The sequence below is a fragment of the Camelus ferus genome, chromosome 3 (assembly GCF_009834535.1).
Source record: "Camelus ferus isolate YT-003-E chromosome 3, BCGSAC_Cfer_1.0, whole genome shotgun sequence".
In the NCBI taxonomy this organism is placed as follows: Eukaryota; Metazoa; Chordata; class Mammalia; order Artiodactyla; family Camelidae; genus Camelus; species Camelus ferus.
In genome coordinates, this window is record NC_045698.1 from 94486934 (window position 1) to 94630148 (window position 143215).

At 42.8% G+C, this 143215-nt stretch overlaps 4 protein-coding genes across 9 annotated transcripts; 2 read left to right on the top strand and 2 right to left on the bottom strand.

Annotated features, from left to right (window-relative positions):
- The first annotated feature begins 7046 nt into the window (after positions 1-7046).
- On the top strand, positions 7047-63802 carry SLC25A48 (solute carrier family 25 member 48). 4 transcript variants are annotated; one of them, XR_004318724.1, is made up of 14 exons: positions 7047-7249; positions 12152-12195; positions 15633-15704; positions 17736-17995; positions 30924-31181; positions 33489-33622; positions 40355-40484; positions 43588-44032; positions 58765-58917; positions 59937-59989; positions 60321-60437; positions 61317-61474; positions 62581-62651; positions 63191-63802. XR_004318724.1 is itself a non-coding variant. In XM_032476804.1 (8 exons), the coding sequence occupies exons 1-7, from the start codon at positions 7156-7158 to the stop codon at positions 40475-40477; spliced, it is 984 nt and encodes a 327-aa protein (XP_032332695.1). In that variant the 5' UTR covers positions 7047-7155; the 3' UTR covers positions 40478-40484; positions 43588-43718. The 4 variants fall into 4 exon arrangements, 3 of the variants coding, with proteins under 3 accessions (XP_032332695.1, XP_014413762.2, XP_032332694.1); XM_032476804.1 differs by lacking the exons at positions 58765-58917; positions 59937-59989; positions 60321-60437; ... (1 more) ...; positions 62581-62651; positions 63191-63802 and having other exon boundaries at positions 15633-15706; positions 17739-17995; positions 43588-43718; XM_014558276.2 differs by lacking the exons at positions 40355-40484; positions 43588-44032; positions 58765-58917; ... (3 more) ...; positions 62581-62651; positions 63191-63802 and having other exon boundaries at positions 33489-34786.
- On the bottom strand, positions 58629-61728 carry IL9 (interleukin 9). The gene is made up of 5 exons (XM_006183567.1): positions 61586-61728; positions 61434-61469; positions 61315-61347; positions 60004-60135; positions 58629-58833 (listed from the first exon to the last, which is right to left on the bottom strand). The coding sequence occupies exons 1-5, from the start codon at positions 61697-61699 to the stop codon at positions 58723-58725; spliced, it is 426 nt and encodes a 141-aa protein (XP_006183629.1). The 5' UTR covers positions 61700-61728; the 3' UTR covers positions 58629-58722.
- Positions 63803-63873: 71 nt separating the features above from the next.
- FBXL21P lies at positions 63874-105005 on the top strand. 3 transcript variants are annotated; one of them, XM_032476800.1, is made up of 7 exons: positions 63874-64006; positions 70233-71365; positions 82332-82396; positions 99628-99994; positions 100452-100574; positions 103528-103699; positions 104051-105005. In XM_032476800.1, the coding sequence occupies exons 4-7, from the start codon at positions 99629-99631 to the stop codon at positions 104692-104694; spliced, it is 1305 nt and encodes a 434-aa protein (XP_032332691.1). In that variant the 5' UTR covers positions 63874-64006; positions 70233-71365; positions 82332-82396; position 99628; the 3' UTR covers positions 104695-105005. The 3 variants fall into 3 exon arrangements, with proteins under 3 accessions (XP_032332691.1, XP_032332690.1, XP_032332693.1); XM_032476799.1 differs by lacking the exon at positions 82332-82396; XM_032476802.1 differs by lacking the exons at positions 63874-64006; positions 70233-71365; positions 82332-82396 and adding an exon at positions 93749-93984.
- Positions 105006-109663: 4658 nt separating this feature from the next.
- On the bottom strand, positions 109664-118745 carry LECT2 (leukocyte cell derived chemotaxin 2). The gene is made up of 4 exons (XM_006183569.3): positions 118465-118745; positions 116907-117003; positions 115299-115444; positions 109664-110105 (listed from the first exon to the last, which is right to left on the bottom strand). Exons 1-4 carry the CDS (start codon positions 118508-118510, stop codon positions 109939-109941), a joined length of 456 nt encoding a protein of 151 aa, XP_006183631.1. The 5' UTR covers positions 118511-118745; the 3' UTR covers positions 109664-109938.
- Positions 118746-143215: the final 24470 nt, after the last annotated feature.

Sequence of the window (143215 nt, forward strand, 5' to 3'; positions counted from 1 at the left end):
GCATTATGCCTAGTTCATGGTGCGTACTCAAGCGTTAATTGTTGGGACGGATGAGGCATCAGTAAAGGCAGAAAAGGGGGTACATTCTGGTTTTATGGGGCCTAAAGTTAGGGGAGGAGTGGAGGAAGGGGGATGGAAGTTGCCTTGGTCATTATGAGTAGCCTGGATGGAATGTGTGAGACTGTATGCAAAAGGGAGAAGGTGGGGCTGCCTGGGGCAGCGTTCCTGTGGTGGAAAGGACTGGATGAAGGGACAGGCAGGAGCAGAGCCCGGGCTCTACTGCTTTGCTGGGAGACGCGACTGCAGCAGAACCATGAGCCATGGAAGGCGTAGGACAGTGGGCAACTTCCCTTCTGCCCACCCCAAGTGGACTTGTACCTCATTTAAGGCTGGTTCCTCTCAGCCTCCTCCCTGGGCACAGCTTCTGTCACTTAGGAAATCTCTGTCTGTTTTGGAGAAAATCTAATCCATATGGTTTGGGGATTTTGTTCTTTTAAGTGTTTTCTTTTGTACTTGCATCAAAAATGGGATGTCCTTGGAGTCCTTTAAACCTCCCCTCTTAAAAACAGGAAGTTCCCTCTCTGCCATGTCCACATTGACCCTGGAGCAGAGAGCAGTGGGTTTGGGTGGGTTCAGAACTGAGGGTTTTGTCACAGCTCTTAAGTCTGGCCTTTCTTTTAGTAGGTGGAGAAAGTGAGCTGCGGAAAGAAGACGCAGCAAGGGGGAAGACCTGCGGTGTCCCTGGGGATGGAACGTATTGATGGTTCTACTGCCCGCCCCCTGCCCCCAGGTCCTCAGAGCTGCCCCCCAACCTCCCTCAGAGACCGACAAGTATGTGTGTGCCTGGGTGAGGGTGGATGGCTGGTTCTCAGGCGGGTGTGGGGAGGGACACCACAGCCCTTCTGAGAGGCTGGACCAGCACAGACCTCAGCCTCCCTGGGCAAGCCCACCAGGTCCCCACAGAGAGCGAGGCAGCTGTGCAGGGAGCCCCAGCCCACCTCAGGGAGGTGTGCCAGGTGAGATGCAGCCGGCCTGGGGACAGATCCTCTGTCTACTCATAGGCAGCAGCAGGAGGACTGGGGACCACCAATAACCAGCAAATGCCACCGTCCAGAGTCACCTTGCTGGCCAAGGTCCTTGGGATCAGACTCCAAGCCTCCAGCCTTCTCTCCCACAGCAGGTGCCTCCAGCCTTCTCTCCCACAGCAGGTGAAGCTCTTCAGGCTCCCTTGCTGTCTCCCCACTGGCATCACTCAGCTCTGCCCTCTGCAGGACAAAATCCAGGTGTCTTTTTAGGAACAACTCCTTCCTGAAACTTCAGTCTGGCCTCTCTTCTTTTCAGCTCAGGCATGGTATGAGGTTTCCTGGTCTCCTCCTGGGGCCCTACAGCTGAAGTCTGATGCTGCCTGGTGGTGGAGACCTGCCAACAGGGCGGGGCTGGGCCAACCATTCCAACACAAACTCCTCTCTCATTGTCTGCATCACCAGCTCTCCACACACCAGGCAGTTCAGCACACAGCAGGTGCTCAGAAGGGGCTTCTGGATGTGACCTCAACACTCCTCCCCACCCCCATTGCCCACACCCCATGCCTCTCTTCTCCTACAGAAACCCCGCAACCCCAGATCTCCCCACCCAGGTTTCCTGGGCCCTGCCTGGCCTCTGCTTGTCCTCAGCATGAGCCCACTTGTGCCCATCAGCTGTGAAGAAAAGGCCAGGCTTTCCTTGTTCTCAGTCGTGCACAGAACCAACTCGGCCCACAGGACCTAGACAGGGAGGAAAGGACAGCAGGCAGCCTGGGCTCCTCCCCTTGATGACAGGCCTCTGCAGCCCTAAGAATGTGAGCATAGTTGCAAATGTTAATACCATCTCACTGCTGGTGGAGAAACTGAGTCAGGGAACTTAGGATATCCATGCAGTGGGGCCAGGGCAGGGGTAGGGCCTTGGCTTTGGGGAAAGTCACCTCCAATTCTGAGGCTTGGCCAGGAGGTAGCACCTTGTTAAGAGCTGGGTCCTGGGGTCAAACGGCAGGTGTGAATCTGTAATCCTTCACTCACAGGCTGTGTGGTTTTGGAGAAATTGCTTACCCAACCTGAGCTTCATTCTCCTCTCGGGGAAAATGGGGAATTGCCTTACAGAATTCTATGTGATGGTGTAGGTAGAGCATATAGCACTGGTGAGCCTGGAGCCCTGAAGTGAAAAAGAATCTGGTACATGTGAGGCCTTGATGAAACAAAGCAGGTGAAGAGATGGGGTGTTACCTCCCCTTACTGGGGTGCTCTGCCTCCAAATACACAGTCAGCTCTTAAGACGCCTCAAATGAGTCCTCATCAAGCCCCTCAGACTCCTTCGGAGCCTCTCGTGTCAGCACCTCTTTCATTCCCCAAGTGTGCGCTGGCTCTGACTCTGCTACCCCAGGGCCAGGAACCTGGGCCAGGAACCCCACACTGGGGCAGCCGGGCTGCTCTTTCCTCCTGAGAGCTCGAAGTGCTGTGTTGCAGCGCCCTCTCCTGGTGTATCTCAACAAGACACCCACAGCATCTGTCTCCCTGGCCTAGAATTTCAGACTTCTCTGGACGTTGACTAAGAGGGGACTCACTCCTACTCTACAGAAGGCAGGGAGTAGGAGGGATTGAGACCTGGATTTGCCCAAAGTGCCCAGTTAGCAGCAGCACCAGAAGCAGAGCCCAGGCATCCCTGTCTCCCCGAGGCTGCTTTGCCTCCTCACTTCACAGCCATTTGCCTCTGTTTCTTGACTTGGAAGGTCAAATTGAATAGGCAATGACCCAAATACAGTCAGAACAAGCTCTGAATAGACTTTCTCAAAGAACTGTCAGTATAAGGAAGGAATCCCGCCCCAAATGAGAAACTCTAATAGCCTTGAAAAATTACTCATCAGAGTCAGGGAAGGGACCCCAGAGCTCCTACAGCCTAAGGCTGGTGCAGGGGTCAGCTAGAGGAGAAGTGGGGGAGGGGTGTTCCCCACAAGGGAATACGTGGGCAGTCACACAGTGGAAAGCGTGTGGGGTGTGGAGGACACACCACACTGATGGGGCTCCAGCCTGAGGGGAAGGCTGAGGTAGTAGGAGGTAAGAAGTGGAAAGGCAGCCAGACCCAGGCCCACAGACACTCATAGGCCAAGCTGGGGAAGTAGAATTATGATCAAGGCCATGGGGAGGCCACTCTACAGAGGAGGCTGGAGCAGATTCAAGGTCTCAGAAGCTCACTGTGGAAGCAGCTGGAGGGACAGGGGACTAGGGCAGAGGGGCTCAGGGGCAGTGGTGCAGGTGTGGGCTGAGCCTCATCTGAAGACTGTTTGGAGGGCTGTTTGTCAGGGCCATGGAGGAGACAGACCCTCAGGACTTCGTGGCTGATGGGAGGAGGCCTTGGGGAAGAGATGTATAGAGGATGACATCCAGGCTCTGGTTTGGGTGGCTTGCTGGGTGGGGACACTGAAGGAAGCACACTTTGGAAAGTTAGAGTTCATCAAGGCACGTGCTGAGTTAGAGATGGCCTGGGGCTGTCCAAGTAGAGGTGATGCATAGAGCAGAGATGGATTGGAGACGTGGTGTGGGGGTTGTGGGCTGAGAAATGATGGGCATGGCTGGAATACAAGGCATATATACACCTAGAAGCATTTTCTCTGATTTCTCATCTTTTTCCTAAGGCCAGTTTCCAAAATGAGGCAGAATGCACAGAAAAATCCTCTTGGTGCGAGTTCTACCAAAAAGATATATAATTTACATAGTTTCCCTCACCGTGACATTCCGTGTTCCGAACACACTACATGCATAACGAATTCGACAAAGAATAATTACTGAGTTCTGAGCATGTGGATTAACGATCTTTCAATCACCATACAAGGCATGGCTGGGAGAGGGTCCAGATGAGGGCCCACGTGGAAGGAGGAGATAGGAGATGAGAACGCAGATCGAGAGAGCAGCAGAGACAGGGAGAAATGCCGCCGAGTGAGGGCAGCCATCCAGAAGAGAGAAGAGAGCAGGAGCAGGGCCGAGTCTCTGCCACGGGGTGTGGGGTAGGAGCAGCTGGCCCAGGCCTTTGCTGCTCAGGCTCAGCAGGTGGGTGCAGGTAGGGACCCTGCACTTGGCTGAGAGAGTGTGGAGGAGGTGAAGCCATGGGGCTAGATAGACTCAGGTGTGTAGCCAGGAGGCTCCAGCCCTAGGAGCCTTCCCTGACTGCTGCCTGGCACATGAACCCCTTCAGGGCTCTCACAGCTGCTTCCATGTGGCATCTCAGGCAAATGGTCTCCTCTCTGACAGTGGCATATCCTCACTGCGGTGGAGGATGCTCTAGGGGTGACCTTTTAGGACGGAGCTGAGGAAGAAAGGAAATGGGGTTTCTTTCTGGCCCTAGTGACCCAAGGAGTTGATCTCTCTGTACCTCAGTTGCTTTACCTGCTCTCTCCAGAGTATGGAATACAAATGTGCATGTCAGCATTACAAATCGGCTCCAAAGCAGGGAAGCCAGGAACAAGTAGCAGCCCAGATCCCCTCCCCAGAGGCAGCATTCTGATGGGTCCCACAGTGCGGTGGTCTAGTATTCTCTGGGCCGGGCCCTTGGCTGCCAGAAGACCCAGGTACTCCCACTGCCTACCTCGGTGATATGCTTCAGGGGCAGATTTGTGGTCCACATTTGGGAGTGGAGCACAGAGCTTCCTTCTGGAAAGGAACCCACACCCTCCGCTCTGGTGCAGCTCATTAGCAGTTCAGGCAGCCTCTTTCTGGGCTTAGAAGGCTGTGCCGGGGCTCCAGGGCGTCTGACTGCCAACTCAGAGCCTTGCTAATTGGTGGTGACACGGGACTGAGGGAGTGAGCATCTGCCCGGCACCCACTGGGTGGTCCCACAAAAGGGGGCCTGGGGGAGCTGGCCGGCTCTCCACCTGTGGACAGGCTCCAAGGTGAGTCCACAAAATGGCCAGTCTCTGGAGACCTTCCATTTCTTATAACTGTCCTGGCACATGTCCGAGGCACGGCATGGCACAGCCTGGGGGGCCAGGCTGCTGGTAGTCCCCACTCCTCTCAGCCCTTTTTAGGATCAGGCTTCAGTGGCCAACTCTGTCTTTCTGTGAAAGAAGGAGCCCTGGGCAGCTGCCACAGCAGAATGACCTGAATGATGTGACACAGATGTGCCAGCAGGAGAAGAGGGGGCCCAACAGAAGCCCCTTCCTCTGGACATTACCCCTCACCATTTCCTGCCATCCCGAGTGCTAAGGCCGGCTTCCTGCTGGAAACTAGCGGGTCACTGGGGGACAGCAATCCTCTTCCTTCTTGGATGGAGGCCGGGTAGATCTCACTAGACCAAAAGGCCAGGCCACATCCCCCAGTGAGCATGGACCTCCAGCTGGGGCCTGGTTGGTGCAGGGCCTGCCTAAAGAGGGGGAGTTTGAGGGGAAGACGGCCACCCCTCCGCCTCCCAGGGAGGCCCAGGCTGGACAGTGCAGGCTGAGCCTGAGCCTGGAGGGGGCTGGGCCCCTGCAGAGTTAGACATGACCCTGGCCCTCCAGGTCTGGCTTGCTCTGGGCCCAGGGCACTGAGGGGGACATGGCTGGGGTAGCAGTAAGCATCACTGCCTGGGGGAGGGACGGGGAAGATGGGGATCAGCACGGGCCCAGGGAGACGTGAGCACCCACTGGGGTGACACAGTGCCTGCTCATGCTGCTGTGAGGAGGAAGTGAGACTGCGTGCAAAGCACTCAGCACAGACTCTGGCTTGAAAATACCCTCAGGGCAAGGCAGCTCTGGCATCCAAGTGCTTGTCTGGAGTGAGCGGGTGGAGACAGAGAGGTGTGTGTTAGGAAGTGGTAGTGTCTCAGCCAAGGTGGCTGAACTGGGTTTTGGGCCTGCTTGCCGGCAGGGGGTGGGGGCTGGCCCAGAGGGCCGTGGGGTGCTATGGGTGAGGCATCAGTGGCTTCTGGGAGCTACAAGGCAGGCAATTCTAGAGGCACAATATGCTACCTGGCCACCCAGACCTCATGCCCAGGCAGCTCTCAGGAAGTTTCCAGTCTAGCTTCACCCCTGGCCAGGGGCAAGCTGAGAGTTTTCAGGGCTCTGGAAATTTTCACCTGGCCAGGCTGCTTTCAGCAGGGGGATGTGTGCTCTCAGTAGGGGGTACTGTGGGACCTTCAATTCTGGGTGGGGTCTCCCCTGGGCTCTCTTCTGGGGCAGCCAGGTCTTTGGGAGTAAGCTCAAATCTGTCCTCGCACAGCTAAACCTATAACTGAGGTGTGACAACTTTCATCTCCTAATTTTTGGGCCAGTTTTCTAGAAAATTAAAATCTATGTGATGAAAATCTATGTGGATATGCAATCATTTTTCTCATCTAGGAATGGGAATAATAGTAACAGCTATCTCACAGGGCTGTTGTGAGGAGTAAGCCCAGGTATGGTGAGTGAGTGGGGCAGGATTTCAGAGCTCAAGAAACGTTGGACATTGTTAAATGCTAGTGTTCATTTAGAGCTGACTTGGAGCCTACCCCTCGGCTAGATGTTTTCCACACATTCTTTCAGTGATTCAGGAATAGATAAGCTTCTGAAACCTGGGGGCTAGAGAGAGGTTTGGAGGGTGGGGTGGGGGAAGAGCCCTGATCTCTAAAGCTATCATGAAAAATTGTGTGTCCTGCGTATTTTATAGCAAAGCTGTCCATGGCTTTCAATCAGCTCCTAAAGAAATTAAGAACTTGTGGTTTATCTGCTAGCTGGACATTCAGTTACAATGATTTCAGGTCTGTTTTTAGCTTAAAAGAGGATATGTCATACCAGCTAAGCAATTCTGTCACAGATAGGCCTTAGTGTTTGTTATCAAATAATTCCTGAGCTCGGATAAAGCCTCCCATGTTACCTCTTTTCACTGAACTTTGCAAAAATGTCCCTGAGATCATTTCCAGTGTCTCCAAGATGTGAGGAGATGTGAACAACAGCGGGCAGACACTCCCTCGCCCCGACCAGTGCGCTGTGCCTTTAAGGTCCACTGGGGGCGTGATGTCAACAGCCCGCGGGCATTGTAAGCAGGAGCCTGGCTGCCGGTGCTAGAGGCGATTTGGAGGCGGGTGTGCAGTGGAGGTGGACCTGCGCGGGGCTCTGCGTCCCCGACTTGGCCTGTCCGGTGCGCTCGCCCGCTTGTCATGCCCTGCAGACTCTGAATGGGCACCGACCCGGCTCCAGGAGCGCGAGGAGCCGCGGCCCGGGCCATGGGCAGCTTCCAGCTGGAAGACTTTGTGGCGGGTTGGATTGGAGGTGAGAGCACCCCCGGACGGGAGGGACCCCTGGAGGTGAGTGTGCTGACGGGACAGCCCAAGCCCTAGAGGAAGAGAGACAGCTGGCCAGGCGCTGCGTGGTCCAAGCTGACACTCCGTGCTGGGTCAGTGAGGTCCGCGCCCCAGTGCTGCCCACACGCGCCCCGAGTGCGCGCCGCCAGCCACGGGGCTGGTCTTGCTGCTCCATCCTGAGCTTGTGATTTGCCTAAAAGTTTGGATCCGCGGATCTTGATCCGGTAATGATTAAACCGCGTCAAAGCTGATAGCCAATGGAGCGTCCTGGCGCGGACACACCCTTCAGCAAACTGGTGCGCATCTGAGTTGGGGACACCGGCTCTGCTTGCAGGAACTCGGGTGTGAGAGCCTGTGCTTGGCAGCACGGAATGCAGAACTTGGCTCTAGGGGCATCCTGGCTGCGGGGAGCGGAGCCCACAGCCGGGGGTCCAGCACCGACTGCAGGTGCCCACCTGCAGATAAGAGGAACCCCTCACATTTTCAGCCGCTGTCAGCTGTCAGGCCTCTTCTCCAGGCACAGTTGGGCCCCCTGGTCCCTTCCTACCGCTCCTGGTGTCACTCTCTATTGGGCTTGGATTGGGTTTGCATGGGCAAGAGTCGCATCCATTTCCTTGTTTTTCCAGTCTTCTCTTTCCAATGGGTCTACCCCTCCTCTCTGCTCAGCTATTGTGGGGTGCGGGGAGGGGGCGACGTGAGAGACTTTGCTTGTAAAATGTAACCTTTCTTTTGGTCCCATCTAAGGGGGGTCATCAGAAAAGGGATGTTGGCGAAAGCAGCCCCCTCCCAAAGACAAAATACTGAGGTGCTGAGGCAGAGGCTATGGCTAATGTGTTTGTGTCCCACCCCAGGTTCTAGGTATGAAGGAGACCAGGGAGGTTGTAAGAAAGGAAAAAAACAAAAAGAGCAACCAGACAGCTAGGGTCTCAGGTCCTTCCTCTTCTGCTGGCCCCTTCCTACCTAGTTGGAGTACATGTCTGGCCCCTACAGGTGGCTCATCATCCTGAGCAGATAGGATTCCCTTCACTGGGGTCAGTTCTGTCGCTGAGACCTGTCTCTCCTAACTTTGCCAGCCATGGGGCTGCACCCAGAGGCCAACCAGGCCAGGCCCTCTTTGGACAACCTTTTAGTTCGAAGGGAGAACCTTTCCTCACCTGCTACTTAAGTAGTCAGACCAACTTCAGTAGGGCTGCCAGGGGTTTGGTTTGAGGAATGTTCTGGAGGGTAAGGCTGTCAGGGTAGCTCAGCCTCTGACACAGAGACCCTCCCCAACTCACACAGCAAGGAGTAGATGGTTCTGTATTTTGAGATTGTCCTTACGTTGTTGATGTTAACATGGTTTTGCTGGTTTGTTTCAGTTTTGGTGGGTTTTTCTTTGTTCTTTTTAGGATGTGTCTGAGCCTACATGACTACCAGTCTAAAGCAAACAGATATAGTAATGGGTTAACATACTTGAAAAACAGGGTAATCACAAACCTTTTGCATACAATAGAGTCACAAAAAACAAAAAGAAACCTGGTTAATACAAAAGAAAATTATCAAACCACAAAAAGAAAAAAAAAAGACAAAGAAAAAGAAAGGAACAAAGAAGAAATTCCAAATCAATTGGAAAACAAAGTTCAAAACGGCAATAAACACACATCTATCGATAATTACTATAAATGTCAATGGACTAAATGCTCCAATCAAAAGACAGAGAGTGGCCGACTGGATAATAAAACAAAAGCCTACAATATGCTGCCTACAATAAGCTGCCTACAAGAGACTCACTTTAGAGTGAAGAAGACACATAGATTGAAAGTGAGAGGATGGAAAAAGATATTTCATTCAAACGGAAATGACAAGAAAGTGGGAGTAGCAATACTTATATGAGACAAAATAGGCTTGTTGGTTTGTTTTTCTTTTTGCTTCCATGAAGATAAGTGTAATAACAGTGAATACTTAGTAGGTACCAGATGCTGTTTAAGTGCGCTCTCTCTCTCTCTCTCTCTCTCTCTCTATATATATATATACATTTAGAACAATTTTATTGAGGTTATTTTATCAAGGATATCATAAAATCCACATATTTCAAATGTACAATTTCATGATTTTTAACAATTTTAGCAAGTGATGCAACCATTAGCATAAATTAATTTTAGAACATTTTATCCCCCAATAAGATCCCTCGTGCCCATTTGCAGTTAAACCGCATCCTCTCCCTCTGGGCAACCACTAATCTACTTTCTAGCTCTATAAATTAGCCTTTTATGGACAGTTTATATAAATGGAATCATACGATATCTGGGCTCATGTGTGTTTATGTACATCTCTTTATAGCTCCAACAAGGTAGCTACCATTATTACATCTCCATTTTACAGATGAGGAAATGGATACACAGAGAAATTCAGTGACTTGCGCAAGGCCATGCATCTAGCATAAACGGGATTCCAGCCCATACAGTCTGGTACTAGGGCCATGTTAACCCCTGTACTCATCTACTGCTACTTTCTTCCTTAGTGACCTGGCATAATAAAATTTCAGCATTACATCCTTCACAGTTTGAAATTTTACTGGTCTGTGAGGTCCCAAGGTCAGAAAACCCCTGACCTGATAATCCTGTTTCTTGTCTTTGCATCCCCTGCTTTTAGATGACTGGGCTAATGATGGTGCAGGGAGATACTGGCTCAAGGCTGCATCTGGGGACTGCTGCCCTGGGCTGAGTGATGCCTGTAGTGAAGGATGTAGCCAGAGCCTGAGGACCAGAGCTCTTTCCTTCCCCTGAAGAGTGAATGGTCCAGCTGCTCGCTGCCTGTCATCTTCCTGTCTCTGCCCAGTTCTGTGGGACGAGGGACTGAGAGGGGTCTGAAGGTTCTAGACCAAGGGAACATTTGTTCTGGAATAGCTGGTTCCTCTGCCCCTGTAAATATCAATATTCCAGGACCCCTTACCTGCCTTACCTGATTAAATCACTCCTGCTAGCAGAAGCACTTCCTTCCTCATCAGCATGACATGGAATTTGTCTCAGAAGGATGGCTCCTGTTTCAATCTCACTGTCACTGCTTTCTGCAACATGGCCTCAGGGCAGCCTTGCTTGCCTCCATAATTGTTCAGGCCTTGTGACTATGCATGTGTATGGGCATTTTTTGTGTGTAAAAAGATCCAGAGTATCCATCACCTTTTCAAAGAGGCTCTCTTAAAAAAAAATCAATAGTGATGGCAGCCCCTTTAGAGCATCCTGTAAGTGCCAGGCTCTGCTGGTACTTTAGGTTTATTGTCTCATTTCATTCTTCAAATGAAACTGTGAGGTACGTGCTAACATTATTCCCACTACACATACTAAAAGGGAGATGTAGAAAAGCTAAATAACCTGCAGGTACCTGAAAAGTTTCTGGGTTATCTCTTCACATGTCCCCCCATTTTTGAGGTGAAATTCACATACCCTAAAATTAATCATTTGGAGGTGTACAGTTCAGTGATATTTGGTACATTCACAATGTTGTGCAACCATCTGTCTGGTTCCAAAACATTTTTTTTCCTGCCCAAAGAAGTTCCTGGACCCATTAAGCAGGCATTCCCATTTCCCTGCCTCCAAACCTGGGCAACCATTAATCTGCTGTCTGTCTCTGTGGATTTACCTATTGTGGATAATTCATCTAAGTGGAATCATACCATATGTGACCTGTTTCTTCTGGCCTTTCACCTAGTGTAGTGTTTTCCCTGTTCATCCACATTGTGGCATGTGTCAGTACCTCATTCCTCCTTAGGCCTACTGATATTCCATTTTATGGATATACCACATTGTGTTTAGCCATCCTTCCAGCAATGGACATTGGGCTGTTTTTACCTTCTGGCTTTTGTGAGTAGTGCTGCTACAAACGTGTGTCCACATACTTGTTTGAGTGCTGTTTTCAGTTCATTTAGGTATATTTCTGGGAGTGGAATTGCTGGGTCATACGGTAATCCTATATTTCACTTTGTGATGAGCCAAACTGTTTCGTACAGCAGCTGCACCATTTTACATTTCCACCAGCAATTCATAAGAGTTCCAGTTTCTCCGCATTCTCATGAACACTTGTTATTTTCCTTTTCCTTTTTTTTTTTTTTTCCATTATAGCCATCCTAGTGGGTGTGAAGCAGAATCTCACTGTGGTTTTGACTTGCATTTCCCTAATGACTAATGATGTTGAGCATCTTTTCATGTACATGTTGGCCGTTTGTATATCTTTAGAGAAATGTCTGTTCAACTCCTTTGCCCTTTAACATTTTTTTTTCTTTTTAGTTGTTGGAGTTCTTTACATATTCTGGATACTAGACCCTTATCAAATGTATGATTTGCAAATATTTTGCCCTATTCTCTAGGTTTCTTTACTTTCTTGAGAGTGTTCTTTTATGCACAAATATTTTTAATTTTCATGACATCCAATGTACCCAATTTTTCTTTTGTTGCTTGCACTTTTGGTGTCATGCCTAAGAATCTACTGCAAATTTACAGTCATGGAGATTTCCCCCTGTGTTTTAGTGTATGATTTTTATCATTTTATTGCTTCTGTTTAGGCCTTTGGGTTATTTTGAGTTAAGCTTTGTGTAGGTGTGAGGTGGAGGTATAACTTTATTCTTTTGCACGTGCAGACCCAGTTATACCAGCATCTTCACTCCTTTTCTGTAGGGTGCTTGCTTCTTGAGGCAGGACCAGGTTTTACTCCATTTTTCTTTGCCTTCGCCACGGGTGGCCCAGTGCCTGCCACACTGGGGGGCCCTTCTGGTGCCTGGGCACTGACCAAGTAAGTGACTGTAAGTGTCTGAGCCCTTCGTTCTCTCCTGAGGGCCAGCTGGTGCCAGCTAGGAGTCCAGGAGCTGAGTAACCAAGTGTTCTTCTTTGACCCACAGGTGCAGCCAGTGTCATTGTCGGCCACCCTCTGGACACGGTCAAGGTACAGTAGCCATGTTGCTGTTACGTTCAGGAAAGGGGTCTGTAGTGAGTTTGCCTCCAGGAATTTGCCTGCTGTTTCTGATTCCCAGAAAGTCTCCAGCCCAGGGCCGGCTCCCTGTGCCAGCCCGTGGGGGTGGAGTGCTAGGAGGCCTGGTTTGGAATGCTCTACCCTCATTGCTTGGCAGTCATTTTGTTGTTGTAAGTGTTCCATTTCTGCCTCCAGATTCTCATGAGCTGCCGGGGAGGGGGCCGGGGCACTGGTGAGTGTTCTGTAAGTCTTTCTGGAACTAAGGAACCAGAAAGGCTTCCAGGGTAAGGTGGCATCGGATCCCACAATTTAAGGTTGGGTGTTGAGAAACGATATTCCAGGCCCGGAGCACAGCACGGGCAAAGACACTGAGGTGGAGACACTACCTGGGTGCCGTGCTCGGGAAAGGCCAGCATGGCCAGTGCTGCTGATGCATCAGGTTTCTGAAAGCAGCCACAGATCGGAATCCAGGAAAGGCAGGTAGGTCGGCACTCAGTCCTTGGAGGCCTTGACTATCAGATTAGGTCTCTGGGCTTAGGTTGGGAATGGGAAGCCATTCTAACCTGATGGAGCCAGCCAAGCCATCTGGCACTCGGATCATCCATGCCCCTTGTTCTGCAAATGTAGAGACTGGCCCAGAAAGAGGAAAGATGTAGCCACAGGTCACACAGCACATCAAATCATTGAGAAGTGAGATGTTACAAAGGGATATTCTTTGATTCCACCTGTCCCCCTGCCATCTGCCTGCCATGAGGAGAAGCACTTAGAGGTATAGCCTGAGAACAGAACCACAAATAGAGCCTCCTCACCCTGACTTCCAGGTTCGTATCAATGCTCTGGCAGACTCATGTGCAAAGAGGCACCTCTCAGGTCCTCTTCTGATGGCTGCTGTGGTCTCCTCTCTCCCATCTTCCTCCCTGTGTGACCATGGGCCCCTCCTCAGTCAGAGCCCAGGCCTGCTGTCTTCTTGATCGGGGAGATCAGCCTCCTTGTCTTAAATGGTTGAAAGTAGTCCCTGGCTCTTCACATCCCTCATACAAGCCCAGCCTTTTGCTTGTACATCATACGCATCCTGGACATGGCATCCTGAGTGCCGTGGGGATGGGAGGGCAGTGGTGGTGGACAAAGCAAGTCCAGTCCCTGCCCCTTCAGGCCTAACAGCCAGGTTTCTGACACAGGCAGCCTTTGTGCCTCCTTGGTAGAGCATCCTTCCCTCACCCACAGCCTGGTTGGGGGTCGGTGGAGCTTGTTGGAACCCCCATCCCCACCCCTGCCCCTTGCACAGGTAAGCCTGGCCACCCCGTGCTTGACCGTGTATCACCTGAAAAGGGCAGGACTCTCCTTCTTCTCTTTCCTCTGCCTCCTGAACCTCTTTAGGGAACCTTTCCTGATATGTAAAATCTAGTCTCTGTTCAGTCTGAGAACCTCCCCGCTGCGGGTACCAGCCTGGTGATGCTGGCTTACATGACCAGCCTATGGGTCCAGCCCTTGTTTCTCCCTATAACATCTTCCTTCCTTCCTTCCTTCTGGCTGGCATTTTCTCTAGAGTCCTCGTTTACTGAGAAAGGTCCAGGTAAAAGCCTCAGAGTTAGAATAACCTGGAGTCCAGTCCCAGCCTCCCACCTACTCTCCCGTGACTAGGGCACAGCACTTAACCTCCCTGAGCCTTGGTTTCCCCATCTGTAAAATGGGCAAAGAACACCTCCCTGGTGGGGCTGTCATGAAGATTGTCACTGTAGCAGCGAGGATAGAGCCGTGAGAGGGCCCTTCCTGTCCTGATGAACACACACGCTGGGGTATAGGGAAACAGATGAGCGACTTGTCCCTCACCCCTGGAAAAGCCAAGCTAGAAGGATCTGGGCTGCTGGCCTGGGTCAAAGACTCCTTCCCTGGGTGCAGGTGCCTCATCACAGGTGAGAGAGCCAGCCACTAGCTACTTGGTGGCAGTGGAGCTGGAGTCCAGATGCTCCCTGGCTCCTGGCACAGCTGGTGCATTTAAGGTTTATATCTGCTATAGTGTGACCAGGTTTTCCTAATCAAAGCTCAGCTCACTAGAGACCAGCTAGAGCTCTGTAAGAGAATAAATTTGCATTGTTCTAAGCCATTAAATTTATCATAGTTTGTTACAGTAGCAGTAGGGAACACACACAGGGAATCAGCTTTCTCCATCTGTAAAATGGGAATTGTGTGCAGGCCTCATAGCATTTGTGCTGTGCATCTATGAGATAAGTTCCATATGATGCGCAGTATTTCCCCAAGTATGCAGCTGGTGCACCCTAAATGCCAGCTCCTATTGCAATTTGAGCCCCCAGAGACTTGAGCTGTGCTGCTGGCCTCAGCTGCAGCCTCCCCAAGAGCTCGGTGTGGCTGACAGAACTTTGCTCTGGTCAAGACCGGGGTGAGGGGTGCCCTGGGCTCTTCTGCAGCCTTACTCAGACCCTCTCCCTGACTATAGATGGCCCCAGTCACCCGAGTCAGCCTCTGTTAGAGGACACCACGGCTTCACCTTCTAGCCCCTTGGTCAGCCAGCGCAAACAGCCAAGTGCCAGGGCCACACTCAGTTCCGGGGATGAGAGGGAAATGCGAGACGACCCTGCCCCAGATCAGGAGCCCAAATAGACCCTAAGTAAAAAGACAAACAGATGACATCATTGCAGCATGTAAGCTCAGACCCCAAAGATGAGCTGGAGAAAGAGCCTTCCACGTAGGTTGAACGTGCTGGAGGCAGGAAAGAACTGATGGTTCAGAGAGTGGGAGTGTGCCGTGTGGTGGGCACAGAGGGCAGGGGTGTGGAGGAAATGGGTGCTGTTTAGGTGTGGAATTTATTCTGAGTTTGATGGGAGGCCACTGGAGAGCTTGAAACAGCAGTGACACCATTCACTGTTGTTTGGAAATGATCAGTCTGACTGTTGTGTAGACACAGGCAAAGGAGCAAGGGGGGCCAGCAGGAGGCCAGTGAGGAGACCAGCCCATCATCCAGGTGAGAGATGAAGGGGCTGTGGGGGTGAAAAGGACAGGCTGCCTTCAGGAGTACTGAGGACGGCAGAGTGATGGACCGCAGATGGACGGGAGCCACCGGTTAGCTTTTTGTACTCAAGATGCAGCAGAACCTTATGTCCCCACACAAGCACTGTTTTTGCACAACAAACTGGCCTTTGTTCTTCTCTGAGACCAAAAGGGCTTCTGCTGCATTTAGCAAGGTGTGAGTGGGACATGGAAGGTGGCGGTGTAGATAGAGGACAGAGGGTCAGCCGGGCCAGGGCGGAAGCCCAGGCCTCCTTCCTGACTGGCTCCCTTGTGGCAGGGCCTTTCCCTCTCTGGGCCTCCGTTCTGGGAGCTCAGTGTCTTGGGGGCCGTGGGGACGTGACCTGGCTCCACGTGGTCCCTCACACCCTTGCCTCTCTCCACAGGCCCGCCTGCAGGCTGGCAATGGCTACGGGAGCACCCTCAGCTGCATCCGCACCGTGTACAGGAGGGAGAGTGTAAGTGGTCGCTGCGAGGGCAGCTGGGCCACACCTGCCGGGGCCTCCTGGGGACTGAGGTCGCAGCCCTCTCACCAGCATGTCTGTCTGTCCATCTGGCAGGAGGCCTGTTCATTAGCGCTCATTACCTTTGGCTCAGTTTTCCCTGTTCATCTCACAGCACTCCTCAAATATTATGTGTTACCTAAACTCAACCCTCCCACCAAGTGCGACGTTATTGAGGGAAAAAGCTGGTTTTGTGTAACTTCCCTGGAGAAATTCTGAGGAATTTAGAGCCACAGTGGGGAAAATCCCTGCAAAAACAGGATGACCTGTCAGGTTTTCAAAACAAAATGAGTGACAGTTAAACTGTATGCACACAGACTCCCTTATCTGGGTGGAATGGGGGCCAGGCTCTTCTGACCCCAGACACCAGGGCAAGCTTGTGCTGCCGGTCACTCCAGACCATGGACCAAGGGTTTTTTCCTGCAAAGAGGAACATCTAAATATCATTTTATGCAAGAAGCATCATGTACCCTTCTTGAGAATGAACGTATGCTTTGGGAAGACTTTCTAAGACTCCTCCTTGGGGAATTTAAAATAAATTTTAAAATGTAGGAAGAAATGAGCTGTTGATTTAAAGAAATGGTCAGGGGTAAGCCCCGTGGCAGCCTTGAGCTTTTCCTTGAGTCCTTGGAGATGTGGCCCCATTGTTGACCGCTGTCCCTACCAGGCTTCTCCCCAGTCCGGGCCCTGGAGCTTAGAAGCCTCCTGCCCACACCTGGAGTTTCTCCCGCGATGAAGGATGTTTTATGTCTAGCTGTTGTTCTGCCTCCACCTTCTGCTTTAAAATCAGGGTGATCTTTGCAAACCCAGTACAAGATGTTGTGCAATTGCTCCAGCCCCTGAATGACAGCTGTTGATTCTCCTTTTTGGCCCATGTTCCCTGCAGTGTCTACCAGCCAGCGTCCCAGCTTCGAGGCTTCTGTGGTGACTGTGGGCGCTCCTCTGAGGCATCACAGCTCAGGGCTAAGCGATGCCCCAGGTTGTCTGAGGGATCTTGTAGAGGAAGAGCCTGAAGCATGGTGTGTGTGTACATGTGAGTGTGTATGCATGCACATGTGTGTGTGGACGGGTGTGTGTGTGGTGTGTGTGTGGTGTCCTGCCCCTGGCAAATAGGGTCCACGCATGCAGGGCAGGATTAGTGGGTTTGAGCATGGCGTGGAGTTTTTACCACAGCTTCCCAGTGCTTTTTTGTCTTAGGTGTCATCTGTGTTGCCCTGACTCCTTCTTCTAAATGCCTATGGAAGTTTCCCACTTCAGTGGAGCATCTATGGTGTTCACTGAGAATACAGTGTGGGAGGGACCCTGGCCTAACTCAGCCTCCTGCATCCTGTGCAGGAGCCTCTTGGTGCTGTCCTTCCGGGGGCACCCTCTCTAGCTGTTTTCCAACAAATGCTCTTGCTCAGGGGCACCCAGCTACATGCTGACCCAGGTGCCCTGAGGAGCTGTGGGGCCCTTCGTACCTCCTCACCACAGGCTTATTTTAGCACATGTCAGTTTGTCTATCTGGGTTTCCTTCCCACCAGCCCCCCCCCCCCCCGCCGTGAGCTCAGTGAGGGTGGAGAGTGTTTCTTTCTTGCTGTCCCCAGGGCCTGGCACATGGCCAGTGCCCAGAGGATGTTTTTGTTGGAGTGGCGCAGGAGGAGGGAGTGTATGATGCTTGGCAAGCCCACTACCCACTGGGGCTCCCCCTCGGCCGCAGTCCAGGAACACTGCCACTCAGGTGACAAATGCAGGTTCCAGGCCCAGCATCCTGCAGCTCAGGAAGCAGAGCTCCATGCAGAAGCCAGTTCCTCTTCAGGGCGAGGGTGCTCTCACCCTCCCCTGTTTCTCTTCTCACATCATCATCCTCTTTCATTTTCTCCACGGACATACTGGTTGATTTTTCCTGTGGTATCTCCCCCACCAGCCTGCGGGCTCCAGGAGGGCAGGGTCTCTGCCAAGGGCAGCCCAGGCCCTCAGGCTTCCTCCCCCCGGATCTCCCCACAGGTGTTCCGGCTTCTTCAAGGGCATGTCCTTCCCCCTTGCCAGCATCACCGTCTACAACTCAGTGGTGTTCGGGGTCTTCAGCAACACGCAGAGGTTCCTCAGCCACCATCGGTGCCAAGAGCCCGAGGCTGGTCCGCGCCATGTGCTGTCTGACCTGCTCCTGGCCAGCATGGTGGCTGGTGTGGTCTCTGTCGGGCTGGGAGCACCCGTGGACCTCATCAAGATCCGGCTGCAGATGCAGACACAGCCATTTCAGGAAGGTAAGAGGCCAGGGGAGGGAGCCTGGTGTCAGGGCACCTGTGACCCTTTCTTGGTTTGTCGATCTGGGATACACTTAACATCCTTTTTATGGAGCAGGGCATCTCTGTCATATTATTTTATCTATAGTGGTAACTCCCATCGATTAAGGATTTACTATGCGCCAGGCACTTGCATCGAGCTCTGCACGTATTCTCTTCATGCACAATCCTGTGAGGCAGGTGTTGTGATTGTTGCCATTTTACAGATGAGAAAACTGAGGCTTCCCAAGGTTAAGGTACTTATTTAAGGATACACAGTTAATGACTGGCTAGTGAGGGCCAGCTACGTAATTTGCAGCCCTCCATGCAAAATGAAAATGAAGACTCCCCTGTTCAAAAATTAGTAAGAATTTAAGAAGGGCAACAGCAGAGCATTAAGTCAGGTGATGGACCCTCTGTGACTGCCAGGTCTCAGGCCCACACCTGCCCCACATGCCAGGGGATGCAGCCAGGGAGGCCCCGTGCAGGACCAGCTGCAGGGCCGTGAAGCAGGCCGCCCCCTTCTTGCCCCTGACATTCCATTAGAACTTCATTTCTTGTGTGCCATGAAGCTAGTCCTGCACCCCAGCTGCAGTTGTCCTCTTCTCCCTGCTGGGAAAGAGGTTGCTGCCTCTTCTCCTGGGAGCCGTTTTGATAAAAGAGGATTGAAAGAACTGGAAGGCACTTGTGTACGGAGTTAAAGCTGTCAGCTCTAGAGGAAGGATGAGCTGGGGGTCTTAGAAGACAAATTGCAATAACTTGGGGTTTGGTTCTTGGCTCTCATTTTACTGTGTCTCCTTAGGGAAGATACTGTCCCTTCCCAGGCCTCAGTCTCCTTTTCTGTATAATGGAAGGACTGGATCCATGGTCCTTCCCGTCACCTCAGATATATACCTGACAGCTCTTGTGGATAGGACCCCTCTCCCTGGTGGCCTTCCAAATAGCCTCCATGTAAGCCCTCTGCCCTAGAGGCTAGGAGTCAGCTGTGCCCCATGTCTCAGGAGCATCAGGGCCCAGTGCCTCTCATACCCCCAGCCTGGGTGCCTCTACTCAGCCTGCACTCCCTGCCCGACCAGGGAGGTGCCCAGGCCAGGACTACACATCCTCCGAGCATCCTCCATGCTGGTGCTCCTCACTGGGGTACATGGACAGCCTGGGGCATGGCTGCCCCAAGAACATGAGTCATACCAGATGGACACTCAGTGCCCCCAGGCCCATGGTCACCATCAGCATGCAGGGAGATGCAGGACAACAAGCAGGCTGGATCACCCAAGGGGGTCACAGAGCACAACCTATGGGGCGGCCTGGGGGGCCACAGGGCAGGTGGATCCCCACCTCTGTCTCCCTGACATGCTGAGTCATGTCTTCGTACAGTTCGGTTTGATCAAAGGATGGCAGCTCTGAGAAATGTTTGAAGCTGATCCTACCCTGGAGGCAAAAGCCAAAATGTAGAGAAATGAAGGACATCGCGAGCAGGCCTAGAATCCAGGAGTCCTGGCCCCCGGGCTGGCTTTCTGTGCTCTCCTGTCAACTTTAGAAAAGCTGTTTTAGTCTCAGGTGCAGAGGAAATCTCTCCATAAGCCTTAAAGCTCTTTGGAGTCCAGATGTTGGAAGAGTCTCAGTGATGAGGCCCCTCGGCTACTGGGGGCAGCCCCACCTCCTTCACAACTTGGGCGCCTTGTCTGTGGCAGGGGAGGAAATAGGGGGCAGCGTGCATGTGAGTGTGTGAGGGGACCCGCAGCTAGCCTGGACACCAAGGGAGATGTTTCTCAAGAGGTGCCTGAGACATTTGGAGGCATGTTAATTATTGAGCTTTCCTGGCAGTGTTTGGTTCCATCTTCTGTCCTGCCCTCATCTACCCCCACCTTCCTTGCAGACGGTGCTAGAACAGTGGCTGACTTGGCAGGCCATGGCCTGAGCCACAGGGGTCCTGAGGCCAGACTAGAAGCCTCTGGAGATGGAGGAAGGATAGGAGCAGCTAGAGAATAGTCAGACCCAAGAAAGGCCCCAATGCTGGGTGTGCAGAAGCCTTTGTTCTGGGGAGCTGAGCAGCCTCCATTGGTAGCTGACAAAGTTGCTCAGTGCTCATGGTGTGCCTGGTGCTGAGTTAAGTGCTGTATGTGCATCAGCTCATGTAATATCCACCCCAACAGCATGAGGTCGGCTTGACTGTTAGCCCTGTTCATGTATCCAACACACAATAGTTATGCACCTGCTGTGTGCCAGGCGCAGGGCTAGGTGCTGGGGACACAGCGGTGAACAAAATACTCTGTCCTGTCCCTCTTGTGGTGCTCTGTCCTGTCCAGCAGACAGGCAGACAGAAATTGGGCCACTCAAAACAGGGTGGGTGGGAGGCAGTGGGCTGCCGTCTCAGCCAGGCTCGGGGGCAGCACCAAGTACTGTGTGGACTGAGCAGTGCGGGGCTGTGGTTCATTGCAAGCTCGTGGTCTCTACTCTGAGTCAGGCCTGCTCTGCATGGTTGTTGTGCCACAATGGTTATTTTTAGGCCAGCTTGTGCAGGGCTTGTGGAATTGCTCATGGCTTACAGCTCTAGCCCAGAATTGCCAGTCCACTTCCTGGGTGGTGATGATGGGTGATGATGGGTGATGAGAGACTAAGCCATGTCCTGAAGCCAGGTGCTGGAGGCTTCTGGCTTCTCTGCTTTCAGGCTTGTGTCAGGTAGACTGGAGGCCGTGTCGAGGTGAGAGCTCAGTTCATCTGGTTGGAGACATGCAAATATAAAGCCATTGAGTTCCTTCTGATTGTCTATTAGTGGTGACCTGTGGTTGGAAATGTATGAAATACTAAACATTGGATGTAGAGGGAAAAAGTGCCCAACCACCTAAATACGATCACTGTGTTTCCTTTCCCTTTTCTATATGTATGGATTAAATGTTTTAAGCTGTTGTTCTCATGTTATACACAATTTCATATCCTGTTTTTAACTCAACATTATAACAGAAACATTTTCTATGTTACTAAAATAGCATGTAAAATTAAAATTCCACACACATATATACACATTTTGAGAGGATTGATATAGTCTGGTAAGAATTCAGTCTCTAGAGTTTGACTACCTGCTTCTAATCCAATCTCCACCAGAGTCCGGAAGCTCTGGACAAGATGCCTATGATCGCCAAGCCTCAGTTTACTCACCTGCAAAACAAGGTCTAACAAGAGTAGCTACTTCATAACTGGGATGGGATGGGACAGTGTATAACACATGGATCTCAGCAAGTGTCTGGTACATTGCAAACATGAAATAAATGTTAGCTATACAATTACACTTATTATTCAAATGTCTTCCAACTGACGAACATTTAGCTTGTTTACAGTTTCCCGTCTTTTAAAAATAGTGATGTGATCAGCAAAGTTGTCCATAAAGAGTTGCCTTCATTTGGGGTTCATTTCCCTAAATGTGTGGGCTCTAATTCGTGAGTGGGTCAAAGAGAATGGTCATTTTTAAGATTCTTGGTACGTACTGCAAAATTGTTATACAGAAGCGTTTTAACAAATGACATCGTCAGTTGAAGTTTAAAGGGAGTTTCTGTTTGGCACCACCTTCCGGTGCCTGCTGAACAGCACTGGAAACTCACAAAAACTCTTCCAACTTCACAGAGGTTTTCTCCTGAAACCTCTGTCACTTGGCCTGAGTTCAGTCGGATGCAGCCTTGATAGTAAGGCGCTGGGAAAAGACCTTCCCTTTTTAAGTCATCATTACTCTTCACGTGGGCAGGAGCCTCACTGGGTTCCCTGCTGGGCCTGAGCTGGAAATGGGGGCTGAGGTCCTAGAGGCCAGCAGTCCCTCTGCTGCCTGGGCGAAGTCACATCCTGGAGACCAACGGCCAGTGACACTCCTCCCCCATCTGGGAGCTTTCAGGTCTGTATTTTCATTAAGAGCCTGATTAACGTGCAGATCACAAAGCCCTTAACACCACAGGAGGCCAGAGTTTGGGGGATGAGAGGAGCACTCAGCATTAACTCTGTGCTGACCCTGACCAGGCCCAGCTGGAGGCAAAAGGCTGAGTGTTACACCTCTCTGATTCATTCATTCAGGAGCATTTTCTGTGTGACACACACAGCCCTGCCTTCATGGAGCACACAGTCTGGTGGGGAATCAGGTAGGTACCAGAATGAGAAGGGCCTGGGGAAGGCCCTGGAACCTCTGAATCTGGCTCTGCAGATCAGGAAGGCTCCAGAGAGGAAGTAGCTGTTGACCAGTCTTTGAATACTGGCTGCCATTTAAAGGTAGGGATGTCGTGGGGAGAGTTGTTTCAGGCTGAGGAATGATGTAGAGACGGAGTCAGTGGCAGGAAAGGCAGGCGTGTGGCAGGATGCGGGGAGCAGGGAGAGGTGGGCTCTGGAAGGTACGGGGGCAGTTGTGGAGAGCTTGGATTTCAGCTGAGTAGGGGTTTCGGTGCCATTCAGGGGGCACTGGAGCGTCTCAGACATCAGCAGGACCTGAGCAACACCACGTGGTAGGAAAGTGACCCCGGCCTTGAGAAGAGGTGGAAGGGGGTGGGAATGGTGGAGGTGAGAAGGCTGATTTGAAGGCTGCTGCCACAGACCCGGCGAGAGGCTAGGAACACCCGACCCAGGGCCGTGGGCTTGGGGAGCAGAGGGGGTGGCAGCTGGAAGAGGCATTGATGATGCAGAACCAGCAGGCCAAGGAGGAGAGAGGGAAGTGTGGAAAATGACCCAGATTGCCAAGTTGGGTGGCGCTGAGGAGGGGGGCCCCTCCCATGCAGGGAAAGAAACAGCCAATGAAGTGAGCGCGACAGAGCTTGGCGTGGAGGGGTGAGCAGCATGTGCTCGTGGTTGCTGCTGCTGATCTGGACCCTGGCCGGAAGGGTAGCTCGAGTGAGAACGTGGTGACTTTGCCTCGGTTCCTGTTGAGGGAGGGACTGCAGCTGGAATGCCAGGGCTGGAGGTCTCGACAGGTGTGACAGACAGAGAAGTGACAGCTGAAGTCATAGAAGTTAGCTGCAGAAACCAAGAGGATGAACGTTACTGAGAAAACATCGCAGAGGAGTTCGGGAAGGGCTGCACTGGCACTAACAGCTGCTGCTAACAAGCCCTGAGCCCTGCTGCGGGCCCTGCGCTAACGCACGTCCGGTGAGGCAGTCACCGCAGCAGCTCTGTGGCTGAAACAGGCACTGTCGTTCTCTCTTTGGCAGGTAGGGAAACTGAGGCTGGGCCTATGTGACTTGTCTGTGCTCTCTGTGCTGTTCTGCCCCAGGCCATGCAGCTCCCCACCCTGGGAACAGAGTCCTGAGAGACATAGGTCACCAACCTGGGGAAGGAGAGTGAAGAGGGGAGAGTTGCTGAAGTCAGGGTGACAGTGGGGACGGAGACCAAGGGCTAGAGAAGGGAGAAGACTTTCTTTTCCAAGTTGGGAAAGGAAAAGGAAGAGACATTTGAGTGAGAATTTTGAGACAAGAGGAAGGAAGTTGAGGGAGCTTGGCTCTCCCATATTTAAGGTAATCTGAATGGAATGAAGAGGGCACAATGTGGCCAGGACTCAGGGAGAAGAAGGTCCTAACTCCTGGATGTGTCAAGAGGAGACAAGCCAGGCTGGATGGTGACAGAAGGGAGCACCAGCCGAGGGGTGCATCTGGGCAGGCGAGATGATTAACCACCTACCTGAACGTAAAGCCTGTTTGAGCCCAAGAATCTGCATGATGACAAAATGGCATGCAACCATTTCTTCGATTTCCCTGTGTCTTCAGAAATCTCTAGCTGGGAAGGTCAACACCTGTGCCTCAGAGGCCCTGACTACTTTAGTCTGTCTTTGGTAACATAGTCTTATTGCTCCCACAAAGATGTGTGGCTGCTAGGAAATAAGCTCTTCCCAAGGCAGGTTAACACTGGGGAGGGTCTTCCTTTTGGTACAGTGGAGCTTCTAAGACGTTCCCAGTTCAGGGCAGGAATTTTTGATGTTAAGCTCTGTGAAGGGACACTTGTTGCTCTATTCAGCTTCTGAATAAGGAAGCCTGTGGGAAGGCAGGAACCCTTGGAGCATGTTAAAGGGCACAAAAACCTGGAGACAAGCCAGGACCATACAGCTGGGGCCTTCTTCTCAAGTAGGCTGTGGATTGGCAATAGGAGGTGAGGGCTGGAGCAATAGTGGCCCAAAAGTAGAGGGAGGAGGTTTGTGAAGAGGTCAGGCATATAGCCACACAATTTCAGGAGGCATCCTTGAGTTCTGGGCGGTTTGAATCTTTTTTCAAACTGTGGTCCCACATAGCTCGCCAAGATTAATGTAGGTGCACACACCATAATGCACCACTGTGCAAGTTGCATGCGATGGGGACATGCCCATTTGTTCTTTAAATCAATTGACATGGGCAAGTATTATCCTGATTTCTGGCCTCGACACTGGTATTGATGGTTCTCAGCACCACGTGGGCACCCACAGTCTCCCACGGTAGGCTTGGCAGCTCTCTGCAAGTCATGGCAGGTCACAGCAGGGCACGACTGCCTGCGGCTGGCAGGTGTAGCACTTCCAGAACCTGAAGTCACCTCAGGACAAGGTAACAAAGACAAGAAGGACAACTCTTAGCCTCAAATAAAGTTCATTTGTACTGCACGCATTTTAGTAAAGTATATTTGCCAGCATTCTTACTTAATTTTCACAAAAGCCCAATGAGGCAGACAAGCCACTTAATTCTTCCTTATGTAGATGATGAGGAAACCGAGGCCCAATGTGGTTGAGTCCTTTGCCCCAGGTTGTATAGGAAATAGCAACTGGGCAGCAGAGCAAATCCCAACTGCTCCTAATCTGGGCTCTTTCTGCTCAACGTCTGCCTATCATAGACCCTCAGACCATGAGGAAACTGCTGGACCCATTAGAAGTAGGAACTGGGACACAGATTCCCAGTTAGTAATATCCTGGGGGAGTGAACTGAGGGGTCCCCCAGCCTGCTCAAACCCAAACCACAGAGGTTATCCCCAGCCTGGCTGCTGGAGGACGAACATCCACATTTCTGGATGCTTCCGTAGCATGTAAACCAGTGCAGCAGCTTAGACCATGATTTGGAAGTAATTTTTAGCATTTATAGCCTCTGGCACAAGGACCAGACAGGGCTGGGTTTGGAAGAAGGCTGAGTGTGGGATGTGAAGCTTTGGGAGGCCCTGGTGCTAGAGCTGTCAGTCAGATGCTCAGGACTTCCCTGGATAGATGCTGAGGCACATGAGGGCCACAGTGCCTGTGACAGGCCCCAGAGTGTGACTCCCATCATCAGGAAACTCACTGCATGAGTCAGAGCAAAACCTCCTGCTCAGAAAGCAGAAGCAACCAGGACAGACCCCATAACAGGGGGCACGGCCTTGGCGTGGACTAGGGGTCCCAGCTTTTTCTATGAGTACCTTTTAAATATACAAAATGGAGTCCAATCCATAAACAGCGGCTTTATTTTGTGTCTATGGATTAAGAAAAAACCCATGACAACAAGCTACTACAGCTTATTTGTATAAACAAATGTTTACTGTGTTCCCACAATAGCACCTACACATGGAAGAAAAATGGTCACATATGTATGTGAGATATTCTGTCCATCTATATTGCTTATGAATTTGTGGGTGCCTTGAAATAATTCCATGCTCCCACCTTCCATTTGAGAGCCTGCTGGCCCAGACGTATTTGAATACAGAACACTTGGTAAGCCTGCAATCACTGACCAGGACCAGCCGGTCCCCCTCTGTGGATGGTCGACTTGTTAAGGATTTTCTGTAGAAAGTGACCTGTTGAGAGATGATGTTGTGTTTCCGTCCCACCCTGACACAGGCACACAGGAGAGGTCTGGTGGCGCTCCCCCTTACAGAGAGTGGTCAGGCCTTTGTGTTCCTGAGGGCTGGCCCTCCTTACTAACTCAGAGGATCATTGATCAGCCATTGTGTTTCAGTTGGCTTTCCTGTCTCCAAGGTCATGACCCATTGAAGAAATTGAACAGCATTGCCTTCAAGAAAGGAAAGAAATGAAGCTCGTTCTTGTTTGTGTCTGGGAAGGGTGCAACAGGATGCTGTGGCAGGTCGCTGGGTTCTGAGAAAGCCAGTAGGGGCAGATCTGTGGGGACCTTAGCCTATATCTGGGCTAGTTCAGCCTCTCTAGGGTAGGAGGACTCCAGGAGGTGGCTACATATGTCCCATTAGACCTGGCCAAACCTAGAAATACCCACCCCCTGCAGAGGCACCTGCAGAGGCACCTGCCTTCAGAGGGACCTCCTGGCCCAGGCAAGCAAAACACCAACACTGGTGCAGCGCAGTAGAGCCGGACAGCCGCAGCATGTGGTCCAAGGAGCAATGGCAGGGATCCAGCTGGACAAGGCATGGGAGCTTGGAGGAGGGGTCTCTTTAGAACTGGTTGGGCCTCCTTCTGCTCCTAGTTGAAGGTTAGGAGCAGGGTGGGGCCAATTTTATCAACTTTGAACATCCTGCCAGTCTTGGTGTTAGGGGGCTTGAGTTGATCCTAATCGAATTTGGGAAAGAAAATCAACACAGGCATTCTGAGTGCTATATATCTATCATTGTAAAACGCTCTTAATTTAGAGAGTGCAGCCAGAAATGATCTCAAGGGCAAAGTGCTCATGATAAGAAATGAAAAAATCTGATTCATAATTTTATCCTTATTTTTGAACCAAAAATTCTCACTAGGGAATCTAAATATATTTCACCCTAGAAAGAAAGAAACCTAATGTGAATCACTTCCCATGCATGTGCACACGCCCAGGCCCAAGCCCTGAAAGTTCTGGAACAACAGGCTGAGGGTTGGTTGTCCAGTGTGTGTGGAGTACTCACCTCCTTCCTCAGGTTCCTTGCAGAAAGACATACAAGTCCACAAATCTCAGTCTTGCATATTTCCAAGAGCTGCTTGCCAGCAATCTCCCGAGTCAGTTATTAAGGGTCATCAAAATTTGTTTTCTACTACATAAAATCGGTCCACTGCTAGAGTTACCGAGAACTCTGATTCAGCACTTTTCTAAGTCTAGCTGCTGAGAGCCCCCCAGGCCACACCTTCCCCCGCTGAGCCACAGAGCATCTGTGGTCTGAGCAACTGATAGGAATTCCTGCTGTCTTCTGCTTTGTGGTCCCTTATGAATCGTTCATACCACTATCTTACTACAGTAGATGGGCCTGTAACAGCCATCGCCTAAAAGAGATTGGGTTCTCACCTAGTGACCCATCACTGGTGTCATGGAACCCCTTTACCTTGAAAAGCAGGAGAGGGTCAGTAGGCTTGGGATCTTTGCTCTGCTTGAGTGAACAGTGACCCACAAACACAGTTTACTTCAAGTGTAAGATGTCATTTTCTCAGTAGGATGTGGTGACTGGTGCATGCCACGGTCAAAACTCACCAACTGTGCACTTAAAAGCTACACGTTTGATAGATTGTAAATTATACCTCAGTTAAAAACAAAGTAAGAAAAACAAGTGTGGGGGGCCAGAGAAGACAGGGGCTCTTGAGAGTGATGGTCCTCCTGGGAAAAGAGGTGAGACTTAAGAACAGAGTGGAGAAGAGGTCCAGCCAAGAAGGCATCGTCCTTAGTGTAACAGCAAGGACACATTCAACAAAGCCCAGGTAAGGAACGTTCAATTAACAAGAAGGGGGTTGGTGTACTCTTAAAAATAGTCCCTGTCATAAAAAACAAAGAAAGGCTGTGGAAATGCTCTAGACGAAAGGAAGCTAAAGAGACAGGACACCTAAATACAATACCTGATAGACTGGATCCTGTCCCGGGGCGGGGGAGGATCACTCTAAAGGTCACGATGAGATCATGTGACAGTGCGAGCACAGGCAGTGCCTTAGACACAAGTATTGTCCATGTAGATTATGAAGCCAGCAACTGCCCTACGGCCTGTAAGATAGCATCCTGATTCTTAGGAAACACAGACTGAAGTATTTAGGGGTAAAGGGCCTTTTTGTATGTAATTCACCCTGAAATGGCTTGGAAAACAAAATGATGTATGTATGTATGTGAAAAAGAATTTCCTTATTGCTTATCTTGGGGAAAAAAAGACTGAAAGCACAGGTTTGGTTCTGGTTTGGGGCTTGATGACAAAGCCAGTTTATGGTCTGGCAGGCCTTTTTCCAGTTTTATCAGACGTTCTCCTTGTATCAGTGATTCCTGAAAGCCACTTCAAACCCACGGCTGATTCATGAAAACCTTGACTCCACGTCAGGTCACTATTACCTGGAGATGAACACGGCCCAGGCCAAGTTTTTGCACTGGGACAGTGGCATCTGTTCAGTTTAATTGCATATGCACGTTTCAGTGAGAAGGGGGTGGGGGAGGGAGGGAGACAGCGTACAAACCAGAAAACAAATGAGGTAAAAGTAGGTGAATCTGGGTCAATGTGTTCTGTGTACAATCTTCCTTTTTTGCATTTTTAAAAAAAATTTGAAATTTCCAAATAAAAAGTTTTTTAAAAAATATTGCGGAATGAGGGAGCTGGAAGGCGTTCCAAGGGCTTCACATTATCAACTTATGTCTAGAAAGCCCTGGCCACCAATTCCATGACAATTACATTGCAGTAATAGTCATAAGTGGGTCATTTTCAGGCAATAAAAGATAGATTGCTGAATGTTACAACCTTGAGAGGGTGTGAGAGAATTTCCTTCTTGCTTATCCTGAAAAGAAAAGGAAAAAAGTATAGGTTTTTATTGACAAAGCCAGTTGGAGTTTGGACAAGTAGTTTTTTCAACATCTGTACCTCCAAACAAGCAGAATGTTATCAGGACACTCTCCTACAATCAGTAACTTCTGAAAGCTACATCAAACCCGTAGTTGATTTGTGAAAACCTTGGCTCCTGGGATAGGTCACTGTTACTTCAACATGAGCATGGCCCAGGCAAGGTTTATATGTTGGGACAATTATATCTGTTTGGTCTAATGTCAGAATTTCCCAGGATGACCCTGGCTGTATCATAGTGGATTTGGGAGAGGAAGGGGTGTTCAGTGACCTCCCACTGGGCTCTCAAAGACCATAATGTCTGATCTTGCTCTGAGCTCAGAGGCCCCTGTGCCCCCAAAAGTGGCCACCACCCCTGCTCACTGCCTGCAGGATCCACTGTACAGGTGAACGGGACTCAGCCTCCCGCCCACGCTGTAGTTGGCCTAATGCACATGGCCATGATGCCCCTCTACCCCGACGCAGAAAGTAAATAGAGGGTTCGTTTCTTCAGGCATACTTCCCGAGCAAATAGAAACCTCCCCCCTTGGACTCGTCTCCTTCTGGGATGAGTGAAAAGGACAGGTTGTACTTTACTCTTAAAAAGTCCAGCTTGGATTGTGGCATCATGAAGCTTAGTATTATCCTCTGACCTTCATCTGGTCAAGCTGGGGCTATTGTGGGGACTTGGAAGTTCAACTATATAATGGAAGTGGTCTGTCTTTTAGCCAGCACGTCTTTAATACAGCCTGTATGCAAAACCCAGTTGAGAGGATGCTTACATGGAATTAAACTCAGGTGGCAAAATGGGCATGTGATCACAGGCACGCTTCATTCTGTCTCAGTCCTGGTCATGTCATGTTAGTTCTTCAAGAAGGGAAAGTTGAGAATACGAGTACACTTGACCTGCAGTGGGACTAAGAGGTCTCTGGCCACAAGTTAAAGCTGTGCTAAAGGGTCCGTAGCAGACTAGGTGAGCATCAGAGGCAGAGATGGAGGGAGCCAGGTGGAAGGATTAGAGGGAGAGACTGAGTCACTACTTGCTGGTTACATACATCCTGAGAAGAAGCTACTGACATAATAACCCATGATCTGTCAGCAAAGAACCCAGAGGTCAGACAAGGAGACAGCCCCTGTGCCCTAGGACTCTGAGGGGCCAGTGGCACCGGTGCTGCCCTACAGCTGTTCCAGGGCACAGCCTGGCCAGGGCTGGAGTGAGTGAGAACATGTCCAGCCCGCCAGCCAGTGCATCCTGCGCCTGATTCACACCAATCAGCTCGGTCTCAGTATCATCTGGTGACAACTTAGTGCACCCCTACAGTGTTCCTAGCACCATGCTGAGCTCTTTATGGGTATTACCTTATGGATACTCACAACCGTCTGTTCTTGTTTTTATTTAAAAAATATAATTTTCCAGCTTCATTGAGATACACTTGACATATAACACTGTGTAAGTTTAAGGCTCACAATGTGATGATTTGATGTGTGTATGTACAGTGAAATTATTACTGAGATATGGTTATTTAATAAATCAATCACTTCACATAGTTACCACTTTGTATGTGTGTGTGTGTGTGTGTGTGTGTGTGTGTGTGTGTGTGTGTGTGTGTGTGTGTGGAGAACATTTAACATCTACTTTCTTAGCAACTTTCAAGTATACAATACAGTATTGGTCGGTCCTCTTTTTAAAGGTAAGAAAACACAGGCAGAAAAGATACCTACCAAGGTCAGAAAATTGGTAAGCAGGGCCAGGATTTGGAACCAGGACAATCTGGGTTGTCTCATATACTTTTTTTTCACCACGCTGTGCCCAAGTACAGACACACACACAAACACACACACACACACACACACACACGAGTGTGTTGGATTTTTGAGCTTCTGCTTCAAGAAGGAGCTGGGTTTGGCTCATCGTATTTGATCTTAGGCATTCTGCAGTCACACAGAATGTCCTGCAGAAGGACATAGTGATGGTTGACCGGGAACCTTGGGGTATTCTAAGGCATTGGTTGCTTTATCTCCTGGCTGGGACTGTCTCTCATCTGGCTGCACGTGCTGGCAGGGGCTCCCTGTTGGGACTTCAGAATCTGCATCTGAGCTGCCAAGAAGGTCAGAAGGTTTGGTAAAAATCAACTGGTGACTTGAGTGGGAACTGTCAATGGGCTGGACTGACTCCAGTGCCAGAGAATGGCCTGGCTCTTGACCCCAGGTCACTTGCCATCTTTTCACCCTGTCCTTGCAGCCAGCCTTGGAGTGAAGCCCCGGGTGGCAGCTCTTGGGGAGCAGCCAGCCTATCAAGGGCCTGTGCATTGCATCGCAACCATCGTGAGAACCGAAGGCCTGGCAGGGCTGTACCGGGGCGCCAGTGCCATGCTGCTGAGGGACGTCCCGGGCTACTGCCTCTACTTCATCCCCTATGTGTTCCTGAGTGATTGGATCACGCCTGATGCCCATGCAGGCCCCAGCCCCTGTGCTGTGTGGCTGGCAGGCGGCATGGCAGGTAAGGACAGTGCGGCTGATCCCTGACCCTGTGCTGACCACCACCGAGAGACAGCTGGGGAGCCTACCATGCCCTTCTCAGCCCCAGGGAAGGGCAGGATTCACCCAGCCACTCATCCCACAATACTTTGTTCAATACCTGTTAGGTGCCAGACCTAACCAGGCAGAGGAAGGGCTCAGAATGGGGGACGGTCCCCTCTCTTCCTCCCATCCCCTTCCCTCTGAGTCCCTATTGGGACTCATTAAGCTTTCAGTTGGAAGATATATTTTATGACTCACATTGTTCCAGGTATCACTGAGCTTTGAAAAGAAAATCTGTTAACACAATCCACCTTTGTTGAATGTTGGCACCCTACAAACCTTTCTCATGTGAGGATTTCATTAGCTCCATGAGGTAGGAATCAGTCTCCCCATTTTTCAGATGAGAAAATTCAGCTTCAAAGAGATTAAGTTACCAACCCAAGGTCACACAGCTAGTGCAGACACTATAGCTGGGACTCTGCAGTCAGAAAGATCCAGGTTCAAATCCACACTTAGTCATTTTGTGACCCTGAACTGGGGGTCCAACTATAACCTCCCTACTCAGAACCCAGCTGCATCCCCATTTCACTTAGAGTAAAAGTCAATGACCATGCAATGGTTTCAGGGCCCTCTGCCTATTACCCTTCTGCATTCATTTTCTGCAACCGCCCCCTTACTTGCTCTGCTCCAACCACAGTGGTCTCTGCTGCAGCTTGAGTGTGCTGCTCTCTCCCCACCACAGGGCCTTTGCACTGCTATTGCTGCCGCTTGGGTTAAGCAGTGCGTAGGTCATCAGGGACTTTGACAAGAACCATTTTGATGACAAAAAGGGTGTGAAAACCTAACTGAAGTAGGATCAAGAGAGAATGGGATGAAAGAAATTAGAGAGCCCAAGTACACACAACCCTTCACCCGAGGGATTTGGCCGTGCTGTAATGGGGAAGAGAGAACTGCAGCTATAGCCAGAGAGGGGTACAGAAGTCAAGAGAGGATTGCTTCTTAAGAAGGCTGACAGCATGGCATGTTTGTTGGGAAAGATCGGCTAGAGAGAAGAAAATTGTCATTCCTCCTCCTCATCACCATGAGCAACTGTGCTTGAATCTTAGCAAACGTGTAACAAAGCCCACATCTTAGCCACCAAACCCCAGTGTTTTCCCTTCCATCACGTGCCTGAGACCTGGCCTGTACCGGCTCCCAGTAAGCACTCATTAGCGGAGAATTAAAGCAACATCCCAGCTGCTCTCATTTCTGATAAGAGCAGGTATGTATGGCCTGGCAGGCAAACCTGGTTTTGTAATTCTCTCGCCCGTGGGCTGAGAAACAAGAGTGTGTGCGAGGGCAGCCTGTGGGCCAACTTCAGGGAAAGTGGCAGGAGGGAGGAGAGGTCCAGAGGGTCCCCAGAGGACCGGGACAGGAGGCCGGGATGGGCAGAGGGCTGGGACAGGCTAGGGCCTCTTTTGGGAGCTGCTGCGCAGCAGTTACAAAACCTTGCAAACCAGCTGCCTTGGACTTTGGCATCAGTCTGTTTTTCTCTCCCCATCAAAGAATGTGCTAATGTCTGTGTTTACACAATAACCTGGTGTTGTTTTCTTAGAGTCCTTTAAAGTCACAAAAGTTCTCAAACCGGGGCGCCTGGGCTTTTCCAATGAGGATAACCCAGTGACACCTGGTCCCAAGGCTTCTATTCCACATCACTGGGAAAGATAAGAGCTTTTTAAAGAGCTGCCCCTGGTCTTCTCTGCCATCCCTAGGCTGGCGCTTCCTTGGCAAGCAGTCTACCTGCAAGTGTTTGTTTCGCATTTCCATGTTCAGAGTAAATCTTGCCTGTGGAGAGCTGCCAGCCTCCAGCCTCAGGCCTCACCCTGGGCTCCCTCTCGTGTGCTCAGAAAGATGCTACAAAGCACTGTAGGGCCTGTTCCTGTTCCTGTTTCCCCAGTAAAAGCTGCTAATAAAGGCTTCCACTTAGGAAACACTGGCTGTGGGTCTGGCACGGTGCTAAATGCTGCACGTGCGTCAGTTTATTTGTCCTCACAGCACCCCCAGATAGGTACTGCTGGCCCATTTTATAGATGACAAACCCAAGGCCCCGAGGAGGCAGGAGACTTCTGCAGAGTCTCACAGCAAGTGGCGAGGGATGATTAGGGCCCCATTCATAGGTCATGACCCTGAGCTCTTTCCACGTTCCCCAGCAGCTTGCCCAGCCTTCGAACGGCAGAAATCTGCAGGGAGCCAGGTCCCCTGCAAACCCCGACCAGCCCCTGATACCTACTTGTCTCTCTCTTTACAGGAGCAATTTCTTGGGGGACAGCAACTCCTATGGATGTTGTGAAGAGTCGACTGCAAGCTGATGGGGTTTATGTGAACAAATACAAAGGTGTCCTGGACTGTATCTCCCAGAGTTACCAGAAGGAAGGTCTTAAAGTAAGCCCCAAAGCACTCGTGTGGGGTCAGTGTCAGTCCCTGGAAGTCAGGGTCAGACATCTGGGGGCTATGAGATTACGGAGAAGGGAATTGAGGTCCTGGTCGTTACCACTTAATCAAGCACTACAAGAAAGCCTTGTCTATTCCAGACCTTGCTTTGGGCTGGTAGAAGAATTGGGTGTACTCTCCACCTGACAGGTTCAGGGAGGACTGGTAACCAACCCGAGGTCACTTAGCTGGTGCCTGGCAGACCCCTCCTGCTATCTGTGTCACCAAAGCTTTCCTCCTCATCAGGTAGGCTGGAAGCTCCTTCCTCACTCCCTGCTCAGTGTCTCACCCTCTCCCCTCCTCCAAGTGAGAAGTCACAGAACCACCTCTGTGGTGGTCATCACATCTCTTAAGTTCCAGTTCCTTGATCTGGCTTCTGCTTTCCAACCCATGCCAGTCCAATCATCTCTGGTCTCAGCTATTGAGGCAGCTTCCAGCCTGGCCTTGTCTCCCTTCTCCTCTTTTCTCCTCCTGGAACTCGAAGGGCTGGTCCTCAACCCAAGCCTCTTCTTGACTCTAAGCTGTCCCAGAATGAAGATCAGATTTCCACATCTGGTGTCCAGGGTTCTAAATGAATTCATCCCCATCTGTCTTGTCTCCCATGACACCCCCTAGCACCCTCATGCTTGCTCTTCCTTGAATGGGCCCCACCTTTCTTGGCATGCCTCTATAGTCAGCAGACTTGTGTTCAAAGCCAGGCCTGGCTACTTGTGAGCTGGGGAATCCAGGCAAGCTTCATCTCTCTGGGCTTCAGTTTCTCCAGTGATAATAATCATCCCTACCATGAACAGCAGGGATATTTGTAGGTTAAATTAAATTAGTGTGCAGTTTAATGCATAACACATACGCTTTTGGAAAGAGTTAACCATTTATCTTTCACATAGTAGTGGTAGTAGTTTTAATAGTATTAATGTTACTACTGAGCTCTGGATCTTTTCTCGCATGGCTGCCTCATCACAAGCCCTCCAGTTAGTATAACTGCCCGCTCCAGTGCATCCAAACGCATTTTCTTTTCCTTCCTTCCTTCCTTCCTTCCTTCCTTCCTGCCTTCCTTCCCTTCTTTCTTTTTCTTTCTTCCCTTTTTCTTTCTTCCTTCCTTCCTTCCTTCCTTTCTTTCTTTCTTTCTTTCTTTCTTTTTTTTTCTTTCTTTCTTTCTTTCTGTCCTTCCTTCTTTCTTTCCTTCTTTTCTTTCTTTCCTTCTTTTCTTTTTCTTTCTTTCTTTCTTCCTTCCTTCCCTTCTTTCTTTTTCTTTCTTCCCTTCTTTCTTTTTCTTTCTTCCTTCCTTTCTTTCTTTCTTTCTTTCCTTCCTTCTTTCTTTCTTTCTTTCCTTCTTTTCTTTCTTTCTTTCCTTCTTTCTTTCCTTCTTCTCTCTTTCTTCTTCCTTCTTTCTTTCCTTCCTCCTTTCTTTCTTTCTTTCTTTCTTTCTTTCTTTCTTTCTTTCCTTCTTTCCTTCTTTTTCCTTCTTTCCTTCTTTCTTTCTTCTCCAATGGGGTACTGGAACTTCTCCTCTGGAAATCTGGACTTCCACACTCTCTCATCTGTGTGTGACTATCCAAGTCAGTGTTCCCCAGGTGCTCCTGGGCTACAGCCAAGGGTGGCTGGGACCAGTTCACAGGCCACTGCAGTTTTTACTGCCAGTACAGAGGATCTGCTGCCTATTACCTGATGCACAGGAGGACATGACTCCTATTGGGCCCCTTGGTGTGTGGTGCTGGATCCACAACTCCCACAGAGGCACTTTTGTTCATGGATGGATGCTGAATTTTTGTTGTTGAAGTGGGGACAAAACATGGGCCGTCTCGTGCTGCCATAATACTGATGTCACTCTCCCCATATATTTACTTTTACTGAGATCTTTATTTCTTCATACAGCTTCAAGTTACTGTCTAGTGATTGTATTTCAACCTGCAGGACTCCCTTGAGCATATTTTGCAGGGTAGATCTAGTGGTAAATGAATTCTCTCAGCTTTTGTTTATCTGGGAATGTCTTAATTTCTCCCTCAGTTTTAAAAGATAGTTTTTCTGGTTATAAGATTCTTGGTTGACAGGTTTTTTTTTTTTCCTGTTAGCACTTTGAATGTATTAGCCCATTGCCTTCTGGTCTCTAAAGTTTCTGTTGAGTAATCTGCTGAAAGTCTTTTGAGGAACCTTTGTGTGTAATGAGTCACTTCTCTCTTACTGCTTTCAAGATTCTCTCTTTGCCTTTCAAAAGTCTATTATAATGTGTGTTGGTATAGGTCTCTGAGTTCATCTCACTTGGAGTTCATTGACCTTCTTTGATGTTTATAGTTACATCTTTCATCAAATTTGGAAAGTTTTCAGCCGTTGTTACTTCAGATATTCTCTCTGCCCCCTATCTCTTCTCCTTCTTGGACTCTTATAATATGTATAGTTTCCCACAAGTCCCTTAGGCTCTGTTCACTTTTCTTTGATGTTTTTTCTTTCTGTACCTCAGACTCAATAATTTCCACAGTCTTATATTCAAAGTTTGCTAATTCTTTCTTCTGCCTGCTCTAATAAATCATTGTATCCTTCTAGTGAATTTTTTCAGTTTTTCATTCCATACTTCTCAGCTCCAGAATTTCTGTTTGATTTCTTTCTGGGTTTCCTATTTATTTATTAATTTTTCCATTTTGTTCACATATCATTTTTTTTACCTTCTCCACATCTGTTTTTAGTTTTTCAAGAATCTAAGAAGATGTTTTAAAGTCTTTGTCAAGTAGATATGCTATCAGGTCTTTTGGAGGGAAATTGTTGAGTTTTCTTTGAATAGACCATACTTGCCTGTTTCTTTATATGCCTTGTGATTTTTTTTGTTGTTGAAAACAAGACATTTGAATCTAATAATCTGGTAACTATGGAAATTGGATTTTCCCTCTTTTTCAGTAGATTTTATTTTTATTGTTTTTGTTGTTGTTGTAGGCTTTCTCCATCCCAAAGATCAACTCAAGGTGTAAACTTAAGGTTTTCTCAGGTCTTTTCCGAACCTATGCCTTTCCCTGCACATGCACAGACACCTTCTAATTTTCCCCAATTATGCAGTTGGTTTGGAATATGCTAGTCTTTAATGTCTGGCTCCCAAAAGAGGAAAAAGAGAAAAATGAAGGGAGGGGAAAGGGGCACCATCCATTTAAATTCCCTGGAAGTCACTTCAGCCAGAGGAGAAGGGCTTGCAAAACGGTAAGAGGTTAAACAAAAATGACTGCCCTCCTCTTTGCACTTTGTGATCAGAAACAGCAACCAGTGACCAGAAAACAGATGTTCAGTATTTGGAGGACAAGGTTCTCATTGCCCACACTGGCTCCCACAGGCTGTGTGGAGATTGTTCCAGGAACATGTGCACAACTGCCTTCCAAAGGGCTTGGGATAGGGGATGGTAGCTGCTACTATGCTAAGAGCTGAGATTGACCAAAATTAACCACTGCCCAAACCCTTCCATAAACTCCAGAGTTCTAATATAATTAGAACATCTAATATACATCTGACAGATTATGTCAGTGTAATAGCTGTCTAGGTGCAGAGACAGATTCCTACTCTGCCATCTTCCTAGGAGTCTCACCTGTCTTTTTTCCCAGTTTTGTTGAGATAACTGACAGATAGCACTGTAGATGTTTAAGGTGTATAGCATAATGATTTGACTTACACATATCATGAAATTATTACCACAATATATTTAGCAAACATCCATTGTCTCATATAAATACAAACTTGAACAAAGAGAAAAAAATCCCACACAGCCCTGGAAAGTTGGGTTATCTCACAGATTCCCACCAGCAGCAGGGCCGAGGGATGTCTCCAGTCCCCATGGGTGCTGGCTACGTGGAGTGCCCACTCCCAAACAGTCTTACTGCAACCTGTTCCCACTGTTCTATGGGAGAACTCAGTGATAGTAAAGGAGTGAAATAGTGACAATGGTGCCTAGTTTTAGTAGCCCCTTGTAACTCTGTGATTATTCAGTAAAGCAGCCTTTATGATAGGGAAACTAGACATCCTTGGACTTTGGGGGCATCCCCAAGTCAGAATGGAAGAAAGACAAGGTAGTTTTGGATCCATTCTCTGCCTGCTGTGAGGACCGTCCTGTGCCACGTGGGTTATGGCTCACACTTGGAGAGTTGTCATCTGAAATAAGGAGGCTGGAGGAGTGACTTGATGTCCTTTTGCTCTACAGAGGTGACTGTTGTGAAGGGGTCTGTGACAGTGGGGTGAGACTGGTTGACTCCTAGGAGGGATGGAGAGGAATATCTGTTAAGTAGACAAGCCTCCTGAGGCACCAGGGTTGGTTGCTCTTTGGTCTGCCATTTGGAGGGTTTGGAGACCTCCCTCCACTCCAGGAATCCCTCACTACCATAGCCGCCACCGGGACTCTGTCAGCTCAGAGACCATTCTTTTTCACATCAAGGAGTTTATTCATCCAGCCATCCAGCCATCCATCCACTGATTCATTTAGTACCATGTGTAGAGGGTCCTCTAGGCCAAGCACAGTGCAGGTGCTGGAGATTCAAAGGTAAGTCACACACACAGCCCTGCTCTCACTACCCTGACTGGGACTATTAATAAGAAGATAGACAAGTCACAGGTGATTAAAGGATGGTGTGAGAAGTGTTGTGAGGCAGAGATACTGAGTGCACAGAAGGCAAGGGGCCATAATACTACCCGGGGTGGCCCTGGCAGGGCTACCAGAGGGTGTAGCTGGGTCTGGGGAGCATTCGAGTAAAGGGGACCAGCAGAGGCTCAGTGGTGGGAGAGAGCTGGCCCCTTAGGAAGAATGACAGGTCAATATACTGTCCAGAGTGTCAAGTTGGAGAAGCAGCTTAGAGAAAGTGTAGGGACAGAGTGTGTGGGTCCTGGCAGGCCAGGGAAGAGTATGGTCTTGACCTTGGGCAGTGGGGAGCCATTAGGCTTCATGAAGACTCGGTCTAATGTTTTGTGTTCCAAAAGACAGGGTAAAAGCACTTTGTTTGGCATCTTTGGGCCTCACAGCAGAGCAGGCCACTCTGGGAGGGAAGTCACCTCTGGCTGTCTGAGGTGGCCCACAGCTCCTGCATGGCCCAGCACTATGAGAGAGGAGGATCACACGCCAAGCTGGGCCCTGCCTGGCTTGCCTGGCCTTGCAGCGCCAAACCCAGGTGCACACGAGAGCTTCTGTGTGCACCCAGCATGGAATTTTCCTCTCAGAGCCTGACCTAGTTCCTTGCTGTTATTCAGTCACCCTGGGTGAACCTGTGGAATTCCAGAAAGGTTAGACATTAGAGAGGAGTACTGATGTTACAAGGAGCCCACTTGCCCCCTACCTGAATCACTCCAGGGTTTGGCTGACCTCTGGGGATCCTGGCCAGCTCCCTTCCCTGAAAGTTCACTGAGGTCATTCCCTCCCCTTCTCTTCCCTCTCCTGAAGGGATGTCAGCTCAGGTCCTGCCCCATGACAGTAGCCTGCTCCTACTGTGACACCAGAGTGTCCAACAACTGAGGAAACTGGGGACATGCAAGGGGCTGGATTTCTACCTTCTTAAAATTACAGTACCACATTGTCAGTGAACAGTAAATTATACAGGAGTCAGTTAGCAGGTTTCTATCTTATACCTGACACTTATCAGGCAGTTCACATTTGGGTAGCAATTTGTCTTCAGATGTGTGATCTCTTTCCAGAGAAGACATTTAATCACAGCTCCTCCCCACCCCACCCTTCACCAAGTCCTTTATTTGTTCTCATCAAGTTCTAGGTTACACTGTAATTACTCCTGAATAGGGCTTATCTCCCCTAATAGGTTATAAACTTCCCAGGGGCTGGAACCACATCACATAGGTCAGTGTCTACCCAGCACCAGATGGGAAGGTTCAGGGTGGAAGGGAAGCATCTTACCATATTCCCTAGGGGTGAAGACAGATAGTCTTCTTGTATTAAAGGTGGGGTTTAGCACCTGGTCAGTGCAGGCCACTTGTATTAATACCCCTCAGCACTCATCTAATGACCGAGGTGGAGTGCTACTCTGTATGAAGTGGTGACTATTGATGTTAAGGATAGTGGTGTGATTGTCAACAGTTAACAAGTGGTTACTGCATGGCAGGGACTGTGAAAATGTTTTTAAAAGCAACATCACCTTTATTCCCTCAACAACTGTATGAGGTCAGTAGTAGTATTACCCCCATTTTACAGGTGGGAAAATTGAGTTCTAGAGACTTTGCCATTTGCCCAAGTAACACAGTTACTAACTGGCAAAGCTGTGCCTGGACTCCACGTCTGTTGTCTTGAGCACGGCCTGGGTTCCCCCCAACCCTGCCCCTCTGGGGACGTCCTCTGAAGCCCTGTCACGGCCAGGTCCTCTGCCTACCATGGCAAAGTGTGTGGAGCTCTGACTTCCAGTCCCAAGAATCACACGTGTGTGCGTGTGCGCATGTACCCGGGCGAGAGAACGGCAATTTGTGGGACTCAAACAGGTGGCGCATCGTATCTAGCGCATGCGTATGGGCCCTGGGAAGGGAAACCCCGCGAGAAGTGACGTGGGTGAGCGCGGGGGCGTGGCTGGGGTGTCTCGGAGGGTTTCCGCCTGGATGGCCTTTTGGGCTCGGTAGGGTCCAGCCTGGGACAGGGTGCCCGCGTGTGTGGGCAGCATCGTCAGCCCTTTCTCTGGCCTCAGTGGCCGCTCGGCAGAGGGTGCCCTGCGGTAACGCCGCCTCCCGCCAAAGGTGTTTTTCAGAGGCATCACGGTCAATGCCGTGCGGGGCTTCCCCATGAGCGCGGCCATGTTCCTGGGCTACGAGCTCTCGCTGCAGGCGATCCGCGGGGACCACGTGGTGACCAGCCCATGAGCGCCAGGTCAGTGCACCGCCTTCCCAGCCTGTTGTGCCCTCTTGGAGCTTGAGTCTCTCTTGGCCATGAAAATGGTGTGACTTTCTGAAATAACCTGTCATTTCTTTCCTCTTTAATCTGTGTTAATTCTGGGCTAGAATTGGCATCCTTCTTGTCAGAAAGTCCTTCTGAAATGGCCACCTGTGACTGGTGGTGAGCTGAGTGCTTAGTAACTGAGGTCGGCACAGAACTTACCTGTTTGTAGTGAGCTCTCCTATCCGTTTCTACTCAGCAGTTTCAACAGCCCTTGGAGAGAAGTGCATTTAGCTTCACTGTCCAAATTCAATAACCTAGGCTCAAGAGTGAGGACTCGAACCAGGGTGCCCACCCGCTGTTACACAGACACCATCTCCCCACCTTGCTGCTGAACTCAGAACCTGAGTCTGAGAGCCACCAACAGGCTCCCAGAGCTCTAGAGGACAGCCTCTGCGACCATCCCTGCCTCCCGAACGCTCTCCTTTTCCCTTTCTCATTGTAGAAAGGTCACCGCAGCCACAGCCGGGGCATTTAAAAACAGAACTGAGCAAGTGACCCCCTTGCTCCAGTGCCCTCAGTGGCTCCTCATTGCCCACTAGGTTAAGTGTCACTCCTTAACAGCCTTGTCCTCACTAGCATCCTAAACATACCATCCTCACTCTGGGTCTTTGTGCATGCTGACCCAGCCAGATGCCCTCTTCTCAGGCCTCCCCCCTCACCCTTGTCCTTGGCCTCAGCAGCTCCTCTTTGTCATGTAGATCTTGGTCTAGAAGTCTCCTCCCCCAAGAAGCCTACCCTGATGCGTGAGCCAGGAGGAGGTGCTCCTGCTCTAGGCTCCCTCCCACAGCCGCTCCTCAGCCCCTACCATATCCCTCTGCATCCTAACTGCCTGCCAGCTTTCTTCACTCCCCAGCCAGAGTGACGGTTCCAGGAGAGCTGGGACTTTTTTTTAACCCTGTATCATTAGTGCCTCAGACAAAGCCTGGTACAAAAATGGCCACTAAGAAACATCGTTGAGTAGAGGGATGATCAACTTCCAATATCCCCTCAGTTCCTCCTCTTCTCCCTTGTTTCTCTTTCTAAAGCCTCAAACTAGTTATCTGTAGAGCTCAAAAGATAAAAGGTAAGTCACTGAATTTTCTAGTCAACAAGAAACCATTTTGCTTCAGCTGTGGTGACTGCAGATTCTCATCAGGAAGGTCTAGCAAGCCTCCCTGCTCCCTCCCCTGGGGCATCAGAGCCCTGCTAGGCAGCATGGATGGGGCCAGACCCTAGACTCAGGAGCAGGACAGGATGGAGCAGGCTGATGAGAGTGAGCCCAGGCCCAGCCCTAGACGCTGGCTTTAAATCAAATACTTTAGCTTTTTACTAAAGCATCCACATTCACAGCTTTCCTGGCTTTTGTCCCTCTCTTACAAAAGGAAAAGGTTAGCAACACATTTTGCATAATTAAACATCCTGGGTGAAGAGTCATGGTATTGGGTTATGTCCAAGACAGGGAAGAAAAGTTGTCTGGTTTTTAAAGCTGTGCTCAGATATGGACTACTTCCCCCTTTTAATAAATGAAAGTGACTTTTACAAAAAATCCTGTCATAAAATCAGTGCATTTTTATTGTAGGAAAAAAAAAGAAAATACAAATAAACAGAGAGAAAAAAGAAAAAGAAAAATACCTGTAATCCCATGACCTTGTTACTATTCTTCTAACTTTTTTATCCCCCAAATGGGATCCTACTTTACACAATATTTTATAACTTACTCCTCCCTTTGAATAGTTCAGGGCCATTTTTCCATATCATTAAATCTTCAGCCGCAAGGTGGTTTTAATGCCAAGGCTCCACAGATCCCAGCGTAGATGGATGCCTGCCTGAGCCATGGCACCTTGCCACTTGTGACCACCCTGGTGATTGGCAACTTCAGGAGGGAGGAAGACGTTTCTAGCAAGCCCAGTCCTGATTGTCCTGGACTTGGCCTTTGAGCAGTGACCGCCCCAGTTGGAAGCTTTTCCTTCTGAAGGTGTTCTGGAGGACAAAGAGCATAGATGCCTGCCTGCTTTCCCTCTGCTGGGATGGGGAGGGGGCTGGTGCCTCTCAGGTGGAGGTGGGGGTTTCCAGTGACTTTTCTGGAGCCTCATCTTGAACCAGCCTCCCCAGGGAGTTCAACTTCCTGCTCTAACCCAAGAATACCAGGCCCCTTTAACAAGTTTGGAATCTGAATTTACCAAGTAACACTGAGATCTTGGGCCGGACGTGCTCTAAGCAGCAGTACCACCCGCTCTTTGAAGACATGGCAGCCAGTGTCAGCCTCTTAGCCTAGACTGAGGACAGAGTGGGATGAGGCAATGAGAGAAGTAGAGATCCCTCTGGTTCCTAAGAAGTCCTAGGATGTTGTCTAGCTGCAGGTGGTGGGAATGGCATGGAATTGTTTCCAGTTGTCTGCAGGGAGCAGAATCCAGTTCAAAGCAGCTCCAGCCTCCTTCCAACCACCAGATACCGAGCTGTACCCCCGCTCCCACAAACTCCCATGGAGGAAGAACACTCCCCTCTCATGCTTCCTTTCTCTCCCAGTTCACACATATGAGTGACCCAAGGACCATCCGAAACCCAGTAAACACCACGTAAGGTGGTTGTTTTGTGATGTGGTTAGTTTTACTGGTTCACATGGAGAAACCAGAATGAGTACGAGGAAGGTGACTTTCGGTGGTAGAAGTGGGGTCCCAGCCGCTGTGCATGGTCAGCTCGTAGGCTCGTCCGAGGCCTGTGAATTCACCTGCACCATCCCTCCCTGCCCGCCACGATCCCCTGCTCCCAGAACCTTCCTGGAGTGATACTGGTCTGCTCTCTGCCGTGACCTTCAAACTTCATTGCTTGTCTTCACTTCAGGAAAACTCATTTTCAAGGCAAGAAGATACGGTTTTCTTATAATGTCTTTTATTGGACATTTACCATCATCCTAGCCTCTCCCCAGTCTGTTCTCACAGTAATACTCTGCCAAGTTTGCTTCACAAAAACAGTTTCCAGATGGATTGTTTGACTCCTAGATCTTGCTGACTGGTAACAGTTAGATGAAAGTCTTATCTTTCCTCCTTCCCCCCAGCGCCAGGATCACCTGACCAGGGCCTCCTTCCGCTACATCTGATGCAGTGGGGAATTAACTGAAGAGAAAGAAGGTCTCCCCTCCAACCCTCAGTTATCCATGCTCCCCTCGGAATACCTTCTTTCCTATCTGCAAGCACTCTGTTCCTCACCTGCAGGCCGGGGCCCTGAGCTGCTGCCTGGGGCCGACCGTGGAGCCATCACCATCTGTGTCAGATCCTCACTGGCCCCTGGTAACAAGCGGGAGGAGATAGACCCTGCACCTGCGACTGCTGTAAACTCGCTGGGGATTCACGGAGGAGTCGACGTTGTCTCTGAGTTTCCATATAAAAACGTTCTGTATCAGATGCTTCTGCCTGGCTTCCAGGAGACTGGCCACCCTCATTCTTCCCTCTGTTAGACCCTCGTAGATGTCACCAGCCCAGAGAAGAGCCCACTGCATGCAGGTGAGAGGAACTCAGGGTGGCATCCTCACTTCTTTATTCCCAGCTCCCGAAGGTGGGCAGGGAGGGCACAGTGGTTGAAAAGGACAGCAGAAGGCGAGGAAGCCTTGTAGGTTTCCCTGCCCAAACGGTGGCACCGGCTGGTACAGCGCCTCTAGGGTGGCAGCATTGAGCGCAGGTGGGGTGGGCGCTCCCTGGGCCTTATTTTCACGTGGAGAGCAAAACAGAACAAAACGAACTCTCTGTCCGTGGTCTGATTTCCTTTATGATGTCATTCATCTCAGTTTTACTTCTCATTGGAACCCCGTGGGGAAGTGGTTGTTCTGTGGTTCTGTGGTACGTGCCCATGACGTCACTCCCACAGCAAATGCCCCTAATCAGTCATACAGCCCTTTCCCACTGAGCTGAATGTAGCTTCAGAATCCTTCTCAACACAGTGCCCTGGGATGCCACCAGCAGCCAGTCTGATGAATCCCTTTGCCATTCTTGGCTTGGATCCTGGTTGGGAAATATCCTTAGATTCCTCCTACCCTTTTTTCCCTCCTTGAAAGGGTCTTCCCTAATTTCTCCACTGCCTCCCACCCTCTTTGAGTGATTTGGAACGTGTCTCTGAAAAGCCCCCACCCCAGCAGACCTGGCACCAAGACAAAGCATGGCTCTGGCACAAAGCTGAAAGCGTTCAGTCTCCTCAGTTCATCCTGTTACTGTAGCCAAGGGTTCCCTCCTTGCAATGCAGCCCTCAGTACGGTCTCTTTCCCCTTTCCTGCCCCGGCACCGTGGGGTCCCCGGGCAGCTCTGCAGGCTGCTGTCTAAACGCCCCATCCCACCTGCATCTTCCTTTGGTCATCAGACATTTCTGAGCGTTCACTCTATGCAGACGCTATCTGTGGTGTTGGGGACAGCCATGGGGGTCCCCTGCGGTTCTTCCATTCTGGGGTATTAGAGACGGTTCTGCTGACAGGAGAGACAGGTCCATATGCGTTGATGGGTAAGGCACTGTGGATACTGGTGAAGAGATGCTGACTGACATCTAGTCCTACCCAGGTGAACCCAGGTGAACCCAAAGTCTTCTCTATGACACACTCCTGAACGGGTTTCTTAAGCCCTCCTCCACTAGACCATTTCCTGGTGCTGGTCCTGGTTGCCTGTTTGTTTGGAGGTAGTGCTATATTCGCAAGGCTGGCTGGGGTCTCCTGCCGGATGCTCCTGAGGAGGGTGAGACCCAGCAACAAACAGCCCCCCCAGGTTCTCTTCTGGGCTCCTCTCGGTGATAGAAAGAGCTAAGTGGAAATGGAAATACTGTGTTGGCAGTATGTTAAGTGGGAAAATGAAGTGGCAGAATAGTATGTGTGAAGTTACTCATTAAAAAAATAAAATTTTTATATAAGTATATTCTAAATATGCATAATTATATAGATATTGAAAAGAATCTAGAAGGATGCACACCAATCTTAGTTGTGGCTATTTGGGGAATATGAGATTGGGGAAAGGCTTTCAGTTTCGACTTTGATGTTGATGGTGATTTCTCTGTGTACCACTATAGTGCTTCAGTTCTTACAGTGAGCATATATGGCTTTTATAATTTTTAAAAATGCAAGCACAGCTTCTGTGCTGAGAACTTGTTTCTCAGGCTCCTGCTGGCTCTGCTGCACTGGCCAACCTCAACCAGGCTCTGAGTAACAGCCCTTCCTCTGCACACCCTGCCCTGCTCCCCCCAACTCCCCGTGCTGATTATACACACCCTGCAGCACACTTTCTACACACACACACACACACACACACACACACAAACACCTGGGCTGGAAAAGGATGCAACTCAATCTTAAAGAAGGCACTGGACCCTGACCCAGTATTGGGAGGCGCCAGCCAGCAACAGCCCGTCTTCCTCTTAGATTCTCCTGCTGGAGGTTATCTTGTGGAATACTTGGGGCCAGCAGTGTGGGGATTTTTCTTAATCCACACATCATAGCCTTTCTTTCATTCGACCAAAAACACATGTGTTGACTCTGACTCAACTGTGCCCAGTGCTTGTGTGAGGTGCTGGGTGACCATGGCAGAGACCCTGCCCTTGGGGAGCTTAGCACAGGCATCGACTCTGTATCAGCGTCAGGAATGTCTTTACAAATGGAAGTCCTCTTTTAAGAAAGGCCAGAGACAGAAAAGAATTCCACACGAAGCACAAATTTTGGTGTCAGCATCCTGCACTTGAGGAACTTCAGACGTGCCCTTTTACCTTATTGGAGATGGTGAAAAGAACACCAGTAACCATTATGCTACAAAAGAGGTTCTCCACACCGGTCTTTTAAATGATGGAGGGCCTCAAGGAGCTTTTGTTTATATAGATTATAACATTTACAAAAATTAAAACTGAGAATTTTAAAAATATTTGTTAATTTATAATAAATCTATTATGTTAAATAATAGCGTATTTTAATGAAAATAATAATTTTTTCCAAATAAAACTAAGTAATGAGAAGAGTTGTACTGTTTTACCATTTTGCAAATCTCCCAGTGTCCGGTTTAAACAGATGACTGTTGGATTCTGTATTTGCTTCTGCTTTCAATCTGTTGTGATATCACTTGCCATGTAGTTTTTGGGAAACTCCATTTTACATTTGTGAGAAAATGAGACTGAAAAGGGCAGATAACATCTTAGTGTCATATGAAAATAGTTTTGACCCCAGGGATCCCCTTGAGAACTGATCTAAAAAAATCAGTCATCTAAAGGGTCTCATGGTTGATAAACTGTAGAATCGCCGCTAGATGGCAGCAGAGATCAGCTAAACGCACAGCAAGTCCCGGTTTCTGGTGACCTTGGCTTCAGTGGTGAGAACATCTGGGCCCTGTGACACTTCTCTTCCTGTTTTCTGGGTCTCACTCCTCTCTGTTGTTGTCGTCGTTCTTTTACTTCCCTGTGGTGGAATAAACTTCAGACTAGGGAGACCTTCGCCTTGGATTTTAGTTCCTTGGGTTCCAATATTACCTGCATGATCTTGGCAAGATTTGGCCCCTCAGGGCCTCAGTTTCCTCATCTGTAAAGTAGCCACACTGAGTGGGCCTTCCTTACTTACCTTACAGGGCTTCAGTAAGAATCTAGTGCTGAAGTGGTTTTGTAAACTGAAGCGTAAAACATAGGGGTTAGAGGAAGGTGAGGGGGCACTATGTGAGTGCTCTTGTTTCTGGTTTCAGCCTGCCTTCCCCCAAGTCTGGGTTGTTAGCGTTTTTCAGGAGGTGACACAGGGTAGCTGCGGCAGTGGTCCCTGGACCTTGTCTCTGCCTGGAAAACACTGACTGCTGGAGATGCTTGGCTCCTAGGTCTTTGGTTTTACAAGTGGACATCTGACATGCATGCTTGGGTTGGGTGGATGCAGACCCTAAATTTACCTTTGTGATGCCCAGGATGTCTGATGAGTCATTGATTCAAGTCCTCCAGGGTTCTGACTCCCATTGCACCTCTCTAACAAGCTGATCTCAAACAAGTTTCCAGGAAACATCTGGTCCAGCAGAGTAGCCAGCCCATGAGCACCCTGGAGCCAGAAAAACCAGCCAGAAGATGTCTGCTTCCCACCTCTGGCTGAGGGTGGGGAGGGGCCAGTGTGCTCTGGGCTCAGTCACCCCTGCCAGTGACAAGACCCACCCCCAGCTGCTTATGCCTCCCGCCTCCCAGCAGCACAGACCAGGTCTCTCCCTCCACACCTGTAGGTTATGAAGATGCCACTGCATCTTACTCGCCATTGTGCTGAGCTGAGTACCTGGCGCTAATTCCATACTTTACTGGTGTTTGCCCATTGATTCAGCCACATCTTAGGTGTGCAAAGGGTAAAAGAAGCTTTTCTTTTTTTTTAATTAAGTTTAGTTTTTTCCAAGCCTCTATTCTACCTGATGGCAGAAAAAGTAATTTTGCCCTTTCAGATGTAAAACTCAGAAATTCCAAGTTAAATGCAGTTCAGGATTTTCTCCTTCTCTTCCCTTTCCTGGGGTGACTTAGGTGCTTGGGGTTTGGGGTATAGGGAGAGGCTTCTGGCTCTCAGGAGATGCTCCATCCTGGCCTGGAGTTCTTCCTGTCTGTTCCCAGGGCATGGCTTTCTCTGCAGGTGGCTTCTGTGGGAGCATCTTTATTCCCATTTGGTCCCGATGACTTGGTCCCTGCATGCCATATCTGCCAACCCCGAGGCCTTCTGTTCTTGACGTGCTCCGTGACATGTCCACGCCCCTCTTTGTCCTGTGGGAAAAGCCTTGGCTTCCCCAGTGGAACGACTCAGGGGCCTGAGACAGGCCCACCTTCCTGGGGCTCCCTGTGCCACACTGTGTGTTGGGTGGCAGGAGGCAATTTCTCTTCAGATTGTCATCTCCAGGGCACACAGGAGATTTGGCTTAGGAACCTCTCTTCTCAGGTGCTCAGCCCTCCCTGGAGTTCTGCCACCACCCCTGGAAGCTCAGCTGGAGGCCGGGCACTCACCAGTGTCTGCTACCATCTCTGTTCTCTAACTTCCTTCCACAGTCTGTAGAGTTGTCACTTCCTCTCCCTAGAGCTGGGAGCTTTACCTTTGGAAATTCATAAGCCAAGAATTAATGTCTGTTAGTAATGTCTGTATGTAAAGAACAATCACCTCAGTCGATGCAGAAAAACAAACTCCAGTACTTGTTCGCAATAAAAACACTTAACAAACTGAGAACAGAAGGGAGCTTCCTCAGCCTGATAAAGGACATCTATAAAAAGTCGACAGCCAACATCAAACTTTTGGTGAAAGGTTAGATTCACTACTACTAAGACTGGAGCAAGACTCTGGCATCTTCCATCCAACATTGTTCTGGAGGTTATACCCTGGGCAGTTTGGCAAGAAAATGGAATATAAGGCATCCGAATTGGAGAAGAACTGAACTTCTATTTACAGATGATATTATCTTGCTTATAGAAAATCCTAAGGAATCCACTGAAAACCTAGTAGAACCAATAAACAAGTTCAGCAAGGTTTCAGATTATAAGATCAACCTACAAAAAAATCAATGTATTTCTACACCCTAGCAATGAACATTCCAAAAATAAAATTAAGAAAACAATTCTATTTATAATAGTATTTGAGAAATGAAATATTTAGGCACATTTTAATAAAAGAAGTGCAAGACTTTTACGCTGAAAACTACAAAACCTTGTTGAAAGAAATTTTAAAAGATCTAAATAAGTAGATCTTCTATATCATGGATCAGAAGAGTAAATATTGTTAACATAGCATTACTTCCCAAATTGACCTACAGATTGAATTCAATCCTTCTCAAAATCCCAGCTAGCTTTTTTTTTTTTTTGCAGAAATTAAAAAAAAAAAAAACAAACTAATCCTAAAATTCATATGGAAATGCGAAGGACCCAGAATAGCCAAAACAATTTTGATAAAGAAGAATAAAGTTGGAGGGCTCAAACTTCCCTACTACAAGTTTACAGACAGCACAGTGCTGGCATAAGGGTAGACTTGTAGATCAATGGGATAAAGTTGAAAGTCCAGAAATCCTTACATTTATGGTCAATTGGTTTTTGACATGGATGCCAAGATAATTCAATACAGAAAGAATGGTCTTTTCAACAAAGTTGTTGGGACAATTGGATATGCACATTCCAGAAGGATGAAGCTGGAACCTTATCGCACACCATATACGAAAATTAATCAAAGATGGATCATAAACCTGGATGTAAGAGGTTAAACTGTAAACCTCATAGAAGGAGACATAGAAGTAAGTCTTTGTGACCTTGGGTCAGGCAAATATTTCTTAGAATACCAAAAGCATAAGTGACAAAATAGAAAATAATCAGTTGGACTATGATGTAAAACTTTTGCCCTAAAGACTCCACACAGAAACTACTAGAGCTGATAAATAAATACAGCAAGGTAGCAGGATACAAGCTTAACATTCAGAAATATGGTGCATTTCTTTACACTAACAATGAAATATCAGAAAAGGAAAGTAAGAAAACAAGAAAGTAAAAAAAAAAAAAAAATCTCTTTTAAAAGCACATAAAAAAAAAAAACACCCAAAAGACTTAGGAATAAGCCTTAATAAGAAGGTGAAAGACTTAAATGCAGTGAACTATAAAACATTTATTAAGGAAACAAAATGACTTAAAGAAATGAAACAATATCCTATGCTCTTGGACTGGAAAAATCAATACTGGTAAACTGGCCATACTCCCGAAAGCAATCTATAGGTTTAATGCAATCCCTATCAAATTACCCAGGACATTTTTCACAGAAATAGAACAAATAATCCTAAAATTTATATAGAATCACAAAAGACCCAGAATCACCAAAGCAATACTGAAGAAAAAGAACAAAGCTGGAGGAATAACCCTCCCAGACTTCAGATAATACTGCAGAGCTACAGTAATCAAAACAGTGTGGTATTGGCACAAAAATCAGACATATGGATCAATGAAACAGAATAGAAAGCCCAGAAATAAACCCATACAGCTACAGTCGATTAATCAGTTAACAAAGGAGGCAAGAATATACAATGGAGAAAAGAAAGTATCTTCAGGAAGTTGTGTTGGGAAAGCTGGACAGCCACATGTAAATCAGCAAAGTGAGAACACTCCCTCACACCACGCACAAAGATAAACTCAAAATGGCTTAAAGACTTAAACATAAGAGAAGACAATATAAACCTTTTTAGGAGAAAACATAGGCAAAACATTCTCTGGCATAAATCTTAGCAATGTTCTCCTAGGGCAGTCTACCTAGGCAATAGAAATAAGAGCAAAAATAAACAAATGGGACCTAATTAAACTTACAAACTTTTGCACAGCAAAGGAAACTAAACAAAACAGAAAGACAGCCTACAGAATGGGAGAAAATGTTTGCAAATGATGCGACTGACAAGGGCTTAATTTCCAGGATATGCAAACAGCTTATACAACTCAGTAAAAAAAAAGAAAAAAAAAAAAAAAAACCCAATCCAAAAATGGCCAGAAGACCTAAACAAGCATTTCTCCAGTGAAGATGTACAAATGGCCAATACGCACATGGGAAAATGCTCAGTGTCGCTAATTATCAGAGAAATGCAAATCAAAACTACAATGAGGTACCTATCACCTCCTACCAGTCAGAATGCCCATCATTAAAAAAGTCCACACTGGATAAAGAAGATGTGGTATATTTATACAATGGAATACTATTCAGCCATAAAAACCGACAACATGACACCATTTGCAGCAACATGGATGTTACTGGAGAATGTCATTCTAAGTGAAGTAAACCGGAAAGAGAAAGAAAAATACCGTATGAGATCGCTCATATGCAGAATCTAAAAATAAAAAAACAAATACAAAACAGAAACAGACTCATAGACATAGAATACAAACTTGTGGTTGCCAGGGGGACCAGGGGTGGGGACTGGGATTTCAAAATGTAGAACAGATAAACAAGATTGTACTGTGTAGCACAGGGAAATATATACAGGATCTTGTGGTGGCTCACAGTGAAAGAATGTGACAATGAATGTACGTATATTCATGTATAACTGAAAAATTGTGACAATGAATGTACGTATATTCATGTATAACTGAAAAATTGTGCTCTACACTGGAATTTGACACAACATTGTAAAATGACTATAGCTCAAAAAAAAAAAAAAAAGGTTTAAAAGAAAGAAAGAAAAAAAAAAGTCCACAAAGGATAAATGCTGGAGAGGGTGTGGACAAAAGGCAACCCTCCTACACTGCTGGTGGGAATGCAGTTTAGTGCAGCCACTGTGGAAAATAGTATGGAGATTCCTTAAAAAACTAAAAATAGATTTACCATGTGACCCAGCAATCCCACTCCTGGGCATATATCCAGAGGAAACCCTAATTTGAAAAGATATGTGCACCCCAGTGTTTATAGCAGCACTATTTACAATAGCCAAGATATGGAAGCAATCTAAATGTCCATTGACAGTTGACTGGCTAAAGAAGTTGTGATATATTTATACAATAGACTATTACTCAGCCATAAAAAATAATAAAATCGTGCTATTTGTAGCAACATGGATGGACCTGAAGATTGTCATACTAAGTGAAGTAAGTCGGAAAGAGAAAGAAAAATACCATATATCACTTATATGTGGAATCTAAAAAAATGATACAAATGAATTTATTTACAAAACAGAACCAGACTCACAACATAGAAAACAAACTTTTGGTTACCAGCGGGGAAGAGGGGTGGAGGGATAATGTGGGAGTTCAGGATTAGCAGATACTAACTACTATATATAAAATAAGTAAACAACAAGTTTCTTCTATATAGCACAGAGAACTATATTCAATATCTTGTAGTAATCTGTAATGAAAAAGAATATGAAAAGGAATATATATGTATATAACTGAGTCACTATACTGTACACCAGAAATTGATACAACATTGTAAACCTGCTATACTTAAATTAAAAAAAAAAAACAGAAAACTTTTGTGTTACCAATACCATGGGGAAAAGAAAAAAGACAACCCACAAAATGGGAGAAAATCTTTGCAAATCCTGTATCAGATAACGGATTTTTATCCAGAAGATACAAAGAACTCTTACAACTCAACTGTAAAAAGGAAAATAACTCAATTGAAAAATGGGCAAAGGATTTGAATAGATATTCTCCAGAGAAGATACACAAGTGGCCAGTGAGCACTGGAGAAGATGCATCACTAGTTATCAGGGAAATGCCCATCGAAGCTACAACCAGTTACCACCTTACACCCACTGGGATGGCTATAATCAAAAAGACAGATAATAACACGTGATGAAAATGAAGTGGAGAAATTGGAACCCTCATACATTGCTGGGGGAAAGTGTAAAATGGTGCAGCTGCTTTGGAACCTAGTTTGGTGGTTCCTCAAAAGTTAAACACAGCATTGCCATATGACCCAGCAATTCCACTCCCAGGTGTATACCAGAGAGAAATGAAACATGATCTCACAAAAAACTTGTACATGAATGTTCATAGCAGCATTATTCATCATAGCCAAAAGTGGGATCAACACAAATGTCTATCAACTGATGAATGGATAAATAAAACGCAGTATATCCATGCAGTGGAATATTATTTGGCTGTAAAAATGAATGAAGTACTGATACATGCTATGATGTAATGAACCTTGAAAGTATATGCTAAATCAAAGAAGCCAGTCCCAGAAAAACACTTATGATATGATTCCACTTATAGGAAAAATCCAGAAGATGCAAATTTATAGAGGCCAAAAGTAGATTATTAGTTGGTTTGGCTGGGGGAAGGGAGGATAGGGAATGGCTGCTGTTGTGTGCAGGGCTTTTTCCATTTTCTTTCAGAAAATGTTCTGAAATCAGATCGTGGTGATGGTTGCACAGCCCTGTGAATATATTAAAAACCACTGAGTTGTATGCTTACGGTGGGTGAATGGTCTTGGCGTTTCTGCTGAGCGTTCCCTCTCCAGAGGAAGGGAGGTGTTGGTCTGGGATGAAGGAGGAGGGGAGCAGGGAGGGGGGGAATTGCAGGGCTGGACTTCTCAGTATCCTCCTGCCTCAAATTGGATAGACAGGCAGAGAGACAGGCAGATGGATGTGACTGGCCAACCTTAAGGCAGGAAGTATCTGGGCTTGGTTTTGGCCAGCAGCGGTGTGCCCTGGTCTGGAATCTCCTGGAAACAACTCTACCCAGGGCTTGGCAACCTACATGAGGCAGCTGGCTGTGTTGAGAGCCGCCACCCTCCTGTGGGTCAGATTTAAGGATGTAGCTGTAGAGTCGTTTCTCTGAGTTGGCTTAACCATTTGTGAGCAGGGTGCACCAGCTCTCTGGGCATCAGTTTCCTCGTCTGTGCACTGAGCATAATTGTGTACAATAATTCCACACTTGCCTCATGGGCTTCTTGTGAAGATCCAGCACGATTCTGCACAAAACATGCTTAACAGAGTGCCTGGTACATAGTAAACACTCAATAAGTATTAGTCCTTCTTCTCTTTTCTCGAAGGTGTCTTCACATAAATCTCAACTTCCCTGGCACCAGAAGGCGAGTAATGACTGTGCACCTTCCCACCACCCTGAGAGTCTTGGTTTGAGCTGGCCACAGGGCGCATGCTGTAGGGTATGCTACTTTTGGAGAAAAGCTGAGGGAAACCACCAGGCTCTGCTGATGAATAAGCTGTAACAGTGGGTCGAGGCTTATCTCTCCACGCATCTTCTCAGGCAGCTGACTGTGTCTCCAGATTGTGTTCTGAAACCATCGCTAACCACCAACATCTGTCCTTGCTGTGATCCCCATGTGGGGTGAGCATGGCTGAGGGGGCGGCTTCTGATGCTGTAGGCTGTCAACCACGTGGTGTAGGGCAACAGCTCCGTGTCAGAGGCCAGTCATTCAGAAAACCCAGGTGGAGGACAGGAGAGGAGAAGGTGTGCTGCCGTGACCTAAGATGTCATGTGGTGGACCGTCTGGGGAGCCACAGAAGCCTCTGTCCCTCCTGGAGATGCCCAGCACAGCCCACAGAGACCCTTGGGAAACAGAGCGAGCCCCTCTTCTTGTAAGTGGGGCCGGGGCTAAAGAAACGCCCACGAATCCCTTAACTCAATTCTGAAACTCACACAGCTCTGAAAGCCCAAGATTTGGTGAGACTCATTTGGCTGCCAAACCTGACTACCTCATGAGATTGCTCCTGCGTTTTGTTGCAGAATATTAATGTGTTTAATTACGGAATCCTGCCTCAGGCCCTGCTGTGGATGTTGTGTAATGTATGGCATATGAACGGTGTGTTCTCTTTCCAAAAGGCTGAGCAGTTTGAATTCTGAAAACTCTCTAGCCCCCAGGTTTGGGGATAAAGGAGTGTTGACATGTATTGTCATAAATCTATTTTACCGTCAGGTTGTAGTCAGAGGGAACACAACGCACACACTTGATATACACAGAATAAGAAAAGAGCAGAATGGGAAGGGCGAAGACTTTGGAATCAGAGACAGCTGGGGTTGGATCTCTAACGCTCACCAGCTGTGTGGTCTTAGGAAGGTCATTTAACCTTTCTGAGCCTTCATTTCCTTATCTGTAAAACAGAGATAATAATACCAACCTCCCACGGTTTATTAGGGGATTAAATGAGATAAAGTATGCTTAGTACCTACTGAGTAAGGGCTGAATAATTACAGGATTAATATTAATAAATAATAATAGATATATTATTTGATAGACATTTTTCTCAGCGCCTTGTCCAGAGAAATCCACAGACGAGTGAGGGAGCTGGCACCACAGCCTGGCCCGGACGCTCAGCGCACTGTGCAGGGCCGGCCTCCAGCCCCAGGAGCTGTCCGTGAAGGGGGAGGGCACTGAGGACACTTAGTGGTCAGACTTCGCGTCTCAGAAAATAGTATAGAAACGTTAATAGCTGGAGCAGGGATTCTCATACCCACTGTTACTGGAGATCCCGAGAAGACCTCCCGCGACAGGGCCTACGCCCCACCCTCACCCGCCTGCCATGTGATGTTTTCACTTCTCTTGGGAAGCAGGTGGGTCAGCAGACTGTGACTGTTGTCTGTTTGTCTGAAGGTCTGTGCCCCCTGCACAATGCCTGATGGACTCCAGCACTGAGGAAGGATGTTTAAACCAGTGGTCCCCTTCTGAAGCTTCTCTACCCAGACATCCCACTTGTGATCCTTTGATACACATGTCACTGTAAATTATCACTGAGCATCTTGTCTCTTTCTCTCCACACTAAGACTAAAAAATTACGGCCGGATGTCTCCATGGACCCACCATTTCTGCACCCAAGAAGTTAATAAAACACTCCCCTGACTTGGATTCCCTTTGCTAAAACCTCTTCACCTCCCTATGCAGGAGGGTCTTGGCTGCAGCCCGAGGGTGAAACTCGTGCCTCTGCAATCCAGGTACCGCGCTGCCCAGGTCATCACAGAACCTCACCTCTGGCCAAGGGCTGTTTGCTGCGCAGGTCACATCAGACATTGCTTTACATTGTAATTCATAGAAGATAAACTGAGCAAATCCCTTTGAGGAATCTGGTCTCTTGGTGCTCTGAACTTTATGTATTATTGAGATCCAAAGTACCAAAGGATGTTCTATCTTCATAGGGAGGAAAAGCAATTTTAGTTTTACCAGTACCTAGAAAAAGACCATCCTTGGTAAATTCCTCTAAGCTTTTCCCAAGCTGCCAAGCCTTGAAGTAGGGAGAGGGCCATTCTGATTGTCAGATGTCCCTGACCCCAAGACTGTCACCTTAACTCTGCCTCCACCCTACTCATCACACAGAGCCAGGGAGGCCAAGCAGGATGGTTGCTGGCAGGCTGCTCAGTCAATATTTATAGAGCACCTAGACTGGTACAGGAATGGTGTAGGCCCAGGATAGGCATTTGGTTCACAACAGGGAACAAAACAAAGTTCTCTGCCCTCAGGGAGCTGGTATTTGAGCAGGGAGTAACAGTAAACAACAAACATGATAAATTAATAAGTGGAAGGGCATCTTAGAAGGTGACAAGTACTGTGGAACAGAAACCAGAATCAGGAATACTGGAGTTGGGGGCAGGTTGAGTATTAAGACGAGATGGGTAGTTTAATAGTCAGGGTTTCCTAGAGAAATAGAACCAATAGGATGGACAGATGGATGGATAGACAGGTTTATTATAAGTTATTGGACACGCATGCAATTATGGAGGCTGAGAAGTTACTATCTTCTGTCCCTGAGCTGGAAGCCCAGCAAAGCCAGTGGTGTAGTTCTTCTAATCCAACCTCAAAGGCCTGAGAACCAGGGGAGCTGGTGGTGTAAGTCCCAGTTTGGGGATGGGAGACCCATGTCCCAGCGCAAGCTATCAGGCAGAGAGCCAGTAATTCTTACTCTGCCTTTTTGTTCTTTTCAGGCCCTCAGTGGATTGGGTGAGGCCCACCCACACTGGGCCGGCATCTGCTTTATCCAGTCCACCTATTCAGATGCTAATCTCATCCAGAAACACCTCCACAGACACACTCAGAATAACATTTAGTCAGATATCAGGCACCCTGGGGCCTGGGCAAGTTGACACACATTTACTGTCACTGATCACTACAGGAAAATGGGGCACGAGAGGATGGCGGTGTCCCAGGTCTCAGTTGAGTCCCTGGGAACTGCCCTGCCACGTGAGAGTCCTTGGCTTTGAGCAGGAAAGAATTCAAAGAATTCTGAGCCAGGCATAGTAGAGTGAAGATAGATTTATTCAGAGATACACAGTCCTTAGACAGAGTGTGGTCCATCTCACTCAGGAGGGAGAGTGGCCATGGCTTGTCGGGTTGTTAGTTTTTATGGGCTTGGTTATTTCATATGCTAACAAGTGGGAGGATTATTCGAACTACTCTAGGGAAGGGGCAGGGATTCCCAGGAATTGGGCCCCACCCACCTTTGACCTTTTATGATCAGTATTGGAACTGTCATGGCGCCTGTGGGAGTGCCATTCACCATGCTGATGTATTACAATGAAGCTCAAGGTCTGCTTGGAGTTGAACCTCCTGCCATCGTGGTGCTAATTGCTGTGTCATTCGTTTACTGGTTGTGCCCTGCCCCCTTCCCTCCTGTCTCCCTGTGGCAGCCAGACAGCCTAGTTCAGGAATTCCCTGGGTGTACACCCGTGAGGCTCTGCATCCCAGGCACAAGGTGGTGCTAGCTGAGGGTCTTCCAAGGGAATCGATGACTGTATTTGTGAAGGAGAGGCTGGGCTGGTCTAACAAGGTAACTCACAAATCTTAGGTATTGGAATACTGATCTGAGTTCTGCTAGACTAACTTGTAAATCTAGGTTAATTAGTGTTGGTTTGCTGTTTATGTGTTTTTGCTAGCCAGCTGGATTTTCAAAGATACATATCTGGCTTTGGAATGTTGGTTTGCTGCCTCCCCGCCTCCACTTTTGTGATGATAATGATGCTAAAGCTGTTCCATGCCTATTGGCCGAATACCCCAAGCTTGTACTTTACCCTGTAAAACCTTACGCTTACGTCTTGGAGGGGCTCAGAGCTTTGGAGCAGAAGCCCCTCTGAGCCCGCCGGCGTAATACATCTGAGTACTCCAACCTTCCGAGTGGTGCTTGTTTCTTGACTGGCCTGTCGTTTCCGTAACATATTGATCCCAGGATTTATCTGCTTTCTGCTCTGACCCAGAGGGTCTGCTCCATGATCTTCTGATTCAGCGAGTTCAAGCACTTTGCTTTCTTATATACAAACATGCCCATGTTCTTGAGTGTCTCTCATCTGGACTTAACCAGCTGCTGCCTTCACCCATTTCAGGTAGTTGGTTTCTCAGGACCCTAAATGCCTTGGTGATGCTCTGAGCCTCCCTCCACCAGCACCCGGAGGTGGGGCACCTCTGGCCTGCCTTTAACCTCCCCTACAACAGCCCTCAGACTGTCCACAGACACCCCCTTCATAACAGCCCCAGACACAGTTCATGAGGCTTCCAGTCTGTGTTCAGGGTAACGAATCCTGTTATTACAGGAGTATTTGACCCATCAGCCCATTGACAGAGTTGTAGCTTTCTTTTTTCTGAGCAACAAAGAACAAGTAAGTACCAGAGACCAGACTGAGATTTTTCCATATCTATTTATTCCAAAATAAAGACATAAATTTTTAAACAAATTATTACAACTAATTTTGCTTTAGCATGGCTTATTTGATTTTTTTAACTGCAACAACTTAAACAGGAAGCTTTTAAAATTCAATAAATAGAATAAATAGTATGTCATCTTCACACTCTGCCTCTCATCCTTTCTTTCTGGAAACTTTCCAGGAGACTCCTCAGGAATGTCAGTGTATTGCCTGCTATGGTTTGGTTGCATGGCTGTTCACAGGAAAAAGACTGTGGGGACAAAGTTAACAAAGGCAGAGTGACTAAAACAGCATGGAAACCAGCAGCCCCAGGAGCCACCCTACCCAGAGCCTGGTAAGTGGGGGAGGGGGTGGGAGAGACAAGCGTGGGGGAAGGGAAGGGGTGGAACTAATGGATAGGGAGTCCAGGGCTAGCATTTTGTGTAGGCGGTGTAGGTGGTTGACTTTGTGGTAGGATTTCAGGGGTCTGCTTCACATACACGCACAAGTGCGCGCGCACACACACACACCCTATCAAATGGTTCTAAATTTCTTCATTAGGGGAAATCTTCTTGGGATTCTTTCAGGCCTAAATTTTATTATTACCCTTTTTGATTGTCTTTCCAAGGTCATTTTATAACACAATGGCTAAGGGCAGGACTTTGAGATCACATAGACCAGAGTTCAAATCTCAACACTGCCACTTACTAAATATATAGCCTTTGGCAAATTAGTTAACCTCACTGAGCCTCAGCTTCCCCTGCTACAAAGTGAGGGTGGTTAAGTCTGACAATTATCTTTAAGGTAGGTATTCAATGAAACAGGATGTATTAAGCCCTTAGAACCAAATGCTGTTGAGGGCAGAAACTCCTGCAATCAAATAGCTGAGTGAGGAGGGGCCCTCCTGTGGCGACATTAATGAGAAAAAGTTTGCCCCGCTCCCCTTTCCTCCAGCGACTAGGCGTACACTGAAGAAGTGCTGATAGGCATTTAGGGCAAATGACAAGCTTCCACCTGGCTGTGAGTGTGTCTTCCTTCAAACACCTCCTTAGCCAGTGGAATGAAAACCTTTAACTTACAGGTCACAACATCCACTCAGGTAGCAAATTGAATCTCTAGAATAATTTAGAATTGCATGGGCTATCGCCCTGATTTTCTAGATTTTAGCTTCTGATTACAATGAGGATGGATTCTTTCATCACTCGAGATGGAGAGAAGTAAAAGCCAATATAGGGGTGAGTGTTTTTTTAAATAAGAGGGAACAGTGAGTTCCCTGGGCAGATCTCACTTTAATTCTATTGTTCTGATTAATTCTTAGATGTCCCTTATCAACCTTAACTACCAGTTCCAACTTTATTGTCCCTTGTTATTCAGATGGAGTTGGCATTGACATTCACATGAAAATAACCAACCAGAGCACATCACAGGTAAAAACACTCACGCCACACTTGTTGTTCTTGAGGGCTTCAACCGTTTTCTTCACCCTATTGAAGATCAGGGGGAATCTTGTTTTCAGTGTTGTGTTGGCCATCTGTGTCAGACCCTCCTGGAAGCATGCCGTGGTGCAGTTGTCCTGGTAAATAACAAGGATTTAGGAAAGGAAACAGGGCAGTTTTGAGTAGGAATCACAGAGACAATGTTTTTAGAGACTGTTTTAACTTAACCAATGTAACCTAAACTTGCATTATTTTTAGTCAGGCCCCTTGCTAGCAGAGTAAATGATCTTCAGTATTTCAAGGTGAGGCCATTTTTCCACAGTGACACTCCCTGAAGATTTCCAGTTTGTTCCATCCAGGGAACATGAGGCCTGAGGACCCCGGAAAACAGCCAGTCCTGAGTCTGCTTTTCAAAGGACCTGTTCCAAGTCTTGTCATAGTGAGTTTGAAAGTACAGAGAAAGGAAAAGCCTTTTCACATCAGCCAGATGGGATATGCCAGTTGAATACAGCCAGTGTTTCAGCAGTAGCTCAAATCATGGGATATAAATAAGGGGAGAGGCTGGGCTGTTAATGTGTGGTCCCTCCTCAGAGGGCGCCATACACTATTCTCATCTAATGGATGGACCGTGATTGTGTGTGACATTTGACCTCAGCTGGGGGAAGAGGCTCAGATTCTCCCAAGTCTTGCTTGTAAGAGAGTAAAGCAGAACAGCACCTTGGTAAGGGTTGCCTCCTACCCTTAACCAGGAAATTCCTGCCACACTTCTCCCTCTGCCCCTCTGGGAATAACCACCCCCCCCCCAGGAAACCCTTTTTACTTCCCCGCCACCCACAGCCTCAGACACCCTGTCCCCCTAGGGGACAGCATTCAAACCTCGCAATAGCCACTCTAAATCAGCCAAATAGAAAGGAGGGAGGAGGCACCGCACAGAGACAGTTAAGGCCGAAAGAAGGACAAAGGGTGGTCATTTTATTTACATTGTTTTGCAACCCTAGAGTTACCAGCAAATGAATTAGCAATGTGATATGAGCCCCAGTTTGAATTAATTGTGCACATGGCCACTAATCTAAAAATACATTCAATATTCTTTTTTAAATGGTGAAAAGTGTTTAAACTTCTCAAGGAGACCAAATACAAAGAAATGTATATAGTATGGAATTTTAAGATTTCAAAGGTTTTAAAAGGATATACTAATCTGTAACGATTGCCATTAAGTCACACTTTCTTATTTAAAATATCAATTAGAGCAATTAATTTTTTCCTAAAAACTTTAAAAAAAACACACAAGATCAAGATGATTTTACTATACTTACAGAAGGAATGGGCAGACACAAACAGTCAGTCACCTGCAAAAGAGAAGTTTCAGAGTGAAGATTCCAGATGTGAAAATTAAAATTGGTTTGGAAAGGTTCTTAAAAGAGCATTTACTCACGTTGCTGCTGCAGCTGCATTTTGAAGGTGGATGTTTCTAAAGTAAGTAAAGAGATAAGAACCCATAATGAGTGGTGTGTTTTCCACCCTCTTATACTTCACTTAAATTTTCAACAGCTGCCTTTCCCACTGGCGCCCCCCTCTGCAGCTTACCTGCAGGTTGTTGATGAGGTACTCAGCATCCTTGATCCCAGTCAAGGTCAAACACCCCTGGCTGGCCACAGAGCAGAGGAGCAGGGCCGAGGCAAGGACCACGGACAGGAGCATCTTGACTCGAGACTGGAGCTTGGTCTTCAGATGCCTTCAAATTGAGTCGTATTTAAAGCTCTCCAACAAACATGGAAAAACCCTGACATCAAACTGATACCAATGCCCACTTCTTCTCTGTAAATTTGGGCTACCTGACATTGAAAAAAATGTATATGTGTATGTATCTCAGACTGAGTCACTTGACAAAGACTGCATTACATTTTCACAGGAAATATCATTCCTCAGAAAAGATGCTTTTCAAAAAGTTGGGTACCGAGATGCTATAGGAAAAGCTAGAGATCTTAAAACCTGTATTTTTTTTTAAGGCAAAGATTCTGGTTGTGAGAGTGAAAATACTTTACATGAAAGCCCAGATCTGTATTTTCCCCTTCTTACTTTATTAGAAATGCTGATATAGTAGCCAGTCACCGATATTCTAACGAAGTGGGGCAGGGAGGATGAGAAATAGTGCAGGATTGCTTTTGGTTTTTGCCAGCTCAGTCTCGTCCTTGCAACCTCAATCTTACTCCCAAATCTGAACCATGTCTTTGATGCCTGGGGCCAGATTCTCCACCTCATACAAATGCATCTTTGAACAAGTGTCTAAAGCAGGAACTCTTCAGCTGTAAGCACAAGAATGCAACAACAGCACCTGTTAAAACTGGTCTGGAGATTCCTTAATGTCTTGAGGGAACTTACATAGCACTGGGCAACATTAAGTAAAAACTCTGTGCTTGAGATAGGGTAATAGCTAACATTTATTGAGTGCTTACTACACATCATTGCAATTCTAAGCACTTTATATGAATAGGGCATGTAATCCATACAGCTACCAAGTGAGGTATGTACTAATTTGTCATCCTCAATTTTTACTTTTTAAAACATTGTCTGTCTCTTAGCTTCCCAGTCCTTTGATGGAGCTGTTCTTATCACTGTGAGCCAGAAAGCAGTCTCACTGTAGCTCTATGAGGTAAGTACTATAGTTATCCTCATTATTTTATAGATGGGGAAACTGAGGCACAGAGTGGCAAATAATTTGCATAAAACCACACAACCAGAAAGAAACAAAATTTGTGTTCAAGCCCAGAAGTCTGACTCGTGGGTTCAGCCCTTAATCCTCTGGCTTTCCTGCTTCTCCGTGTGTTTTTTGTCTGCCTCTCCCATCAGGACATATGCCCCCTGTGAGTCTAGTTCAGGTGCCTGGGGAACAGTGGCCTATCACTAAATGCTTGTTGGGTCAAATCATTAATGCAAACAGTTTCTGAAGTAGTGAGAAAGGTGCACATAAACTGAGATTGTGTTAGGTTTCAAGTCTAGTTTCTAGGGTACATTTTTGAAGGTATGTGTGCTTTGAGAAAATATGTCTTCTACATATGGGGAAGAGATGGGGATTCTTTTACTTGGTACTTTATGCCATAGTGGCCAATGGGAACAAACCCATAGGATTTCTCACCACTGCTGTGAGAGTGTGGGGTGTTACTGCTTTTCTCATTGCATGTTTTTCCTTAGGAGTGGTGATGGATCACTGGTGTTTGGCTAAACTATGCAAAAGGGAAGTATCTTGGTGGCAAACAAGGTAAAAAGAAATTAGCTTTTTTGCTAAATTCACAAATCCTCCTGCAGCTCTGACTTCCAAGCCTGTCCTCTGCAGGTACTAAGAAGAAGGTGCAAAGGCCTCCCAGCTTATAGCAAACACTTTTATTACAGAGTTCTGTATCTATGCCCTTTGCTCCTGCTAAGGTCTGCCTGGAATATTCTTCCTCAGCTCTTCCATTTGTGGCCCGCTCTTATCCTTCAGGTTTCAACTCAAAAGCCACCTCCTCCATGAAGCCCTCCCTGACTCTAGTAATCATTGCAATCTGCAGGATTCTGTCATAGCGTCTGTTCCTCCTACTGGGACATAAGTTCCATAAGAGCTGATGTAATGACTGACTCTTGTTCATCTTTGTATTCCCAGAGCACGGTCTGTATATTAAGTGCTCAGCAGTTACCGGTGCAATGAATGAATGACGAATAAATTTAATTTTGTAAAAACTTATTAAATTTATATTATTTATGAAATGACCCGTACATGTTCCCAGTGGATCAGTAACCAAAAAAAAAAAAAAAAAAAAGAGTGGGAATAACATTTAAAAACCTGAGCCAGGAAAGTTTTTGTGTGATTCAGCAGTTAATGAAACAAATCCTCCTGTTCTGTAGTCTCCTGAGAAATCTAAAGTGAGTCTCTCTCTCCTCTGTTTCAATTCTCATTGAACTGCTTGAGGGAGGCACATCAGGTGTGGGAACTCGAGCTCTGTAAAGGATGAAATAGAAAGAGAGAACTAGGTAAGTATTCTTTACAACTTTTTCCCATCTCCCCACCCCCTCTGTTATAAAAAAGGAAAGAGTATTGAAATGGTAGCTCTGCAGTTCAAGACAGAATTAAGATAGTAGATGTTTATCTACGCAAAGTCTAAAACTTTTGACGTTTAGCTTCTAGGATTTCTTTCCATATCAAAATGTAAGTATGCAAATAATCTCTTACAGAGGAAATACACCAAGCTCAGAAATTAATTACTCACCTATTTCAAATTTCAAGGAGATTGAAGAGTAAGATGCTTACCAAGATTTAGCATAGATAACATATTTTACAATAAATGACAAATGACAATACTCAACCATTTATTTTGCTCTAAAGATAAAGTCTGACATTTTTATTTTGTGATAAAAAACCATGTGTCATGGATTATTTCTCTAGGAATAAAGCAAAAGGGTTATTTGTTCTAGGAAGCCACAGCACAATATGACACACCCCAAAAAAGGCACTAAACTTCTAAGTAAAACCCACTCTACCTTTTTCTGTAAGCAGCCTAGAGATAACTTGTTATGAGAATCTTCAAGCACTAATTTCTTAATCAAATAGTTATTTCTAGGTTAGTATTTCCCAATCAAATGTGATGGGCAAACCCCACTGGAGGTGCTGCCATCCCTGTAGTGGTTTCTCCCCCAAGGAGTTGAGTTCTAGCTGGTGCCCTGCACCCCTCCCCTTGCATCCCTTCTAAGCGAATTCTGGGTCCCAAGAACATAGGGCCTGCTGCTCGCAGATTGGCTCCTATGCAGTTTCCAGAGCTCCAGGACCTAGGACCCTCTCCTTCCTTCCCTCTCCCCTCCTCTTCCTCCTCCTCACTGTCGGTGAATAAGAATCCAAGCTATCCTTAAAAATGGAATTTTCACAGTCCATCATGACCTAAAACCTGTCCCTACATTTGATAGAGACTGTGGGGCCCCCTTTCCTGTGGCCAGTTTATTGGTGTCCATCTAATTAAGAAAGGATAGGGACTTCTGTTCTGAAGCACACTGGGGAAGGCACTAGAATTTACTGAACCCTTACTATACACACGGTAACATATTAAGCACTTGATGTATATGATCTGACTCAAGCCTCTCAACCATCTTTATCAGCCCTGTTTTATAGATGTGGAAACTGACGCTCAGAGAGGCTGAGAGTCGCTGTAGTCACAGCTGGCAACTTGAACTGAACGTATCTGACCCAAGGCCGGTGCTCCTATCTACTGTACCGTACATCAGTCTCCATTTCTGCTGACCCAACTATATGGCCTATATTCCAAGACCACTTAATACAATCAGAAAATCAAAGTTGGCTTTGGGGCTGGAGGAGGGAGATTCTGGATGTCAGCTGCATTGGTTTCCCAGGGCTGCCATAACAAAGTACCACAACCTGGGTGACTTAAAGCAGCAGAAATTTATTCTCTCGTGGTTCTAGAGGCCAAAGGTCTGAAATCAAGGTGTGGGCAGGGCTGGAAGCAGCCTGACCCCTGCAGAGGTGGCTGTTGGGAAGAGGCAGAGAAGAAGGCTAGGAGGTTAGAAGGGTTGGGCAGACCCTGTGTCATCAAGGATGCTTTGGCCACAAATGGCAGGAACCCCAGTTAACACTGGCTTAAACGATGAGGAAATTTGCCATCTCAGAAAAGAGCAAATCTGTGGCGAGGGTGGTCTCCAGGGTTGGAGGACAAAGACTCAGGTGACTCTGTCTCTCCGCTGGTTGGCTTTGTCTTCAGGGTGTGTCCCCTGGTGGCTGCAAGCCTTAGGTCCAGATCTCACATCCAGACATGATGATATAAACTCTAATCTGGAACTGAAGGTCCAGCATTTTTAATGCTTTCATTTTCAACACATACTACCAAAGTGCCTTCCAGAAAGTTGTTCTGTGATAGAAGAGAGTAATTTATTATAATCTCATTAGTCAGGTTTAAGAATGCCAATTTCTGACACCCCTGCCAACACTGGATTTTTTATTAACTTTGGACAGTGTGCCTGGCACGTAATAGATACTAATATATGTCTAATTAATTAGTTATTACTCATTTGTGTTTCTTTATTTGTTTATTACCTGAATGTACCCAGTTTTCTGTTTCTGTTTTGCTTACTGGTTTCTAAGAGTTCCCTGTATATCTTTGTTTTTCAGATATAATGCATTTATTTTTCTCTATTTGCTCTGGTCGTAGTGTTTTTTTGGCTGTGTAGACATTTTCATGTGACCGATATAAAACACTTCTTTTTCTGGGCTTCATTATTCAGTTATTTCTTTTTTTAGCAATGACATCTCTAATCTTTGGAGTTTATTTGAGAGTATAAAAGAAATCCAATTTATTTTTCTTCTAAGTTTGGTCAATAGTATTATTGGCTAAATATCTCTTTTCCTTACTGATTTAGAATACCACCTTTACTGAGCACTGCATTTCCAGTTTGCTTAGCTGTGTTTCTGGACTCTCTGATTTGTCCCAATAAGCTCTTTGTTACACTGGTGATCTTTAGTTTCTGTGGCTTTTTGAATATCAAACTATATGGTTGGGAATATCTTCCTGCCTCTTATTGCTTGTCATTTTCAAAAGTGTCTTAGATGGTTTCAAACATTTAAAGCTCTAGATTGGCTTTAGAATCCTTTTGATAAGTTTCCTCAAGAAAAAAATACTACTAGGATTTTAACTGGGATTGGGATTGTGTTCAATATAAATGGAACTTGGAAAACTCGGTATCTTTAAAATATTGAATCTCTCCATCCAGGATGATGTCTCTGTGTAGCCTTCTTAAAATTTCCCTGAACTTAATTTTACAGTTCTTTTTTCATACAGGTTTTGCATAGTTTTGTGAAATTTATTCCTAGGTTTACCTATTTATTCAGCAATATTCATTGAGAACTTCTTATATCCTGGGCATTGTTCTAGGCTCTTCAGACAAAGCAGTGAGCAAAACAAAGTGCCTGATCTTGGGAAGCCCATATTCTAGAGAGCAGAAAAAGTCAATAAACAAAAACAATGGTAAATTTCAGGTGGTCATAAGTGCCATGAGCACAAAAGCAGGTGAGGAAACAGTGAGTGGTAGAGTGTGGGAGCTACGGCCTTTAAGGTGGCCAGTGAGTCCTCTCTGCTACAGTGATTTATGTAGAGGCCCAAAGAAAGTAAGTAACTTAGTCAGGCAGGGGTCTTGGGGAAGAACGTTTCAGGCAGAGGGAATAGAAAGCACAAAGGCCCTGAGGCTAGAGTGTGTCTGCCATGCAGGAGGAACAGCACGGGGGCCAGTGTTTCTCAAGCGGAGTGACTGGAAATAAAGAATGGAAATATTGGGGTCAGAGAGGGGGCCAGAAGGGAAATCCTTTAGAGCCTGATAGGCTGAGAGGAGGACTTAAGATTTTACCCTAAATAAGGTGGGAGCCATTGGAGGGCTTTGAGCAGAGGAATAATGTGATTTGGCCCATATTTTAGGTCATGAAGAATAGCTGCTGTGTGGGCAATAGCTGGGGCACAAGAGTGGAGGACTTGATCCCCTTTTACAGTTAGGAGATCAGTTAGGCTGCTACTGAGATAGTCTGTGTGAGAGCTGATGGTGGCTTGGACCAAGGTGGTATCAATAGTGGTAGAAAGGAATAATCAGAATCTAGATATATGTTTAAGATAAAGCCGATAGATATGATGGTGGGAGAAAGAGATAGGGTCATTAACTGAGATAAGGGAGACTGCAGAAGAAACAGGCATGGGAGTGGAGGAGTTGTAGTGGGTTGTAACTGAGCAGGGCCCTGTGGGGTCTTCCTGGGGCAGACCCCTTCCCCATATCCTCTGCTTCAGCTCCTCTCTGAAGCATCCAGGTAATAGTATGCAATGCACATTATTGAGTTGTTTTACAGATGCTAAAACCACCACTAAATGGAAGAAATTAACTACGTAACCATGAGACGTAGCCCCCAGACCTACCAGCACCTAAGGATCGATAATGTTAACTCCTGTGACACTGCCCTGTTACCTCACCATTAACCAATTAGAGAACTGTGCATGAGCTGATCACATATCCAGGGACTCCCCTCCCTCACCTGGCCTCTAAAACACTTTCCTGAAACTCATGGAGGAGTTTGGGCTTTTTCAACACTAGCTGTCCTGGACTCCTTGTACGGCATTCTAGAATAAATGCTGCACTTTACCACAACCCAGTGTCAATTGATTGGCTTTACTGCATGTGGGTGAGTGGACCCAAGTTTGGTTCAGTATCAGGGTGAATTTTGTTTTGGATATGGTTAGTTTGAGATGCCTCTTAAGTATCCACGGGCATGTTGAGTAGGTAACTGGATATAAAAGGGTAAAGAAAGAGGTGAAGTGTTTTCTGTTTTAATAGCTATTGGGTACAGGGTTGTATTTTCTAACTGGTTATTGCTAACATATAGACATAATAGTTAGCTTTTGCTGTGTAATAAAAGACCACCACACTTTAGTGGCATGCAGCAGTAATTACTAATTTCATGTCTCTGAGCTTCAGCTTGGTTTAACTGAACTGCTGTGCTGATCTTGCCCAGGCTCACTTATATATCTGCAGGTTTGCAGTAGTTGGTTAATCTAGGTTGGGCCTGAATGGAGCATTTTAGCTCTCCCACATACCTGAGACCAGTAGGATAATCCAGAAATATTCTTCTTACAGTAGCAAAGGAAGTGTAAGAGTAAGTCCAATGCTTAGATTCATCTCAAGCCTCTGCTTGCCTCACTTCTGCCTACATACCACTGCCAAAGAAAGCCGTAGGGCTGATCAATGAGTAAAACAGGTCACCTTGCCCACAGTGAAAGGACATCCAGCAGTCACATGGGAAAGAACATGGATATGGGGAGGAGTGAGGAACTAGGGCCAAATGATGCAATCCAACACAATAGAAAAGTTATTAATATTTGCGTCTTTATCTTGTACCCACCAGCTAACTACTGAAACTGCTTATTCTAATGATTTTCGGTTGATTCTCTCTTTTTTTTCCCTTGAGTAGATGTTTTCACCTGAAAATAATAATCCTCTAGTCCAGGGATCAGCAAATTTTTCTTAAATGTCCAGCTAGTGAATATTTCAGTCTTTGTAGGCCATATAGTCTCTGTCACAACTCCTCAATTCTGTTGCTATTGCAGGAAAGCAGCTATAGACATTATGTACATTAATGGGTGTGGCTTTGTCTCAATAAAACTTCATTTAAAAAAAATAAGCTGCCAGACCAAGTTTGCTGCTCTAATCAGTTCCTGTAAAATACTATGTCTTATTTCTTTTTGTTGTTATTTCATAGCTAGAAATAAGGAAATTCAGTTGTGGTCAAAGCAAGCCATGTGGCCATTTTCTTCACTTTACAAGGAATGCTGTCAGTGTTTTCCATTTAAATGTTTGCTATTGATTTCATAACAGGGAGTAATTTTGAATGTCTAGTTTACTAAGTTTTTATTAGAAATAGTTGCTGAATTTTATCAAATGCCTTTTTAAGTTCCTGTCAGGACCATGAGTTGTATCTTTTCACTAATACATGTGATAAATTGTTTTAATAGATTACCAAATGTTGAATCATCCTTACATTCCTGGAATAAGTTCTGTTTGGTCATACTACATTACCATTTTAATACGTTGCTGGATTCAATCTGCTATTCCTTTATCTTGAATTTTTTTATTTGTAATGCACACTGGAGGTCTTCCTAGGCTTAGGCATCCATTCAGACTCACAAAACTATCCTAGGTTACACTCAGTACCTGTTTACTCCAAAGGGTAGAGGATGGGCATAACTTACAGGAGGGCAGCGTTAGTTGCTCCTCTTGGTGGGAGTGGTCCTCACAGTCACCCAGGAGCCATTCCTATAACCCGCCAGATGAGATGGCTCAGGTGTGAAGAATGAAGACTTCCATTGGGAGGGGGGAGGATGGTCGTGGCTTAAAGGCCTATGTCCGTAGAAGCAAATGTCTCTTGGAAGAGGTCCATAGGTGGGGCTTCCAAGTCCCCTGCATTCAGGGGAGCCCAAGGCTGTGGCGTCCCCATGAGGAATCTGTAGTTCACTTACCTTCCTCCCAGTCCAGACACCCTCTGCCAAGCAGGCCCACTTGATATTTTACCTTCATCTGGTTTTCAGAGACACAGAACTAAAAAATTAATGGAAAGGCCAAATTCTCTTTCAGAAGGGGAAGTGATTGTGTTAACACATTACATTCATGATCTACATCCATAGTGATTTCATTCTTAATTTTCCCTTTTTGTGGCTTTCTTTTTCAGGTTTTGGTCGGGGTTATGTTATCCTCATAAAGTGAGCTAAGAAGCCTTCCACCTTTCTCTATACTTTGGAGGAGTTTAATTAGTATGAACATTTTCGGTGTTCCCTCACTCCTTTATGGAAAGCAGGGGATTTTTTCCTATTTTCACAAACCCAGTGACAAAAGTGCCTAGGACACAGCAGTTAGAATTTCTGCTATCCTTTCCATGCTACCCAGAGAGAGAGGCCGAAGGCATTGTTCTGGGTTCCTGTCGTGATTTTAAGGGAAACTTTTACAATGTCTGGAGCTCTTGGTGTCCTGAAATGAAGGAGGGGGATGTCCTCAAATCCCTTGCAGTGGAAACTCACTTAGTGACACCAGCCTTGACCTTCAAGTGGAACAGTATGTTCACACAATGAAAAGCATCCACCATCTCCTGGGAGAAGCTTCAGCTAGCAGCTCATGCCATTGTTGCCTTTGCATATCCAGCTGCTGTCATGTCATATCCTCCAGGAATACCAGCCAGTGTGCTGTGCTGAAGGTTGCTGCAGCCACTGGGGCCAGTGCTATTGCTGGCTGCTCCGCTCCTGGAAACTTCAGCGACCAGATCCAGGCAGCCTTCTGGGAACCGTGACTACCGGTGGTTACTGACCCTAAGGTCAGCTACCCGCCTCTCACAGAGTCATCTTATGTTAACTCACCTCCCATTGTTCTGTGTAGCACAGATTTCCTCTGCACCTGTGAACAAGACCATCCTGCATAGCAGCCACGGGGCTTCCCTCTGTGGGTCTGATATAGGGGATGCTGGCCGGGGAAGTTCTGCGCCTGCGCAGCTCCATCTCCCATGAGCCCCAGCGTGAGCTCTCTTTATACGCAGACGCTGAAGACACGGAGGAGACGAGCCTGCCGCCGCTGAAAGGCTGTGACCAAGGAGGAGCTTCAGGGTGAACGGACTGCTCCAGCTGCAGAACTTAACGACCTTACGGCTCCTCAGTCTGACTGGGCTGCAGGCAGGTGTCCTCTGCCCTAGTCAGCGGTTCTCACCTCAAGACTGAGCCAGCCCGCCTCAGAGGCCGGCCCTGCAGGCCAGGGGTAGGGACGTCCGACGAGTTTCCTTAAGCTGTTCTGTCATGGACTCTTCAACAGAAAATGCAGGTAAGGCTGACAGAAAATAAACCACTTCTTTAAGAAAAAAAAAAAAAAAAAAAATATTTACCTAATAATATTCTCATAGAACTTGTCCATAAAATCTGAATCTGATGACTTTTGGAGGTTAATGCTTTGGCATTTTCTGTTTTTTATCTTTTTAGTGCTCTCTTAGGTTTTTTACATCTTGATCTTTTTAATGTACATTTTCCTAGAAATTTATCCCAGATTTGTGCTAACAAAGTAGTGTTATTGTTCGTTTTACCCACATTTTCTCTTTGATAAAACGTAGAAGAAATTTGTGTATTTGATTATTTTCAGTCAAGTTGCACTTCTATTTATCAATACAGTGAATGATTTTTCTTACCGTTCTAATTTAGCAAAAATGCTAAATTTAGGTTAGTAATTATTGCCTTTATTAATTCCTTCTCCTTACTCAATTTATTTTATTGTTTGTCTTCTAGCTCCTTGAGTCATATGTTTGCTTTATTTTTTTAAACAAACAGTAGCTCCAATTATTGAGTACACTGTATGGCAGGCATAATGCTACATGTTTTATTTGCCTTGTCTCCATGAACACTTGTAACATCCCATAAGGCCTCTTAAGAAGTCTTTAGAGCAGAGTGGCTGTGAGTGCAGACTCGAGCTACAGTTGCTGCCGTTTATACCTTTGTGACCTTGTGCTTCTATTTCCTCATCTGTAAAATGGAATAATCATATTATCCACGTTATAGGCGATAAATAAAATCATACACATAAAAGCCCCTAGGACAGTGTCTGGCACATAATTTGCATCCTGGAAGTAGTTGACATTATTATTTAAAGATGGAGCATTAAAGCTTTATGAAGTTAAGTAACTTGTCCAGGATCACATTACTAGATAAGAAACCACTCTTTTGAACACATTCTGTGGAGCCTTGCATAGATTTTGGTATGTAGTTTGCTCATTCTCATTAATTTCTTAATGATCTGTCATTTCAGTTTCAGTTTCTTCCTTGATGAAGTTTCTATTGTTTTTCCTCTGTATGAAACCTTTTTGTTTCTTCCTATCTGCATGATCTTCATCCTTGAAACTCAGAAATTTCACCAGAATTTGTCTAATGTGGGTATTTTTTCTTATTCCTGACTAGCACATAGCTCGTTTGATCGTAAGATCATAATCTTTCTTCCAGTTAAAATCTTTTCTATTTTTTTTAATCTCTAACCTTTGTTTTTTCTTCTCTTAAAATTCCTATTGTACATATGTTGAAATGTCCTAACCTTTTTTTTTTTCCTTCATGCTTTTGTTTTTCCCTTAAATTTCTTATCATTGTTTTTGCTTCTGATTTCTGGAGGAACTTTTGGATTGGGTCCTTTAAGTCCCAATTCATTTATCTCCAGAATCCAGTCTGTTGTTTAACTGTGTCTATTGAGGGCTTTTATTTCCCCCACCAATGGACATTTTAATTTAAAGTTTTCAATGTGCACTCCAAAAAGTATGTAATAAGCTCATCAAGTCCGTCTTGCACCATTTTTGTAAAAAATGATTAAAAATTCCACCAAAACTTTAATTGCTATTAAATTTCTTCTACCTTGGATGCAACCATCCAATTTCTCTTTCTCCAAAATCTGACACCTACTGCGAGACCCTAAATCAGTTTTTTGGTTCAGGCTACTTTCCCCCATACTTTACCTGTTTCTTTCCATCTTTGTTGATCGTTAATAAAGTATTTATTTTAGAACAATTTAAGATTTACAAAACAATCATGAATATAGCACAGGAAGTTCTCATATACCCCACATCTAATTTCCCCAACTATTAACATCTTACATTTGTTACACATGGTACATTTGTTACAACTGATGAACGAGCATTGATACATTATTATTAACGAAAGTCTATACCTTATTCAGATTTTCTTAGTTTTCACTTAATCTCCTCTTTCTGTTCCAGAATCTCATCCAGGACACCTCATTATGTTTAGTCATGTCTCTTTAGGCTCTTTTTGGCTATGACAGTCCTCACTTTTCTTGTTTTTGATGACCTTGACAGTTTCGAGGAGTACTTGTCAGGTATTTTGTAGAATGTCCCTCAAACTGAGATTTGTCTTATGTTTTTCTCATGATTACACTGAGGTTGTGTGTTTTGGGAGGAAGACCACGGAAGTAAAATGTTATTTTCATCACATTGTATCCATGATACATGCATCAGTGTGACTTAGCCCTGTTGATGGTGACTTGACCATCTGGCTGAGGTAGCGTTTGTCAGGTTTCTTACTGTAGGATTACTCTTTTTCCCTCTTTCCATACTGTGCTGTTTGGAAGGGAGTTACCATACATTGCCCACTCTTAAGGAGTGGGGAGGTATGTTCCATTTCCTTGAAGCTGAGTATCTACATAAGTTATTTGGATTCTTCTGCATGGGAGGTTTGTCTCCTTATTTATGTATCTCAGTATGGACTCATGAATATTTACTTTACACTTTGGGTTATAATCCAATACTGCTTTATTTATTTTGTTGCTCAAATTCTTCCAGCTTTGGCCACTTGGGAGCTGTTTTAATTGTCTTCTGTGTCCCTTTTGACCCCATCAATGTGGCCTTTTTTTGTTTTTGTATTTTGAGTGCTGTATTACTTTCTGGTTCTATAAGATTTTCCAGGCTCATCTTGTCTATTTGCTTCCCCAGTCTTAGGATCAGCCATTTCTCCAAAGAGTACTGATTCCTTTTACTGGGAAGTGGAATTAGAAAGTAAGATGGAAGCTAGATGTGCTCAGTGCTACTGGGCTTTTTTCCAGGTGTGCAATTATATTTTCTATTTTTAAGAATTGTTGCATATTGTTTCCTTTCCCTAACAGCCTTCTATGAGAATAAGAATTATAAAAAAAAACATATACACAGGAAACATGAGGGAGAAGAACTCTGTTATTAAGTGCTTTTACACTCAGGATGATTTGCTCTGAATGTTCCATTTAAACCACTGAGCATTTTTATTTATCTGGTAATTTTTTGCTCTGTTGATGCATATGGATGGCTTTTCAGAAAGATAATCAGGATTGGTAGCTGAGATGGGTCCCAGCAGAGACTTTGTAAGCCAATGTAATTTTTCTGTCCTTAACAAAAACAGAAGACAAACAGATATATACTTTTTTCTTTAGCAGTTTAGAGATTGAATAGTTTGTCCAGGACAGGGATGGTACTGTAAGCAGGGCTGAGAGCTGCTTGGGTGGGGTTTCACCTTAGCTCAAGAGCAAAGTCTCCTTGTCTTGGAAGTTGGACATCAGCTGGCAGAGTCTCTCTCTAGGTGGCATCTTGCTCATCACTGACCTCACAGAGTCTTTTCTGAATACAAGCCCTGCCCTCTGCAGCCTCAAGGATGCAGATTATAAGCGAGGTGACTGGACTTCACTCCCCTTGTTCTCTAGCACCTGCCATAGGTACTTTAGGTAGAATACTCAAAAAAAGTTGAATTTCATCTCTGCTCACTGCTTTTTCTGTAGCCTGCTCTGTCTCTAGCTCCCGGACGGGGTTTCATGAATGGCGATCCCTTCAGTTACCCCCAGGGGAACTTCCTTTCATGGTGTGGTAGCTGGTCAGCCCTCCCCTCACTCTGCTCCTCCCTGTGCCATTCCAAACTGAAACCTCATCAGATGACAAGGTTGGTGTACTAATTATTTACTGATGTGTGACAAATTACTCCAAAAGTTAGCAGCTTAAAACAACACATTTATTCTCTCACAGTTTCTGTCTGTCAGGAATCCAGGCATGGCTTAGCTGGGTCTTCTACTTCCAGGTCTCTCACAAGGTTACAATCAAGTGTCAGCAAAGGCTTGTGTGGTCCCATCCAAAGACTCGGTTGTGGGAAGGATCTGCCTTGAAGCCGACATGGTTTGGGCAGGATTCAGTTCCTCAGGGGTTGTTGTACTGAAGATTTTTGTTCACCTCTTGCTTGAGGCTGCTCTCAGTTCTTGTTCCTTGGGTCTCTCCAGTATAGCAGCTGGCTTCACCCAAGTGGCCAATAGAGAGCTAGCAAAATGAAAGCACAATCTTTTACAACCTAATTACAGAAAAGACACCCCATCACTAGGTCCAGCTCCCACTCAAGGGTAAAAGTTTATACGAGAACATAAATAACGGGAGACAGGATCATTGGGGCCATCTTAGAAGTTGACCTACCGCATGTAAGGATGAGACCCTACTCCCATCTCCAGTTGGGACATAATTTTTCATCTGGTATGGTTGGATTTTTTCTGTAGGATGTTGGGAAAGAACACATGTAAGACAAGTGGGCTTAAGACCCTGCCTTAGTCCTGGATACCATGAATTTGAGTTTGAAATTATGGAAAGAGCTTTAGGTGAAAGTGTTCAGTCAGTTGTTGCTCAATAATCATTCTTTTAGCACTTTCTATAAGCCAGCTCTTAAGTTAGATTTTCTATATATATTATCTCACTTTAAACCAGTTCTTTGAGGAAGGCATTACTACCCAGAGTTTTTGAATGAAGAAATTGGTGTATAGAGAAGTGAGGTTACTTTCCAATGTCTGAGCATCCCAGTACCCTGAGCAGCTCCCTCCCCACCCCAGGATTGGCTGACTCATCCAGCTGCAGCCTCTGTCTCAAAGGGGACAGGGCTCTGTGTATCAGCACCTTAGGACTGTAGTAGAATTCACTTCCTACGCACCCTCTCAAGTCTGTTAACTCTATCTAGTTGGCCCCCAATGCAAACTGTTGGATTCTGTCTCCGTTTCCACCTCTCCATCCTGCTGCCTTGGATGGAATGCATCAAAATGACTGTCTCCTTGGTTCCTTACTGAGTCTCCTCATAATCATGGCAAGCCCTGCTCCTCCATGGCTAATGACAGGTCACAGGAACCCAGCCCAACTTAGAGGGCAGGTTTCTCACCACACACTCCCCAGCCCACTGGACTACGTAGACCTCCAGGGTCACTCAGCTAGTGAGAGGCAGAGCCAGGAGTCAACCCATGCTCTTTGTGTTATCTCATTCTGCCTCTCAGGTTGACCATTAAAGTGAATAGATAATTCAGACTCAACACTGTTTCTGTTGTTCTTTCCATAGTCTAGATAGTGTTAATTTGATTAAATAGGTAAAAATGGAATAGAGGAAATGAATAAAAGTTCTACATGGCCACAGTCACAATCGTGTGTGAGTGAAAGTCAAGATCAGGGTGGCAGGCACCATGCCTCAGAGCAATGGTGGGAAGAGGCAGCAGGACATGACACCCTGAGCATCCCAAGGGCTTATTTCACTGCTCCTTTTGGTGGAAAAAAAGGCATCATTTCTGGTTATATTTCTGTTGTCTCCAGAATGCCTGGGACACCAAGCCCACAAAACCATGTGCGTTAGTGTCTGCCTAAAAGAAGGAAAGAGTAATGTGTTTCCGCGTTAGTTTCAGGAAAAAAGATAAGCAAAGCAAAGAAGGAAACAGCCACTTTGCTGCTCATGATGCTGCGTCAGAGGCAGACTGGAGGATCCTGCAGAATGCCTCTAAAAGTTCTCAGTAACAGCAGGGGATCCCCATGGCCAGTGTTCATCACTTCAGTCATCCCAGTGGGGTTTCAGTTTGGCTCAAAGAGTGCAGCCTTTGCTGAGCAGAGTATCCTCTTAATTAAAAATGGTTACATGATTTTATGAAGTAGTGTTACTGATGGCCCTTTTAGATAAGGTATTGTATCATTCATTCTACCTCGTCCTCATTATCCTTCTAAGGAAGAGTTGGGGGTCTTGGTTAGGATCAGGGTCAGGATCAGAGTGTGGGTAGGCTCCTTTTATAGGCTTGTCCTCCTGGGAATGTTTGATTCAGGCGAATACCCCCTTTTTCTGGAAGCTTGCTCCTCTCGTGATCCCGGGGACAGCACAGTTCCTGACTTTCTTCCTGTCTCATGCACTACCTCTCAGTGTCCTTTGCTGGCTCCTGGCCCTCTCTCCAGCCTCTCCACACTCCAGCACTCAGTTCTGGGCTCTTGGCTCTTCTGTGCCATGACTTAGATGCTCTCCTTTAGTCCTGGCTTTACACCACCCACATGCTGGTCACTCTCAGTTGTATCTCCAGCACTGACAGCTGCAGTGAGCTACAAACTTGTGTTATAAGTGTACCATATTTAAAAAGGTCCAGATTTTGTTTCCCTGTGAATAGTCATATACCATTTCCCGTAATCCCTCAGCCATCAAGGTGTAGCAAGGTGACTGGAAAGAATTTTTATATCCTTCAATACAGTCGAATTCTATATATGAAGAGAAGATTCTCTTGCCCCCTCCCCATCTCTGCTTGCTAGGCTGTGATGCTTGCTGCCCCAGAGCAGGAGAAGAATGGACCAGGATGAATGAAAGTTGGAAGCCCGCCTCTTCTGGTACCAAGGGATTGTAGGGGAAAGAAGGTGGGGCAAAAGAGGCAGATACATGAGTGCTAATCTTCCCTCTCCGAACTTCTGCCCAGGCAGGGGGAGGTGTGTTATAGCTCTTAAGTGCAATGCTGTGAGTTTTTGTCCAGTTTACTTTGGAGGCTGAGAAAACATCACTCTTCTGACCCTTACGCCAGTCTGGGTGGTGGGGTACAGATGGTGGACAAACATATCAGAGTGAAATCAGTGGTGTGGCATGGTCAGGCAGAGATGGTGCTGGATGGTAGCTCTCTAAAGCTACCCTCAGTTCCCACATAGTGAGGATGGGACTCAGAAATTCCCATGTGTTTCCAAAGTGTCCATGGACCACAGCTGAGTAGAGAGCTAGTAAACGTCCATAGGGCTATGATGTGCATTCAGGCCAGGAGCTGGGCGGAACATGTGGCAGGGGGTGTATAGGGCCAGCTGACAAAGAGGCTGAGTCATCCAGGGAGTCCCAGAGCCTTCACCGAGCTCTCACAAAGCCACTGGCTACCAGCTTCAGCAGGGTACACCAATGGGGCAAGCAGTGACCAGGGAAATGCAAACAGGGTGCACTGCGGTAGAGTCCAGATGAGGGAGAGGGACCAAAAGGTACAAAGACTCCTTCCAGGTACTGCTGGGAGTGCACCGTGGGCTCCTACCATCTTGAGGAAGAGAGGAGTGATGAGGTGGAAATCTGAGAGATTGAATCTATTTAAATTCTTCCCTCAGTTGAAGAATCCCAGACTAGGTTAACTCTAGTTCCCTTCCTCCACCTGCCCCCATCCCCTCATGGGTCAGGAATCATGAAGGAGATCTGAGAAGAGGCTGTGATTTCTTTGCATCGTTGAGTTACACTTAATGGAACCAAAAATTTCCTTAACTCATAAATCTGACTGTTAAAAGACATCTAACATGTATATTAGACTAATCCTAGCCCAGACTGAATTCTGGACCCCTCTCCTAAAAGACCAACAAATACACAAAGAAACACCTGGTTTACTCCCAGTTTTCTCTACCTCAGTCAGTGACAGCACCAGGCCCCATGGGTTTAAGAATCACCATTGATTTCTCCTATCCCCTCACCCCTCACATCTAATCCATCAGTAAGTCCTGCCAGCTCTTCCTTCAGACATATGCAAAACCCACTTGTCTTTCTCCACCTTAACTGTTATCCTTGCAAAGACTATTACAGTATCTTCCCCCCGTTCTCATTAGTGGGACTGCTTCCTACCTATATGGAGCATTATGTGTGGTAGAAAAAGATACCCCTTTCTACAGGTCAATGTAGCCCCATGCTGGATGCAGGGCTTGGTGAGTGGTGCAAAAACTGGATTACAACCCTGCTCACCTGCTCTGCCTGCTTCCCCTGCATAGAATCCAAATGACAAAAACAGAACCAGCAGCCCTCCTCACTCCTAAGCTTTACCCTATGGTCCATCACCCACTGGCAGTCAGAGTGATCTTTTAAAAATATGAATCGGATATCACTGCCCTGCTTGAAGACCCTTGGTGTTCTCCAAACCCTTGGCACAGAGTTTCTGATCCCCCTGCCCCTGCCCCTGCGGCCCATGGTGCCCTACATGCTGGGACCCTCTGCTCACCTCTCCAGCCTCATCATGCATGCTCACAGTCACGCTGACTTGTTTCTTCTGTAGGATGCCAGTCTGTTCTTTGTGCTCCTGCTATTCCCTCAGACTGGAAAATGCAGGCTGGCTCCTTCTAGTCATCCAGGTTTGAGCTCAGATGTCTCCTTCTCAGTAAGGATTTTTCTAAATGCCCATATTCATACTGTCTTCCTCCCACACTCTCTATCATATTACCTATTTTCTTTTCTCCATAGCATTTACCAACCTCTAAAATCTTCTTTTTCACATATTCATTGGTCTCCTCTCTCAAGAATAAAAGCTCCAAAAGCAGGGACCATTTTTATCTGGTCCACTTCTCTTTTCAGAGTCTCAAACAGTGAATGGCATATATTTTTTGAATGGACGTTTGAATTAAAGAATGAATGATGAAGATTGCATGTGGTGCTGTTGTAGGTGTCTCATAAAAAGACTGCAAACTGCTGACTGGCAAAGCCAAGCCTTAAATGCATACAGATGGAAGAATAAACACAGAAAACCAGTTAGCAATTTGCCAGACAGTGAACCACGCACTCATGTTATAAACTTTTCAGTAGTAAATAGCATGGCAGGTTGACATCAGAGCCATCAGTGAATCTTAATAAAAGTCATTCTTAAGTAAAATTTTACCAATATTTCTTAAGTTCAAAAATAGTGATTATAATGTACTCTGCCTGGAATATAAAACCATTGATGGAAACTATTGATGTCTAGATTACCCTAAGAGTTAGGCTGAGGATTTCTTACCTAAAGAAAAACTTATTTAACAAGTAATTCACATAGTATACTCTGTTTTGCTAATTTGATGAGGTTGATAGTGAAATCTCTCCCCCTCTTCCTTTTTATGTCTAAATTATATAACATGGTAAAAGATGCCCTTCAGTTGTGTGATTATGTTACTAAGGAATCTTTCAGCGTGTTGTCTTTCATTACTGAATTAAAACTAGAAAAGAGCAAGTTTGAATGTGGCTGGGTACTTTTACAAAGCCAGGCAACGCACATCCTCCTGATGACCGTCTTATTTTCTGACTCTGAAACTTTTTTTTTTCCAATTGTCTGCATCCTGTTTGTGGTTTTAAAAGTCTGATCACAAAGAATGATATAACTTATAACTTATACTAAACAATAATTCAAACAAAATAATCTTAACATCTATTCGTCATCAAGCATTCAGGTTTTCTAAAGCATTATTCATTGTGTTATTAAATCCCAGAACTGCCCACTTTCACACAGTTTACTCCACAGCCCTTGTAAATGAGTATTACTGATTGTGACTGAGCCGTGTCATAACACTTCGGGGAACTACTACAATTAGGACAATTATCGGGAGTCATCATCTTCTGCTACTTCATTTGCTCCTAATGTTCAGTCCTCCTAAGATAGGCTTGTGGTCTGAGGCTCCGACTTGAGGTTTCTTTTCTCACAGTTTCTTCTGTTTAATTTAGGAAAAGCTGTAGTTGCACAGCAGACTAGGTTTCATGGACATGTGTTGCGATTACTATAAGATACTAATTAAATATATGCTCTGTTGAGCAGTAGAAAAAACAATTTTTACTTAAAACCCACTCTACTTTTCTTCTTCTTTCCTCTTTCTCTCCTGTATTGCCTTCCTTCCTTCCTATGTCTGTTGAGTTTCAACTATGCATGAAGCCCAGTATGAGTCAGCTGCACATGAAAACATTTATAAAGGACCCTGTTCTGTGCCTGGAATACAGTAGATGTTCCACTGGCAAAAAAGAAAGAAAAAGAAAAAGAAAAAATAAAGAAAAAAATAAAGAAAAAGAAAAAAGAAAAAAAATCAAGTATATGGTTTATACCTTTGACCCTGACATGGTTGAATTTTTTATTTGGACTAACCTAGACAGAAATCAGTTAGTCTAAGCTCTCTTCTCATATCATAGAATCTTTGATAAATTGTCCGTCCTCCATCTTTTGCTTAAGTAAGTGGATTTTGCCATGATGCCGTATGGTATGGAAAAAGACCTGTACTATCATTCAAAAAATGTTGAATAATTTGCAAGATAGAGTATATGAAGCAGAGTGCAGTAGAAAATGCATTGGAATGGAAATCAGTAGATCTGATTTCAGGTCCAGATTTTGTCCCCAATGTGCTGTGTAACCTTGAGTCAATCATTCCTTCCATGTGAGCCTCACTTTCCTCATATGAAAAATTAGAGGATTTATTACTCAGGATTCTTTTGATCAAAAGTGACAGAAATCCAGCTAAAGCTAGTTCAGGCAGAAAAGAGAATTTTTCAAGTCAAGCATCTTCAGGCATGGCTGGATCCAGGAATTAGACAACATCAGTGGAACACTGTCTCTTCTTTTGCTCTGCTTATCTCTGTGCTGGGCTCATTGCTGTTCCTTTAGATGGGCTTCCTCTGTGTGCCCAAAGGAAACAGCCACTGTAATTCATGCTTGCATCACCCTGGTTATAAACTCTAGAGAAAAGGACTACTGTTTCCCAAGATCTGTATACCAATCTGAGGAAATCTGAGCATGGATCTGCTTTGGTCACATGGCTATCCTTTGGCCCTATTTCTGCTGCTAAGGCAGTAGGTACTATCATTGTCCAAGTATGGATCATGTGTGTACCACTGAAATTGGTTTGGGGGAAGGAAGGTTCTTGGTTTCCATCCTAGTGTTCATTTTCTGGCCACAGAAAAGAGCTAGAAAGTCTTGGGGTAGCAGAAATGTGCTCTCAGCCTTCCCAGACATCTCTTTCTCCAAGCCTCTGATCGATGAGACACAGAACCGGAGAGCATTTCACCTTTAAAGTAAAGTTATGGCCCATTTGCTTTGCTCATCTCTCTGCCAAGTCCTAGCGGATGATAGTAAGTTTGGTTACTTACTAGGAGGGTTTTTATCTCCCCAAAAGATGAGGTGCTTGCCCAAAGTTAAATGGCTAGATTATGACGAAATCTGCGCTAAAACTCACACCTCCCCACACCTTTGCTTTTTTTTTTTTTTTTTTTTTTTTCCCCTCAAACAGGTAACACTGATTTACCACTTGGTGCTTGAGATCATGGGATACTCCAATTTGTAAGCAGATGACAGGTTAGTTCCTCTCAGGTCCAACTTGAAAATCTCCTTGTAAGTTTATATGATTTGTATTCCTAGAACATGAGCATTTTTAGAGCATCCTGGTTGACAAGCTCAATCAGATATCACAGCTTTTGACTAAGAGGATATGTAGAATGACTACGCTGAATTATTCTTTTGCAAGAAATGCAGTCTGTCATTTCCAAGCACAGACAAAAGTAAGATGTGGAATGTGCACTGAGAGGCTCACAGGACAGCAGAAACCTCAATTTCCTCACCTATAAAATGAGAGGGTTAGACTAAATGACTCCTAAGTTCCTCCAAAAGTCTGTGTGTATATGATAAGGCCTGTTGGAGTTTCTTTCAGACTTTTGACCCCTGGGGCAGAGTTTATTTTAATGAGTAGAGCAGTGAGGTGCTGGAGATGCTTGGGGTGCTGGGGTTGTGAGTATTTGGCCTTCTCGGTGCTGTCTCCAGGGTGTAGGCAGTCAGAGTCCTGCTCCCTAAACACAGAAGCCTGGCTTGTTGACTCCTGAAACTTCAGCACTGGCACTTCATTTTGCTTCTGCCTTTGATCTCTCCAAAAGGACCTGTAACAATCTTAGAAGAGGCAGCTTGTTTAAGCTGTAATCAGAAGCTTTCCTGTGTGCTAGTTTTGAAAGAAAGAAGAGTGAGGGTCCTGGGCATTAGAAAAGGGGTTTGGGGTGCTAGGGGCTTGCCATCAGGAGACCAGGACACCAAAGCCACATTCTCAGGATTTGGCAACTCAGTAGGGGCTCAGTCTCACAAAGAACACTTGGCTTTAGATTGTAAGTATGGTCAACACAAAGCATATGTGGTACTCACACTTTGACCTCAGGAAAACACTTTTGGTTAAGAAAAAAAAGTGCCAAGAGTGAAACCCACTTCCTTCTGGGAGCCTGCTCTGCGCAGTCTGTTCAACTGTGATGTGTTGAGCAGATAGGAAGAAGCAAGTGAAGTTAACTGAGGTAACTGACTGGCCCAAGGTCACCACAGCACTCTGTTGATAGTCTACAAGTCATTTCACTTTTTTCTTATGCTAATAAGCAAGACAACAATAGTCTTTCTAAGTCTTAAGTGACATATTGTAAATGTCAAACTGCTGCTTGGATTCTTCTTGCATTTTCTTTTCCAATACAAAGGTGTCACAAGCCAGTGAGATCTTGAATCCATTAAGCCTCCTACCACTACCTAATGTTCAAAATGATGCACAAGTACCTGTAATTATGGTCCTCTTTTTTTAAAACATATTTTAAGATGTTCAAATGAAAGGTATTATTTAATACTTAATTTCTAAGAAATATGAAATGTAACATGATTATATGCTGTCCTTAGCCTAAAATGGGAAGTTCTGTCTGTAATTCTATATTGGTGCTTGTGCTGCTTTTCCTGGAGTAGGGGTTGGGGAGTGGTAGTGACAGATTATACCAGCCTATCTATGTATAGGCTTGCTCTGTCCATCCATCCATCCATCCATCCATCCATCTTCTGTCTACTGGGGCAATTTTGTGAGATGACAAGACATCATTTACTCGTTCACTCTACAATTATGCACTGAGTATTTACTGGGTGCCAGGCACTATTCTAAGTAGTGAGGATACAGTAGTAAATAAAATAGACAAAAATTCTGCCTTGCCTAGAGCTTACATTCCAGTGGGAGCAATAGATAAGCAAAACATGTAGTATATTATACAGTGGTTAGTACTAAGGAGAAAATAAAGCAGGTGTCATTTGAGTAACACCCTGAAGGAGAAAAGGGAGTAAACCCTGCAGATATCTATGGAAAGAGCATCCTAGGTAGAGGGGAAAGTGCATAACAAAGGCCTGAAGCCAGGAGTGTACTCGGAGGGTTTGAAGAACAGGGAGGAGAGTGAGGGATGGATGGAGGTGGTAGTAGAAGATGAAGTCAAAGAGATGGGCTGGCACAGAACAGATGGCATGGAGGCTTCTTAGGGCCTTAGAAGGACTGTCTTTTACTCTGAGTGGAAGGACACCATTGGAGGGTTTCAAGTAGGGGAGTGACATGGGCTGACATTCTCACAGGACTACTCTGGTCACCGCATTAAGAATACACCTAAGAGCAAGAGCAGAGGCAGGGAGGCAGTCAGAAGGCCACTGCACATGCCAGGTGAGATGATAGTGGCTTGGACCCGGACTGTGGTAGTTGGGTTGCTGAGAAGTATTCAGATTCTGGACATGCTTTGAAGGGAGAGCTGAGAAGACTTGCTGATAGATTGTAGGTAAATGTGAAAGAAAATAGAGAATTCCAAAGTTTGGGGTTGGTGAAAGTGAAAACGTGGTATTGCTATTTACTGAGATAGGAAAACGGCAGGAGAACCAGGTTTTGAAGAAGAAGGAGGAGGAGGAGAAGAAGAAGAAATAAAAGTCCCTTGGGACATAAATTAGAGATGACTATTGGAAATTCAAGAGAAGTCAAATAGGGAATTGGATATAAAAGTCTGGAATCTAAGAGAGAGTTGAGGACTAGAGATCTAGATTTGGGAGACAGTAACATATAGATTGAGCCTAAAGCCTCGAGAAGAGTTGACATCACCAGGAGAATCAGCAGAGATAGAGAGAATTGCCCCTCCATCTGAGCCCGGTCATGTTACTGTGGAGAGGTTGAGGAGACTGCAGTACTGGGTGGAGGGGGGAACCAACCAGGAGAAGAGTGGCTAGAGCAGAGCAATCAGGGAGGAAGAACCTAAGATGGCATCCAGAGTCTTTTGCCATGGAATAGGATGTAATTAAATAAATAGTGTACTCAAAAAATCATTACATATTATGGTCCTATATCTAGAAGAATGTCTGTGATTTGGGCTGAGAGTAGAACAAACCAAAGCTGAAAAAATAGGATAATGTGATGCCTTTCAATCAGATAAAGGTGATGCCTTCCATCATTTCCTCTACTTTACAAGAAGCTGCACACCAGTTTAAAATTTGAAGCATCTGATTTTAAAACTATTTGGGACTTTTTTTCTGCAGAATTCAATAGTAAAGTCATTACAGTACTCAACGTATTTCTATGGAATATTAGCAAAAATAAAAATGTAAAATAAATTTAGGCTATTTGAAAGTAAATTTTTTCCCACAATTTCTAGTAATATAGGAGAATCTTGAGTTTGTGAAAAGGACCTTTTCCTCATATCTATTATCTTTTATGGATAATATTACAACTATATACTGAGACCATTTAGGAAAAGTGCTAGGGTTATCATGAATGTTGTGTAAGAAATACTATGGTTTATTAGTGTGATATTCTAGGTAATTCAAGGAAATGCAACTAAATTACACTCAGGGGTCAATGAAGTAGTTGTATATCTTCAGTATCACTTGTTAAAGTCCACCTATATATGGCAGTCTACAAGCTTAATATTAGTTATTTTTTTCTGGACTGAAAATGAAAACTCTGTTCCAAAGGGAAATACATCAATACAATAAGAGTTTGATTGGGTTCTCTTCTGAAGCACCCATGTAATTATCCTGCTCAAAAAGAACAACTCACTTTCAGGGTATGACTCACCAGCAGTTTGCTCTTAATGAAACACACTTTGTTCAGTAGTGGATGGTGTCATGATTTCCTTTCAAAGATTTGAAAAGTTCCCGAAAGATAAGAAGGTGTGATCAATATTGATAAAGAAAAATGAGTGACAAAATTTTCTCTGAGAGAAAACCTCTTTTATTAAACATAAGGGCAAAAATACTCTGCAAGGATTTGGGATATAAAATAACTCTTTTAGTAGATTCATCCCAGCTGAATACACGTGCTGTGAACCATCATCATGGGAGGAAAATAGCTCCAACTCTCACACATGAGATCTACTCCCCGCTCCTGGAGGAAAATTGTTCTTCCTAAACCCAGGGCTTTTTGCATTCTCTAAAGACTAGACTCTTCCTCAAACCCCACCTTAGAGTCCACGCCACACCTAGTGCTAGGTATGCATGTGGCCTGGAAGGTGATTTCACTTAGATTTTTATTGGATGTGTTTTGCATACCTCATCCCATTTTTGTAAGGCTCAAATAAGAATACACATGTGAAAGACTTAAAGATGTAACTCTCCCTTTAAATATTGAGCTTCTTAATTTTACTCAACAGATTGAGCCCACACAGAATAATGTAAAAACGAGACATGCTGTGCTCTGTTTGAATTTCTGCTTTTGTAATACTTTAATTAATACCACCATCTAGGCACCCTTGCAGTAGGTGTATGTGTTCAGCGGTGATGTGAGTGTTAATGATTGTCATTATTGTCATGAGCACCTGGCTATGTTGCCCAGATGACTATTGTGACTCACAGGTTGTTGTTTTACACTATTCTCTGTCCTAGACTGGTTACCATCATTGTTAATTGACAATTCTTCTGGTAGTTGCAAGCCCGTTTTTTGTTGGTGTCTCCTTAGTAACTTGGCAAAAAATAGCTGTCCTGTTTCTGTTTAGGTCCTTGATTGGAGTGTTTGCAGCCACTCTACTGCTATGCTGTGGCATTTTAAAAATCACTTCCATTACATATTATAGTATTTTTTTCTATTTCCTCTGACAGTTGTTCCATTTTTATGATCTCAATGGAATTGACTGGCAATCCAGTATATCCCATATGATAATGAATAATAATCACTAAAAAAAAATCCACTTTGAAACATTTTCTTTCTAAAAGCAGTAAGTCAAATTTAACTACTATTTATTTAATTTTCAATCTTAAGATATATGTTGTTTTTTCAAAGATTTTAAATTAATATAGGAAAATGTCATAAACAAGAAAATTAAATTTAGTACATTGAAAGAGTTTACTGTCCCTTATAAGAAAAATACTTGTTTTAAATTTTTCCTTTTGTGAAAAAAATCTAAGACATTTTCATTTTTGCTGATGACCACTTTTTGGAATGCCTTTAAAAATTGCCAGTCACCAGAATAGCTATAAAACACGACAGACTAACCCACTTCTATTAAATGATTTGGGGTGACTGACCCTGTTTCTCTTAGTAATCCCAGATTTGTGCTGCTAAACAATATACATTTTGCTTTTCATAAATAAAATGACTAAAGAAAATTATCTCTAGATTAATAAATTATCTCTGTAAAATGTTTAAAGGTAGCAATAAATTAATTTATTTCTTTTTAAAGCAAAATGTATTTGCAGAATCTTTTACTTGAGTTACAGCTTTTAAAATCAGGTAATCTATAAAGTTGGAAAATATAATTCAGTGTTACATTTTATTTTAAAGATGGCATTATAAAGCTTGATGAGAAGAGCGTTACTGAAAAACAATAGGTTAAAAATCATTTTTCTTCTCCATTTTAAGAAATGAGTTCAGATTCACAAGATGGCATAAGACAGAGCTACCTTACACCAGATAGAACATGATGTTTATCAATCCTTGAGCTCCATGCAATCCCCAATCCCCTTGGTTTTATTCACTTTTCAAAACAGGGTAGTGCCTTTGAATCAGTATTATCAGTGATGACTAACCCTGACCCATTTAGAAATGCGTATTTCATAATTCCTCTTTTTACAGGGGCTTCATACTGTTTTTGAATACAGTGCAAACAGCAGAAAGTTCTTCAATATTTTGAGACGCACTAGCTGGCATTTCTGATTTTTAAATGAAAAGCCTTAATTTTTACTTTACTATTTTCCTTTGGCAAAAGCTTAGTCTAAAGGAATAAGAAGTGAAAGCATAAAGTCTTAACATATTTAGAAAATTGATTATATATCTTTTAAAATATTAAAAAACAATTTTTTAATAAAAGGCAGGATAGAGGATAATTATTACTATTATTCAGAGGATAATTACGTTGATATTAGGGTTCAATTGGGACAAACTATAACAAAAACAACTCTTGGAGGGTCTTTATCTAGATAATATGTTTGGCAAATGTGGCATTGTTTTTTTCCATCATGTTACCAAAATAAAGACTTTTTATTAGGTAGCAAATATTACTGATATAATTCAAATGTATTTTTCTTCCAATAGGATACAGAAACAATTTCATTGTAGGGCTCTAAAATGATGTTGAATCAAATATGATTTAATCCCTGTGTAGTACAGAGTTATCCTTACCCAACGAGAGGGCTGCTCTTTGCCCTCAGCTCCTGCAGTGAGATCTCTAAGTCCTTGGAATGTCCTGCCTGATAACAGTGTCTTTGTTTGCCTGGGTCTGTGGGCCACACCAAACAGTCTAACAGTGTGATTTATGATGAGGGCTTTGGGCCACATGGTATCATCTCCACCTTTGGAGGTGCTGGAGAATAATCAGTCACATAGGCAGTCAACCATGTCTATGTGACCAAGCCCCAATAAAACTCTGGACACCAAGGCTTGAATGAGCTTCCCTGGTTGGCAGCACTCCATGCATATTGTCATATATTGTTGCCAGGAGAATTTAGTGCTGTCCATGCCTCTACTGGGAGATGACAACTTGTAACTCACATGTGGAACTCTCCTGGACTTTGCCCAATGCATCTCTTTTCCTTGGCTGATTCTAATCTGTATCTTTTCACTGTAATTAACCATAACCATAAGTATAACAGCTTTCAGTGAGTTCTGTGAGTCCTTAGAGTAAATTATCAATCTGAGGGAGGTCTTGAGGACCCCTGAATGGTGTCAGAGGCAAGATGGTCTCGGGGACCCCAGATATCTGCAGTTGGTGTCAGAAGTGACTGCAGTCTTAGGGACTATCCTTTCCTGAACTTTGTAATTCCTCAAAGTGAGACATGTTTTTATGCTTGAAAATATTTTTGGTGAAATTTTGATTGTACACCTTTACAAATGTGGCCAGTCATTAGCGCTGTTCCCAGATATCCTGGGTTTTTCTTTCCAGGTATAGAATTGCATTTTCTCAGCCACCTAAATTTGAATGTGACCATTTTGACTAGCTTTGGCCAATTAAATGAGGATGGAATTGACATGTGATTAGACACATAAGATACAGTGTATGCCTCCCACAATGTCTCTTCCCCTGTGTGACAGACTGATAACTTTCTAAATAGAAACTGCTTCATCATCCTTGGTCCCAGGATGAAGACAACAGGGACCAGAGCTCCCAGCTGAATTATGAAAATTAGAGAAATGTAGCATGACTGAGAATCAAACCACTTTTGTGTTAAAACATTATGATTTGCAGTTGTTACTGTAGATAACCCAGACCACCCTGATTCAAACCACCAGAATCAGTATTTGCTCATAGTATGACAATAATACTTCCTATGAAAGGACTATACAGAGATGCTCTTTTAAAAAAATGTTATTGGTGTAATTTTGTGCTCCTTAGTTTGAAATGAAGTATATCACAATTTTCTGGCCAACATTATTTTTTAGACATGGCCATATGAATCAAAATCTATTGTAGTTGAACCAATAATTCCAACTTTAGAAATATTCTTCAGTAGTATTCACAGAAGTGCATAAAGACTTATGATCTTCATAATAGTAAAAACTAAATATCAGCAGTAGGATAATAGTTAAAGGACTTGTGATGTTTCCATGTGAGGGGAACGTCTCATTTAGCCACTACAAAATAAGAGGAGGAGACCTCTCATTTCATCCAAGATAGAGAAATAGGAACTGGATTTACCCTCATTGGGAGGAAAAAGTGGAAGGAGAGGAGACAAAATATTAGAAACAACAGCTTTCAAGACACAAGACATCAGAAGCCCTATGAGTGCCCCCCTTTTACTGCCATGAGAGAGTTTCTCAACTACTATACAGGAAGGAGGAACCCAGGCTGAATTTAGGGAACTCCTTGAACTTAGGTATTTGTGATATGCCACTAAAGCAGTATTTGGGGAATACTTATAGCACTAAATGCCTATATGAGAATAGAAGAAAAGTTCAGATGAATGAACTCCACTTCTACATTGAGAAACTATAGAAAAGAATGTCAAATTAGACCAAAATAAACAAAGGAAATAATGATCAAAACAGAAGTCGATGAAATATAAAAGAGAAAAAACAATTCAGAAAATCAATGAAACCAAAAGCTGGTTCTTGGAAAAAAACCAATAAAACTGACAATACTTTAGCCAGACTGAAAGAGGGAAAGAGAGTATAGAGACAAATTACCAGTATCAGGAATGAGAGAGGTGACATCATTACAGATACTACACCCATTAAAAGAATAATAGGAAAATATGAACAACATTATGCCAGTCAGTTTAACAACTTGGATGAAATGGAGAAATTTCCTTAAAAACACAAACTTCCAAAGCTCATTCAAGAGGAAACAGATAAGATGAGGAGCCCTGTATCTATGAAAGTAATTGAATCTGTAGATAAAAATCTTCCCCCAAAATAAACTCCAGGCCCAGATGGTTTCATTGGTGTGTTCTATCAAATATTTAATGGATAAATAATCCATTTTTACACAAACTCTTTTAGAATATTGAAGAGAAGGAGGTGCTTCCCAATTTGTTCTAAGAGGCCAGTATTTCTTGATATCAAAATCTGAGAATACTATAAACAAAGAACATTACAGATCAACATTTCCCATGAACATAGCTGTAGAAATTCTAAAAAAAAAAATTAGCAAATTGAATTTAACAATAGATAAAAAGACAATAAATTATGACCAAGTGAGATTTATCTCAGGAATGCTAGGTTGGTTTAACATCTGAAAAGCAATAATATAATTCACCTTTTTAACAAACTAAAAAAGAAAAGCATAAGACCATCTCAATGGATACATAAAAAGCATTTGAAAAAATCAAACATCCCCTATTCATTAAAAAAAGAAGAGAGCTCTCAGCAAAGTAGGAACAGAAAGGAGCTTCAACCTGATGAAGGGCATTCATGAAAAGCCTATAGGTAACACTATGCTTATTGGTTTAAGATTGAATGTTTTCCTCCTAAGATCAAGAACAAGCCAAGGGTGTCTGCTCTCACCAATAATCTCCAACATTGTACTGTAGGTATAGTGCAATCAAGAAAGGAAAAGAAAAGCATGTGTATTAGAAAGGAAGAATTAAAACTGTCTTTATTCACAGGTGATACGGTTGTCCATGTAGAAAATCCAATGGAATGTACTGGATTCCGATGGACAATCCTAGAACTAAAAAGTGAATTTAGTAGGGTTGCAAGATACAGGATCAATGTATACTTCTGTATATTGGCAACAAATAATTAGAGCTTAAAATATACAGAGAAATACTATTTACAATAGCTTATTAAAAATTATGAAATATCTAGGGATAGCTCTGAAAAAAAATGTGTGCAAGACCTGTATGAGAACTCAAAGATTGCTGAGAGAAATTAAAGAAGACTCAAGTAAATGGAGAGATATATTGTGTTCATTGGTTTGAAGAGTCAATATTTTTAAGATGTCAGTTCTCCCCAAATTGATTTCTGGTTTTAAGGCAGTCTCTAGCAAGATCCCAACAAGTCTTTTTGTAGATACTGACAAACTGAATCTAAAATGCAAATAAAAATGAAAGGAATATTTAACAGCCAAAACAGCTTTGAAAAAGAACAAGTTGGAGGGCTAAAACCACCTAATTTCAGTAATTATTTTAAAGTTACAGAAATCAAGACAGTGTGTTATTGACATAAAGATGAGCAAATATATCAATTAAACAGAATAGTCTGAAAAATAGACCCATGCATACATGAGTAACTGATTTCCCACAAATATGCAGAAGCAACAGAGAAAAACAGTAGTCTCTTCAAAAGCTAGTAGTGAAATAATTGGAGATACATATACCAGAAAAGTGAACTTCAACTCACACACAAAAGTTACGCACCATACATGAAAGTTAACTCAAATGAATCATACACCTACACATAAAATCTAAAATTATAAACCATGTAGGAGAAGATCTTTGTGAACTTTGCTTAGGCAAAGATTCCTTAGATTTGACATAATGATCCATAAAAGATCAAATTGATAAATTTCATAAAAATGAAAACTTCTGCTCTTCAAAAGTGGAGTAGGAGTAAGTTACAGACTGGAAAAAATAATTGTAAGTCATATATCTGATAGGGAATTTGAATGTAGAATATAGAAAGAATTCTCCAAACTCAATGATGAGAAAACAGACAACCCAATTAAAATTAGGCAAAAGATTATGACAGACACTTCACCAAAGAAGTCATACAGATGGTAAATAAGCACATGAAAAAGTGCTCAACAGCATTATTCGTTAGGGAAATAGAAATTAAAACTGCATTGTGATCCCCCTGGACACCTATTAGATTAAAATGTGTGGGTGAGGATGTGGAGGAAATGGAGCTGTAATGCCCACTATAATTCCTACTGTGGATGGGAATGTAAATAGCCTTTTTGGAAAACACATTGGCAATCTTACATACACCTATTAGACAATGCGACTATTCTATACTAGGTGTTTGCCAAAGAGAAATGAAAGCATATGTCTATACAAAGGTATGTATGGTAATGTTTTAGCAGCTTCATTTATAATAGCCAAAAACTAGAAATAATCCAGATGTCCATCATCAGGTGAATGTATAAACAAACCATGGTGTATCCATAAAATGGAATACTACTTAGCAATAGAAGAAAATGAACTATGATACATGTAACAACATGGATGAATCTCAGAATAATCATGCTGAGGACAAATAGCCAGACCCAAAAAAAAGAGTCCGTACTCCATGATTCAGTTTACATAAAATTTTAGAAAATGCAAACTAATCTATACTGTCAGAAAGCAGATGGGGAAGGAGCTGAAGGAGGGATTACAGAAGGGCATAAGGGAAATTTGGGGAGATACGCATATGTTCATTATCTTGAGTGCAGTGATGATTTTAAGATGTCCAGACTTACCAAATTGTACGTTTTAATTCTGTGCAGCTTATTTTATACCTCAATAAAGATGTTTGTAAAAAAAAAAAAAATAGGGGATCGATGTGTGTTGATAGAGAACTATGTCCGTGAAAGAGTATGCAAAAAAAGTTCCATAACATTATATATATATAGTTTTATCTCAGATTTCTTCAAACTAACAAATAAGAGTGATAGAGTCTGTTTTCCACTGGATACTTTTGTGTGTGTACCGAAGGTCTAGTAATTTACACAGTGAACAGTGGTTATCCTTATGGAATGGGATGTGGCACAGGACAGGACGGTGATAACAGAAATATTTACCACAGATCTGTTACCACTTTTGATATTTTAAGTTTCCTTTCAAGTATTTGCATATTAATTATGGGTGCACTTGCCGGGGAGGTTAAGTTCTAGAAATTGGAACTCTCAGTTCACTGCCATTCGGGGAGGCTGGTCGTCTGTTTCACCGCACAGGTGGTCACAGCGATTTAGGTGAAGGTCGACAGGCAGAAAACCGCCTACCCACCACCTAAGGGGGCGCCCCGGGACCCCCTGAGCTGGTGTGAGCCGGTGCTTAAGGACCTCTAGCAAAAAGTGAAGCTGCGCGCATGCGTGGTGTCCCGGGGCAGGGCTGGGGGCGGGCCTGAGGAACGCCCGCGGGCGCTGGAGTCTTCGCCTCTGCCCAGCGCAGCCGGCTTCAGAGCAACCTTCCCGAGCGCCGACGGGACGGGCCGGGACCCGCCGCCACAGCCCGGCCCGCGAACGCCGGGGCACGCGCGGAAAGGCATGCGGTTATGTTTCAAGGTAGCCTTTTCTTCTGGCGGGCGCGGCGTTCTGCGAAAATTGCACCCTAGCTGGCTTAGAGGAAGCTGCGGGCTAGAGCGGGGGTCCTGTCTCGGGTGGGTGGTGGTTTGGGGAGCCGGAGGCCCCCGCGGCCAACGCGCTTTCTCCGGGAACAGGGAGGCGTGCCCTGGCATCTTCAGCCGGCGTGCTGCCCACCGGTGGCCGCCCGAGGCGGGGAGAGGGTAGGGGGACCCCTGGCAGCGACCCCATCCCGCGCCTCCCCCAACCCCACCCAATCCCAACTCCAACACCCGACCTCATGTTTGATTTGTCCTGAGGTGTAGGGTCTTCTGTCTGCTTTTAGCCTCTGGTGGCTCGTTTCTTCCCGCTGTGGTTTTCCTACGGGGTCCAGCTTGGGACACAGGTTCCCCGAATTTTGTTCATCCTTGGAGGGTAAGCATTGAAAGGATTGTATTAGTCCTAACCTCTCTCAAAATGCATTAGCTGACGTCTTGAATATGTGTAGTTGCTGGAAATGCTAAGTGATTACTGATACATGCAGTTGCTTTTGCATGACTACTTGAAGTGTTTGAGTTTACAGGAGGATTTTGTTAAGAGTTTATATTTACAAAGGCATGTCCGAGAGAAAAGTGGACTCGAACCTCCCCTGTGAGTTGGAAAATTCTAAATTATTTTAGGTGTACTGGTTTTGTCTTTTAGCACATGTGTCCAGAAAATTTCCCCCAAATATGGAGTTGAAACAGTTAGGATTATTTTCTCAGAAGAATGTTGCAAGATGCCTTCTTGAACCCTTTGTATTAATCATTAGATCCCTTGGTGTACCCAACAGTGAGATGAGGCTCTCTCCATTTTGGAAGGCTTCCCTGTGGAGGGCCTCCTTTCTCCCTGTCTTCCAAAGTGGTGATGGAGGGGTATGAACAGCTGCCTAGAGAGCCCCCATTCAAGGATTTTAACAGATTGCCCAGTTCACCTTCTATGTACCCCTCTCTGCATCTCAAAAGGTGTTTTGAATCCACATGTATTTTGAAAACTTAAAGTTCCATATGAATCATTTAAAAGCAAACATACCTATTTTAACATTCAAAGTTTATTGTTTTTTTAATAAATATGTCTCAGTACCACAGAGAGACTATTGAGAGGGTATAGAAAATTGCTAAATCACTGAAAAAATGTGAGAACACCAAAAAGTTGGCAATCACTGCTTTAGGAAAGATTTGTTTGACATAAATTCAAGTTATTTTTGTCTTGTTGAAACTTTGATGATGATATAATTTTCTAAAAAGATTTAGCAGGGAACTTACAGGACATGTAGGCTGCAAAGAACATAAATATTTTTAACAACATCCCTAAAAAATTATATTTTGTCCTCTGTTCTGGTTATATTTAGTGGGAGGAGATATTGCCCCTAAGCACAGTTTATTCTTTTATTAGAAGGCTGTGTGTTTCAAAGCTATATTTTGGAATAAATCATCAGCTCTCCCGTCCAGGCCATACTTCCCTGGTCATTGCACTGATGACTGGGACTTCAGTCCCCTTAGTAGAGGCCATCTGCCTGTGATGGCAGGAATCTGATTTCTCAGTGTGCCACCTTAGAAAAGTAGCTTAAATAAAGGCCATTTGCTCATTATTCTGTTCCTGTTCATTGTCATCTTGCTGCTTCCAACAAAGTTATCTAACCTTTTCCATAGTTTTGGATCTTTTTTCTGTTATCTGTAATATTTACACAGGATTTCTAGTGTGACTATTAATAAGTTGAAACTTTAAAAAGTGCCTTCCATGTGTTCATTTAACAAGTCTGGAAGAACCTGGTGATGGTGCAGAAGATAGCTGCTTCCATTGTTGCCACTAGGTTGGCTTTGGATATTCAGTCCTTGGTCTAACATGTTTTTATCTTTCCCTCAAGAACACTGTGGGAGTTTTTTTTTGATACTTTTAGAGGATCTGATTCACATGGTCACCCTATCCACCAAATTAATAAACATGTCAGAAAAAGGAAATTGGATTAGGGTGGTCAGTGAAACCACCAAGTAGACTTTGAGTCATCATTACATTTTTTCCCAAATGCTAATAAACTTATTCTCCACTCTAGAACTGTGATCAGTGTAAGTGTGTTCATCTCTTCCTTTTCCAAAGTATGGCTTATCACTTGATGGGGTCCTGTATTCTGGTTTTGTCTTCTACTAGCCCTCACAATTTCATATAGTAACTTGAGCAGCAGTCAAGTTACTTCAGCAACCAGGGAAGTAATTCATGTGATTCTTAAGACTCCATTGAACTGATCTGAGACTGGGGCTTGCGCACCACCTTCTAATGAGTCTTAGATAGTGATTCCCTATTTACAAACCCTTATCAGATCTCTCTGGTGTTCTCTAGCATGAAGACTGGCCTGCACGCACAGAACTAGCTGAATTGATAACTCAGTAGAAAAGTTTCTGCAGTAAGTAAAATTGTATGTCATCTGATGAGGGAAATACAAGTCACTTGGCTTGTCTCTCTCTTATTTGTGGTGTCTCTCTGAAAGTGTACCCGATAGCTCCTTCCTGCCTACTTCTGAAGTGGAATGTAAAGGGGAGAGAGCTGATCTTGCCATTATCTGGAAGACAATGGTTTGAATAATAAGAGAACAGCACATGGCAGTGGGGAAATCACTGTGGATGTTGAGCTGTCTCAGTTCCTCTGTCTGTCCCCCAGAGTTCTATTTTAGGAGTGGGATTCAGAGAGAAGTTGAGAGATGACAGGTGGTAAGCAGTAGAGATTTAAGAGAAGTTTTTAGTGGAATAGTAGGTTGCCTCCTCTACCCTAATTGAGTTAGGCTTTAAAAAGTAGTAGAATGCATTTATTTATTTATTTTTACTTTATGACATTTATTCATCATGCCAAGGCAGTGAGTTTTATCCTGGTGTAGACCTGTTACAGTTTTCTTCTATGTTCATAGACTGCTCCAAACTCTGACAAGTCTACCTAAAATTGATCAAACTACAAAGAGAATATGAGTCAATGGATTATGAATGAATCAATTGTATCTATCAATATAAGTGTAAAGTGTAAAAACCGCAGAAGCTCATGTTATGTTAGCAGCAGACTAGTCAAACTATATTCATATGGTAATGATAGAAGTCATGTCTGCCTGTTTTATAACTGAAGTGATGTTGTGTGCTGTTAAAAACTGGAACTGAAAGATTTACACAGCCTATAAAAATGTAATCGTGGACTACCTTGAACATTTTGTAATACTTCCCCATATATGTTTATTAAAATGTGAATTATCAGAGTCCTTTGACTGTTTGATCCACAGCCTTCTATTTGAGTAGAGCTTCACGTGTAATTCCTGCAAGTGTTGTAGTATTTCCGCTCACAAGGCTAGGGTTTTGTTTATTTGTTTGTTTTAATGGACCAGTTTTCTTCTCAGTTAAAAAAAAATAGTTTGGGAATCAATTTCCTGAGAAAATCTTTGAATGTATACAATGATATATAAGTATCCTAGGCATAAAAATTATTGGATTTTACTTACACACGCTGATGAGTGTGTTCTAGTGGTGTTTTGCCAAGCTAGGAAGTGAAATCAGATGGATGGTGGTGAGTACCCCATGGCAGCACTTACTCCATTTCATTCATTCAGAGTGAGCTATAACTTGGAAGACTTCTTTAGGGAAGAAAGCTGGTAATTTGAAAAAGAAATGATCAGTTTTGAAAAATGATTGCATATGTTTAGGTAGGAATTTTTATATCAGGGTTTTCAAGCCAATAAAAATCAATTTGTCTTGCATTATAAAATATTTTTTACTGATGCTCATTGATACAAAATTATTTTATATAAAAATTTTGATTTGTGGATGGGTTTTATACTCTGAAAACTAATGTACACAAGAAAAAAGGAAATTAAGATGTCATTTTTAATAGAATTATTGATACATAATATCCTTTAGTTATTTTATGGTGATTCTGTCAGTGAATTGGCAGTTGAATGATTTTAACAAACCATTTTAACATTCAATCTGTATTGTATGCAGTCACTTTTAATATATAGCACAATCCCTTTGTTTAGAACTCCAAGGCAGTTTGCTAACCCAGCATTTGGATGAAGTCTTTTATTTTTGGCTTCATTGCTTTTCTAATGAGGGGCTATATTAGGGATAACTTTTTTTTGACAGTATGCTAGTGAAATTTTAACTGTCAGATCTGTAGGCTACCAAATAAAACAGTTACCAGCAAAATCTTAATTAATGTGCCCTACACACATTCTTTTACCTTCCCCAGGCCATTGTACTTCATTTTAGGGAATTAGCCCTTTAAGAATAACATATGATCTGAATTATTGATGTCTTGAGTGTCATATATTTTACATTGTATTGCTCAGTTATGTGCACATAACTGAATTAGTCAGATTAGAACGTACGTAGTAGTAGCTCTTTTGCCTGATGCTTGAGATACATTTTTCCCCCTTTTTTTTTTTACCCCCAAACCCTAAAGATGACCATTCATTTTATTCAGTGACTTTATAGGTTATTCCTGCTTTTGGGATCCAACTCTGTGTTGTGGTTAAGAAATATCTCACATCAGACAGAGTGACTCACAAGACACAGATATTTACATATTAAATAGCTATTTCATTCGATTTGAAGGTATGTTTGAAATTGTGACGCTAAATCTTCCACATATACATTCCTAACATTCAAGAGTGAAAAGAGGGTTAAATAGTGAACAAAAGTTAAAGAGAATTCAGAACTATTCTTATAATTATTTTATCTCTCAAATAATTGTATACTTAAAACTCTTTGGATTCTTATGTAAAATATATGTACAAGATAACCTTACATACTCCGGAATATCTAGACCTGGAATTTGTTGGCACTTAGTTGTATCTCAAGCTGACTGATACCTGGAGAGTCACCCTTTCATTTTGTTGGGGAAGGATGCTCATGCCTTTGCTGTTGAGAACCCAGTGTGCTGCTCACACAGACTTTGTCCCTGCTACATCCAGCTTCTCTAGAGCTCCCGTCCCGGGTGCCATCTGAAAATTGTCACAGGTCATTTGACTCTTGGTTAGAATTGTGCTCAGACTTAAATAATGTAATGAAATTTGTTCAGAATGAGGAAACTGAGGCTTAAGTTAATTTGCTCAGAAACGATCACATGGTTAGTAAATGGCAGAGCAAGGACTTACCCAGATCTATGCTTTCAATTATATTTTACTGTCTCCCAGACCCCCAGAAGTTCTTAGCACAATTGCAGTGTGATAGTAAGAATACAATAAGTGACTAGAAGTAAACTGGGCACATACACTGCTTCCTTGAACTTTCCCTCCTGGAAGCCTCCCCAACCACCCCCTCCCATGTACAAACTCAAACACATGCCATTGCCTTAATCTTCCACTGCAGCTTGTGCTGACTTCAGTGATGGCATATGCCACTGTATTTTACCATATCACCATAGCTCTTTGAGAACAGGTTCCTTCTTATTTACCTCTGTATCCCTACCTGGCACATAGTAGTAGCTTTCAATGCGTGAAAGTGGAGGATTACTGTTAAAATTGTCTTAAACTGTTTTTCATTTTCTGTTACTGTTACTCCATACAATTAAAGCACAAATATATGACGGAAATGTGGGCGAGATTGTCACTTAACCATTTTTTAATGCTTACAGAATGAAGAGGAACAATTTATCTGTTGTAAATAAAGTTGTCCAGTCTTCACCAGCAGTGAAACAGCCAAAACTTGGGTTCTACTCTTCTCTCAACCAGACTCATGTGTACACTGTTCTGCTGGACTGGGGCAGTTTGCCTCACCATGTGGTGTTACGTGTTTTTCAGTATCTTCCTTTAATAGACCGGGCCCGTGCATCTTCTGTATGTAGGAGATGGAATGAGGTTTTTCATATTCCTGACCTTTGGAGAAAGTTTGAGTTTGAGCTGAACCAGTCAGCTACTTCATACTTAAACTCCACGCATCCTGATCTCATTCAGCAGATCATTAAAAAGCATGCTGCCCATCTCCAGTATGTCAGCTTTAAGGTAAGAAAAATAAGCATTAACTAGAAACAATGACTTACGTTTTGTTAACATTTTTGTATAGCTACATCTTTATATTGAAGCAGCCAATGAATTTTGCAGAATTTTTGTCCCAAACTATTTCTTACTTATCTGTTGTTATTTGCATTGATTCAGATGTAGAACTTGAGCTAGAGTTGAATAATTTAAACTTCCATTTCCTTCATGTGGCTGCCATTATTAAAATGAAGGAAATTGTACAAGATTTGGAACTATGAAGTGCTTAGAAGGTTCATTTGTCATCATCTCCACTTTTCGCTTTTCCTCTGAGACATCATGTATAGATAAAAAATACTAATTTATTTTATAGCTTGAAGGGATGAGTACAGTTTTGCAATTAAATTGTATTAAATAGTTAATTGCCAGTAACACTGTGATAAGTTCCATTCAGGAAATTAAGACTTTTAAATTGTCTTTGCAGGTTGATAGTAGTACTGAGTCAGCAGAAGCTGCCTGTGACATACTTTCTCAGCTGGTGAATTGTTCTGTCCAGACCTTGGGCTTGATTTCAACAGCCAAGCCAAGTTTTATGAATGTGTCAAAGGTAAAGATGCTAGGCTTTTCTGTGAGATATACTAGCATCCTTAAATATTGTCGAACTAGTCAAAAAGAATTCTTATCCTGAAAACAAACCATAACCCTCTTTGTATTCAAAGAATTATTTAAAGCAGTTTTCTGTTGGCTAGCACTTATTTTTGTCAAATAGCTTATGCATGGCTTCATTCTTTAAATATATTTTGTAATTTTAATAATTGTTTCACAGTAGATGTCATTACTATAAAATTTAAATGTTAGAATTTTCAAGTTCCAGTTTACTTGTTACTTTGAATGTAGCGTGTATGGGGCAAGCAATGGATGTCCTTCCTGTGATTTTATGGTCTCTCCTTAGGAAGTGGGACAACGTAGTATGTAACTAATGTACTGTCCTGGTTAAGATGTTGTTTGAGTCCTTATAGAAGAAATTCCAAAACAACAGTGGCTTAAAAGGCATAACTGAAGTTTATTCCTCTTAACACTGAAGAAATCCATAGATACCACAGTTTGTAGCTCTTATGAAGTTATTTAGAACCCAGGCTCTGTGCTCTCCAAGGTGTTTTCTTCCTTTTCATTGTCCAAGATGGCTTTGTGAGCTCTAGCCATCCTGTCCTTGTTCTAGACAGCTGGATGGAAGAAATGGGGGGAGAAGGGTATGCCCTCCCCTTTTCAAGCCATCAATATGACAAGACCTGCCCTAAGTCCCACATACTGCTTCTGTTTGTCTCATTGGTCAGCTTGGCTCTGTGGCCACACCAATTTCTGGGAGGTTTGGAGGGTCTTTTAGCTGGGTGGCAGTGTGCCCAGACAAAAATTGGAACCAGGTTACCAAAGAAGAAAGGATGGTAGATGGTTGTTAGGAAGCGGCCAGCAGTCTCTGCCACAGGAACTGTCTTCTCTTCATTCAGCTTCAACTTGATTGTCATTTCCTCAGAGAGGCCTTCCTTGACCACTTTTTCTAGAATAGTACCCTCTCCTCTAGTTACTCTCTGCTGTATTATAATGTTTTGTTTTCTTTATATCATTCGTCAGTACTTGAAATTATTTAACATGTTTATTCTCTTGTTCTCAGACCAAAAACATGAACTCCTTGAAGACAGGGATTCTGTCTTGTTTATTTACCATTATAAATTCAGAACTAGAGTAGTGCCCGATATACAGTAAGCACTAAACAGATTGTCAGTAAAACTGGCTAATGGAAACCTTCCTGTAGAAGAGCATGGAAGAATAGTAACATCTTCTTTCTCATAAACTGGGTCATGGCTGTCTATTAACAAGCACTTCTGCTAGCCTGTTAATCTTTTCAAGAGATACACAGTAAAAATGGGTCAGTTGGGGATTCAAGTAATGTGAGTAATCAGATAAAAACTTACTGCTTCTAAACAGTTATTTTCTTGTTTACGAGCTAGGGAATCAGGTGAGCTTGGACTTCTTAGATTCTGAGCTCTCTCTTGTGTTGTACTGCCAGCTTCTAGGTTAGCGGGTGCAGTCACCAGGGTGAGGCACCACTGGTGAGCAGCCTTCCTTTCAAGCTCTGCGTCCATGGCAAAATGAGCACTGTGGCTTCTGGCAAAATTGTGGATCTCTCTGAGGGATTTTTTTCATTTGTAAACCGAGGGAAAATAATGTAAAAATAAAGCATTTTGCTAGTCATAAGAAGTCCTATACTAATATATTATTACTATAATGAAATATGTACTCTAGTGTTTAAGTGTGTCCTTCAGGACTAAAAGAGACCATTGAGAGTTGATTAAAGGGAAAATAAACCTTATATTTGTTTCTTAAGGAAACAGAATAATGTATTTCTACTTCTCTAATAAAGTTTGGACATCATAAAATTTAAATCAAGAGGTCTAGCCGTCCAATAAAAATCAGTTTACAATAAATATAAACCAGTGTCTTTTAATCAATGAATTAAGACGTAGAACCAATTTGGTCATTCTGATAGGGACAATAGAGCCTTGGATAGGCTCCAAATTAATTTTGAAAAAGAAAACATGAGCACGCCTGAATGTGGTTTCTATACTTTCTATTTGAGTGAAAAAAATGCTGAGTCTAGAAATTTGTGAAATTCTACCCATTTTGAGGTCAAACTGAAAATAAAGTTTAGTTTGTCTACCTTCCAAACATTAATAAAAGTTTTCAAAATGTATCTGTTTAGATAATTTGCTAGCAAAAAGCATGTCACTGAAAAATATGACATCATTTATTCATTTGTTCACTAACAGTAAGTGCTGACCTTTTACATGTGCCAGAGACTGTTTTAGGTGCTGGAAATGCAGGAGTGAATAAAACAGATAGGAATTCTATTTCTTCTAGGCCAGGGGGTTGAATAGGTCCAGACAGTGAAGTTTGAGGCTTTGTGGGTCATACAGTTCTGCTTCACCTCCAGTGCTGCAGTGCTTCTTACCACTAACATTGTAGTCATGAACAGCGCTGCGTGGCTGTGTTACAGTCACACTTTAATTATAGACACTGGAAGAATTTTACGTAATTTTCACATATCACAAAATGTTACTCTTTAAAAATTTTCTTCCAACCATTTGAAAATGTAAAAGCCATTCTTGACTCATGAGCCGTTCAGTAACAGACTGTGACTGGATTTGGCCAGTGGACCATAACTTGCCAACCTCTATTCTAGGAAATAAATATAATTATGCCCTTTAAATATTGAAAAGAAATCCTTAAGATTGAAAATAATGGAAGACATGTTTATGAACTCTTTGAAACTTGTTCCTTTCTCACCATTGCATTTATCAGTTGTAAAAGTATAAAACTATACTTTGTTAAAGAAGTGTCTTCTACTGGCTGATGGCTCTATGAAAAGCAGTAATAGGTTGATTGCTATTTTGCTACAGTATTATAAGCATATGTTGATATAAATAGTTTTAATGAATTACTTACTTGAAGCTGTAGATTTTTAAATAATGTTTTTATAATTTTTTTCTTAACTGCCATCCAAGTCTCATTTTGTGTCAGCGCTTACAGTTGTTTTTGTCAACTCAAAATCATTGTCGTCAGTCAAAATTGAAGACACACCAGTGGATAATCCTTCTTTGAAGATTCTCGTGGCCAATAATAGTGATACTCTAAGACACCTCAAAATGAGTAGCTGTCCTCATGTTTCATCTGATGGTAGGTTATGTTTTTTTAAGCTTGCATGATTTTTTTATCATAGTAGTAGTAATAATACAATTTCCTATTGAAAATTAAATGCTTATGAAACATAATTTATTAATCTTTTTTCAAAAGAAGCCTTAATGTACAAGCTAGATATAATTTAAATTGCTTCTCCTAAGAATATTTTAGTTATATTTATATTTTATTATATGTTTAATCATATATATCTTGGCATCCGTCTCCTCAGAAATCATTAGATGAATATTTTAGCAAGTAATGAAAAACTAGTATCAAATTTAAATTTATAAAGTGTTACATCAGTATACGTGTTTTTTGTTCTTAAGAATTTTCTCCCATTTCCTGCAGGAATCCTTTGTGTAGCTGATCACTGTCAAGGCCTTAGAGAACTGGCGTTGAATTATTACATGCTAAGTGATGAACTCCTCCTGGCACTTTCAAGTGAGACCCACGTTAACCTGGAGCATCTTCGAATAGATGTTGTGAGTCAAAATCCTGGACAAATTGAATTTCATTCTATTAAAAAGCAAAGCTGGGATGCACTTACTAAACACTCCCCTGGAGTTAATGTTGTTATGTATTTCTTTTTATATGAAGAGGAATTGGAGACATTCTTCAGAGAAGAAACCCCTGTCACTCACCTTTATTTTGGTCGTTCAGTAAGCAAAGCAGTTCTGGGACAGATAGGTCTTAACTGTCCACGACTGATCGAGTTAGTGGTGTGTGCTAATGGTTTTCAGGCTCTTGATGATGAACTTATTTGTATTGCTGAACACTGTAAAAACTTAACAGCCTTGGGCCTCAGTGAATGTGAAGTTAGCTGCAGTGCATTCATTGAGTTTGTAAGACTTTGTGGGAGAAGGCTCACCCAGCTGTCTGTAATGGAGGAAGTTTTGATCCCTGATGGTGATCATAGCCTAGATGAAATCCACACTGAAATCTCCAAATGCCTGGGGAGAATGTGGTTCCCTGATGTCATGCCTCTGTGGTAACTGACTGTCAAAGATTTTAAACTTTTTTTCATCAGCAAGATTAGCTTCTCTCTGTCTATGCAAATGTAAATTTTAAGATGCGTTGCTGAAATGTTTGAGGTAAGATATTTTATCGTTTGCAGACTCTCTGGATTACAGCAGAAACAGTTGAAAAAGTATGAGAACTTTGAAAAACCAGAACTTGTAAATAGGGCAGAGACACTGCTTTGTTGATTAGATAGTTGATATGGTGAAAACTTCAGTTGATTTCTAGAGAAGTTCCTCAGCCTTCCTTGAAGTCATATTTTGGCTTGCTAAATAAATGTGTAATATTGAGCTTTAGATATCTTAAATTGTGTCATTTACAACTTTATATTGTTAATTGTTGCTGTTTCATCTTACATATTTTAAAAAATATTTAGTATTAGAACCTAAGAGTATAAACAAAATACAGATACAGAGGCAGGCTTAATTATATTCTATTTTTAGCACTATATGAGATCATATTATGATTCAATAAATAATTTCTAGTTTCCAGTGCACTTTGAATTCTACTATATTATATTATCTTAGGAGAAAATGGGCATTAGATTAAAATTAAATAATGCTAATTCATTTTATAAAGATAGTGTGATTACTAATTGGTTAAATACACTACTGAGATAAAAAGTAAATTTTTCATGGTGTGTTTGGGAGGGAATCAGCACTTACTTAATATACTCACTATGCATCTGAAACTATTCCAGATCCTTTGCAGAAGTGATCTTATAATTTAATTATTAACATGACTGAGACGCTTTCATGGCTGTGTATTGCCTTTAAAATAAATATATATCCTTAAAGTGATCCACAAGGCCCTGCCTGTCTGGCTTCTCCCTGCTTCTTTGCCCTCGCGTCCTCCCACCAAGCTGCCCTTTGCCCTTCTGCTCCCATTCTCTTTCAGTTCCTTAAGACTGCCACACATCCTCTAGTCCAAGGGCATTTGTACATACTCTTCTTTCTACTTTGACTGCTCCCTCAGCTCTTTCCTTCAGACGTCATTTGCTCAGGGAAACCTCCAGGACTCTCAGCATTCCCTGACTTCCTTTTGTGGCTCTGATCACTGTTGTAATTTGCTCCTTACTTACTTTTATGATTGTTGTCTGCTTCTGCCATTGTGCTGGAAGCTCCATCAGTGCAAGGTCAGTGTTGGGTTTTACTCACTGTTGGATCCCCAGTGTCCAACATAGTAGTTAGCACACAGTAGGCACTCAGTAAATTCTATGTAAGTACTTTCTTTTTCAAACTCGTTCCTCCAAGTCCTCCCCACAATATCTTAAATTTCTAAGAAATCAGTTGAACTTAAAAAAATAGAAATATGTTCATTATTTTCCAGTTTTGAATATTTTTATAGGAAAAAATTTTAGAACTCTTAACTATTAAGAAATTAAAATACATTGTGATTTGTAAGTGGTGATTTTTAACAATAGCACAGTTCGTATCCCTTTATTTAGAGACTGTCCTTGGGCATACACTCTCACCACGGTACCATGTTCTTTGTCACTGTGATTCTGGGAGAGCAGGCATCTCATTCACCTTTGTGTAGGACACTCTCAGAACAGTGTGTAGTACACTAGTGATTACTCAATAAATGCTGGGGTTGGGGGGGCCAATGTTACTTGTTAAAAAAATAAAGCCCATTTCTTAAAGATAGTTATTACTGTTGCAGATCATGTATTTTATATCTTAAGGTTTCAGGAGAGTGCAGAAGCAGCATATAATAGGGAACTAAAAGTCTGTTTAGAACAACAGGACAAAATGGTGTAAGTGAGATAGAGGGGTCAGTCTGATTGGAGATCGGAGTAGTGGTGGAAATACTGCAGAGATACATCTCCGGTCTCACCTGGTGTTAAGTGTATATACCTCAATGGTAAGGTGATAGAATGCCAGTGGTGTTTGCACCAGAGAATAGCAAAGCAAAACAGAGAGGGGCCAGTGAAGGAGGTGAGGTAAAGAGGACGTTCCTCCCTGTAGCCCAGCAGCATTGAGATAATGAGTACCTGTGGCCTCTTCTCCATCAAATGAGAAGTTGCTGCTCCAAATAGCGGTCTTTGGTGTCCCAGTGGTTAAACCTAGTTACTAAGTGCTATAATGACTCTTAGAGCAAAACTCAGGGTAAAATCAGTCAACTCAATTAAATGGCCCTGGTTGGTCTGTCTTATTGTATTGAAGAGCAAAGATTTTTAGGATAGCCAAAAGCAAGATGAGGAAATACAGAGTATTTTTGATACTTCATCTAATGAAAATGTCTCCATTACTTTGAAAGTCCATGAAAAGTACTGCTTATCTAACATTAGATAAATGAGTGAGTTCAATATTAGATGAATTTCAAGCTTTAGCCTTTAAAAAATATCTTAGTTCTGCAAGCAAACTTGTTCCAGTTAAAATTTCTTTTGCATGTTTTAGAGCGTTCTGGGGAAGTTAGGATAATTTTGTGGGCAGATTGTAAATGGGGAGAGCATGGGAGAAAGAGTTCTATTGTAGGTTGTACTGAAGAGACACAACAATAGGATTCTCAAATTTTTGTTTTTCGATCCTATGAGCCTGGCTTGCCTCATTTGTATTTTACTAAATATCGGGGAGATAAGCAGATTTTAAAGTTATGTGTATTGTTGCTAATATGGTCTAAGTATGATAAATGTCACAGAGATATACTATTTCTTCCCTCTCTGTGCCTGACCTCTTAAACTGGCCACTTATCTTGTTCTTTCATTAAATTACTTTCCTATAGAAAACTCAAAACATTTTCTAAACAAAAATTGATTTTGTTCACTTTATTAATTTATAGTCATTGAACCTAATATCTGACACCACAATTTTAAGTGTATATTATAATAACTTTCAGTAAGGAAAATTAAGTTACTCAGTGGTAACAGTTCTCTGTCATTTGAACCTTAACAATACTTTTTTTTTTTTAATGGAGGTACAGGGGTTTGAACCCAGGACCTTGTGCATGCTAAGCATGCACTCTACCACTGAGCTATATTCACCACTCTGAACCTTAGCAGTACTTTAAGCTGAATATTTTGACACTCAAACCTGAAGGAAAAGGAAATTAAAACAAACTAAAAAACCAAACCAAACCAAAACAAAACAAAACCTTTGATGTAGTGCACCAGAGGGCGCTGTATTCTAGTGCTTCCTAAGAAAGAAGTCCTTTAGTCTGAAGTTTGCATTTCCATTCAACAGATATGAGAATGATTGTCGAATCCTAGGCAGAAGGCAACGTACTTGCTCTACCTTGGGGAAGCTCTCCGTTCCAGGTAATGAGTCTGGTCTTTGAAACAATCACTTCAGAAGTTTGATTATTTAGGAGGCTAAACCTATATTTAATTGTTCAAACATTTTAGAACTCCTTTTAAAATTACCTTTAGAGTCTATGCTATTTCTTTTTTGTGTGTTCTCAATGGGAGCACAGCCTTTGTCCTTTGAAAACAAACATATTTTTTGGAAACAACTTTAAGTTATTTGGCACTCAGGAGATGGATAAGGTAGATGATCAAACCAGACAGTGCTGGTTATAGTTTTCTTCCTTTTAACCAAAATGAAATTCTTAATTTTCTAGCCTTGTGGAAGCTTTTATAACACAGTAGAGAGTAGTATCTAACTAGATATAAGAAAGTACTAATTGTGTTGTATACACTCTAAACCGTCCAAGAGTCATCACTGACTCTTTCTTCTCCCTGGACACCCACCTGCAAGTCCTGTTGTCTCTGTAACATCTTATTCATAATAGTAAATACTCATGAAATCACCTCCCAACCATAAAATGATAGCATTGATAGTAACTTAAATTTTTCTATGTGGTCCTTCCCTATCTAGTCCTGAGATAACTAGGATTCATTATTTGCTTGATTTCCTTTTTTATATATTTTTATCACATAGATATGTGTTCCTAAAAATTATGTTTTGGCTTTAATTGTCTATAAAAAGAGTATCATGCTATATGGGATCTTTTGGTCTTCTTTTTTACTCAAAAGTATATGGCTGTGATTCATCTATTTTGTTATGTTTAGCTAAGTTTCACTCATTATAACTGTTATATAATATTCCATTCTGGAACTAAACCACAATTTGTCCATCTTACTATTGATAGGCATTTGAGTTGTTCCGGGTCTTGGTATGACAAAACAGTGATATCATGAACATTCATCTGAATATGTTCCCATCTATACATGCAGCCTTTTCTCTCCAGTGATAAAATTCAGTTGATCACATTTCGTCTAACATATTTATGATAGAAATAGAGTTATTCTGCTGGAGTTTTCTGCATTCTTCAAAGGATTTCAGAAAAAAATTCATGAAGAAAGTTTCCAGAGTGATGAATTCACCTTAAACATTTCTCATTGACTGATGAATATCTACAGAGTCATATTATTTTTGGTCCCTTGAACATTTGTGTGGTCTTATTTCCCCTAAGTACCTGTTGTCAACATAACCAGGGAAGAATAATAGGGATATACAATGATGCGTAAAAATAAGTGTCTGTGATATGCATATGGCTTGAAGAGGCTGACTGACTTGGTTCCATGAGATACTTCAGGTTAGGATCGACCTTTTTCTCTTTCTAGTACTCTCTGTAATTCAGTCTTACTGAAATGTAGAGTACTTCGTATTACCTGGGAGTGCTATCATTCATTACCTCGAAGATCTTACCACTTATGCAGAGTGTGGGAATGTGTGGCTATAAAGACCAGCAAATTCTGATTTATTCACATAAGCTTCTCACCATCCAAACAATTTGACAAACCTAAGGATATTGCTGGGATTTCTTAATGCCTTTAAAAAAAAGCCCCCAGTTTACTCAGTTAATATTTATCAAGTGTGTATGTGTGTCTAGCATTGTACAACACTCTATTTCTGTACAATAAAAACAGTTTCAGGCTTTTCCTTATTTTCAAGCAGAAAGCTAATTTTAGAAGTGTCAAAAATGAGCCTTGACCAGCTTGAATTCATGTGTTTATCTATCCTGTGTATTCAAGACTGAGAAATCTTTAAAAAAAAAAAAAAACCAGATCCCATTGTTTACAGAAAGATCAGAGAGCCCTGAGAAATTAGTTGACACTCAAAACATCAAAGTAGCAATGAGTAGAAATTAAAATCCTTTTTTCTTTCTTGCATTAATCATGTTTCTTTTTGAAAACAAATTACTTGAAAAGCAGGATATACACCCAGGTTTTAAGAAGATGGCTTTCTATTTAGAAGATCTGGTTATTTGTCTTCCATTTATAGGTACACAGTAGGATCACTCAAGTCACAGTTTTCAATATGTATGTGAGATTGTATGCCAGGATAAACTTTCTGCAAGGGCAGTAGAGTTCCCAGTTTTTCTCCCTTCTTGATAGAACCTTTATATTTAATTGGCTTAATGTAGAACATTCTAACACAGAAACCTGAAAGAAAAGAAGTAGAATTATTCATTATCTGTGTGTTAGTATCCTTGAATCAAAAATTTTAAAATAACAGAAATAAGAAAAAAAAAAGACAAAAAGAAAGGAATGTTGATTGAATTCAATGAGGGAATAGACAAAAATGACAAAATCATATCAGAAATGAAGGCTAAAATTATGAGATGCCTAAGAAAGAATAGACTCAAATGAAAAATTAATAAAGGCATTGAAAAATATCAGAAAAACACCAGGTAGCTGAGAAAACTGACCTAGAACAATGTCAACTCCAGGACATATTCTAATAAAACAATTAAACTTTAAAGACAAAGAAAACAGAAATTATAGGCACAAGAATACAAATCTGTCTACATACCAAAAGAAAACTTTTTAAAAACAAGGAAGACTCACCAAATAGAGAAATAGAGAATTAATATAATAGCATAATTATAAAATAATATAACAATGTTGGGACCATATATATGAGTTATATCTATTAAAAAGCCCGAAAGAGAAAGAAAAATACCATATGATTTCACTTATATGTGGAATCTAAAAAAGACAAACAAACTTATTTACAAAACAAAAAAAGACTCACAGACAGAAAACAAACTATGGTTACCGGGAGTAGAAAGGAATAAATTGGGAGTTCCAGATTTGCAGATATTAACTAATATGTATAAAATAGATAAACAACAAATTCATACTGTATAGAAAAGGAAATATTTTCAACATCTTCTAATAACCTTTAATGGAAAAGAATATGAAAATGAATATATGTATGTATATGCATGACTGGGACATTGTGCTGTATACCAGAAATTGATACAACATTGTAAACTGACTATATATACTTCAATAAGTATATATGTATATACCCAAAAAAAGAGATTTCCCAATTAGTTTGAGAAGCAAAACCCAATTCTGTGCTGTATACAGTGAAACAGTAATTGAAAAAGGCTAAACATTCTGGGCTGGAGAAAGATTTGCCTTGCAAATGTAAGGAAAAAAGAAAGCAAGGGTTATGATCCTTTTACCAGAGAGTGGAATTCAGGCCAAAAAAGCATTGAAACAAGATAGAAGAGAACAATTTATATTGCTAAATCCAATGAAGGTATAACAATTACAACTATACATGCGCTAAATACCACAGAAACCATCTATGTGAAGGAGAGCCTACAGGAGATACAAGGAGAAACAGATAGAAACCCACAAGTCTTCTATTACTTCAACACACTTCTATCAGCGAAAACAGGTCAAGTGGACAGAAAATGTAAGTAAGGCAAAGAATTGTCTTGAACTAATAGCACATGTGGCTAGTCAGCACTTGAAATGTAGCTAATCTGAATTAGATGTGCTTTAAGTATAAGATACACACTGGATTTTGAAGACAGTACCCCCAAAAGGTAAAATATTTATAGTTTTTATATTAATGGTATTTTGAAATAATAATATGGAGATATTAGGTTAAAATATGTTATTAAAATGAATTTCACTGTTTCTTTTTACTTAATGTGAAAACTACTAGAAAATTTAAGATTATGTATGTGGCTTTTATTATACTTCTGTTGGACATCTATAGAAATCTAAGTAAAACCAATAAGGTGTGTCTTATGTACATATATTAAACAGAATATGTGCAAGACCTTTACATTGATACTAATGTAACTACTAATATAACAATGCAAGAAGACCTAAATAAATGGAAGATATAGCATGTTTATTGATTGGAGACATTGCTTTCAAGTATCAGTTCTTCTCCATTTGATCTATATAATCAATGCAAACCCAGTCAAAGTCCCAGCAGGATTTTTATTGGAGATTAACAAACTGATTCTACAATTTATATGGAAATGCAAATAAACTAAGAATTTCCAAGGCATTCAGAAAGGAGAGCAAAGCTGGGAGATTTATGCTGTTAGATATCAAGATGTATATTAAAGCTATGATAATTAAATCAGTGCAATATCTGTAGAAGATTAACAAACTGGCCAATGAAACACTGCATTTAAAAATAAGAATTTGTGTTCATTAAAAAAATTTTTTTAAGTGAAAAGGCAACCTATCAAATGGGAGAAGATACTTAACAATACATATGTCTGATAAAAGACTTGTATCCAAAATATACAAAAAACACCCATGTACCAATAAGAAAAAGACAGGCAAAAAATGCCAGGGTGAAATACATGAATAGACATTTTACAAAAGACAATACCCATGTTATCAATAAATATGAAAAGGGGCCCAGTTTCATTAACCATCAAGGAAATACAAATTAAGGTTAAATGAGATACTACTACATACTCATCAGAATGGCTGAAATGAAAATAGTAGATAGATAACACCAAGTACTGTGTATGGAGCAACTGGGACTTTCATACACTCCTGGTAGGAGTGTAAATTGGTACTACTAGTTTGGGAAACTGTGTGGCAGTATTTGCTAAAATTGAGGATACCCATATACAAAGTAACCCAGTGATTCCACTCCTTCAGCATCCTGCCAATTGTGAGTATATTGATTCCATTTTTTCAACTGAAGTACAGTCAGTTACAATATATCCATTTCTGCTGTACAGCACATGTCCCAGTCATGCATATATGTACATATATTAATTTTCATATTCTTTCCCATTAAAGGTTATTAGAAGATGTTGAAAATAGTTCCCTGTGCTATAGAGAAGAAATTTGGTTTTTTAAAAATCTATATATAGTAACTAACATTTGCACATCTCAAACTCCCAAATTTATCCCTTCCACCCCCATCCCCCCAGTAATAATAAGATTATTGACTATGGCTGCGAGTCTGTTTCTGTTTTATAGATGAGTTCATTAGTGTCCTCTTTTTTTCTTTCTTTTTTTAGATTGGACATACAAGTGATATCATATAGTATTTCTCTTTCTGGTTTATTTCACTTAGAATGACAATCTCTAGGTCCATCCATGTTGCTGCAAATGGCATTATTTTATTCTTTTTTATGGCTGAGTAGTAGTCCATTGTATCTACATATGACAACTTTTTTTATCCAGTCATCTGTCTGTGGACATTTAGGTTGTTCCCATGTCTTGGCTGCTGCTATGAACATTGGGGTGCATGTATCTTTTCAAATTAGAGTTCCCTCCAGATATATGCCCAGGAGTGGGATTACTGGATCATATGGTAAATCTATTTTTAGTTTTTTGAGGAATCTCCATACTGTTTTCCAAAGTGGCTGCACCAAACTGCATTCCCACCAACAGTATAAGAAGGTTCCCTTTTCTCAACAGCCTCTCCAGGATTTACAATTTGTGGACTTTTGAATGATGGCCATTCTGACTGGTGTGAGGTGATACCTCATTGTAGTTTTGATTTGCATTTCTCTGATAATTAGCAATGTTGAGCATTTTTTCATGTGCCTGTTGGCCATTTGAATGTCTTCATTGGAGAATTACTTGTTTAGGTCTCCTGCCCAATTTTGGATTGGGTTGTTTGGTTTTTTGTTATTATACTGTATGTGCTGTTTGTATATTCTGGAACTGGGGAGATTACTTCAGGGTAGATGTGTGGATGCACTAGGTCCACTGTAAGATGGACCCTAGTTAAAAAAAAAAAACCACCATTGATCACCTGACCCTAGAAGCCCCTAGTCTGGTTGGACCACAGTGGCCTTTTGGGTCTTGAGGAATTAGTGGCAGTTTTGAGCAAGTGTCCAATAATCTCTAAAAAGCCTATTTCCTCTTCCCCATTGTACAGTCATCCTGTTAGATGGCTGCAGATCCCTTTGGGGATGGCTGGAAGTATACATTTTGGCTGTATGACAGATCCCTTCCTCAAAAGGACTCAGCATTCCTTTCGTTCAAGAGGCCCTGGGCCTGTGAACTGGCTCAAGTCTGGGAATTGGCTGATGGGGGCGGGGGGAAAGTTTTGAGAACTAATATTGTGATGATTGAAGTCAGAATTCTGTTTGTCAGGACTAGAGTGTTTCTATTTATACAAATCAAAGAAGGCTTTCATTGGCTGCCCATCTCTTCATTTCTGGGTCACCATCATGAACTACGCAATACCCCAGGTCTCTGTGCTTCTGGTGAATCTGATTACTGCTTCAGCTCTGCTCCCTGTTCAGTAACCATGTTCAGTAACCTTGGCCTTGGCTACTAAGTGAACTCCATTTAATGGCAGCAGTTTTTCTTATGGTTTCAGGCCTAGAGAGGATAACCACCAGATAGTTCCTCAAGGACATGTTTCTCACAGCCTTGGTGGGGGGGTGTCTTCCAGCCCCACTCCCCACAGGAATGCATGTTTATATTCATGAAAAGACTTGTACAAGAAAGTTCACAGGAGCATTTCTGTAATCGCCTTTACTGCCAAATGTCCCTTTAGAGAAGAATGATTACATAAATGAAGATACGTGCAGACTGTGGGATACAGTATATTGATAAGGGTGAAGGCACTAAAACTACATGCAAAAACACGGGTGAGTCTCTTTATGTGGAGTAAAAGTCTCTTATGTGGAGTAAAAGAAGCCCCACCCAAAAGACTGCGTGCTGTTTAATTCTATTTGTATGATTTTTCAAAAACAGGCAAAACTACTATATGGTGGGATGGTGATCGCTCTTCCTGGGAATAATGACTAAAAAGTAACACAAGGGGTCTCTGGGCTGCACCTGATGTTCTTTTTCTTGGTCTAGGGTAACCAGAATGTTGTCACTTTATGACAATTCAGGGAGCCGTTCCTCCGTTCACTTTGCTCTGTGTGTTTTACCTCAATAGAACAAAACAGACAACAAGCCCAGTGCCTGGAGTCTAGGAGACCCAACTTTACCTAGAACATAGAGCGTTTGAAAATACTTCACATCAACTGAGGTAGAAATGCCAGCATTTTCGAATTGTGTGGGTTTTGGTAAATGAAAGTATTTATTATAGTTAATATCGCTGAGAGTGATTTCACTCACAGATTGTTAAGCCACATGGGCCACAGAAAGAAAGCCGTTCAGTCAACTATAGTTAGATGGGGAGTGTATGCATACAGAAGATGGTTTCAGGGAAAGTGTGGAACATCTTTGAAAATGCATTGTCTGTTTTAGTTTGGTACCTTTGTCCTTTATGTTCTAGGTTTTGTCATTTTGAAGGAAGAATGAAACTTCTATGCATAGGATATGCATTACATAAATAAGCATCAGTTATTTCCAGTATGTGTCCCAGGTACATACAGCACCTCTTACCTCTTCCAGAGATCCGAACACCATTATTGATGGCATTTTTGTTTTTAAAAGGTTTCTCCTGGCCCACAATCATTCCAGTGAAAGGTGCATACACAGTAGATCCATCTGAGCACAAGACATCCACACCCTGGTGAAGCCTATGATTTCTAGGAAGTAAATAAGAACGAACAGACTGAGGGACTGCCCTGGGAACCTTATTGCCCAGGAACAAGGTGTTAGCCCACTGTTCCCAGACTAGGGTATCAAAAATTGAAGCTGCTGGAACATGTTGGGATGTCCCAGGTTTCCTCACTCTGTTTAGCCAATTTTACCCTCCCTCCTTGCAAGTAGTAATAACCATGTTGTAAAACTTAAAGCATTTAAGATAGTATTTGGTACACAGGAAGCCTTTAAAAACTATTAGCCATTATTATTATACGGCATTTGGAGGAAATGAGGCAATCCATGTAAGTAAATTTTGTAGCTACCTGAACCTTGACCCCTTCAAGACCACTTAGAAAAGAGTTGTCTTTTTATGGGAACCTATTATAAAAGAATCATATGTTACCCTAGTCTTACTTTTCTCTCAGTGATCCAGAAGTCTCTATAAACATCATTTACTGTGTATAGCATTTTAATATGGTGAGTAATACCTTTTGTGTTTATTAAAGTGTGTGGAGCACAAACACAAAATGATCCCAGATGGTGAGGTTTCTTGAGATTGTCTCTAACAGTCCTCACTGTTGATACCTATGCATTGCAGCCTCTTCTCCCTTCTATTAAGCTACTGGAAAATCAGATTCACTGAAATTGTTAGAATTATGTGTAAAGCAACATTGAGCAGTTTCCAAGTGAAGAGCCAGTAAGTTATTGTAAAGTCAAGTGCATAAACTTTAGGGTGTGAACTAATTGAGCCTTATTTTGATAATTCAGAGGCCATTTTCCCATATGTTCCATCTCTTTGCCCTATTCTGTGTATTTGAGGTTGCTTTGTATGTAGTATCTATATGAGTGTTGAGTTCTGCTGTGGTTAGGATGGAGATCAGTGATGTACTTGGACACATGGCTATTTCATCAGAAAGTGGCTCTCCCAAGGTGTTACTGTGCATTATTGAAAATTCACAAGAGTGTCCCCCATTGCCTGGAAGAAATTACCTGCTGAAGGCCAGCCTCTGGTGTTCAGTTCCCATCCCAGAGCCTGGGTCAGTAACACTACGGTTTGATGGGAACAGGATCCAAAAGCCTGACTCCCTGTCCAGCCTTCACCACCTCCAACTGTATTCGGCAGGTCCCTTAACCCTTTGGTGCCCCAGTTCAAGTTCCTCATTTATGAAGTGGAATGGTAATGTTTTTCACCTTGGAAGGACCAGGTAAGATGAGTCAATGTGTGAAAATGTTGAGAGGGAACAATTTGCTCCCCTCTCTCTTTTCCTTATTCAGTGCTCTTTTCCCAGTTCAGAGCCCAGAGTTGGAGCAGTGCTCTTGAAAGTTGCTCCAAACAAAGTAATGTAAGTGGTTTCATCTCCGAATTTTCCTGCTGTCAGAAGGGAGATGTTTAGGGCAAGGGTGCTAATAAGCAAAGAAGTTAGGAGCCAAAAGAGTTTATGGTTGTTTGTGAAACCCCGTTACCTTTGAGCAGTGTACTGGCCACAGCCATGGCTGTCACACATCCTGATCTCATTGGAAGACTTGCCAGCACATATAGTAGCCCATGGTCCAGCCAGTGCTAAAAAGGAGAAACGTGAGAAGCAGATTTCCTGACCATGTACCTCCAATCTCCATTATCCTTGTGTCTCCCAGTGGATTTAGAAATTGTTTTCACTATACTTTTTCTCTAATTTTCTCTAGTTTATGGGGTAGACTTCCTTTAACTCCTGATTCAGATATGAAATTGACTTTTTCCCTGGCCATAGAAATCTGTTTTCTGACATACAAAATATTTGTAAATGTGTTTACTTATAAGCATTAACCTTCACTGTTGTAGTTTGTTTCAGATTGTCTACTAATAAATGGTATAGATTGTGCTTTTCAAATTTTCTTTGCTCATGGCTTGGCATGGGGACCACTGCGTTTAGGTTAAACAAAATAATCAAATAGCTTATCTTAAACAAGTAAGTCTAGAGGTTTTAAAGTAACTTTGAAATGCTCTTTATTGCTAGTCCTGATAATCAAATTCAAGAAAATGTTTGAATTAAAGGAGAAACAAACTCTGAACTGGTTTATTTAACACTAAATAAATCTCTTTCATATTTGCAAACATGGAAGAGGAGATTCTTAGAAATAAGAACATATCAAACCAGTTTAGCCTAGAATGGAGTGAGAAGAGAAGGCGGGGAAGGGAGTAAAACAATTATGTGAAAAACTATGAAGCTGTGAAATGTGGAGGAAGGGGCTGGCTCTCAGTGTATTTTGTGCAACCTTTGTTTTCAGTACAACTTCTCTGTAATATCTTAAGTACTTAACAAATGTTCAATTGAATTCAGTTTTCCAGGTTTCCAATTGTTAACATTCACAGAGAGACGCGTTAGCAGACTCATCCTTCCACTTCAGAACAGACTAACAAAAACAAAAGCAAAAGCAAGAATCTGCTAATTCAGTTGTTGATTTCATTTGAGGATGTTTTGTTATTCTTTAATATATGTGCTATGACGAGAAGCTACAGAATATGGCCAGTAAGCTTATTCTTTAATATACTTATAAAAGATGGATTTCAAAAGTCTTATACCTTGGAGCCAAGCTTCAAGTCACTTTGACAACTAATAGTTCTTGGAAAGTGAGGCATGTATTAGACAATTTCTTAATTTATTCATTTTTCTCTCCTGCTATGACCGTTAAGGGAGTGTTCCCCTTGTTCTAATCCGCACCAGCCTCTGTATCAGGAATTTTCTAAATCAGATTCTTACACAAACTTTTTACTTTCTAATTTTGTTACAATTAAGTCCTAGACTAAAATGGACTTTTCTTAAAGTCCTCCCGTCCCACTCTTGTTTCTCTCATTAGAGAAACAGAACATTCCTGTGCAAATCTTGAGAGCAACCCTTCCCCCCGTGTGCCCTTCCTGTTCCATTTTTTGGTAACCAAATATACAACTTTCTGTTGTGATTGTGATACTAATGACTTTCAGATCTATCCTTGAAGTCAGTTCTTAAGAAATAGCCAAGATTCTAAAATTGTAACTTTGACTTACCAGGAGAAATCAGAACAGCCAGAAGGAGGACTTCTGTGGAAAACATTTGGCTTTGGTCGCCCTTTGGATGTTTCTTCCTCTGATAATTAGGGTTGCCGCCACACTCTCTTGAGAGATCACGTTTGACTCAGTATCTTCTAGCTACTTAGCCTTAGAATTCTGCATCTCTCATTAATTTCGTGTGAGACACAAAAAAATAGGAGATTGTAGGAAGTCAGATTCTAATATTCCATGGATAGCTGTTTGGTTCCCATGTAGGTCCTATGTAAAAGCTTTTGATCTGAGGAAGCTAACTTTATTGGAAATGCTGACTAAATATTAACAGAAAGTGATAAGGCTAGGTGAAGAGTGACTGTCTCCTGGGGGAAGAATATCCATGTGAAAAATTGAACATTTACTACTATCTGCTAGTAGATCTATCTTTCACTTCCTGGGTAGGACATATTTCAAAAAAGACCATTAATAATGTATGACCCTCTGTAACATATTCTTTAGTATATTCCTTGGATTTTTTTGGATTATCAGCTCAGTTATGTTTCATCTGTATAATATTTGCAAATAATTTTTACTATTTTGATAAAATTATATTTCTTTCCTTTAAATATGTGCTTTTAAATATTTGCTTATTTATAATAATCTAAAATTAACAGCATCCAAAATACCCATAAGTAGAGGAAAAGATGAATTATCATATAGTCATACATGGGGTATAACAATATAATTTAATCCATCAAAATGTAATATCAAACACATTCATACAAAATGTGTAAATGCTTAGATTTGTGAAACTGTGTGTGGCAAAATATCACAAGCAATAAGGTGATATTACTAAATTCAAATATGCTTTTTCCTTCATGGGATATCTAAGAACAAAAGTTGTGAGGAATTAACATACGGAACTGGGCTAATGTTTGTAAGTATAGTACCAAGTACTTACTGCACAGTGCAGCGTATGTGTCAGGCCTCCGCTCGGTGCTTATCTTATTTCATTTTCACTAGAGCCAGGGATGGAGGAGGTCTGTGTCTCCCAGGAATGGGCCTACCTTTGTATCCTCCCTCCAGTGCAGTCATCACTGGGGAGCAGCCAGAGAGAGATATGGTCTTTGGTGCAGGTGAGGTGATGGATTTCAAAGCACAGAGGAGCTGGAGACCTTGGTAAATTACCCTCCCTAGACAGGACCCTGGGAGCAGTGTTTTCATGGCCAACTGTCACATGTCGCAGTAATTTTCAGAGCAGTTTTAAAAGTAGAGATTTTATTGTTCATTTTCAAATACAGCTTTGATGATGTTCCTCCCAGCCCTGTTTTGCAGATAATGTTCCTGAAGATAGAAAGTTTGGGATTTGGAAATCCCAAGGAAATGAGAAATAGACCTTAATATTCTGATTCCACAATTTATATTTTACTCCTGCATCATATTGCTTGTTCAAAGGAGCAGCGGTCCTTACTCAGAGTTTTTACTTTCCAGCTGAATATCCTGAGAGCCCTAGCTCATGAATTGCATAGTGAGAACCTCTAAAAGCTGAAATTGGAATGAAAACATTAACAATAGCAGTAGTGGCCGCCCACACTTACTGAGGGCTTCCTGTTTGCTAAGTACTCTTCTGGCACTTTTTATGGATCATTTGATTTACTCTTCATGAAGGTACTATTGTAGGCACTATTATAATTCCCATCTTCCAGAGGAGAAAACAAAGGCACATCTTGATTAGGTAAATTCACCCAAGATCACATGGGAAGTAGCAGATCTGGAATTCAAATCTATGGGGAAGTAAGTAAGTTCTGCTGTGTTAGAATCATCCAAAGAGGTTCTCTTTTAGACAACTGATATTTATCTAAGACATTGGTTCTCAACCAGGAGGATTTTGTCCCCCTGGAACATTCGGCACTGTCTGGAGACATTTTTGCTTGTCCCGTCTACAGGGGTGCTGTTGGAACATAGTGGATTAAGGCCAGCAGCTCTGCTAAACCTCTTACCAGACACAGAACAGACCCCACAACAAAGAATTATCTGGCCTAAAATGTCAGTCGTGCCAAGGTTGAGAAACTCTAATCTAAGGTATGCCCAATATTTTGTTTATAACTCAAATGAAGGACATGTTTAATTACAGTTGCCTAGTTGATTACTGACAGGTTTAAGAATATTACAATGGGCATTAGCATATTAAATTACTTGCACCATAATCCTTACATTAGAAAATCACCAGATTTCAATATTATTGAATATAATAATTAAACTCCATTGTGTTTAAGGAAATAGTAGGGGAATTAAAGCAACTATAAGCTATCTAACTGAACATTTGTTCTGAACAAGGGTGGGCAAATGTCCATTTTGAAGTGGGATCCCAGGGCCAGAAGCCAGAGTCACTGTTTTCTGTGTATAATCAGTGATTGTAAGGAATGTTCAGTTGGTTGCTGCATGTTAGAGATCTTTTGATTAGAAACACTGATCTGTTAATAGACAAGTCTGAAGGAGACCTGTATCTTCTCTGAGCTCTACTTCACGAAGAAACACATGTGGAAGTACAGATACTTGTTGGGCTACTGTAACTAATGGGTATTTAATTTTTACAAGACATAGCAAACAGCATTGTAAATTGACCTCATGTTTCTTTCCCACCCCTCATCCCCCAACCCATGCCTCGTGCATTGATCATTCTATTTTTCTTAGCACTTTTACCAAGGGTAGAGGGGCCCAGGATGAGGAAGTATTTAAAACTGGCTCTAGTTGAAATTTGATGGCAGTGGTGATAAAACTATTTTTCCTATATTGAAATTAACTAAAAGTTACTTTCAACACATGATTCTCATCTCTTGTTAGAAAAGCTTGAGATAAAATAAGAGCTCACCCAATTGCAAGGGTCAGATCTGCAACTCCCACGCTGTCTCTGCTTCTCTGTAACTCTGTCTTCTGCTTCCAGTGAGGTGGATAGTGACTTCATGCCAAAATAGCCAAGTGAGAAGATAGGCCAAATTGCAGGAGTTTATGAACAAGTTGATTTTGATATGTTAATATTTTGTGTTTGTCTTAGTCTGTTCAGGCAGCTGTAGAGATCGCAATAGATGAGGTGACTCATAAGTCACAGAAATTTATGTCTTACAGTTCTGGAGTCTGAACGTCCAAGATCAGGGCGCCAGCATGGCTGGTTCTGGTCAGGGTCCTCTTCCAGGTTGCAGGCTGCTGACTTCCCACTCTGTCCTCACAGGGCTAAAGTGGGTGGTGAAGCTCTCTCTGTCTCTTTTTTAAGGGCACTAATTCCATTCGCAGGGGCTCCACCCTCATGACCTAAGCACTTCCCAAAGGTCCCACCTCTTAATACTCTTACATTGGCATTGGGATTTCAACTTACAATTTTGGGGAGACACATTTAGACCATAACAATATTGAACGATTAATATTTAATCTTAACCTGAAAACAACGGAGAGAAACTATTTGATAGAGATGGCCAACTTATAAATTTGCAGATGACCTCCCAGCATAGGGTCCTATTCTCCTCCAGATTAAAAATACAGAGTTTGTGGGAGAAAAGTTTTAGAGATATAAGACAGTGGAATGGATTAGCTAGAAGAAAAGGTTGGGGAAACCCTGCCCACACACACTCCTATATATTGTGTTGAATGCAGTATTTGGCATCGTTGCATGTGTGCCGCTAACTATGCTCAGCTTTCACCAAGTCTAGAAACCTGTTCAAAATTAGTGAAATTATCACCACCGTTGATGTGCTGCAAGTATAAATGGATGTCCTCAATACAAGGGACGTAAAATAAAGAAAAATTAGACTCAATACTGGGATGAAGAAAAAGCTTCTGCCACCAAACCTCAACACAAAGCCTTGACAATTGTTCATGGAATTGAATGGTACCAAACCATACCCACATCACTATGGAAATAGCCACTTTCTATTCTACTTTAATAGAGATTGACAAACTCCCAAAACTTAGACTATGTTAGGATGAGAAGGACCAGGGAATTCCTACTAATTTTTGGTGGTGTCAGTTGCTCCTAACCATTAACACAGCACGGGGCAGCTGTTCCTGAAAGTCAATAATTGGCAGTGTTTTCCAGTTCAAATCAGACAGACTGTTTCTTTCGTTTGGTGAGGGCAGTGGGCTAATGAAGCTGGTGTCGTAGAAGATCTCTGTGTGGGTCAGGTAGCCTTGTGTCCTTGACCTGGGACAGAGCCCTTGGCCATGGCCCAGCATCTCACAGATGGCCGGGTTTGCCCACTACGGGGCTGAACTAGAGCGCAGGAAGGACTCAGAACTATTCTTGCTGATGGACATATAGCTCTGCCTTCTCATCTTCTAGTAAGTGGAATTGGATGTAAGCCTCAGTCCGCTTTCAGTGTCCTGTGGCTGGGATAGGTAACGGAAGCCCTGAGACGATCTCATCATAAGAATGACATGTTTGTGGGCAGACTCTGGTGGCCTGTAGGTCATGTTTATATGTGAGATGTGCACTTCAAAAATACTGATGTCCAAGTACTGATTCTGAGACCCTTGCTCTGTTGTAGATAATTTTTTTTTTTAACAGAGGTACCGGGAATTGAACCTGGGACCTCCTGCATACTAAGCATGCACTCTACCAGTGAGCTATACCCTCCCGCTAGATAAATGTTACAGATGTTTAAACCTCTGGTGTGAGTATGTAGGCTTCTTTCCTTGCCCAGTGTCTCTCCTATTCTCTTACTTCTCTCTGATAATCTATTAGCCAAAGAAAGCCCTTGATTTTCTTCTTTTAAGGCTCTCCTTAAAGCCTTTTGAGATATTATATCCTTCTATTAATAATATCTCTATGGATTTTTAAGAAGTGGCTATATATATTGCTCTGATTTTATAAGTAATGCATTCTTATTACAAAAATTACCCTAAAATTTTCCCAAGAGTATAAAATATAAGTTCCCCACTAACATTTAGGCTTATGCTTCTCTTTATTTTTATCTAGTTGCTCTTATTGGAAACATACCCGTGTTTTATCAAATAGGTACTATTTTCAACTGAGCGTAGCACTAAAAGTGCAAGACCAAGCATTTCAATAGAACACTAAATAATGAAAGTTAAATTGTTGGGTATGTCTGGGTGTTTTCACTTGGGTAAAATTTACATGAAACCTTTTTGGTTCTCTTTAGCTGTAGGAAGAATGGCTGAGAGGGCATGGAAATCATTTCTTCAGTGTCTTTGATCTTTGCTTTGATCTTCAGTTTGAAGGCCTTTGTGAAAGGGGTGAGGCCAATGTGCTTTACCAAAGGTTGTTGGCCTGGGTGCCCTGACTGAATCCACTGGCGCCCTCCCTCCCTCCCTCCTCCTCCGGTGTTTCACTGGAACGGACCTACTTAGAAACAGCAGGCTGTAATAAGCCACTGGTTTATTAACCAAATGCACAGAGAAACCTGAAAAACTGCATCCAGAATCACTCTGCTGAGGTCCGCCTCGTCCTGATTAGACTGAAGAAGGCAGTAAATACTCACATTGTGGCTAGCGGGAGCCTTAGCTTAATGATGAGGCCTCACTTGGCATCTTACAGCTGTGACTTTAAAAAGCTAAGTAAACACTGAAATCATATTTCCTACCTGTCCCAACCCCCCTACACACACACACACACACACACACACACACACAATCTGTGATGACACAGAAAGAAGGGAAAGAATTACAAGTATGAGATAGTCACCACTGCTTTGGGAGGTGAAATAAGCAAGGGGGTAGGATTTGATTACAAAAATAATTTTAATATAGAGAAGTGTCTCTAAATTTTCTAGTGTATGAAGTAGTTGACTTATCCTAGAAGATAGGAACCTAAAGAAGCCTTTTCTAATCAACTATTTCCTTTTTCATTGATGAAATAATGGAGGGGACAGATTATGTTCCTTACAGTTGAGTCAGTATTAGGTTTGATTTGCCTTTAATTAAGTTGTAAACTAGTGAAGGTGAAAAACTTTGGTGAAATGTGGATACATAATGCAACTTTATTACCTGAGTGATGCAGTACTTCAGGGTTCGAGGGATGTGGCCAGGAGGTTTTCTGGCTAGAAGCCCCTGAGGGAGCATATGCTAAGTCAGGTTAGCAAATATGCAGTACATATACCATTATGTTCCTGCCTGTATGCAAGGTAGACATTATTAGTCAAGCATGCTGTTCTGTCAGACTACACTCAGGCATGTCCTCACGATCTTGCTCATCACAGCCTTTCCCAACTTTTAATTATTAAAGTTAGCATATATATTAAAATCTACTTGTCATCCTTGATTGAGGTGAATTTACCTTAATCCAGAGTCTGGCCCTTAGCTTTTTCAGTGCCTAAGACTCAGATTCAGGGAGAGTGATTCAAGTTCATCAAGTTACAGGGAGCCTAATAAATGTACAGAGATAGATAGGTAGAGAGACAGATAGACAGATAGGTGACTTTTTAAATTATTTTTATTGAAGTACAATCAGTTTACAATGTTGTGTCAATTTCTGATATACAGAACAATGCTTCAGTCATACATGAACATACATATATTCATTTTCATATTCTTTTTCAACATAAGTTAGAACAGGATATTGAATATAGTTCCTTGTGCTATACAGTATACACTTGTTATTTATCGGACTTTGTGAGAATCCTCTGAATGGAGGAGACAGAAGTGAGAGACACTCTGCCAGAGTTCAGCAGGTGTTCTGTGCAATTCAGTGGGTTTGTAGATGTAATTCTTGGTGTATTTGTGGGAGAGGGCAAGCTGTGAGTCTCTCTACTCCGCCATCTTGGCTCAACCTCGATAGGTGACTTTCAGTGGAGATTATTCCTCTCTAATGGAAGGATGTGCTCCCTTCTTGGTGTTAAAACCCTTGGGAAAGTGATTTGATGAATGTGGAAGGAGAGCAAAAAGAGATGAAGAATTTTAAGTGTTTTCAACCAACTGTGTGATCCAATCTGAAATCTCTTTCCCTTTCCATGATAAAGTGGACTAGAAAATGTTTCCTCTTTGAATGACACCAAATGGGCCCATAAACCTCTTGCTCCTTGATTCCCTTTCCAGCTCCCTAGGCCATGTTTTTCAACCAGGAGTTCCTGGAGGTCGGCCAGGTAACACAGAAAGCCACAGGGTAACATGGTGACACAGGTTGTCAATATTTCTTTAGGATTTGGAAATGGGGCAAAAGGAAGAGGAATAATGACAATATACTTTTGTATATAAATATATACAAAATATGTATGTTTATATTTACTAGCAAACTTAATCTGTTTTAAATTGAGATTTAATTCACATATCATAAAATTTACCCTTTTAAAATACACAATTCAGTGCTTTTTAGTATATTCACAAAATCATACACTAATTACCACTGTCTAATTCTAGAGTATTTTCATCACCCCAGAATGAAAAGCCTTACACATTAGCAGTCACTCCCCATTCCCTACTTTCCCCAGCCCTTGGCAACTGTTAATCTACTTTTTTCACTCTATGGACTTCCCTGTTTTGGATGTTTCATGTAAATGAAATCATAGAATATGTGATCTTTTGCATCTGGCTTCTTTTGTGTGCTGTCATGTTTTCAGGGTCCTTCTATATGTAACATGTGTGAGTACGTTATTTCTTTTTATGACTGAATGATGTTTCATTGAATGAATATACTACATTTTGTTTATCCGTTCATCAGTTGATGGACAATTGGATTATTTCCACTTTGGACTATTATGAATAATGCTGCTATGAACATTTATGTACAAGTTTTTGTGTAGACATATATTTTCAATTCTCTTGGGTATATACCTAGGCATGGGATTACTGAGTCATGTGGTAACTCTGTGTTTAACTTTTTGAGGAACTGTCAAACTATTTTCCAAAGTGGCTGCATCAATTTATATTCCCACCAGCAATGTATAAGAGTTTCAATTTTTCCACATCCTCACCAACGCATATTATTATCCATCTTTTTAATTATAGCGCTCCTAGTAGACGTAAAATTGTGTATAATTGTGGATTTGAATTGAATTTCTCTCATAACCAGGGAAGTTGAACATCTTTATTTATTCTGGACACAAGATCTTGTCATTTAGATGATTTGCAGATATTTTGTACCATATGTGGGTTGCTTTTTGCTTCCTTGATAGTGTCCTATGAAACACAGAAGAGTTTAGTTTTAACGAAGTTAAATGTATCTTCTTTTTCCCTTTATCTGCTTGTGATTTAGGTGTCACATCTAAGAAGCCATTGTCTAATCCAAGGTCATAAATATGTATGTCTACATTTTATTTTAAGAGTGTTATAATTTTATCTCTTGCGTTTAGGTCTTTGATCCATTTTGAATTCATTTTTGTATATGGTGTGAAGTAAGGGGTCCAAATTCTTCTTTTTTTTCTTTTTTGTATGTAGATAGCCAGTTTTCTCAGCATTATTTATTAAAAACACTATTATTTCCCCATTTAATTTTCTTGGAACCCTTGTCAAAATTCATTGGCTATTCTGGACTCTCAGTTATGTTTTATTGATCTATATGTCTAACCTATGCCAGTACCACTCAGACTTGAATTGTAGGTTTGTAGTAAATATTGAAATCAGGAAGAATGAGTCTTCTAAAATTGTTTTCAAAATGATGTTGGTTATTCTAGGTCCATTGTATTTCCATGTGAATTTTAGAATCAGCTTGATAATTTCTAGAAAAATTGAAAGGCAGATGAAAGTTTGATAGAGATTGATTTGAACCTGTGGATCAGTTTGGGGAGTATTGCCATCTTAGCTTTATAAAGTCTTCTAATCCTTGAACATATGATGTCTTTCCATTTATTTAGGTCTTTAATTTCTTTCAACAGGTTTTGTAGTTTCAGGGTACGTATCTTGTACTTCATTTGTTAAATGTATTACTAAGTATTTTATTCTTTTTGATGCTGTTATTAATGAAATTGTTTTCTTAATTTCATTTTCAGATTATTCATTCCTAACATATAGAAACACAACTGCTTTTTGTATATATATCCTGTATCCTGCAATCTTGCCAAATTAGTTTATTAGCTCTTACAATTTTAATTTTTTAAGAATTCCTTGGAATTTTCCATATACAAGTTCATGTCATCTGAAAATAATTTTTTTATTCATCTGTTTACTGCCTTCTTTTGTGTTCAATAAATATTTTCTATTGCACTTTATAATTTCCTTGTCATTTTTTTTACTTTATATTTTTGAGTTATTTTCTTAGTAGTTGCCCTGGTGAGTATGACTTAACTTACAACAATCTAGTTCAGATTAATACTGAAATGATTGTAATAGTATGCAAAAACTTTGCCCTTGTATGGCTCCATTCTTTCCTTCCTCCTTTGTGCTTTGTTATACAAATTACCTTTATATATTGTATGCTCATCAACATATGGATTTATATTTATTGCTTTTTTCACCTATGTAGTTACCTTTACTAGTGCTTTTTATTTTTTCATGTGGATTCAAGTTACTGTCTGGTGTCCTTTGATTTCATCCTGAAAGGCTAACTTAGCATTTCCTGTAGAACAGATATGCTAGCAACAAATTCTCTTAAGTTTTTGTTTATCAAGGAATGTCTTAACATCTCCTTCATTTTTAGAAGGATAATTTTTCCAGATACAGAATTCTTTATTAGCAGCTTTTTTTTTTTTTTTTTCTGGTACTTCTAGTATTTTTCTTCTATGTCATACCACTGCCTCTGGCCACCCTGATTTCTGATGATAAATCAGCTGTTAACCTCTTTGAGAATTCCTTGTATGTGAAGAATTCCTTCTCTCATGTTGCTTTCAAGAATCTATTTTTGTCTTTGTCTTTGATTATGATGTGTCCAATCTTCAAGTTTTTTAGTTTATCTTACCTGGATTTTGTTGAACTTCTTGATTGTGTAAGTTAATGTTTTCATCAAACTTTGAGAAGTTTTCAGTTAATATTTCTTTAAATATTCTTTCTGCCCATTTCTCTCTCTCTCTCTACTGCCCTTCTCAGACTAATGTTATGTATATATTGGTATTCTTGAGGGTTCCCAACAGGTCTCTAATCCTCTGTTCATTTTTCTTTGTTCTTTTTTCTTTCTGTTTCTTAGACTGGATAATCTCAACTGACATATCTTCAAATTTCCTGATTTTTTTCCTTTGCCTGTTCAGATCTGCTGTTGAGTCCCTCTAGAGAATTTTGTGTTTCAGTAACTGTGTTTTCCAAGTGTAGAATTCTTATTTGGTTCTTTTATGTATAATTTCTATTCTTTATTGAAATTCTCTACTTGGTAAGACTTTGTTATCACACTTTCCTTCTTTATGCATGATTTCCTTTAGTTCTTTTAATATTTCATAGTCTTGTCTGGTTTTTCAGACAGTGTCTATTGAATTCTCTCCTGCTGAGTCAGTTGTGTGCCTGTATCTGACCATCAAAACCATGACCTCAGGGGAAATGCTTGTACCTATGTAGAATGTAGTGGTCCTTCTTCTTTCTATCTACTGTGTACTAAGGGCAAAGGATCAAAAATGAGGAATCTGCTTCTCACAACTCATAAATTATAATGTCTGCCTTCATTGCTTACCACTAATATTTTACCCAAGGTTTCCCTCAAGAACTCTCGTGAATCAATTGATTCTCTGTGTCTGGAACACTTTTATAGCTAAAAGACAGTGGTGGTCATCTACACAGAATAAAATAAGATCACTTTCTAGCCTATGAGACTTAAATTAGACATGAACTTTTCCCATTAAAGCTTTTCTTTATCTCACTGCGTACAAATGTGTAATCATGGAAGACCCACTCTTTATTTAAATCCATCATTTTCAAATGAGAGTCTCTTGGTTTTAAAATCCTGCCAGGGAATTTAGTGTCAGGACTGTTCATTTGATTTTAGGGTTCCAGAATGTACTAAGCCCAGTCAATAGACAGTCCTTAGTCTGTCAGATACTTACAGATCCACAGTGGGCATATTTCCTCACCCAGTTTCACCATCTGCTAGTACTTTGATCAACAGAAAGCAAATATCCCAGGGCCACCTAGAAAAACAAAGACTTAGATTACCCCAGACCGTGGTAAACAGATGTGATTGGCCCACTGAGCTTTGAACCCTGAAATTGCACCACACACAGACATCATCAGAACGTTGCCAGAGGTTACAACACACACATTCTTGGCGCCATTGTTCTGATTGACTCAGACCAGCTGAACATCTTAAACTAAGTAATAAGTGGATTATGACAATGAAAGAAATGATACTCTCCTGTTTGGGGACTAAAATGTTCCTCTGGCCACTAATACCTCCTAAAAAGGGAACTGTCAACATGAATGACTCTCAAAGTTACAGTACTGCTTCACTGTTCAGTGACTCAAGCTCACATTCAGTGCATATTTTGTGCAAGGCACTAAACTGAGCGCTATAAGAATGTGAAGATGAGTAGGGAGGCAAGCAAGCCAGGAAAGACTGAGAACATGGCAGAAGTCAATCCTGGATATGAGAATGAGGGTGAGTGCAGGTGGAAGGAGTGTTGATGGTCCTGTAGTTGTCTGAGCCCATGAAGCATTTCAAAGGGCCTTATAAATCTAGGCTACTCCCAAGATTTGCTTGTTTCCAACAATAAAGATGGAATTTTAAAATTTCACTTGACCTAGGGAGATCTGCAACTGCTCCAGGAATATTCATATTGGATACCATGAGAGAAGATAGGGAAGTAATTACTGGATATTTAAATATTTGTGCAAGTACTTCTACAAGATACACTTGTGTTTTTATCTGTTCTCAAAGTTTACTTCTAAATTGTTTTTTGATGTGTATCAGAGATATAAAATAATATTTGTCTGTTACTGCTAAATAGGAACTATCAAGAAAAAGAACTTGGTCAGACCCGTTGGACATAACAGAAAGTGTGACCTGCAGAGTAGATTACTCTACTAAACTGAACTGTTTGCCAGACAGCAGGGTAAACAGAAGTTTTCAGGGAAAATATAACAGCCCTAGTCCAGAAGTATCTTTTGTAATTGCAAATTCAGAGAGTTTGTTTCTGCTGGAGATGTTGTTTTCTCTCCACATTGAACGTCTGTCAGGGTTCTCCATAGAAACAGCACCAACAGGCTCTATGTGTGGGTATGTGTATACAAAACACAATGTATTTATTTCTATATATAGAATAGATATACACAAAATCCTTTTCATACTATATTCCGAAGAGAGAGAGTATGTATTATTTTAAGGAATTGGTGCATGCATTGTGGAGGCTGGCAAGTCCAACATCTTCAGGGCAGGTGGGCAGGAGGATGGAGACCCAGGGCAGAGTTGATGTTGCAGCTTGGCATCCGAAGGCCACCTGAGGGCAGAATTCTCTCTTCCTTGAGGGACCTCCATCTTTTTTCTCTTAAGACCTTCACTTGATTCACTAAGACCTTTCCACATTATTTGAGAATAATTTACTCAGAGTCTACTGATTTAAATGTTAATCTGAAAAACACCTTCACAGAGACATTTATGTGATCTTTGACCAAATATTTGGGTACCGTGGCCTGGCCAAGTTGATGTATAAAATTAACCATCACAACATCCATCACCTTTGTTTCAGGAATAAAAATGTAACTATGTGCTTCCACTTCAAAAGCCAAACTAGAACAGAAGCAAAGCTTGGCATGCCGTGGGAGCCTTCATGGGACTTCAGGAAATTTCATTTTGTTGGTTTAATTTATGGATATTTTATATACCCAATTACAATCTCATTGAAAACTTTCCTTATGGTCTGTTCAATTTTTTTTGGAACCTTTGATGAGGCGTTAGAGGAGAAATAAGACATAATGGAAATGATTTGAGTCCAGGAGAAAATCCCTAATTCCCACGTTTCATTAGCATGTTTTGCATTTCATGAGCACTCTACACATCTCTTTGCATTTTACCAGTGCCAAACCATACAGAAACAGAAGGGCTGTCAAGCAAGAGCAAAGAGTGGGTGGTGTGTGAGAGCAAACAGAATCCCACAAGGAAGTATGCATTCAGGTTAGCCTGCGACCCCCGCATTTTCAATAGCAAATAGCAAATGATCAGCTGTTCCAGTTTATCATTTAAGTGCAATGTGAGTTAGAAAAGGGATTTCTGACCCATAGTTTTTGAAACAAAAATCACCTACTAAATGACTTAGGGTTTTTTTGATCATTATCGAATATTTTGAAACATCCTTTTATTATCAAAAGTTACAGTTTGTCCCTTTCTTCCCAAAACCTTGTAAAAAAGACAGAGAGAAAGAAAAGAAAACATTACTAAGGCCCACTTAGAAGGGTTACACATAAATCGTCCATTTAACAATTCAGGGTCCTTCATTCCTTGGTGTGTTTCTTTCTTTGAAAGAGAACAAAGCGCCTTTTTGTTTTTGCATTTACTACCTCATTTGTCCCTGCTCCTCATTTGTGCCAAAACTGAAGCTCAGATACATGCAGTGATGACTGTCTGGCCTCGACTCCTGAGACGCTCTTCTACATCCATTCTCCTTTCTCCAAGGACAGTCTCCCTAGGACAATTGCTAATCCCGGGTCTCTTGGAATCACAGGAGCCCCAGAATTGAATAGAATAGAGGTTTTCCCTTATGTGTCTCGCATTCACCTAACACATAGAATGCCTAAAAGCAAAGACAGTGCTCTGTTCTCCAAGAGGCTGAAAATGTGGGGAGTCAGGGGTCCTATTATAGAGTCTTGCCTGAGGAAGTGATGTGTGAAGGTGAGAGGGTAGTCTGGAACATTGGAACGTGGATGAAGAATAAGTGACAATAAAGAAACATTTTAAAGTAGGGACAAGGTATGTTGGAGTCCATGTCAAATAGCCTCAGTCTTCTGAGATAAGTAGAAAATGTCTGGTTGGCAAGGAAATGACCATGAGCATGAGATTAAGCCTGGTTTGGACTGTCCACGGGAGCTGATAAATAGGAAATGAAGGAAAAGGTTGCCAAGCAGCGGGGTCTCAGGAAGCCAGTGTCTGTGACTCTCCAGGAGTGTCTGGCTGCCCAGGAGTGGGAACAGCGGACATGACCAGCAGAGGGAGGTTGCAAGGTAACTAAAGCACAGGGTCGACGAGCTAGATTCGCAGTGCTGACTGTGAGTTCTAGCCTAGACAGAGAGGCAAGAAAGAAGCCAGCTGGGAACTGAGAGAGGTTTGAGAGACTAAAGTCATAATGAAATGAGACACGACAGAACTTCTTTGAACACCCTCTTTCTCTCCAAGGAACTCCTTCCTGCCTCCACCACCACTAAGCATCCTTGTGAGTTTGCCTTTTCTGAACACTTTTCCTCCTTTCTTTCTACTTAAATGCCCTTCCCACTCTTTGAGATTCAGTTCGAGTCCTGTCTGCTTCATGAAGTTCTCCTAGCTGTTTGTAAATTTATTGACGGTCCTTCTCGAAACTCCCTCAAAACTTTTCTGGGGCATTTAAATTATTTCAGAATTACAATCATATATATTATATCCATTGTATATATCTCATTTCCTTGCGAAGACATGCAGCCTTTCTGGGGAGAAGACCTGAGTCACGTGCTGCTTTTATTTCCCTAACATGCTTAAACATTGTTTGAATACAGATAATACACAATGTTTAAAGTATTGGCTGATCATCCAGTAAATAAATGGCGCTACAACCATACACTTATTTTGAGACTACTTAGTAGATTTTGTCAGATTTTTATATATTTGAGAGTTTGCAATGTGCTATCCTGATCACTCCTGAGAAGTTCAAAGTATTTGTCAAATAATTCTTGTTTCCAATAATTTCTCTCTCTGAACCACTTGACTCTAATAAAATTTTCATGGGCGAGAGGATCCCAAACATTTATTTGCACAGTTATTAAATTAAATGATGACAAAATCAGAAGACCTAAGGCTCTGTCCAGATATGTTATATTTCCTTGGGTTAAGGATAGAGCAAATTTGCACTTTTTTTTTAATATGGTGACCAGTATCTTGCAACAAATAAATGTTAAATGATAGTTTATGATAGAGACCCATCAGTGTTTTGTACAGAAAATGACTTCTCTGTGTGGACCAAAATGGCTGCCAAGAGGTCAGCTCTGTCTCTAACCAGCTGATGGCCTTGGACAAGGCACTTCCTCTTTCACCTGTTTCCCTATCCCGGGGAGCATGGGTGGACTTTGGACATTGTAAAGCTGTTGGAAACCTTGTGACCAGGAAGTCTGCATCGCCACAACATGACCTTCCACTAGTGGGCGCCATTAAGCAGACTTCAGAACCTCTGCCTCTGCCCTTGAAAGCAGCCTGCGTGCATTTCCCATCAGGACTGACGCATTTGGGTCTGAAATGCAGCAGGGTTATGAAAGTTGTTGGCATAATTTGATTCCATCAGCTATTCTAAAGGTCTTCCCTGGCTCTCTGGTTTTGAGTCATGCCTACTCTGGAAGCCTGCAGTTTTGCCACGACAGCCTGTTGCCATCGAAACAGAGTTCATTCTTTGTGGAAAATGCTGATCCTTATAGTGCATTGCTGTCTTTCTTAGTAGGGTGGTTAATCTTTTTCTACATATTGAAGGACAGTATCAGCCCCTCTGGGCTCCTGGACTAATTTTCACAGGCAAAATCTTAGAGGTGACTTAAATTGTAGAAGTTCAGAGCAAGAGGAAAGTTGAAGAATCATTCCAGCCAAATCCTCTTGTTTTACAGAAGAATGTCAGGTCCAGAGAGGAGCAGTGATTAGTCCAAAGCTACCCCGCCCATCAGGGAGTGATTCAGAGCTGGAACCCAGGAATAATTGTGAAACAGACGTAGAAGCAAAAAGGGACCCTCGACCAGATGGTCCCAGTACTTTCATTACTTTAGCTGTCCTCCCAGGCACCTTGCACCTTCAGTGATGTGGAAGGTATGTGAATTGCAGCTTGCTTTAGTCTGTTTTTGTGTAAAAGTCCTTCATTTTGCCTTTATTTGGCAGCTCATTATGTGCCAAGCGTTGGGCTAAACTCCCTTAATGCATTATGTCTCATTTAATCCCAGGCTATGCAGTCTAGTCTTACAAGGACGGGCTCTGGAGCAAGCAGCCTGAGCTCAAATCCCAGCTCCATGGCTCACGGGCCATGCGGATTGAGCAAGTGATGTACCCTGCCTGCACCTCACTTCCCTCTGCTGAGCCTGGACATAATAATAGAGCCTCCTTCTCTCCTTCTGTTTGGTGAGATAAAGCATACAAGCCACTTAGCACAGGACTGGGCCCATGGGAAATACCTCCAGAAATGTGAGCTATTGTTTTTATCAGTCTTACATTAGTTGTCTTCATATTGATATTCAGTGTAAGAACTGTCTAAATGTTCCATTTCATATTTATAATGTGAATGAACTATTAAAAGTGTGTATTAAAAAAATTTTTAAGTGTGTATAGCTATCAATGTGTTAATAACTGTATTGTTTTCACTTCATCATGCCAATAATGATTTTGTGAGATGAATGCATAAAACCAAAATTGTATAATTATCCTCAGAGGAAATCTATGCTCTTCTTCAAAAAAAGCTTATTTTCTCACAATGCCTCTCTTTACCCTCAAACTTGAAAAGATAAGAACAAAAAGAAGAAAATATTCCAGGTGAAACGCATCATCTCACTTCTTGATAGTTGTTTTTTGTTTTTGTTTTTGTTTCTGTTTTTTCTTTCAAGATTTGACACTCTGTTTATGGCTCTGACCAGATATCCCTTTTGGCTTTGGGATTACATACTTTCTAATCTGTAGGAGGTGAATAATGGCAGTTAACTTTTTTCTTCATAGAAGGGGACAGCGAAGACTTTGATTCCCCACCCTGGTTAACGTGAAAGTGTCGCTCAGAACTGTCCATAACGATATACCCACATGTTTACAAGTTACATAATGGCCATCAAAGTTAACAATTCCCCGTGACAGGCTTGGCACTCAGAGCAATAGATGTTTGCAGCTTGATGCATTTTAAACCTTAAAGCTGGGTCTCTATGTATAAATAGTATGAACAGTTGGACATGAGCGTTACCATGAGGGTGAGATCACTTCCAGGAAAACACTGAAACGTAGCAATGGGAATAACATCTGGCCTTTCAACAGTTGCGTTTGATTTAGACTTGGAATCCAACATGAAATATGAAATAGAGGCTGTATTTATTAATGACTTCAGTTTCTGTGCAATCACTCACTTTAACTTGAAAGACCTCTGCAGCCTATTCATTAAACCTACTGTATTTAGGGTATGGATACAAAGCTCACTTGACTTAGTAATTGCTTACTTGCCTGTTCCTCCCAGCCCATCCAATCCCCCTTCATACCAAACCAAAGGAATATAGGCAAAGGGGATCCTAGGGAACAAAATTTGTGTTTTTTGTTGATGGTGATAGGCTGGGGCTGGAGAAATTGTCCATTAAATAAGATCAAAATGTGAATCTTTTTTTCCCCCTCTCTCTTTATTTCCATATCTGGATATCATTATAGTTTTCCCTGTGTTGCAATGAAGCCCTCAATTTTTTTTTTCCTTAGAACATGGCCAACCAAAATAAAGACTCTTTTCCCAGCCTTCTGTGGAACTAGATGTGAAAGTAACTAAGTTCTGGCCATTGAGATTATAAGCAGAAATAGTACTTGTGAATTCTAGAAAGTGTTTTTAAAAAGAGGTTGTAAAATCCCTCTTCTTCTCCTTCTTGTGCTTGGAATGTGGTCCTAATGGCTGGAGTTTCAGCAGCCATTTTGGACTGAGGCAGCCTTAAAAATGGAAAATGGAGCGACAAGATAGAATGAGGCTGGGTCTCTGACACCATGAAGGGTCTTAATCCTAGATGGAGAACCTCCAGATTATTGTGAAAAATAGTACAAAAACAGTAATGTGAATAAAATTTTCAAAACAGCTCAATGATTTATCAAAAAAAAAGGCTCCTATCATACCATTTGGTCAATTTTTGTGAATATTCCATATGCACTTGAGAAAAAAATGTATCTTTTGCAGTTTAAAGTGTAGAAAATTTGTCCATCCTGTCAGTTTGCTAATCATGTAGTTTACATTTTCTATATTTCTCATGGCTTTTTGTCTGCCTGTTCTTTCAGTTACTGAAATTGGTGTGCAACAGTTTTCTACTGTGATTGCACATTTCTCTTTCTCTTAATGTTTGAAACTTGATTTGTGCATAAGTATTTTGAGGCTCCTTTATTAGATGTGTACAGTTTTAGAGTACTTACATCATCCTCTGAATTAAACTTTTTATTTTTTGAAAATGTTTTTCTTTATGTCTGGTAATGCATTTTGCTTTGCAGTCTACTTTATCTTTGGATATTAATATAACAAAACCAAATGTATTTAGTGACTTCTATATTACTTTTTCAATCATTTACTTTCATCTTTCTGTATCCTTCTGTTTTAGATATATCTATTGTAAATGTCATATATTTGGGTTTGCATTTTCAATCAAGCCTCATAATCTTGGTCTTCTAATTAGGACATGTTAAACTGTTTTAGCCCCTCTAAAGAAGCAGGATAGCCCTCTACCCATATTTTGGTTTGGATGTTGAAACCGATGACACCATACATACACACCAAGAGGATATGAAAAGGTTTACATACTACTTACATAATTGAGGCTGTCTGAGAAAACAGATGAGACTTCCCAAGCAGACCTGAAATGGCCTGAGAGCAAGGAAAGGAGACCATGGTTAGGGGGTTGGGATGGGACTGAGATTCCCTCAAACAAAAAGGCTTGTGTGGTTTGAATCTTCCATTGGTGCCATAGGAAGGAGTACTCATGTTTTCTTATCAGCTTTCCTACATGTGGAGCAGAGGGGAAGAGGGAAGGGTGAGAATGAAGAACTGTCAGCAGTCAAACATCCTCAAGTGGAGGCAGACTTTTTACTACCTAGACCAGTTCACTTAATGTAAACCTGATAGTTTCAATTAAGTCCACCAGCTTAACAGTGCTTTCTGTTTTCCTTTCCTGTTCTATATTATTTCTCCCCATTCTTGGCCTCCATTTTATTAATTATTTTTGTATGACATTTATGCCTCTATTAAGTTGAAAGTTTTATATGATTTGTAGTCATTCTTTGAATATTTATTCTAGATATTATTGCATGTATTATCAAAATCCAGTTTTAACTGATGTTTCTGTTTCTTTTCTGGATAATGTAATAGTTTTATTTAGTACTTTAATTCTCTGATATTGTTTGTATTTTAATGTTTATATCTTTTAAACCCACAATACATTATTACTATTTTATGCAGTTGGGAGTTACTCAGATTTACTCACGTATTTTCTGTCTTCATTGTTTTTTGTTATTTTCCGTATCGCCAAACTTCCATCTGGGATCAGTTTCCTTCTACTAAAAGATACTCTTTAGTATTTCCTTTAATGCAAACTAGTTGAAGTAAAACATCCCTTGTTTTTTATTTGTCTGAATTTTATCATGTCAAAATTTCTGAAGAATATTTTTTGTGGGTATAGAATTCTAGATTAGCAGTTATATCTTTCAGCCCTCTGGAGATATCATTCCAATGTCTCTTGGCTCCCAATTTTTTCTGTTTAGAGTCAGCTGTAAGTTCATTGAAGGTAGTCTGTTTTAATTTGTTTTGTCTTTGTTTTCAGCAGGTTTAATATGATGTACCTATGTGTGGATTTTCTTTCATTCCTGTTTTGGGTGCCTAGAGCTTCTAGAATCTAAGGCTTGATATCTTTTATCAGTTTTAGAAAATTCCCAGTCATTGTCTCTTAAAATACTGCTTTTGATCCATTCCCTTTGCAATCTCCTTTGGAGACTGCAATTATACAATAATATATATCTTATATTATTGGTGATGTAATTAGATGCAGTTCTTATAATTATAGTATAATATGCAATTGTAATATAATATGCAAACATAATATAATATGCAAATATAATATAATATGCAATTATATTCTAATTATAAGACCTGCTTCTCGTTGTCTTTACTCTGCCTCTTACATTCTCTTTTATATTTTTTAATTATTGTTTTCTTTTCATGCTTCATTCTGAAAATGTTCCTTTTTCTAACGAACACTTCTCAAATTTTAATATCTTTAAAATCACCTGGGGATCTTTTTAAAGTATAGATTCTGATCAACTAGATCTGTAGTAGGGGTTAAGATTCCACATTTCTAAAAAGCTCCCAGATATTAAAAGGATATTAAGTAAAAACTAAGAAAGTATGAGTAAAGTATAAGTTTTAGTCAATAGTAATATATTAATATTGGTTCATTAATTGTAACAAATGTACCATGTTAATATAATATGTTAATGATTGGATGTGGGTTACACAAGAACTCTCTGTACTATCTTTTGAACTTTTAGAAATCTGAAAAGTATTCTAAAATAGTCTACAGGCATATCTTGTCTTATTGTGCTTCACTGTATTAATGCTTCAGAGAATTTTTTTTACAAATTGAAGGTTTGTGGCAACCCTGCATTGTCAAATGACGGTAAGAATTTTGAGTGATAAAGTATTTTTAAATTAAGGTATGTATGTTGTTTTTTTAGACATCATGCTAGTGCACACTTTATAGTTTACAGTGCTGTATAAGCATAACTTTTCTATGCCCTGGGGAATGAAAACATTCATTTTACTCTCTTGCTTTATTGTGGTGAGAACTTAACTAGAACTTACCACACAAAATCTCCAAGGTATGCCTGTATTTAAAAAAAAAAAAAAAAAAAGCAACACTCCCAGGTTATATCAGTGCTGCTGGTCTACAAATGACAGTTTAAATATAGTATTCAACCTATCTTACCAGTTTTCTCTAATCTATTGTTAAACCCATCCATTAAGTTATTGAATTCAGTTATTAGATGTTTAATTTCCCCAATTTACATTTGATTCTTTTTTTAAAAATAATTTTCAGTTCTCTGGTAAAAATTCTCAAGCTTGTCTTTTAGGTCTTTGTGTATGTATAGCAGAGTTACCTTAATGTTTGTGTGGTAATTCTCAAATTTGAAGCCTTTTCAGGTCTGTTTCTTCTCTCTATTGTTTTTTGCTCACATTTTCTTGTCTTTGAGTGGCTCTAGTTATTTTTTATCTTGTTTGCGCCGTTGTATTTACGAAAATTTTTGTAGAAATAGTTAGAGTACTAAGATGATGTTACAACTGCAGAGAGGAATTGTGTTTGCTTTAGCCAGACCCCTAAGCATCCCAGCAAGCCAGGATGAGTTCAGAAAAGCTCGGTCCAGGATTGAGATGCATTGTAGTCCCTGAAAAGGCTTACCTACTTCTTTTTCCCTCTACTCCTGGGATGTAGCTCTTCAGTGTCTCAGCCCAAAGCAAGGGGAATCACTTCTATCTTATTCCACTTGGCAGGCCCTGGATTCCACTACTTGATCCCCTTGGCTGTGAAAAGTCTGTTCAGACTCTAAGTGTAAGCCGTGGGTTGGAATAGTTCCACCAGAGGCCACTGATAAGAATGCCTATCCCTCTAATTTTAACATTACACTCCTCTCTCCCAAGTCCTTGTAATGTAGAAGTCCCTTTCCTCAACCCAAGTTACCAGTGACTTCAAATGGGACATTCAAGAAGACCATGGGTTTCATTCTACATCCTTCTTCCTCCCTATCCCCAAAATGCACAGATTCAGACTGAAGAATGAACTTGGGAAAGAAGTGAACTGTCAAGGCAGAAATTTAAGTCCAGCTACGTGGTTCTCAAATGTTTGTGGACATCAGAATTCTTGATAAGGTTGCTGAACATGCGTATGTCTGGGTCCTATCCCCAGAGGTTTTTGAGTCAAAGTGTTTGCAACACACTCTTTGGATTTATTTTGATGTAGGTGGTCCCTGGACCACAACTTGTAACACTCTTTTGTAATTGTGGATTGAGCGAAGGAACCCTGAACTGGCTGTGACCAGAGTGAGTTCTCTGGCATGGTTCTGCCTCTGGCTCGCTCTGAGAACTTGGACAACTCTCTGTATGTCTCTATTTCCAAATTAACTTATCAAAAGATGGGCTCCTGACTCACCCCCAGTTCCCCAAATGTTCTGTAAATAAAGATACAAAGTCAACATATGCTCCCTGTAACCAATCCTAGAACAGAAATACTTGCTCTTTCGGTATGCTTATTGGCTAGGAGGGTGCCTCAGGGCCCGTTTACTTGTACTTGGCTTAGAATCGTGTGATCCCTCTGGCTGTGCAGGCAGAGAGGCAAGTCGTCTCTGGGTAGCATTAGTAGAAGAGGGGTCTTTGTTGACTAAGTTCTGGTTTCTGACCTGGGCCCATTTTGAATTGTCTGTGATCTGGTGTGGCCACGTGGTCTCAGCCTGCTGACTAACAGTTAAACATCGACCAGAAATTGTCAGTTCAAGAGGGCAAATAAAGATAGTAGAGATAAAGACGTAACACCGTGTTTTCTTCTCCTATTCTTTAAGCATGACTTACATTAAAAAGAGTCGTCTATAAAAGAATGCATTTATCTTAGGGTTTTTTCCCTTTTTCTTTTTATTTTTGGTTTTTTTTTTTTTATGAAGTCAGCTCTTTGGAGGTAAAGTCTGAAAGGAGAAAGACAAGGATAACAGAGGTGAAAGTCACGTGCTCATTATGGCTGGCCGTGGGGGTTGGGAAGCTGCTCTCTAACTAGGTTAGTGGGTGTAAATTGAGAGAATACAAATGTTTATCAAGCACCTACTGAGTGCCAAGCCTTGTCGGGGGAACTCAGGATAAAGAAGTGAATCAAAAGCAATTCTTCCTCATGGAGCTTATATTCCAGGGGAGGAGCCATAGCCCCCACAGTGGGATTGGTTGCTTACTGTCTCATCCCCAACTGTAGTAAGTGCCATGAAGGGAAAGGACATGGTTCTGTTACAGCGAACACCAGTGGAGCCTGGCCTAGACTGAGGGCCAGGACGAAGGGCGGGGCGTGGGAGGGGCTGGCCCTGGGGCAGCACCGAGGGCAGGGAAGGGAGGGCACTCCAGGGAGGAGGAGGGACATGTGGGTGAGAGGAGCCTGCGGTGGGGATGGTGGGGAGGAGTGGAGAAGCCCACCACGTGGATGTCATAGCCCCCGTGAGAGACTTCGGAGTATGTTAGAATAAATCACTGAAAGGTTTAAGCAGAGTAAAGCCACAATCATGGTTGTATCTTGAGAAGAGGACTCTGGCTGCAGGGAGGAGGATGGTTTGGAGAATGGCCGACAAGGGCAGGGAGGAGGACGTGGCAGTGGTAGCAGCAGAGATGGAGAGAAGCGGACAGATTTCAGAGACATTTAGGAGGGACTATAGGCAGCAAAAGGACAGAAACACTTGTCTGTACCGTGCTGTGCTCACACGCAGCCTCTCTCACAGGCCAGTGGGAAGTATCTGGATGCAGGTCAGCAGTCCTGGTGGCCTCTCTGGTTAGCCTATCACAGAATTCAGAGTGGTCAGTTCCCATACAGACCTTCCTGAGTGACTGCAGGGCAGAAGTTTCTATCCGACACAGCTCAGGTGTGTGGAGAAGCTGGAAGCCGAGCAGGGCTCCTCTGTGTATGCACCCTGGGGTAGAGGGGCCACTGGCTCTTAGCTCCCTCATCAGTGAGGAGAGGGAAGGCTGTCTCCCACCTTCTTGGCGCCCCTGCTCCCCTCTCCCTGTCCCACTGTCAGCTAGCTCAGCTCAGCATGGCCTCTCCACCTCCGTCTGTTCCCTCCCTTCCCGCAGGAGGTGATTTTGATTAGAGTAACTGTGGAGGCTACACAAGCTCAGAAAGGGTTCAGTCATTTTCTCAGTCAAGTTGCAGGTCTCTGCCCTTCTCATCTCATTTTATGTTTCCTCTCATCATCATATTTTTATGCAGTTTTTTCTCTGGATTTCCCATCCATGCTGAGAACAAATGACATGCTAATGGGTTCAATTGGTATCATATGTGGTTGCTTTGAAAGAAGGTGCCAGAATGTGTGAGGGAAGTTATAAGGCAGTGGAAAGTATCCATGGCAATGTTACCCTGTTTAGCAAACATGTTAAGAAAATTTATGCTGAGATAATCAAAGCATAATTTAGAGGTACACTTTGGCAGGTCCAAATTCAAAACTGGTATTTTCCACTGGTGGACTACAAGGCGAAAATAATATTCATACACTTTGTACTTGAACTTTATAGCAACAGTGAGGCAGGCTTTCTCAGACTATGGATAATTATCAAAGTGTCAGGTGACTTTGGGGTGTATCATGATTCATAACAACATCAAATTTCATTTAGGACAAGTACACGCCTTTTCCCCTGCAGTTAGATGACCTTTGGAAATCCCTAATTCACCAGATATTTTGTTTTTATTGTTTTTTTCTTGCAAATTCCACAAATATGTTAAGATAGAAACATTTCTATGAAATCCAAAAAAGCTTACTTAACGCAGTCATTATTTATAAGAAGCAAGTGCGTGGCCATCACTCACCAGTGGTGCATCCCCAGTGCTACTCATCGGAGTCCTCAGTGTTCCAGCAGCAGGTGTCTCTGCATGTCTCAGTGAATTTGGAATGACCTGGAGTGGATGTCACTTACGTAAACTTGGCCCAAGTAAAGAGATTAAAAGCAATAGCATGATGCAGTTTTCTGGTGGAAAACCGAAGGTCTAGCTTCTGTGTTGGCTTTGAAACTGACATCGATTCAGTTTTCCTGCACATACAGTAACGTCAAAACAAATTAGGCCTTGGCATATCGGTTCTCTGGGACTTGAACCATACTTGTCCACCTAGGAACTACGTACTACAAAGGAACTATGAAAAAATCTAAGAGGATCTAAGTGTGGGGGCTTCCTGAGAGTTAGAAATCTAGATCAACCAGCATCCAGTGACACATGCAGCAAGTGACCAGTCGACAGATTTGTGTCATTACAGCGACAAATAACA

Bases quoted from the DNA above. Each gene is read 5' to 3' on its own strand.
- SLC25A48 (XM_032476804.1), top strand. From the start codon at position 7,156: ATGGGCACCGACCCGGCTCCAGGAGCGCGAGGAGCCGCGGCCCGGGCC. The intron at 17,996-30,923 runs GTAAGAGGCCAG...CTGTCCTTGCAG, and splicing joins GACACAGCCATTTCAGGAAG to CCAGCCTTGGAGTGAAGCCC. The intron at 33,623-40,354 runs GTAAGCCCCAAA...CTCCCGCCAAAG, and splicing joins ACCAGAAGGAAGGTCTTAAA to GTGTTTTTCAGAGGCATCAC.
- IL9 (XM_006183567.1), bottom strand. From the start codon at position 61,699: ATGCTCCTGTCCGTGGTCCTTGCCTCGGCCCTGCTCCTCTGCTCTGTG. The intron at 61,348-61,433 runs GTGAGTAAATGC...TCTCTTTTGCAG, and splicing joins AATGCAGCTGCAGCAGCAAC to GTGACTGACTGTTTGTGTCT. The intron at 58,834-60,003 runs GTGAGTGTTTTT...TTGTCCCCACAG, and splicing joins TCAAGAACAACAAGTGTGGC to TCTTTTTCCTGTGAACAGCC.
- FBXL21P (XM_032476800.1), top strand. From the start codon at position 99,629: ATGAAGAGGAACAATTTATCTGTTGTAAATAAAGTTGTCCAGTCTTCA. The intron at 99,995-100,451 runs GTAAGAAAAATA...TTGTCTTTGCAG, and splicing joins TCCAGTATGTCAGCTTTAAG to GTTGATAGTAGTACTGAGTC. The intron at 100,575-103,527 runs GTAAAGATGCTA...CTGCCATCCAAG, and splicing joins GTTTTATGAATGTGTCAAAG to TCTCATTTTGTGTCAGCGCT.
- LECT2 (XM_006183569.3), bottom strand. From the start codon at position 118,510: ATGTTTTCCACAGAAGTCCTCCTTCTGGCTGTTCTGATTTCTCCTG. The intron at 117,004-118,464 runs GTAAGTCAAAGT...TCTCCTTTTTAG, and splicing joins GGCTGTTCTGATTTCTCCTG to CACTGGCTGGACCATGGGCT. The intron at 110,106-115,298 runs GTAAGAGGTGCT...CTTTTCTTTCAG, and splicing joins TGTTCGGATCTCTGGAAGAG to GTTTCTGTGTTAGAATGTTC.